Source organism: Patiria miniata, unplaced genomic scaffold (assembly GCF_015706575.1).
Source record: "Patiria miniata isolate m_02_andy unplaced genomic scaffold, ASM1570657v1 HiC_scaffold_15, whole genome shotgun sequence".
NCBI classification, from domain to species: Eukaryota; Metazoa; Echinodermata; class Asteroidea; order Valvatida; family Asterinidae; genus Patiria; species Patiria miniata.
Window position 1 is genome coordinate 1056979 of NW_024037053.1, and position 112649 is coordinate 1169627.

The 112649-nt window shown below is 40.6% G+C and overlaps 3 protein-coding genes across 8 annotated transcripts; 1 reads left to right on the plus strand and 2 right to left on the minus strand.

Moving 5' to 3' along the window:
• Positions 1-1981: 1981 nt before the first annotated feature.
• Positions 1982-17219, minus strand: LOC119722336 (helicase POLQ-like). 2 transcript variants are annotated; one of them, XM_038192388.1, is made up of 19 exons: positions 17084-17219; positions 15535-16171; positions 14858-15144; positions 13804-14519; positions 12839-13017; positions 11969-12169; positions 11490-11660; positions 10449-10556; positions 9446-9591; positions 8520-8771; positions 7594-7735; positions 7068-7172; positions 6425-6644; positions 5950-6110; positions 5326-5424; positions 4129-4308; positions 3378-3491; positions 2928-3062; positions 1982-2406 (listed from the first exon to the last, which is right to left on the minus strand). In XM_038192388.1, the coding sequence occupies exons 2-19, from the start codon at positions 16168-16170 to the stop codon at positions 2251-2253; spliced, it is 4008 nt and encodes a 1335-aa protein (XP_038048316.1). In that variant the 5' UTR covers position 16171; positions 17084-17219; the 3' UTR covers positions 1982-2250. The 2 variants fall into 2 exon arrangements, with proteins under 2 accessions (XP_038048316.1, XP_038048315.1); XM_038192387.1 differs by having other exon boundaries at positions 15529-16171.
• A 141-nt stretch (positions 17220-17360) lies between these two features.
• Positions 17361-46991, plus strand: LOC119722337 (sorting nexin-14-like). Its single transcript, XM_038192389.1, has 30 exons — positions 17361-17515; positions 18813-19004; positions 19887-19965; positions 20150-20193; positions 21288-21463; positions 22464-22620; positions 23451-23526; positions 24294-24338; positions 24585-24668; positions 25571-25685; positions 26341-26496; positions 27150-27207; positions 27826-27892; positions 28881-28936; positions 33638-33723; positions 34493-34557; positions 35063-35262; positions 36465-36514; positions 37005-37108; positions 38270-38372; positions 38496-38536; positions 38721-38791; positions 39742-39787; positions 40480-40609; positions 41635-41728; positions 42542-42612; positions 42963-43058; positions 44601-44692; positions 44834-44890; positions 45455-46991. The coding sequence occupies exons 1-30, from the start codon at positions 17397-17399 to the stop codon at positions 45482-45484; spliced, it is 2760 nt and encodes a 919-aa protein (XP_038048317.1). The 5' UTR covers positions 17361-17396; the 3' UTR covers positions 45485-46991.
• LOC119722338 (peptidase M20 domain-containing protein 2-like) lies at positions 46648-62964 on the minus strand. Of its 5 annotated transcripts, none has more exons than XM_038192393.1 (7): positions 62695-62964; positions 61903-62074; positions 61105-61253; positions 60217-60359; positions 59648-59802; positions 55381-55612; positions 46648-48390 (listed from the first exon to the last, which is right to left on the minus strand). In XM_038192393.1, exons 1-7 carry the CDS (start codon positions 62886-62888, stop codon positions 48230-48232), a joined length of 1206 nt encoding a protein of 401 aa, XP_038048321.1. In that variant the 5' UTR covers positions 62889-62964; the 3' UTR covers positions 46648-48229. The 5 variants fall into 5 exon arrangements, with proteins under 5 accessions (XP_038048321.1, XP_038048318.1, XP_038048322.1 ...); XM_038192390.1 differs by lacking the exon at positions 55381-55612 and adding an exon at positions 49438-49678 and having other exon boundaries at positions 62695-62963; XM_038192394.1 differs by lacking the exon at positions 55381-55612 and adding an exon at positions 51278-51506 and having other exon boundaries at positions 62695-62963.
• Between the last annotated feature and the right edge of the window lie 49685 nt (positions 62965-112649).

Sequence of the window (112649 nt, forward strand, 5' to 3'; positions counted from 1 at the left end):
CGACTTTTTGAGACGTTAATTGGTCACACGCAGAGTGCACAAAGTTCTGTTTCATTGATTTAGAATGACTATTTACTGTAAGTCCTTTTATGCATCTGGGCTACACAGATGGCCAGATTTAGCCCATTCGTTGGCGTTACGGGGTAATCCTACACAATAGCACTGCCCGGCTCACAAGTGACAGTCAGCCAACACACACAAAGGTGACTTTAGGCGTGCCCTCTGCGATCAGCAAAAATTTACTGATTTTGGTTCTGAATTTTGATATTTTTCAGTTTCAAAATCTGTTCTACTCGGACTATTTGTTTGGGAAAAAAAATGAACCGGTACTACCTTTTGCCATTTTGTTCTAAAATTGTACTTTCCTGGAAATACTGCTGTCCATAAACAAAGGACTCTGACAAAACGTTCTATCAGGAACATATAATCAGCACCATGAACTGGACATTCCCCAAAATTTACCGATAGAAAAAAGTACCGATAGATAGAAAAACAGACAGCTTGGTTTGTTATCTCCTAATTCTGCACTAGAATAAATATCATACCCAGATAACAAAAGTGATTGCTTTGGGATGAGTGTTTGCTGCCACTTCAATGAAGTCTTGATTGCAAACAGTACTTAAGTCACATAATCATTCTTTTGAAATACAATGTATTGATGGTTAAAGTTTTCCAAATTGCCTGTAAGTCGCATTTTGCAAGGGAAACACACGATATGGCCTGTACACGTACGAGGTCCCCCAACAGTGGAGAAACCATTGTGCAGGATATTGTACAGAGCAACTGCCCCGTGATGGATTATCTGGACAATAGCTAGCACAATGCATTCGCCATTAAAGGGGGCCTTCAAGACAGAGTTGACAGCGTAACCGAATTGGTCCATATGGATTCTCCAGATTTTTTTTTGGGGGGGGGGATATCTCCTTCTGGAGTGAACTAATTAAGATAATTAGATTTTGGACTTAAGCACTTCTCCCCTAAATGGCAGGACTTGGGTACTTTAACGACCGAAACCCAACCAATCTGAAAGCCATCCTTGTGCAAATGAGCCGACATTGATTTTTCATACTGTTTGCTTGGAGGTAAAGGGTAAGATAAGAAAACAGGCATGCAACTTTTCCTCGGATCAGCTGATTTCCTCTTTTTTTTACTTCCCATGTGTGCCATTGAAAATAGAAAAACACTGTACAAAGTCTTGGAAAGATTTGAATTTCCTCTTTTTTTTGTGACTTCCCAGTTGCATGCCTGAGAAAACTAGAGGCAAGCTGGTCACACGACACCTCCAAGTGTTTTCATTGGCCAATCATGGAGTTAATTAGCTAAACACCAGTAGATATTACAATGGTAGCACATCTGTGAAAAACGTAAGTGCTTTCTGCATGCTCATTCAACTCATTCCACTTATTAACGCCATTAATCATTTCTCATAGTTATTCAAGTACTTTCTGAACTTGGGTCTTTAATTGTAAACTACTGGTGACTGACAACCCTTGGTTAAGCACCTCGAAATATTTGGGACCATTTTCAAACTGCTCATTTTCTGTAATCTATTTCAAGTTTGCCATTTAAATAAAAATATCCATTGAGATAAATATTCAAATAAATATATTACTTATAAACTTTTAGATATTACAATTGATTTTGGCCAAATTTGAATTTAGATTTTAGAAAACTAGACACTTAAATTAGAAATAATGTAATCGTAAAACATTTTTTATATTTATATGAGGTGTTCTGATAAAATGAGACGGAACTGGGCACATTAAGTACAGGCTGTAGTGGAGAAAAATGCAAATAGGAATGGAGAGGGGTGATTTTTTTTATTTTCAGATTTATTGATATTTGCAATCTTTGATATGTCTACTACAAATATTTAAAAGAAATAGCATAGGAAAGGTGGAATAAAATATTTTAAAGAAAAAGCAAAACAAAATCGTAAAATGTAAAAGTGTTTTCAAGAAAAAAAAACAATTCACATCTTTCTTTTTCATGACTTCAAAACATTCAAAACTTTAAAGGCCTTTTTTCTCATTGTTTTACTTTTTTGACATGTTGATAAAAGTGAACTTTAAACAGCCATAACCTTGTCAATGGAACGTCCGAAAGTGCAACAAACAGTATTGTAAGGATAATTTTATTCTCTTTCCTAATACCTGCAAACCCTCATTTCAGCTTCTGCCCAGTTCTGTCTCATTTTGCCGCAACGCCTTACACATGAGGTGTTTTCTGAACATTTCTGTTTATGTATGCCTAGCTCCCAGTACCTGTGTCAGCTATATTAGCCTGGCTACCGTTTTCTGTATCTCTCGGTTCATCTGTTGTCGCCATCTCATTTTCCACGGCTGGTTTAGTCACCAGTTCTTCAGCTTCTTCCCTCAGGGCCTCTGCTCTCTCTGCAAGCTCCATCTAAACGGACAGAAATGTTGTGAAAGGTTCTTTCATCACTACGAAGTTTCACCCATGTTCAGGCTATCATTAATGTTGAAGCTAGTTTGGGTGTTCCGTCATGCATGCACATATCAAGATTTGGTGAGTTTGACATTGGGATTCATGTATACACAAGTCTATGAGGCATGGTATCTAAACTAGCAATCAGAACTTTCCCCATGAAGAGCTGTATAGCCATGGGGAGGCGCACCCCCCTCCCCTTCCCCCTATAAAAAATTGTTGCCCCCTCCCCCCCACTAGAAATTTAGTAGTCCTTTTTCATGGGCGGCCTTTTTTCACGAGTGCCCCCTTTTTAATGTTGAGCGAACATCTTTGATTCTGCCGCCACGAAGAGCACCACCTTGTACAATAGTGTCCACTTTGAAGGATGCCCCAAAAGAAAGATGGTTCCAGCCCCCATTTTAAATTCAAAATTGAAAGGTCCCTTTACTACATTTTTTCATAGTGCACCTCCCTCCAAAAAACCGGCAAATATGTACCTTTGCAGCAGCTACGATCTGCTGGGCGACTTTCTTGGGCAGATGTTCCACCTCTTGAACCAGCTGTGTTGGGTCAGCGTGGGCTAAGTGACGAAGGGTCTTATAACCAGCTCGGACCAGTTGCTTAGCTCTACCCTGATAGCAAGAACATGTTTATTCCATCTTTTGTTATTGTATCTGTTGTGGCTTTAAAATATAAGTGTTTTGTTTTATGAATTCAATGCTGTATTGGCTGTTCAAAGAGATTGACTCAGGCGGAATTTGAACTCGTGACCCTCAGAATATAGAGTCTTGTTGTCGAGTATAAAAAAGATAAAACTTGTGATCTCAGCTCATGTACAATTGACGTAATTAGTATTTTCAGTAATCTTGTGCAATGTGACCCATCAACATTCATGTGCAGGGCCAGATTTAATGAAATTAAATTATATGAACATTTTGACCTCTGACCTGTTTGACTCCTGGGACTTCTAGCAATGACACCAGGTCAGCAGTCGCACAGTATGTCAGGTCGTACACCACCTTGGTGAGGAGCTGTTGGTAGGCCCAGAATTCTGGTAGATCCTAAGACAAAAAAAAAGAAGAAAATACAAAAACCTAGCATATGAGTAACTTACACTAAAAGGAGGCCCATAAATACAGATTGGCTTGTGATATATCCAAAGGGTGTATTGTATCGATCCCTGCTTAAGCCCACCGAAATCTAAAACCAAAAGTTCAATTCATTTTGACATTAATCGGCAATAATTTTTTTTTGGGGGGGGGGGGGGCAAGGCTTGAACTTCTCGCAAGTGTAAAACTGTCCGATACGGGCGATTCCCAATACAGTGCACCACCAAGAGGCTGCCCCGGAGAGTCCATTTTTCAAGTTTATGGTCGACAAAAACATGGCCGACTTGCCGCAATTTGAACAAATGTCAGTAAACAACTTTAGGACATATTTGATAGATCGGAGCATAGCATTCTGTTGCCTCACAAAAAAAAACCCATCTTGATGTAAAGAAAAGAAGGAAAAAAGATACTCGAATCATACGCTTACGAGACCACTGATCAGACAAAAGTGTCCCGCACCTTGTGAATGTGTCGACCGTCTCCCACAATGCACTGCAAACCTCTATGTGGCGCACTGTATTAGGAATCGCCCGTATTGTTAGACCATGGTGTTTAATCTCTAGGGAATGCAACAATTTTTTTCACAAACCTCACAGAAGCGCTGGACGCTCGACCCAAAACTGGCAGCAGAGGTGAAAAGGTTCTGAACGAATCCTCTAGGGACCTCAAACTTGGCAGCCACGTCCCAGACCCCGGTCTGGTTCAAGATCATCCACAGCATCAGGGTCAGGTAGAACCGACGCACTCGAAAATCCGTTTCTGCACTGGGCTGATGTCATAAAGCAAAAAGTCAGTGAGTTTATTATTTCCTTGGACCACCTGTCTGCATTTAACTCATTTGCACTTGCACCATAGAGTGCTTGAGCAGTTTCAGGCATTACTGCAAGGGAGAAACAGGCAGGGCAGTTTCAGCTAATGACTTCATGTGTACGCTTGGTTACGCTAGTTGTATGTATGTGTTACTTTGAACTACAGAGCCGGCCATTGGGCACTACCTGTGATCTATGGGTTCTATTCACGACAGATTCCGTGAGCTGCACTTTGATGTTTTTTTCCCCTGTGTTTTTCTAGCATCACTACTTAACGATCTACTTAACTCTCCATAGACTTTGTACACACAACCAAAGAAGTCGCACCAGGATACTACATTCTTTCCGAACTAACTGTATGTACATTTAAAACAACTGGAAACAAGTCCACATGAGCCCCTAGCAGACAAGAAAAAAGTGCTGCATAGCAGCCTCGACTCCATGGGCGCGTGCGCGTTCCTTACACTAACCCCTGGCCGTGATGATGACGTAAATGGCGCTGATTGGCTATTCACAGCGTACTGCATGCGCATTTCGCAGATTGCACGCCGGGCGCGCCCATAATGCACTCGCGTGCTTTGCACGTAACGTCACGTACGAAAAAACTTTGTTATTCAAAAGTCGCGATGCCTGTACGATATGGATTATGGCAGCCTCGTTTTTCGCTAAAAAAAACCCTGTATCTTTGCTAGATAACGCAACGTCCAAAAGTTATGTTTAAAAGGATTGATTCTTCAAAATCACAACTTTTAACATTTTAAAGATGGCGTCGGCACGTAAAACGGATAAACTGCAGCCTAATTATAATGTGCCATATTTTGACACATTTAAATTACACAATTCCAGGGGTTAAGATCGCGCAAGGCATGATGGGAAACAACATGGCGCAGCAAGATCGTACCCATGGGGAACAAGGTTGGCTGCATAGGTGCTCTAAACTCATTTTATTTTTATATTAGACTCATCTCAAGACTTACTTTGTGGGTTTTCCTGCCCGCCACTTTGAAGTTGAGGTACTTGTCTGTAACGCCCACCAGCTCGGCTATTCTCAAATCACCATCACTCAACTTGGAGTACTAGAATGAATTAGGATCAGGGTAAAAAACAAAATAAAAATGTGAGGATTACAATAACTGTCTTAGAAATTGTACAATGTCACTAACATAAACATTTTCAACATTTTTTGGGTACAATTGCTTATAAGTTTGGGAAAGGTCCTGCTAGGATTAAACTTTCGGGACCCTAACTCTTATATTTGTTTATTTCAGGTCAATGTTGTCAGTACCGGGTAAGTAATTTGCAGGAGTTTACTTCATTCTTCAACCATATAATTAAGTAGTGTTTATATTGTACTTTATACAAAATTGGAAAACATTCGCAATTACTTTCCCTGTTCATCTGGCTATGAGATCAATTGTACCCAGCAGTTATATTTTTCAGGTACCCATTTACATGTACTGCACACTCCAGGGTGGGAAGAAACAATTGTGGTAATGTGTCTTGCCCAAGGACATGATACCATGACTCCTGTCAGGGTTTGACTACATACCACCGCACATGAGTTTGACACTGTAATCATTGGACAATTGCGCTCTACGTACCAGTCTGTCGTATACGACCCAGTTTGGGTTGCTATGGGAGACCAGGTCATAGGGCGTAACCAGGTACAGAAGATGTAGCGAGTTGGCCAGGACCAGTCCCTCGTCGCAAGCCTGCTTCAGGTCATTGTAGATGGGGGCACACAGGTCGATGTCGATGGAACCTTGGCAGTGATAGGATTTGATTTTAAAATATGGCACATGACTCAACTGGAAAACTGCGAACTTTACAGTTGTGGTTATTAGGCCATGTTTGAAACAAGCACTATAGTCAAAGAAAAGATAAAATTCACTAGAATATTGTTCTTTTGCTTTTACCAATGCAGAGCCAGTAATGACTAAATTTGTATTTGCTAATGTCAGGCCATGTCTGAAACAGGCACTGTTTTGTACGGCTTTATCCACTGTTGCATTTTAATGACAAAAAACGAAGCCATAATAGTTAAAATCCAAAATTCAGACAGTGCCTTTTACTGACCTTTGAATGCGGCTTGGCCGTGTTTTGTGACTGACAACTCAGACTCGGATGCATCATTTGAAGATACTTCACACCTTTTCTCGTTGATCAGATTCATTTCCAAGAGTTTTCCAAGGCCCTCTTCTGTCAAGGCATTGACGTTGTTTCCTAAGCACATGGCCTGAACGCCAAACAGCGTCCTGTTCATGAAACTAAGGACTGCCTTACGACGTGGCGTGAGCTGTCCAAAGTGAATTAGTGAGAGCACAGTTAGAGCAATCCAAAGATGTAACAGAAAGTGCATTCAAGTCTTAACATTTGTCTGTGAATCAATGTTGAAGTACTCAAAGTACATTTTGGCACAATTTTAAGTCCTTGTACTTGAAGTATACATTGTGTACTCATTAAATGTGAATATTTTCCCATTACTAATTTCAAAACCAACTTGACTTAGGTCTGGATGTCTTGTGATGGACTTGTGAGGACTTGTGATGGACTTGAATACAACACTATTCATTCTGCAGGAATTGAAAGTGGTTCTTGCGTCAACACAACAATGGAAGCCTCGTTGCTCACTGAGTGGTGACAAGATATAATATTACAGTAATAATATTGTTGTAAGTGTTTAAATTTATTACCTTGTTTACAAGTATGTATGATTTACCTTGAGTGCAATCAGTGTCAGGATAAGGCTTCTGATGCCTTTGCCGTCATCGTGCGTCAGACTGCTGTAGCAGGCTTCAATGGGTCGGCTCAGCAATTCCGTAATCTGAATTAATATAATGAATTATGTCATAATATGTTCTGCCCATTTGTGTGTTTCCAGGAAAAAAGTAGGTTAAGGGGGCGGGGTATTTGTGATGCATTTAGTTTGTTAATGACATATACATAATAATACGGCAGATAGGTGGTGGGATTGTTCATTTGATGATATAAACATGGAATTTGGCACATAGTCAGAGTGTATAATGAGAAAGATATTTGGCTATTGGGCAATTGCAGATTTGTCCTTTGAAAAAAATATAGGTAGAATAACAAGCAATGGCAGCAATTTTGAACATTTTGAAAATTGCTTGTTATTCTAAGTTTTTCAAAGGAGAATACTGCCCCTTTTGCCAAACCAACCGTATGCTTGAAATTGTCTTGGAAAAAAAACAAGAGGATAGAATTAAAGAAAAAACACTGTGTACCTCCTTTCTCTCTTTGGGTTTGATGATGAGGATGCTCTCTCCCGATGAATCGATGCCTGCCCTGCCCGCTCGGCCAACCATCTGCTTGTATCGGGTGCTAGTAAGCAGATCCTGGGCGATGTAGGGACATCTTAAGATTACCCTAGACACAAGAGTAGAAATTCTTTGTATTAATCATCAAAAGAATTGCCAGCAAGGCCTCAGCATACAGAAAACAAAGATAGTCCTGCATATGCCCCTAGTCATGCCAGAGAGTTCAATTCAACCATGTTTAAAGGTACAGTCCATCATTTGCAGCTATCCAAAAAGTAACTGACAAAATTATTGTTGAAAAGCAAACTTGGTTTAGAGATAGTAATGGGACTAACCTCCCTGTGAAGTTAGTCTTTCTGGCAAGCTCTCATTTTGAGGAAAACAATGAAAGAAGGCCATTTCCAACGATGCATCTAAAAACGCATTCTTGGAGATTTTCATAACAGCAGTTCTGTTTTTAATTCTGCTAAGCCATAAAAGTACACTCAAGCGTTGATACGATGCACATGGGCGTGCGGTTGCTATAATTCATTGGTTCAGTGTGCAACATCGCGTAGCTGCAATCGGCTGAATGAGACCCGTTCTGGACACTGAATTCGGGTGCAATTCAAAACATGACTCAGCAACCTTTGATTTGAAATCAAGATCCTAGAATATTGTTTTCTCAGATTATACAGATGAATGAAAGGTTTGCGGAAACACTATTTGGGAATAATTTCTCAAACTAAGAGAATGGTTCTGAAAAGAACCAGAGGCATTTACTGAGCTAAAACCTCATCAGGTAAGTTGGTTAAACTCCTTAGATTTTTAGCACTTTTGTTGCTGCAAACGAACATAATGCATAAATTACAACTGATGTACTCTAGGCATACAGCATCATTAGTCTGAATTACCTTTTGGCCGGCAGGTTGACCCCAGCAGCCAGTGTGGAAGTACACGTTAGCAGACACAGTGTGCCCTCTGAGTACGCATCCTCTATCAGCTTACGTTCATCCATGGTCAGTCCGCTGTGGTGGTAGGCCAGACCGTATGGGATGGTCCGCTTGAGCGTCGGGCAGAGGTGGTTGTCGCATTCCCGTCGCAGGGACAGGAGGAGGACGTGCTTCTCTTTGTGCTTGTGACGCATAAGTTTCTTCGCCTCGTCCCTGCAAAGAAGAGTGCGGCATGTGATCATGTGATAGCAACAAGTTTTCAGGCTGCATAGCACAGAAATTCGGTAACCACAGAAAATATTAGCTAAAACAGGTTATCATCTGATACAGAATACAATTCTTTGCCACTGTATATTGAGTATATGAGGCGTTCTGGCGAAATGAGACAAAACTTGGCAGAGGTCGAAATGAGGGTTTGTGGGTATTAGGAAAGAGAATACAATTCTCCTTACACTACTGTTTGTTGCACTCCAAGCCGGGATGCCGTTGACAAGTTATGGCTGTTTAATTATAGTTCGCATTATTCAACATGTCAACTAGTAAAATACTGACAAAAAAGGTTCGAGTTTAAGTTCGAGTTAAATTGCATTTTATTGTGGGAGCCAGGTTGGCGTAGCGGTACTTTCCTCGCCTTCCACCACTGTAACCCAGGTTCGAATCCCGTCTAGGCCGACATGTATGGCCTAGAATCCTTGGTTGCATTAGACCAGAAATAAATAATAATAATAGCAATAATAAATCTAGCTTTAAAATTGTTATTGAGCCAAAAAAAGAAGAAGAAAAAACAAAAGAACTGACGCCTCAGAGTTTTTACATGGGTAGAAGTGCAAGATCTTAGTACAAATCTAGGCAATCTAAAGCTGTATAGTGATGTGTGCCATTCTTACCTGGGCATGTGTTTGCAGATGAATTCGGCCACGTTCTGGCAGCTTTTCTTGGTGGCACAGAAGACAAGACAGGAGTGAACCGGGATGACCTCCAGTGCTAGACCCACAAGATGATCAGGGTCGTTCTGGCGCATGGACCGCGTGTACTGTGAACACAGAGTACGATCGATGAACAAAGAAATTGACTGGAGCAGGGTTTGAATCTGCGACATCCAGAACACCATTCCAGTGCTCTACCAACTGAGCTATCCAGCCCTATGTTGGCGGTTCCCCATTTTGTAAACTGGTTACAAACTATGAGTATGCATATATCAACATTACACATCGGAAGTAAGGGTTCATGAGTTTGTTTCTGCACTCTATAGGTCCCCTATTGAACAATAGAGGACAATAGGGTCCCCATTTTGGATTCGTGTACAAAACATATGGGAGGTATTGCTTAAAAGTTAAGAGTACAAACAAAAGAGGGACAATAGGGGGTCCCCGACTGCAGGCAAATACACACTTGTATGGGTTTGCGTCACGCCCAAGTAGGTCAGTGCAGTTTTTCTCACTTATCATGAGAATGCATCAAACACATAGTGCTTATAATATTACAATGGGAATAAGAAAAACTGACCAATGTTTATATCAACCATTGCAAAACGTAATTAAATACAATCTACATGTGTTGCTTTGATAAAAGTGACTGTGAAATGATAAAAAGTTCTAAAAGGGAAGTGTAATTCTTTGCTTCAATTTGATGTTAAATGGTAAAAGTTCGATTTTAATTGGATTTGGAAATGATCTTTCTGAAAATATAGTCATGATAAAATAAAGAGAATAATCTCGAATCTCAATGTAAAAATAGCAGCAAAATGCACAAACCAATTTTCCCTTTCAATCCCTGCATATTCAAATTCTTAATCATAGTTGTAAGTATGGGAAAGATTAAAGGTTTCATTGTTTTGTCTTTCCAGATAGAAACCACCAAGCTCTATACTCAAATTCTCAAGTGACTCACAGGGAAAGTAAGTATTCTTGAATGAATGAATCTGTCATCTGGGCAGAGGGCTGATTGGTTGACCTCAAAGATGTTATCCTCTATCTTGATGTACTCCTTCAGCTCCACCTGGACAGAGAACATAATGATCAATGCAGTGAAACTACATGGTAAATCACGTCTTGATTTAAAGGTAGAGTAGATCATTTGCAGCTTTCCAAAAAGTAACTGACAAAATTATTGTTGAAAAGCTTACTTGCTTTAAAGATAGTAATGGCAATAAACTACATGCAAAATTATTCTTTCTGGCATGCTGTCATTTTGAAGAAAACATCAAAAGAAGGCCATTTTCAAAGATGCGTCAATTGATGCATTTTTGGAAATTTCCATTAGTAGTTGGTTTGTAATTCGGCGAATCCATGAATGGGTGCTCGTAAGTGTTGACACGACGTACACGCACGCGCGGTTGCTATTATTCCTCGGTTCAGAGCGTGACATCGTATAGCTGCAATCGGCTGAATGAGAATGTGTCCCGGATGCTGATTTCGGGCGCAATTCAAATCATGACTCTGCAACTTTTGAATTGAAACCGTGATCCTAGATTATTGTTTTCTCAGAATATAAAGCATTCACTGAGCTGAAACTTCATAATTTTAGTTCAGCACCCTTCTTTAGATTTTGAGCCCTTTTGTTGCTTCAAACAAAAAGAATACACAAATGACAAATCTACCCTACCTTTAATTAAGGTTTAGACCCAATTGGACTTGTTGACGTGTTTGACTATGTATGAAGGTGCGTGGGTTCGAACCCTGCCAGGAACATGGTGTTTGTGCCCTTGGGCAAGACATTTAACTACAATTGCCTCTCTCCACCCAGGAGTATAAATGGGTACCTGTGAGGGTCGAGGACCGATTGAGCGCTGATATTGGCTGCCGCGTGGTCCCATGGCCTGATGAACGGGGTAATAATTGTAAAGCGCTTTGAGATTGTTGATACGATGGAAAGCACTATATAAGCACAATTATTATTATTTATTATTTGTTCAACTTGTGAGGGACTTACAGGCCTGAAGTCGCTGCAGTAGACCTCGGCCCTCATGAAATCACACAGGTCCTGGATGTTACTCAGCGTTGCACTCATCCCAACGATGTGAGCAGAGTTGAGGTAGAGAAGTTTGGCGATGCAAGCCTCTAGGCTGGCCCCGCGCCGCCCTCCATCTCCTAACATGTGAAGCTGTGAAATAATGAGTTCAAATGATATCTCACCTAGCCATCAGAGATCAGCTAGCTTTATCATTGCCCTAATGTTCATTGACTGTAGCCTGTAATTTTTAAAGCAAACCATCTGTGTATTTTGCATACATGTAGATATTAATAATAGCAGTATATGGACATTGCAAAGTTAAAACCCCCTTCCCACCTCCTGAAAACCCCCCAAACAATTGGGATTTTTTTTAATCATCAGTCAAGGAATTAAAATTTGTTGACAAATTGAACATTGGCAAATAGTTTAACTGCAAAAGCTTAAATGCAATGTCTCACCTCATCCACAACGACTAGCCCCAGACTCTCAACCCTACCCTCCAGTATCAGACTGTTGACCAGACTATGGGCCTTTTCGATCGTTGCGATGTACAGTGTCTTCTTCTTACGGTGTTTGCGCGGCGGAATGGCACCTTTACTTCCCGCGTATTCCTCTACTAGGAAGCCAAGCTCAACAGCAAATGTTGACAGCGAAGCAACCTACATGGACAAGATTTGAAGTACATCTTCAAAGTTTTTGCCAATTTGGGTCCCAAACAGGATGCAGATCTTGCGTTACATTAATTTGAGAAATATGAGGGGCAGAAATGTAATCACGTCCAATGAAGTCACATCAAAAGTCAGCTCACAAGTAAAAGGGATGAACAATGAAAAAAAAAGGACACCACTCAAATTCCAAAGAACAATGTTCAAATCAACCCTGTTGAAGTTTCAGCTCAGTATAAATTACACATTTTCGAGAAAACAGTGAAAAACCATGATTTTGTCAGGCACTCTTTAATTTCCCAAAAATCAGTTAATTGACTGTTCGTTGGAAATCACCTATATTTGTTGATTTCTTCTGAATGACAGCAAACCAGACGGAATAATTTCACGATGTGTTTAGTACCAGTACGATGCTTAATCTAAGTAAGCGTTTTGATAATAATTGGGTAGGTTACTTTTTGGAAAGATGCAAATGATCCTATGTGCCTTTTAACACATCTGAGCGATGCAGTAGAGGAGTACGTACATGCTACACATGACTCAGTCTGAAAGCACCCACGAGCAAGGGACTCATAACAGATCGTGTTCAGTGAGGAACCACTTGCCGTGGATTATTGATAGCTAGGGGTACAGATGAATGAACAAAGTCTCAATGCATCGCACCTTCTCCTGTACAATGGAGACAAATGGCAGTATGAGCAGGCAATCCTTCTTGTTGCATAGCAACTGCCTCATGATGAGTATCTCGGCAACCAGGGTCTTGCCTCCGCTGGTAGGCAGGGAGTAGATGAGGTTGCGACCCTCCTGGATGGCCGGTAGAGTCAGGCAAGAATGCTGCCAGTCTAAATAAAATGAGAAGGAAATTCAATTTTTGTAAATGAATATTGCCCAGACACAAGGCCAAAGCCATTTTAAGTTGCGTTCCCTGTGCTATTTTCGAGTTTAGTCCCAAAAAATAGATTCCTTTTCTAAATTTCTATTTTTCTAGCGATACAAATTTTATTCACTTTTGAATGAGACATCGACTGAAGAAAAGTGGGCCCATGTACAGTTACCAAATTATACTTAACAATTTCAAATTATTGGCTGCCAGACAATAATTTTGTTCCTGCAGGGTAGGCTGGTTCCAGCCCCAAAATCAGTATCAGACCCGGAGCCAGTCTGCTCGCAAAGAAGATCTGTTTGTACCCAAAACAAAAACCCCTTATTTCAAGGGTTGAAAAACCCTTATTTGGGGAGTCGGGTTGGCGTAGGGAGTCAGGTTGGCGTAGCGGTACTTTCCTCGCCTTCCACCGCTGTGACCCGGGTTCGAATCCCGCCTGGGCAAATATGTTGATTGGGTTTTCAGTCTGGGCTTTTCATCCCCCTTAAAACTGTACTTTCTATTCATTGTCTTCTCTCCACAGGTTTCTTCAGGTTTGCGAGCTACAGTGCCTAGGGCGCTTTTGAGGAATCCTTGGTTTCATTACCAAATATGATTAATAATAATAATAATATCAGAAAAAAAGTTGATTTGATTCCTCAAGATTTGACTGATGTTTATTTCCCCCGACAAGTATGCTAGCTTTCTGAGACTAGCTAGCATAATTCAATTATTCAATAACCAACATATCTTGCCAAAATCTCACCATAGAGTTTATCTATTCCCCTATGGGTCTTCAGCAGCTCTGCCACTTTACTGGGTAGACCGTAAAAAGGTCCAATGTCGTTGTCTTTTATTGCAGTAGATTTTCCGAGCATTTCCGTCAAGGCCTCTTGCACTTTGGCCTGACGCAGCTCCGAGTGGCGCGTTTGCTGCGGCGTGTCCACTCGCGCATTGTTCTGTAGTCTCTGCCGCAGCCTGCTCGCGGCCGAAACAACTTTTGGGGTTGTCAGTTCACTGCGAGGTACATCGGTTGAGGTTTGCAGTTGACCATCTCTGGAAATGTGTCGCTGATTGGCCGACGTCGCTGGATTCTGATCACTGGATGGCTTCTCAATTTTGGACGACTGTGGTTGAGAAATCAGAGATTTCTTCTCTGCTGTCTCGATTTGAGAGTCTGATCTTGACTTTGGAAGACTTTCGGAATTCTGACCTGGCATGTTTCTGGTCCTGTCATCCAATTGACTGAACCACTGCTCTTGTTTAGAAGTCACAGAATTTGGTTCTGTTGGTTTGGTCTCCTCTCTAAGCGGAAACTGTTGTGTATGCAAACAACCATTCGTCAGCACCCGATTACTTGTGACACTGCATTTTCTAAAGCTTGTTTCTTGTGAGATTCCCTGATGAGCTTGAGACCGCGGCGATAATTTTCCCTCGTTTGTCGGGCAATCGCCAATTTTTGCTTGGGAGGATGAGTCAAACCTGTGTGGGGTGCCAAAAAAAACAAATAAGATATTAATAGTTTGCGACACATTTTGTTGATAATTGACAATGTAACCTGTGATGAACATTGCAGATAAAATAATAAAGTTGACGTGGTTACAAAAAGTTGAAGCACAGCAAACACCTCATAACTTGGTGCTGTAATTTTGTAACTTCAGAACAAGAAGTGTTGTTTAATTTTGTTGGTACCCGCTGTGCTTTTGCACGCGTACGGAGGATCGTTTTATCCAGGAAGCAAACTCGTCAAATCTTGATTTGCGCACACACAGTTGAAATACCGAACTAGCTTATTAAAGAAACATCATGGTGCTACGAACCATTCCCCGTTGTATAACACACTGTGGTCGTTGCCAGACGAACTTGCTTTGGTGACTTCAACAACTTTCGGTTTCTGGGACTCTGCGATGATCTGTTCCACGTCGAGTTTGTCGTAGAACGAATCTTCGCCGTCCCAGTCCCCGAACGAGTTGTTTTGTAAGTTGCTTGTGGCATGTTGCGTCGCATGCAGCTTCACAGGCAAAAGTCGTTTGTTATTTCTGTGGCTGGAGCCTTGCGGGGTCGGTGGTAGTGGACTGGAACTGAGCGACGCCTCCCCTTTCTCCTCCTGGAAAAATCAAATGAAAGGATTAGATTATCACATCAGAACATCAGAATGACTTGAGTCAAGTCATTCTTGGGCAGTGACTCAAGTCAAGTCCAGTCATTAGGATGACAAGGTCGAGTAAAAATTGGATCAGGGATAATTTCAGTAACGATAGTATGAGGTAGGAACAAATGCGCATGCGCCTAATTGCTGCTACTTGATAACCATACTTGATATGAAATTGTAGCTTGTTATTTGCATTGATGAGCCTTTGACTCTGGTCAAGTCCATTTACCAATATAACAGATTTTTTGGGCAGCAAGACTTGAACAGTCAAAGTTTCCTTGAAGGAGCAATATTTTGATCACAAGGAATAAAAATATATTAGACACAACAATCACATACATGTACCTCCTCTAACGAATTGGAGATGTGACTGCCTGTGCGTTTAGCAGACCGTGAGTTTTGAGAGTCAATTTCAGTGACCAATCTCCAGTCTTCCTCATCATTGTCACCATCCGGCCACACTAAGGGACTGCTTAGCCCCTGGATGCTCCTTGGCGCTCCCCCATGACTAACGCAACCCTCACTGGCAAGCTTGGTGTCTTCCTGATTGTCAGGGTGCCTGCTTTGAGATTTAAACAAAGGCCTCTTATGCTGGATGGATCCAATTTCTTCACGACAGCTTAACTTTGTAGGCGTCTTAGCAATGTTAAAAGTATGAATTGTACTTGTTGTATCAGGCAGATGAGTTCTTCTTTTCCCCTCCAACTGATCAGACAGAAACACCCCCTCAACACGCAATGGTTGTTTCTCTGCCAAGAGTGTGCTGCATAATGAATCAGTTGGATTGTGGACTGTACCACTATTGCACAAGGTGTACGTTTGACAGGATTTTTGGGAGTTTTCTCTTTCTGCGCTCTTGGGTTTCTTTGTGGCAGTTGTTATACTTCTTGCACTGGTATTGGTCAGGCTTCGCTTTCTTGTTGCTACTCTCCGTTGCGGTCCAGCATTTGGTTTGTCAACATTCGACATTGTAATCTGCATCCTGTAACGTAATAAAAGTCAAATTAATTACACAATCAAAAGTTTCAAAACTGCAGCATTAGTCACTTTTAGAACTGCTCTTTTCTTTTTTTGGTCGTTGCTATTTTTTTCAGAAGTTCGACTGATGGCCATGTATCAACCAAATGGTTCTCAGACTTTACTTCCCCAAACTGAGATCCATGAATCACAACGAAAACTTAAGTCTGGCCTTCAACAGCTGCTTTGATGAGTTCAATACATAAGAATGGGTTTTCATTCCCTTTGAGAGACATTGGGTACCAAATTTGACGTAAAAGTGGTGAAAGCATTTGAAATTAAGGGCCTTATTAATAATGATATCAATTTTAATATATAGTCACTCACTTCAACTGTAATATGGGTCTATCATTAAATTGTCGAGCGCAATCTGGATGCTTTTGGAAGTATATTGTCTTCCCTCTGAATTCATATCCCTATGAATGGATTTCATTGAACGGGGAATGAGCTCAGGAGGGAGTGCAATAAACTTATTGCGCAAGATTCCAGATTGCACTCGACAAAAACACGGTTTTTACAAATACATTTGACTAGACCGGTGTACTGGGGAACATGGCGTGTAAACACGCCACGTTCACAAATACATTTGACTAGACCTCAGGTCTCTCATTTGACTTGTTTACAAAAACGATAAAAAAAGTAAGCATCAACATGATCAAGGACTAACATCAATGACAACGTCAATCTGGATTTGGATCAATACTGCAAGCAAACTCCATGGGATGAGTTGCAATGCAGGTGAATTATTTTTAGGGTAAAATTTTGATTGCCCCCCCCCCCAAAACCCCAAAAAACAAATGATTTTATAATAATACTGGGCCAATCAACATGATCAAATGCACAAGCATGAGACAATTATGGACGACAAACAACTCACAACTCTGAATTACAGCCAGCTCAGCAAAACAGTCGATCAAACATATTAAAAACATCCCAAAAAACCTGCAAGATGGACAATCTGACACTGAACGTTAACCTAGGGCCTATTTAAATTTTGTGCACAAAATTAATGTGTAGCAGATGGTGTCTCTGGGTTTCAGACACGATTCCCCATAAATTGTAAAGGCAAGTTAGTATGGCGTCCAGTTGTAATCGGATTAGGTATGGTTCCCTACTCATCGGCACAACAACTGGACGTGGTTTTAGAATGGAACCTGTTTTTTTCAAGTTGTCAACAAAAATTCGCGAAGATGGCTGCTTGGCAAGTGATCTGCAAAGAAGTCGCCAATTTGCGAGAGCAAATGGCAAGAAATGGACGGTTTTCAGCGGCGATCGGTTGCCTGACATTGCTCACCGTTGTCTTTTATAAGTGAGTGGTATTTCATTCCATTCATCGGATGTTTTATTCCGCAGAAATCATTGAGATTTTAACAGAGTCGGTGGTCTACATGGTCTAATAAGAAAAAGTTCTTCAGTCATGTCGGTCAGTTTAAAAAGGGCTGTCTGAAGGGGGGCGGGGCTGAAAATGAAATTGTTAGAATGGGCAGTGGGCTTCAAAAACATAATTAATCCGCGATGTTTCACACGATTTGTAAGGTCTGAACGTGCCTCATGACTAATGAAGGCTTTTGATTAACATGATGGGGAAAAAGACTTTAAAATGCCTGTGATTGTGAACATTGTCACTACTCCTAGAACTATGAGGCTCCGCGTGAGCGGAGCCTCATAGATCAAGAAGCCCGCAAAATTGCCTGCAGCACAAAACACTAATAAAGTACAAAAACGTCCATCAAAATGCAGCCATTTCACACAGAACCGCTGCACAGTTTGCCCCTATACTCCGTACTTTATCTCTTGACATACTCACGTATCTTGTGCGGAACTAACATAGGTGGATTCTGTCGGTTAGGCCAAAATGATGAAAAATATGCCCTTTCCGCACTGAGCCAACCTGACACTTGAAACGTGCACGCATATGATCGAGCGATGATTTTCGGTTCGCTCGGAGCGCGCCGCGGGGGGTACGGTACAAGCGAAATGATGTGCATGCGTACAAGTGCATGTACCGTACCCCCCGCGGCGCGCTCCGAGCGAACCGAAAATCATCGCTCGATCATAATGCGTGCACGTTTCAAGTGTCAGGTTGGCTCAATGCGGAAAGGGCATATTTTTCATCATTTTGGCCTAAAAACCGACAGAATCCACCTATGTTAGTTCCGCACAAGATACGTGAGTATGTCAAGAGATAAAGTACGGAGTATAGGGGCAAACTGTGCAGCGGTTCTGTGTGAAATGGCTGCATTTTGATGGACGTTTTTGTACTTTATTAGTGTTTTGTGCTGCAGGCAATTTTGCGGGCTTCTTGATCTATGAGGCTCCGCTCACGCGGAGCCTCATAGTTCTAGGAGTACATTGTCACATGAGGCAAATCGATTATATTCACATTGGTTTCCGCCCTAGTCCCTCCATGATTGGTCAGAATTCATATGGGCGGGAACCAGTTCATGCATACCCTGGTTCTCGATTCCACTACTGTCGTTCAGAATGGACTTGTATACATATCATACAAGCGGGAACCAGTTTATGTAATTTCCCAATGTGTCATTGTTGTCTATTTGTTCATTGATATACATGTTATATTTTAATTTCTTGTTTCTCACCCTCAGCCATCTGTCCATCCTCGCCATACCATGGCTCTTCCTGGGCGGCATGGCTTCGTTCTACATCCTCTTCAGTCGCATCTCAGTCCTTCCCAACCTTCTGATCATGTACGAGAGAAAGAAGCCACTCACAGCCAGAGAGCAACCATTGGCCCACATCTGCACTGTGTGTGGCGACTCAGATTGCATGAGGCATAAGTATGCAGCTAACTAGCCCCATATGTGGCCAATTTACTGGACTACCTCGGTAAATAAAGGCCCCATCACTTCCATCATGTACAAAAACATGTCGAATTTTGTCAAATTTTGATTTTCACATTTAGGCTTAGTTTGTTGGGTTTTTTTGCTTTAGAAGCATACTCACCCTCTTGATAGGCTAATCAGAAAGTGCTGCCTTTTTCAGATGTCTAATTTTCGTGAAATTTCCTGTTGAAATTTTGATACGCAAACGTGTGCAAACGAATCTGGAATTTCACGCAAAATAGACATCTGAAAAAGGCAGCACTTTCTGATTAGCCTATAAAGAGGGTGAGTATGATTCTAAAGCAAAAATAAACTACAAACTAAAGTCTAAATGTGAAAATCAAAATTTGACAAAGTTCGACATGTTTTTGTACATGGTGGAAGTGTGGCCTTTATTTATGGAGGTAGTCCAGTAAATTGGCCACATTTATGGGGCTAGCAGCTAACCAACTTTTATGATAGAGCTAGTGCAGTGCCCGTTGAAAACGAAACTGTTCGGAATGGGCAAATTGCTTGGGCTCCGGTAGACCTGCAAACGTGGCGGTATAGAGTGGAGTGCCTGTATAACAGCGCGCCATATCTACACCTCACCGTTGCGCGATCCTCCCCTTCAAAAAATGGTCAGGCCAACCTCACCGTTGCTCGATCTTCCCCCTTCAAGAAATGGTCGAGCCCAGACAGCCAACTATTTTTGATTTTGAAAGCTGTTGATTTAAACTCAAAGTGGACTCCTGTATATGAAGATGTACAAAAGCTTTCGGTATTTTGATTTTAATGGTGAAGTCTTGACAAGAAAATTTTACATGATGGCTCTCTAAATTTTTTTGTTCTTCACAGGTCGGATCTTACATTGAACAAAGTACAACCGTGGAATGACATCTATATACCAGAACGAGTGGATGTGGCCCTGTCAGAGGTAGGATTCTGCTTGTATAGGTTCTGTGCTTTAACATTTAAAGAGTTTTGTTTATACTACAGTGCCTTTACCTATTTTAATCTCAAGAGGACTGTCTGTATCGAAATACACGTATTGGAAATATGGTGGAAATACATGTTGCATAATAAATTTCCATCTCCATGTTTCTCGATTTCATTTGCAGCTTTTTGAGCTGATTTTTAGAGATTATGTCTACAGCTGGTACACGTAAGTGATTAAATTTGTCTGTCTATTTTGTTTTTATTACTTAATTTTTTTCCCCCAATTCTCACAAGTGTTTCATCTACTTGGTTCATTCCAGGAACCACTTCAATATGTGTCCTTCAAGTTTTACATTTCCTGCCATTTACTCCTGTTAAAACCAGAAACGCGGTACAGGAATTAACATGTGAGGTGGTTTGGGGTAGTAAAGAGTCTTTTGGGGAACCCCCAACATAGGGCTGGACATAGCTCTGTTGGTAGAGCACCGGAACAACAATCCTGAGGTCACAGGTTCAAACCTAGTTTTAAGTATCACCCGTTGATCAACGAAGCCCTCTCTGTGTCCGGTCCAACGTCTAATATATCTAAGCATGCAAATTTATGCGATCCCGCGCACCAGCCAATCGGAGTCGACTTTGTAAACTGTGACGTCATTTCGATCAGAAATGTGGACTAAGCTGTTGATTGGTCAATTTGGATGCCATGTTTTTGTAATACAATAACAGGCATGGAGATCTGATAAACCTGGACATGACATTGGCTCTCAAACCTGGTAGCAAAATGCTGTGCCTATCGAAAGCTCATCGTGGGCATCTCGTGAACGCACCAGAGAGCATTCATATTGCGAGTGTTATTTAACATAATATGTGATGATCAATCAAAGCCACAGGACGTTCGCATATTGCCTAACATATCGTTACAGGCTCCATGATGCAGCCTATTTTTGCGAACACAATTCACAGCGTGAAGAATAATAGATTTTGTGTCAAGGTTTTATTATATGTCCATGACAACGGGTTACCGAAGACCCAATATAGAAGGTGCCTGCTGAATGGTCAGAATCTCGAGGTCAAGATGCAGTCTCGTTTTGCATAATTAATCGCCGAATCTGCTCACACTTCATAGACCCTTGCTGTACAAGAGGAAATTCCATACACTAGTTCAAACCCTGTTCCAAATAATTTCTTTGTTTCAACTTTAAAATTATTATAATGCACGTAGTCAGTCCCCTTTGTGGTGGTAAGGCCTTCTTTATCCCAGAAGACAATTCCTGTGATTTTTCACTGAAATCCCTCTGCCCACCCCATCATTCTCGGCAGTCCCCTGATCAGCAAGGAGGAAGAGTTTGTTAATGAGCTTCGAGTTACCCTTCGTCACCTGGTCGCCGTGGTACTACGCCGTGTCAGAGATGTGGACCTGCCGACGTTCATACTTGACAAACTCGTCAAGGCGGCCTTGTGCCATCTAGATGTCTTGCTCAGAGCAAAGCAAAAAGGTATTGAGATCTTGAAAGTCATCTGCAAGTGAACATTTGACATTATTGCGTTGTGCCCTTCGTCAACGTAGTTTCGTAAACACTGTATACTCGGGTTTTCTGAGGCCTTGAAAAAGGGTGAAATATTCACACAATCACTCAGGTGGGACTCAAACCCTCGACCTCCTGCTTACTAGTGCAGACGTCTTACGGTGTGTAAACAGCTTTTGATGAGATTACGTCAGTGAAGGGGAAAACCAAATTTAAATTCACATTTCCCTTAAGCAGGCTGTTATAAATTAAAACTATTCGCCAACCCATCGTACTCTACAATCAACTCCGGATTGGGTAATTTTTTAATAATTTTTTCTATTCAACAAAGTTTATAATTCACAAATTCCTCATTCAAACATAGCCAAATACCATTGCGAGTACCCCTTGAAAGTAGCTGGAACTACTGACCCTGCAAATCCTAGCCAAACAACAGCCTCATGACAAGAACAACATGCTTATGCAATAGAATCCTTATAGTGAGGCTAGCCGGGCATGTCGCAGGGCATGGATAATCAATCTTTAAAAATTATAGTGAGGCAGAGGCTGCTAACTAGCTGTTATTGGTTCTAATAGATTTTGTTGATGTTGTTAGATTCTGTTGGATTGAGGCTGTTTTCAAATGATCATCTGAAGTGGAATCGGTTTAGTATTTAACAAAGATTACAAAATCGTCGAGTATGCTGCAGAAGAATTTTACTTTGATAAATCTTAACCCCGCAGGATCCTTCTAAATTCACTTGAAATTGTTTTGAAAGAATTTGGATGATTGAGGAATGTAATGTAAGCAAAAATAATTTGTTGTGGAAGTAAATGTTAAAAAAAATGTACTGTGGTTTAGGTTCCTTCAGAGTTGACAATTTGTGAGGATCAGGAAGGCTTCAAGAAAAACTATTCAGGAAGTTAGAGGTAAAGAATGTAATTGTCTTGAGAAAAAAAGTTAACTATTTCTTTTTTTGTAAATCCCCAGCCAAATGGGGAGAGGACTTCCAGGAGCTTGTGTTCAAGACCTACGGTAATCATCTACACTGTGCGGTCAGGAATCGCAAAGCGGAGCTGGAGTACCTCAGGCATCTATGTGAAATGCTGTTCCCATTGTTGATTCCCAGGAATTCACATGACAATAAGTAAGTGCGAGTCTCAAAGGGTCATACTAATGGACATAGGCACAAATAGAGGTGTGCATAAACAGCTTGATTAGTTCCTGGGTAGTGTTTTGACAAAATTAGAGTACCAGGAGTATCTTAATGATTTGCAGATTTTGACGGGAACGGAAGAGTTTAGACAACTGTTGTTCCTGTAGTGCTGTGCCTTTTTGAAAAAAAAAATTGTTCTCGATTATTGAAACTTAGATTTGATCAAATATTTGAATAATTGAACATTCACATATTTGGTAATTTACAGCACGGCCATATGTTCCTGTTAATGGTTCCAGCTAAATCCATACAGTAACAAGTTTAGAAAGAACAATATTGCTTCTATTATGAGATGTGAATTTGATAATGTCTTGTACAGTAGAACATCACTATAACAAACATGATGGGGTCCAGAAAAGAGGGTTATAGTGATAGAGTATAAAGTGCAACCTCTTTTGGCGGGTTGGGAAATTTAATTTTACCTTCTGGACATGATAATGTGCCTAAAAAGTTGATGAAATAATACATTTTGTTTGATCCAAAAAAAGAAATACAAAGGAGGATGTTTGTAACAACCAAATGTTATTGTAGCAGGGTTCGTTATAGCGACATTCTACCCTCGTTATGTCTTTCATTTACTCAAGACTTGTAGACAAGGTACTATCGCTTGATATGGACCAACCTCCAACAAAGCTACTTTTGAGATGTCTTGTATCAGTACAGTGTTTGCGATGTGAAAAAGAAAAATTGCCTGCTAGATGTAAAAGCTTACAGGGATAATAGCATGATTTTTCTTGGATGTGTGTGTGTTTTTTTTTCAGGGCTACCCAAACATTTGTGCGAGAAGTGGCAAGCGGGTCTATCTTCTTACTCGGGATGGACGTTGTGGCCGACCCAGTAAGTAAAAACTTCTATTATACAAGAAATAAGATATTTAATGTGAGGTGGTAAATGAATGTTTTTTTTGGGCAGGAAACCAGTGCCGTATTAATTTAGAATTTTTGTTGTTGTTATACTGGAAATATGCATTCTTGGTATTCTTGGTAAAACTGCAACAACTTTGTTCTGTGAAAAAAATAGAAGTGTTTTAAAATACAGTGTGTCTGATATATTACATATTCATTGTGTGTCGGCCATTTTGAAAACATTTAAGAAGACCGTTCGTCTTTGTCGCTCGTGTCCACTAAAGTTAGTGGCAAACAGTCGGTCACATTTGCACTTGGAAGTAAGTGTAAGTTGTAAGTGGAAGACACCCCAGATGTGTCCTGTGTTGTCTTTCATGCGTAGTCTATGCAGCTAAGGCCAAGTTCGGGCAAGGACCATTAGTCGACTAGTGGTTGATTTGTGACGTACCTTACGCCTGCGCACTAATAGCAACGTGCGAACGTCTCTAGTCAAACGCTGGTATGTCATCGCAAAACTTCTGGATCCTGGCTCCCTGCTAGCGTTAGGAATGCGCGCGGCTATTGGTTACCAGCGAAGCAACCAACCCCAGTAGGCTGGTTCCAAATAGTCGACTAGCGTAGTCAACCACCGTCGACTAGACAGAGTTCGGGCAAATGTTAGTTAACCATTGGTCAACTATAGTCCTTGCGCAAACTTGGCCTAAATATATAAATTTCTTTTGGGTGAAATTCTGACTTTCTATTATATTTTTCTTGCAGGATATTGTGAACAAGCTTCTCATGATATTCTTTGATGAAGAACCAGTAAGTTTTAACATGCACTGAGAACACTAACACTGTGAAATTTGATTATTTCAACGTTAATTTTTCTTACTGTTATTTTCAATTTATTTTTGAGCCATAGGTATTTTAAACAATACCTCTATGCTACCACAGAGGTATTTCTGTGATTTATTGAACGACTGTATTGTATGAATACAACACAAATTAAGTAATAAAAACCACAAAATACAGTTCTTTTTTAACATTTTGTTTCATTTTCCTGTGCAGTTCCCACCGGCAACAGATCCTCCATCTGAGAAAGTGGTTCTGTTGGAATCCTTCAGTAACATCCATCCCGTCAACAAGTCTAGCGTAAGTCTTGATATCTCTCATCGGGCCCAAGAAAAGTGGTTGTGCTGCCCTCGCATGAAAAATATCAGTAGTGTTGGTCGGTCAACCGTTTCTTTTCTGTTTTTGGTGGGTATACATAGTTCACATCATAGCCTCTGGCCTCATGGTTAAGGGCACTGAATTCGTGGTCTGTGGGTAAAGCTGCAGGTTTTGGGTTCGAGTCCAGCCCAGGGTCATGGTGTGTGTGCCCTTGGGCAAGGCACTTTGTCACTCATTGCCTCTCTCCACCCAGGAGTAGATGGGTACCTGTGAGGGCAGAGATGGTTATTGTGATTGAATTAGCTTCCTTGTGCCTAACAGGCTGCATCGTGCTGTATACTCCCCAGGGAGCTGAGTTGGTATTTGGAATGTTTAATTGGCCCAATGATCAGGGTTAATAATAACGTAAAGCGCTTTGATCGTAGTTAAAAGCGCTATTATAAGAACCTGTTATTTTTTTGTTACCAGTTCCCCTCTACCAACATACACAAAACGTTTAGGCTACATGTACTGCACATGCCAACTATGTGTGCAAAAACTGTGCATGCATATACATGCATGTGATACAATGTACAGCGCATGTACATGCAGTACATCACACCACATTCCCCAAGCCTCAGCCTCAGTTACACATACACAATATGGCATTTTCAAACTGTACTACCATTTAGGTATGCACGGTTTGTGACAGAATGCAAAATTGTGGCATTACAGAGAAACAGGAATGGTAAGATTAAATTTAATTAAATTTTTTTTCCAGTGAAAAAATAATACATCCGTTGGGAGATTTCCAGATTTTTGGATCAGTTGGATGAATGATGATGTTTTAGGAATAAAGTTTTTCAAGTTTTGAAATTTGTCATTTTTTTTTTATCTGTATATAGGCTCTGCAGTATGAGATGTCTGAGATCTTGGGGACCCACTCTCTCCTCTTCCCATTCCTTCAGTACATGAAACGAGATGGGGCTCTAAACATCTTACAGTTCTGCCTGACAGTGGGTACGTGACTGGGCTCCATGACACTGAGTTGCTAAGCAGATTCATGTTCTAAACAAAATTGAGTAGGGAACCAGTTACAAAGTAATATATCACATGAGATTTCGGCTGGTAACCTTTACTGTTTATTAAAGATACTGTTTTCTGTAGGGAATAACCAGGCCCAATTCCTTGGCCCAGCTTACAGTTTACGAAAAATCCCTGCTTACTATAGCAGAAAATTTCGTGCTTATAGTAAGCATATTTCATGGGTTAGGGAGGAATTTTGGCTTCCGCGCATGCATACATGTACATCCGTAACTAAGGATTTGGTCCTTACTGGGTTAGCACAGAACTGTTAGCACATAATGGTGATCGTAAGCGCGTAATGCTGTGCTTAGCACTGAGCGCCGTGAAATTGGGCCCTGGTTTGAAGTTGAAGGGTTAGTTATTGGGTGCATTCGAGTAGCTCTCCTCTGGGGTCACAGTAAATGGGTTCAAATATGCACCGCTTCCTTTTTAGACCAACTATGAATATTTATCTTTTTACCCCACCACTTCATCATTTCTTTAAGTTGCACACAAAAACCTCTGTGTCATCCGTTTCGGTCGCTACCTGCAAAATAAACCACCGCTTTTTGAAAGATAATGTGATAATTTACATATTTGTACTTTGCAGAGGATTTTAACAGACGCAGCCTGGTGCCGGACATGACTGACGAACAGAAGAAGTCTCTGCACGGGGAAGCCCAGGATCTACACCTGCTGTATTTTGCCCCCGGTGCCGTGGACAAGATCAAGTTTGACGAGGACATTGAGGCAGAGATGCAAGAGAGTAAGACTGTGGCTATCGCTATGGCTATTGCTATGGCTATTCACAGCAGTGTAGTAATGACAAAAAGAGAGTAAGGCTGTGGCTATTGCTATGGCTATTGCTATGGCTATTGCTATGGCTATTCACAGCAGTGTAGTATTGACAAAAAGAGAGTAATGCTATGGATATTACTATGGCTATGCGCATTGGTGCTGTAATGGTAAGAACTGAAGCCGTAGCACAAAGCGCCCAATTCCGGTGTAGGAGAACATAAATGTTTCACAATAAAGAAAAGCTGTCTTTGTTTTTGGTGTGAATATTGATATTGACAAGGCATCATGCAGGGTTTTCAAAAATCATATGAACCATCTGCTCCATCCATTTCGAAGAAAAAATCTTTGCGATATATGGCCATATTTTTCCTCATTAGTACTATTAACCCTAACTCCCCAGCCTAATTTACTAGGAACCATACCCATTCTGGCAAATTCAAACAACCACATGGGAAATTGTACACACACACTGTTGGACTTAGTTTCTGGAGGTATGCCAACCCCAATGTAAAAGACCATCAGTTTAGGGGCACTGTACCTATCCCAACAAAACAAAACCTGCTGTTGAACTTTGATGGGCTGAGTTCGGTTAGGGTTAATATTATTTTTGTTGTATTTCAGTTGTTAATGGACCGTACGAAGGTGTAACAAGACTCCGGACCTCATCAACTTTGTTCAGGTAAAAATCTCAACATTTGTGAGGCGTTCTGGCAAAATGAGACAGAACTGGGCAGAGGTCGAGATGAATGTTTGCTGGTATTGGGAAAGAATAAAATTCTCCTTACAATACTGTTTGTTGCACTTCAATTGGACGTTCCGTTAACAAGTTATGGCTGTTTAAATTTGCATCTATTGACATGTCAAAAAAGTTGAATACTGAGAAAAAGGCCTTTAAAGTTTTGAGTTTTGTTGTGAAAATGAATGATGCCAACTGTTTTCCTTTAAACCACTTTTATTTCACGATGTTTATTCTAGCAAAAGGCCTTTAAAGTTTCGAGTTTTGTTGTGAAAATGAAAGATGCCAACTGTTTTTCCTTTAAACCACTTTTATTTCATGATGTTTATTCTACTTCTGTATAATATGTATAGTAGACATAACAAAGTATAAATCTGAAATCACCAACATTCAGTTTTGTTTGGTAAATTTCTCCACTGTGGCCTTTGCCCAGTTCCGTCTCATTTTGCCAAAACACCTCACATTTGTGAGATTTTAACTAACAGTATGAAACACGATAGAGTTCAACATACAAGTCATTGGTTATTGGTTTGACTACGATTCCTTCTTTTTTCCGGACAGAGCCTACGAGCATGCCTACAAGTTGATGGAGAATGTCTTCTGTCCACTTTTTCACCACAGCGATGAGGTAATTTGCTTGAATTCCTAATAACGAAACCAAGAATTCTTCAAAACCACTCACGGCACTGTAGCTCGCAAACCCAACACACGCACATTACATTTGTCAAGGATTTGTAATACAAACATGCTGTTGCTTGTATTATTATTAGCACCGTACTACATCGCTTTACAATGTAAATATTGTCTGAAGAATCTATAAAAAACATACAGTTTGGGGCAGCACAGGGAGTAAAAGGCAAAGCGGTTTGGGGGCACTTCATGGACTACAGGGTGAGCAAAAAAAAAATGAAACCAAAATTGCGAGACCATTGTTTTAGTGAAGTTCTGCATGTAGCACTTTCAAAATCTAGGATATGAAAGCTCAATTCATAAGCTTTCTTTTAGTACAAGAATCATTCAAATCACTCATGTACTTGTAAAGTTACAGAGTTTTTAACACAACCGCCGTTTTAAGGTTCTGTCCACGGATCACAAAAAGTTCACAGTGTTCTTTCAGCAAAACGAAAACATCACTTTTTGTCCACATTACTTTTTGATTATAATTTTTAAGTGTTAAATTTTGTTGTTGTATAATTGTCTTCAAATCTTGTCGAGTATTGCCAAGATGGGAAAGCTACAGCGTATATAAGAACAGTTATAATAACAACCGAAAATATTAGCCTTAAGGAGACATTCCCATAGACTTGCGCACACATTTTTTTCCCGACCTTCCTGGCCCCAAACCCCAAGTTTCCCTTATCCTACCCCCACAAATGTTGGTATTTTTTACTAACTGGACCACGAGCAATCGGTCTAGCCTGTTTGGGACCGTAAAATTTTGCCTCTAAATAGGAGCTGAGGCATTAGGGAGACATTGAAATGTCTCCCTAATGCCACATGTCTCCCAAAGGTATAACTTCTGATGCTAAGGTGCCTCCCAAATGGTACTATTTACGATAGCATTCTCATTACCATTATTTTAATTATATTGATAATCGTTTCTAAATTTTGCTCAGTATTTCACCCTGATGTGCGGCAAAAGACGGCAAGTCCTTCCCAAGCAGGCAACAAGGTAAGCACACCATGCAGTTTAATAATGCGTCAGCAAAGGTATTAAAAAAGAAGTCAAGTACTTAGTTGAAATACTTCAGTTTTTTGTATTTATTATGGTTTAATTCATTTCAATTTGTCCATTTTTACACCATGAATACATTCTCCATGGATAAATTCACCGTCAGTTCCATGTGATAAACACATTTTTTGCACTTACGCACTTTTAAGGTATTGTATTAGAACGTACTACGTTTGGACCCTATGTTCAAGAGTTTAAAACTGACTTGATGCTTAGCACATACCTCATGGTGCAAGGGAGTTTTGTTCAGTAAAAGCCTTTTATTCCTTTTCTGGTGTCATGAACACACACACAGGTAGCCTTGTTCAGGGCATTCGACGATAGCATACGATGATCTATTATCGGCCGCTAAAATAAACAGTAGCCACACGCTTTGCTACTGTACGAAGTGTGAACAGCCACCTCACGCGGCTAGGCTACAATATGCAAATCTGTTGGTGCTGAACGAACACCTTGGAACAACCCTTCACCTTGCTTATGTTTTTCTTTATTTTATCGCTGGATTACCAGCAACCGCTATCGATCATCAGACCCTATCGCCGAACGCCTTGTCACTTAGGCTGATATTTTAACTACAATATATGACATATTAGTCTAGGTTAAAACATTAAAGAGAGTGTGGTTCTTACACATGTAAATGGGAATTGGAAAATAAAGTTGGTTTTACAGATTTCCAGCAAACAACATTGTTGAAATATTTGCAAGACATCCCAAGTTTGTTTTTGATTTTTTTTTTTGGTATGAACTATATTTTCTTAAATTTGCAGCCGCACCATGTGCCTGGGCTGATAACATTGGGCCCAAAAATGTCCTCTTTTGATCACTTGAAATGATATCAAATTATGTATCTAGAAGCCGGCCTCAGGTCGACCCACGATTTGCTTGTGCCACGACGGAACCATTGGCATCAAGCAGAAAATTAATGCTCTGGTCACAAAACTGAGAAATCTTGTGATTCTCGTGGAACAGGCAGCATCTCAACACAAAATAATCACAACCATCCTCATGTCACCCACGACGCGACGACGATTCCACTTCATAGACAGTCATGTGACTTCTTTAACAATAGGGTGTTGATACAATCAAATGTCATCCACGACCACACCAGCTGTTTATTCAGCCATTTCCGCCACACACTGATTGGCTATACGACTGCGATGATTCCCGCTTGTCGGGACATGTCGCAGAAGTTGAAATTCTTCTACTGTTGCGACTGTTGATTTTTTTAAAGCGCCGACTGATACCTCAGTTACACTCAGGTTGCAAAAAACGGGCGACTGGTTTGTTCCCGACGATCATAGCTCAGGCACAGCTTGATACTGAAAAGTCAGTCGCCAACTGTTCTGTGTCACCGCATTGTCGACCTGAGGGTACCTTTACCCTTTGGGAATTCATGAAAATAATTGTGGCTTTACCTTCAAATGCATGGGTGAATACTCTATCAATAGCTTTGTTTTTAGGATAAAGCCAGTTACATAATAGTCATTTACATCTCAGATACAACATTTTATGCAGATTTATCGTGATCAATATTGAAGATGGTTAGCTCTTTGCATTATGGCCATTACGGTTTAATGTTTTACCTCTGTGGTAATTAAGGATGTGACTTTGCGTTTAATGGTCAGAAAAAACAATAGTGTGACGCCACAGGAGTTTGTTAGTTGGTTTTAAATCTGGCTTGGTTTTTCAGTCTCAGACCTAGTTAAATGTACAGTTTGGTTTCTCTTTTGAAGTTGAACCACTAAGTGTTAAGATTGCTTCCTAATTGGTACTTGGTGCATGTTTGGGAGGTACATGTTCTGGAGTGCCACTCATGATGAGGATTAGTTCATTGGGTAAGTTTAAGCGGATCTCACAACTTTCACATCATCAGAATCTTCAACTCAAGACATTTGGAGCTCAAAGCGCTTGTGAAGCATTCTTCACGGCATTCTTCACTTGAATCTGCATGATTTGGAAATTGCACAGAGCCTCGGACGTCGTAATGCATTTACAATTTTTGCTGCTGTGGTTCGCATGCTGTCTCAAGAAACATTTCAATGGGAGTGGCCACTGTACACAAACACACCAGGGTTTTATGGTGAAGTTGGAATTAATACTCTAACCCTGCTTTGACTTTGTATGATTTGTTTTCTGCGAACCCTTGCTTTTTTAACGCTACTTACTCACTGAGAAGCCCTGATCAGGAGCTTCCATCTCCTGTCCCGCCTCCTGTGCTGATCCCTCAGCCTGCCACGCCTCCTCCACAGCGGGCTGTCAACTCAATCAAGTAGGCCACGCCCACTTTTCTTTGTTCATACATGAATATTAAAATCTGGGATCGGACGAATACATAGGTGCATGTTTGTGTTCAGAATTGTGTAGACTAACCAAAGGAAGAGATTTTACTTTACTCCCTATGCATATTCATGAACTCCGCCTGACACGCCTCCCATACAGTGGGCTGTCAACTCAGACAAGTAGGCCACGCCCACTTTTTGTAATACGACAAAACCTGGAAATGGTAGGATGTGTTGATATAGATTTGCATGCTTGCATACAGTATGTTAGACAAAACTATGATGCATATTCATACAAGTTAATCAAAATATGCATGAATCTTTGCGGGCAGTCATCTTGCTATATGGAAGAGATGGCATCTCATTTTTCCCCCCAACAAATACAAAAAATGAGAAAGTGTCTTTTTATGGCTATTATTAAAGCCAAACAAACATAATGTGATAGTTTAGTCATTGTAAAAAATACTGTTTATAGTTCGAGAAAATAATTATTGTAATCTCCTGATTGTTTTGCATGGCACTTTTATGTACCAGTGTTGTTGATTGCAAGGTTGTATTTGTGTATGACATGAAACCCCTTTCCTTGCCTACAGATCTTTTGTACTACATGTATGTACAACATTGGTAAACCCTTGCCTGTGTGTCATTGGTTGACTAATGTTTTGAGAACGATTATTGGTGTTAATAGTGGTATTAAAATTTGCAATGAGGAGAATAGTTTTGTGTTCCTGTGGATGATAGAATGTCAACCCTAAATGGTACGAGTGTCCCCCAAAAATGTATGTGTTAGTTAAAGGTATACAACATTTGCAAACATCAAAAATCTAAACTACCAAATTATTATGAAATTCCTTACTTGACTGTAAGTGAATGAAAGTCTCAAGCATCCTGTAAAATCATGGCACCTGCTGTTCTGTCATGTTCAAGAAAGAACATTTTTGTGTCAATTTCCAAGGATGGTTGGCCGACCATCGTTTTTTGGAGAAAAAAAACTGACTTTTTTCAAATACTGCCCCCAATTTATCAAATGTAGTTAGTCCACATTTTGTTTACAAACAGTTACACATCCTTGAACGGTTGCAAGCCAGCTAGTCTGGTTCCCTGACCAGACAATTCCCCGACTTCTATAAATTGTTCCGTTTCGTCTGAAGTAGGGTCAGGGAACCAGACTACCAAGAGCAGAATTTTGTTCTTGGTTTTTCCCCAGCATCTATGAACACAAAACTTTAATTAGTTTAAACAGGTCAGGGTTACAATATTTTATATAAAGTACTTACCCCCAAATCCATCCATTTCTGAAAATTACAGCAAAAACAAAGGTTGTGTATTACTTTTATGCATGTTTGTGATTGTGTGTTTTTGTGGTCGCTATAGTGTCTTGGATGTTGTAGATTTTTGTCATGCACTGTTTATGAAGTACATAAGTGCTAGTAAGGGATAGGCCACAATCATCCCCCCCCCCCCTTTGTGTAAACAACAATTCCTGAGTTTTTGTTTAAGCCTTAATTTCTCTGATAATTGGCATAACATGTCCTCAAAGTTGTCTGTGTGAAATTTTACTCTGGCCATACGTGTACCGATCATTTATACAGGGTGTATCAAAAAAAAAAATGTTGATCCAAAAATAATGGCTTAGTATGTGAAGCTGATGAACTTGACCTCTGTCAGAGTGGCTTCATCTTATAAAGGGTAGTTTGTCAGCTTTCCTTTGATACCGTATTTGCATCTTTGTAATATTCAACAATTTTAAGTTTTCGATGAAGTGCATGGAATTAATGTATGTATTTGGTATTGTTGTAGACAGGGTTATCATTGTAGAACTGGAAGAGTGCATTTTTAGAGACTATTTTCTACAAATGTCTTTTTATATGACTTACAATGAAAATTGTCGTGAAGATTGTATTCAGTAATTGTGAATTTGCATTGCTCATTTTATATGCATATGTTGACATATTTCTGCAGGGGTTTGGGGAATATAGCACTAAAAATATTGAAAAAAACCACAGATTTTAAAATTTGTCTCAGTTATAATGGCATTTTCTCCTGATTGCTCAGAATTTTGTGAAATTTCTAATGAAAATTTTGTTCAAAAAATATTTAAAACTTTACCATTGTTTCAAAGATAAGTTTAACCCATTTTTTTCTGTTAAAACCCCTGCCTAGAAAGTATTATGAAATTATTGTTAGATATCAAATTGTTATTGCTAGATATCATTCAGTTGAGGGGAGCATTCTCTGTCAAGTTCTCAGAATCAGCTTCAACTGAGTTTGAAAATCTGTTTTAAGTCTTAATTTGTACCTGAAATGAAAACGGGGGCTTGACTGTTTTTTTTCATTTTTCAATGTTTTCATTTCTAAAAAGGGTTGTCACCAAGCGTTCTAGTGATCCCATTGCGGCTATGCACAGACTGGGCAGCAGGATTAAAGGAGTATTCCGCAGCTCAAATGGTACATGACAAAGATTCAGTGACCTATCTGGATGTAAATGTGAAACTGACCTTCCCCTAACCCTCCTGGTATCTAAACAGTCACAGACAGTCAAAAAAATCAATCTCCTCACCTGCCATGCCTTCTACACAGGCTAGTCACCAACAGTCAGATCTTATTTCAAGCAGGCACTGTGACTAGTCAAATTCAGTCAACAGACAAAAGCAGGCAAGTGGTAGGCACAGCTGGCTAATCAATCTCCTACAGTCACAGCATAGCTGTGTCAAGTTACATCAACAGTCACAGCCAGCCGATCCTGCTTTATGTAGGTTATTAACTGTTAAAACCAGTCACTTGATTGATGTTATCTGAAAGGACAACTTTGCACTGAATATAACTGAAAGTTTGTAATACCTCACAAAATAAGTTTCAAAAGTTTTAATTTAACTTTAATAATAATAATAATACTGAACATTTATATAGCGCTCTAACTGTCATAGAAAGTACCACAGCGCTTTACACAAAAATTGACGAAAATCCAAAAAAACAAACAAACAAAAAAAAACACACCAGAAAACAGAACAAGAAATAAACCACATTCAAACTTTCAGTTATAGTTTGTTTTTCCATCATAATCAAACGTTTTTTGAAAATATAAATAAATCTATTACAACGTCTTTCTTTAACCAAGCACTCATTTGTGATAGTAGGTGCATGTGACTAATTTTATTTAAAAAAATCGCTGAATTTATAAACTCTAATAGTGTTCCTTATTTTCTTCTTTTTGAAGCCGACAGTGATACTGCCAGTATGTCTTCGTTGGACATCGCTGAATCGGAATCCAGCCAACCCCCAGTAAGTCAATCCACAACCGAGTTGGAATACATAAAAAAACAAAGATGAGAATACACTTTTGATTTATCTCTAAAATGTCTGTGAAATGTCTGTGATATGAATATTTTGAAGTGTACTTTGAAAAGGAACATGCGCCTAACACACTTGATGATTTGGGCACAAAACAAAATCACCCAAGAAAATAGGCCCCAAAATGACCAATACAGTGATATGTTGCTTCAATCAGGATTGAATGTTTTGGCTATTTCTAAGAAAATGGTCCTCAATATCTTTTAACTTTAATACGTGCATCCCCCCCCCCCCCCCCCCCCCCCCCCAAAAAAAAACCCATCTGAATGAACACTACTTGAACCCCATTATATATATATAACAAAAATAACTGTTTATAGGAGACAACACTTTTTAAAACTGGATACTTGAAATAGACATTATTGCAAACATTTTTACATGTTTTGAGGTATGAAACAAAGGAAGTCACCTTTGAACCGTGACCTTTCTCAAACAGTCTGACACAGAACTCCTCTCCGATGAGGAGGAGGCTGGTATGAAGTCGCCAATCCACGACATGAGCGCGTGGAGGGTCAGCATCCCACGGATAGATGCCAGGCTGGACGGCACCAAGGATTACTGTGTGTACGTCATCGACGTGCAGCGGATTGACGTCAAGGAAGGGGGAGGCGAGGAAACATCCTGGGAAGTGGAAAGGTGAGTGTGATAGAACTGTAGGGGGCGCTGTTTGCGACCTACGATCCAGAGCCAAGCTGGAGCATTTTGACGAAGTGTGCTTAATACCAGTGTGCTTACTAGTAATTGAATGCTGCATGTTAAATTAAAAGGTCCATGAAATGAATTTTCTTATGAACACAGTTTGTGCAACTTTGAACTCCTCTTCAATGTTTGAAAACAAATGGGCCTTATTCACGAGTCGGCCATATTGGATTGAGAGTGAGGTTAAAATCTTGATTTTTGAACTTGTGTAGAGAAATGAAACCAAGTTAATTTCTAATTAATTCCAGTCTGCTTCAATGAATAATTTAAAATTTGTAATTAAACATTCCCTAATGTTTAAAGCCAGATTTAAAATAAAAATTGTACCTGCATAAATAGTCTGGCGCCATCCCATTCAACAGTTAACAGTTAATGAAATGCATTCAGGGAACTAGACAAAAATGGCCACCTCGTGAATAAGGCCCATTAACATGTCCCTTTTTGGTTTATTTTATAGACAAGCTAGTGCACTTCTCTAAACATTTAAAAACGTCCACATAACCATCTTTTAAAAGCTGGGCGTTTTCTGTGTTATTCTTGCGAGAATTTCGACTCTCAAAAATCAGACTAATGGGTGCTAGTCGTGAATCCTGCCGCACATGTTCCACTCGTGCATCGCATTTTGCGGATGTGCCAGAAGCAACATTTGTGTATTGTTGCTGTGTGAATAACGTGACACATACACAACGTGTACCGTACCGTACAGTGAATTGACACGGCTGGAAATGTACATGTGTATGCCTCGAAATGTCCGCCGCGTCCGATGTAAACAACGGGGTTTTGTCATCCTATCTCGGGAACTGTAAGACGTTAGGTTAGTTTCCTTTCAACCAGACCTGTAGAATAAGTAAACAATCTAAAAGATAAATTTTTTTGGGGATTTCAGGCCGTAATCTCCCTTTAAGACTGACGAGAATCAAGTGAGGGTATGTTGTTCTCTAGTCTTAGTATATTTGCGCAGTGTTGCGCATGCCGATCTCAAATGGTATCACAACAGGGCACAACTGATTGCCAAAGCAATAAGCATAAAAGCTTGTATTTGTATGTAGTAAATTTGTATGCATTCTGTTGGACACTGTGGCTTACTTACCATTTACAGCACTGAATTGTTCTCATTTTATTTTTTTTTTTTTTTTCAGGCGCTACCACGAGTTTCATGTCTTGGAGACTAAACTCAAAGAATTCCATGGTAAAAGACTTCTTTACACATAGAAGTACTTCCAACCGTTCTCCACTCATCCTCTAGGGGTTTAGTAGATGCTGATCAGTGGCCTAAATTCTTGTGTACTAAAGTTTTCGAGTTTGAAATTGTAGTTTCAAAATGCTCATATTTTAACCAGGATTAATTTCTTGGGCTGAAATTCGGACTTAATATCCCTTACATAAAATACTTCAATTTGCGACATATCAACACACCTTAGAAATTCCTAGTTTTTGAGTAAAATCCATATATCTATTTCGTGATAACCTTGTGGAAACGTATTCACCTATAGAAATTGCCCTGTGGAGACGTATTCAATCTTTTGTTACCTATTGTGCACATGTCTCCAGAGAGTACCATGTAAAGGATCACTGGGACTCGCAGAGGAATTTATGCATGTTTGACCATCACAAATACTCAAATACTTTCGGTTCTGGCAGTAGTGATAATTCGTCTGTTGAATTAATAAAATCATCAGGTATATTCGAGGATGCCCAGTTGCCCCAGCGAAGAATACAGTTTGCCTCAATCTCCCTCGATTTCATGGAGAAAAGAAAAGACAGCTGCGAAAAATTCCTCCAGGTGAGAATCCAGGGTCTCCACAAACTGCTATTGTGGATCCTGAGCACTCGTGCCTGTGACAAGCTACTCAAGATGCTCGAGTCTTGTGACAGTTACTCACTGTGACACCAGTTTCACTATCAGACATTTTGTGAGCACCAACGAAGATCTTAGACTCCAATGCTGTGATGGAGAATTTACAAAGCAGCTGGTTTTAAAAAAAAATGAACAGTGTCACACAGGTCACTTTTTTGGTAGCTCACCCGGAAACTTCAGCTGCTTTATAAGTTGTAACCCTCATAAGCAAAAATGCATTCTGTGCAAAGTTGTCCTTTCAATCAAAATCCATCAAGTGACTGTTTTTAACAGTTAAGGGCTTCCAGCCTACATAAAGCAGGATTGACTGGCTGTGACTGTATGTGTAACTCAATACAGCTATGTTTTGACTGAAGGCGATTGATAAGACAGCTGTATGTGCCTACCAGTTGCTTGCTTTTTTTTCCGTTGACTGAATTTGACTAGTCGCAGTGCTTGCTTGAAATATGATCTGACTGTTGGTGACTAGCCTGTGTAAAAGGCATGGCAAGGAAATAGGATTGGGTTTTTGACTGTCTGTAACTGTTCAGATAGCAGGAGGGTTAAAGCCTACAAGAAATTTTGCTTTATTTCTGAACCTAGGCTATTGATAGCATGCTTTTTGTTTGTTTGAGTAACTTTAGTAGATTGATGTGGTGTGATAACTAGGCAAACACTGTTATTGCAAAATCATCTGGCAACTTGGCGCATTTGTGAGGGCATGTTTTTTTGGGTATTTGAAGAAAACATAAGTGGTTTCTAGGAACTGATGAAAAACAAAACCTGTAATAGGTCTCTCTCAAAGGCGGCCATCTCTGTAGGAGAACTGCAACTGCATATTTTACGCAATCGAGCACACATTGAGCAGTGTTGAAAATGATTCAAACACGCGCACTTGTTGCTCGAAATGTGTTCGAAATACGATGCAGCCGATGCGCGTTATGCAAGTTGACGCTCAAAATGCCGATGCGCGTGGCTGGTCTGTAGGAAATGACGTCATTTGAGAGAGACCTATTTTAGGCCCAAGCTTGACTGGTATAATGTTTCAGCCCAGATGCTCTGAACTTTCGCCCATCATCGCAATCTTTGTCTGTTTCATGCTTGCAGACACTCTTGACTAAACCCACCTTACGAAGCAGCCAGCTCCTCTACAGCTTCCTGACCAAGAGTGAAGAGTTTGTCAACAAGTTCTTGGGAGATGTCAACCTGGGTATGATAAGGACTACAAATATAGGAATAAATGTACAATGGATTCAGTGAAGTACAAAAACCGCAGTCTTTCCTATGCAAATTGTTGTCCCATACAATTTTTGTTCTTATTGCATTTCTACAGGGAAGTTGGTCAGAACGATGTCTTACAGAGTTATCAAAGAGGTAAGAACATTATTGCTCTATCTTTTTCCTCCTTTGCAATGTGTTACATCTTTCCAATCTTTAATAGATACAAATTTAATGTATGATAATTTTCCAAACAAAATTATTTTTGACGCTGCTTGAGTTATTTTTTGTTTAATAATATGACGGCATATTTAGTTAAGTTTTAAAAATTTCTTTGTAGCGAGGGCAGCATCTGGATCCATTCCTGCAGTCGTTCATTGCCTCCGTCGAGGCACCAAAACCAAAGGCAGGGTAAGAAGATTCGAATCCTGTTCCCTCCCTCTTCGTAACATTTTGAAAACAAGTAGCATTTCCCATATGTTTCCAGCAGAACTGGACTTTCCTGAGTCAGTGTGCATGATGCTTGGCACGAGTTTCTGGACTTTTTGTAAACGCTGTATACTCATTGTTGTCCGAGGGCATGTGAGAAAAAAATTCACAAGCTTACTCGGGGGGACTCACACCCGCGACCTCCTGCTTACTAGTGCAGACATCTTACCATCAGCCACTGAGCTTGCCAGGGTCAGCTGGCTGGTTCGAGTCTGATGTAGTCTTCGTCCGAGCCTGGATTTGGATTTTATTCCCCTTATGTAGTCGGTCTGTGACAAGCGAAGTCGCTATCAACAAGATGAATAAACTCCAGTCTTGGCAATATTGGCAGCGCTACCCAGGGAATTCCAAGCATACTTCATACATGCGCGTTATATTCAAGCTAATGCATGCGCGTGAGGTATGCTCAAATGTTCTTGGGTAGCACTGCCAATATTGCCAAGAACTGGTTTGATTGAAATTGTTGATAGAGACGCGGCAACTTAAAACCGCGTTTGTCGTGAGACTAACTGCAAAATAGGGAAATAAAAGTGCAGTCTTGGATCAAGACTAAGTCTGATGAAGCAGTGGGTACCGCAACCAAACTTTTTATGAGATGGAATTTGTGTTGGGGAGATGTAAATTTTATATACTGGGTTTGTGCCCTTCGCTGACGTATTTTATAAACAATGTGTACTCAGTTCTTTTTAGGCTTGTTATTTTACATGCTTAATAAATAAATAAAATAAATTAATGCTAAGACCATCTTGTAATACAACCCCATAGATGCACATGATGAGGTGCATGTATGCATGTCCAAGTTTGAATAGTATTGATGGAGTTGCCGTGATTTATGCGTAAACATTTCATCAGTGTTGAACTTTTTTTCTCAGAAAAATGGCAGAAACAGTTGACCCAGCCAAGCACCTTGCTGAAAAGGTTGGATTTTCCCTAATATTTTTTACATAAATACAACTTTATTTGGTTTGTAATGTTTTATGTTTGTACATTTCAAATTTTTGTGTTTTACCAGTATAAAATATAAAATATATTAATATATTACCAAAATATTTTAATCTTGTTTTTTTTGTTTCATTATACCAACCCATAGAACATCTAGTGCCCCAAGCTACCTAGCCTGTTACTCCCTGCACCGCCCTAAACCTGTTCCACCCCAAACCTGTACCGCCCCAAACCTGTACCGCCCCAAACCTGTACCGCCCCAAAACTGTGCCGCCCCAAACCTGTACCGCCCCAAACCTGTACCGCCCCAAACCTGTGCCGCCCCAAACCTGTGCCGCCCCAAACCTGTGCCGTCCCAAACCTGTGCCGCCCCAAACCTGTGCCGCCCCAAACCTGTACCGCCCCAAACCAGTACTGCCCCAAACCTGTACCGCCCCAAACCTGTACCGCCCCAAACCTGTACCGCCCCAAACCTGTACCGCCCCAAACCTGTACCGCCCAAACCTGTACCGCCCCAAACCTGTACCGCCCCAAACCTGTACCGCCCCAAACCTGTACCGCCCAAAAACCTGTACCGCCCAAAAACCTGTAAGCCTCAGTATACATTTTAGAAAAACAGTTGTGAAGAATGCCGTCACTCTATCATTCTTGACTGTTTCTGATCACAGCTGGACAGTCCCATATTTGGTGATAATGCCGGTCTGCCCTTGGTACGAGAAACGCTCAAAGAACCCGGCCCGGATCCCTCGGCAGACTACCTACAACTCAACGGGATATTTGACTACATTCTCTACCTTGGTGAGTCAGTGTCAGCAAAGAATCAACTTGATTTGAGACAAAATTGAGCCAGTTTTCGGGCGAGGATCATCGGGCAGCACGTGGTTGATTTGCGCCCATGCATTAACCCTAACTCCCTAGGCCTTTTTGCTAGGATGTAGCCTCAATCCTGCGAAATCATCCAATTGGCCTCATGGAAAAATAGCATATAGTCTCAATCCTGCAAAATCCTCCGCTATTTCTTGAGTATGGTCCGTGGAGGGGTGACAACTGTCTGAATCCTGCAAAATCCTGCGGCAGTGACTGTCAGTATGTTGGGGCTTGGCCAGTGACATCCTGGAGCAGTACGGAGGATTTCAAGCATAATCCATGCCCGGTATATTTATGCATGGCTGACCAAAAACAACACAAGGTCCGGCCAAAAACCTTGACAAAGTGCATCCTACAAAATCAGTAACGCACTTTTGCCATGTAACCTCAATCCTCCAAATTCCTCCACTTTGGCAAAGAGGATTTTGAAGGATTCAGGGTGGTTAGGGCTAAATAGCAGCTTGCGAATGCCTCCTGTAAAACGCTGGTCAATCCTGGCTCCCTGCTTGATCCTGGCTCCCTGCTGTGCATTATGATGTGCACGGCTATTGGTAACCAGCTATGGAACTCTGCCCTGGGCTCTGGTCGAACTATGGTTAACTATAGTCCTCGCTTGCACTTGTCTTTGCTGTCATATTGGTACAGATTTACATGTACATAAATATTGAATAGTTGTAGCTGAGCCCTCACAATTCATGCCACGTTACATATAAGCACAAGCCAATGACATGGCAATCACAAATCATCCACTTTCAAGTCAATTAACAAGCAATTCAAATATGGGAAGCATTCTGGCAAAATGAGATGGAACTGGGCACAGGCTGAGGTGGAGAAAAATAGGGCGGGGAAGGAACTGGTGTGATATGTCTACTACAGAGACTTTTAAGAAATAGTATGAAAATTGTGAAAGAAAAGTGTTCGTAAGGAAAAACAATTACTCTTTGTTACTTCCTCAGCCACTGCCGTATTCAACGTTGCTCCATGGATGCACCAGGGGCTGATAGTCTTCCAGAAACTCTTCAAGAACTCACTGGAGACATTCCTTGACAGGTACCTCAGACTACGCAATCACTACCTGAACAGTACATGGCACTTTGTGGTCGCTTTAGAAATTTCCAGTGGGAGGAACACACCGAATGCACATACTGTTTCACGCATGTATTGCTCCAAGTAGACACAAACTCGTTTCACGCTGAATGTACACAACCTGTGGCATCAGGCATCATTGGAAACACGTTTGAACGTTCCTCCTAGTCTTCCCAAACTGTCTCTTTATAACTGTTAAAGGGTTGCTTTGTGAATGAAGTCCGTAACTAAGCACATGTACATTAGGGCTGTCCCAAATACATGTATACCGAATATTTCGATCATCAACTGAATATTCCAAAACAATTAAAACAACTATGCACATACACACACATTTGCTATGTTATTTTATCGTAAAGTTGGTCACTTTATTGTCAGGCGGTTCATTTTCCCATCCCTTTAGAAGGATAAAGCCCTTGACATTTATAAAATACTGACTTGTAAAAAACTCAAGCTGCCCATATTGATCACTACATGCAAATTTTAACTGGCGCGTTCTGCACACAAATATTCACGCAGTTGCGGTAGGCAGTTTTGAATATCCAAATATTTAATTGAATACTAAATTGTTCAAAAATGGGCAGTCATACTCTACATTTTGCCAGATGCTAAAGAGGTAAAGTATTGTCAGAGAGTTCACTCAATACTATAAAGATAAGAAACTATAAGCTGGAGAAAAGCTGGAAGATAGTAACCAAGTAATCATCTCGCAGTGTTTAACCCTCCCCCCCCCCAAAAAAAATGGGGGATTACATCTTTAATTTTTTTTCATTTCAGCTATCTGGCCAAGAAATTGGAGATTGTGCAGTCAGAGGAACAAGTGGAAGACATCATTCATAATCTGAGAGGTAACTGGCACCATTTTAACATGTCTAGGATTGGATTGAACTTGCCGGCCTCTATTCATTTTTTGAAACAAGTAGTAATTTAGGCAGTTAGTCCATAAGTATACTGAAACATAAAGTGGTATTGTAGAAACCATCCCTGTTCACATAAGGTACCAAACATAAAGCATTTAGAAGCCTTGTTAATGAACGTCATTGACGTGATACATTCGCATTAGTGTGCAGGAATATCCAAAAAATTGTGAAAACAAATTATCACAAATCAACCACTCATCAGTTAATAATCCTCGAACGAACTTGCATATAAATTGTGTTGTAAAGAAAGATAAATGTTTTGTCTCGTTTGAATCCAGATGTTCTTTTCTTTGATGATGAGCCTCCAAGAACAGATGCCCAGAAGCAGCAGCGCAAGGAGGAAACATTCCAGCAGATGCTCGACTTCTTCCCAAGTATGTCTCTCTTTACCCCTTCTTCTAACTCCCCTACTTCTAAACTCAATTCATAAATACCTAAGACAGTTTATCCATTCCTATTGGTCGAGAGCCCATCACATGGGTGGTTATGAAATAGTTGATAAAACACCAGCTGGCTGGTTTTAAACATTTTTCCGGTGTCACCTGAAATTTGGACTCCTATGAAATCTGGTCCCTTTTACCCTTAATGGGCCTTATTTACGAGTTGGCCATTTTTGTCGAGTACCCTGAACGTATTTCATTAATTGTTAACCGTTGAATGGGATGGCGCCAGACTATTTATGAAGGCACAATGCAGCCTTATTTTACTGTCATTTTTTTTTTTTAATATGGCTTTAAACATTAGGGAATGTTTAATTACAAATTTTAAATTATTCATTGAAGCAGACTGGAATTTATTATAAATTAAGTTGCTCTCATTTGTCTTCGCAAGTTCTAAAATTTAAGATTTTACTTAACTTTCAATTCAATATGGCGGACTCATGAATAAGACCCATTGGTTGAACAATCCCAATCTTCATGCGCAATACTACCAATGAGTCCGTAACTCTGGCTCTGCCGCGTTCTGCGCCATACCGTGCAGTACGTGCCACGCGGGCCAATCTCCATATAAGCAGATTTTTTAGTACTACTCGCGAGAGGCACATACCATAACATAGCTTGAAGGGTGTCTAAAAAAACATGAATTCAATTGTTCAACAAAATTATTTGAAATTTATAAGTTTTGACTTAATTGGCTTTTTTACCCAAAGGTATTCATGAATGGGAATAAATATGTGCTTGGCCAGTATTAAACAAGTACGTTTAAAAGCAGCTTGGGGCCTAGTCACTGATAATATGTCCCTCGCCTTCAGCTGAGGCCATTATCCACATTCAGGCCCCAAGCCGGTGATAAACGTACTTGTTTAAAACTGGCCAAGTACATATTAAGGCCAAAAAAAATAGTTGTGCTTCCAATTACATGGCATTCGAAAATAGGGTAGGTAAGTAGTGAATTTTTTTTTTTTGGCCAATTTTTTTTGTGTATGATCATATGGAGGCGTCTGCGTGCAGTCAAGGGTAAAAGGTGAAAATTGATGGTTTGGGGTGTTTTTTCTCATTTTTCCCATAAAAGAATTAGGGTGGGGGCTCTCAGAATAGGGTAGGTAGGGAAACCGGAAGCAGAACTATTATTTTTTTTGGCCTTATTCCGTTATTAAAAATGGAAAGAATGTTGCAACCTTACGCCACTGTTTTCCTCATACATCATCTCAATGAAGGTCAGTCATTGCAAAAATGTTGAAAAGACATGAATCTGCGACAGAGAAATTTTTCTAATTTTGTCAGGAAATTTAATTCTTGACTTGATTTGAAATTTTCTGTACTCTCCATAGACTTTGTACACAACTGCTGAGGTGGCGTCTGGACACTACATTCTTTCCTCAAAAACTATTAATTGGTATGGCAGCCAGAAAGTCTAGGGTTCACGTCCTGTTTTTGTTCAAGTAGTCACTCGTATTTTTCTCTTCATTTACATAGAGCAACTGCATCAGGTGATTGGGGAGGACAAGTTTTGCGCCGGTCTGCGATTCGTCTTTGACGGCTTGCAGTATCCCAAACTCAACAAACAGGTCAGTGATTTTTCTTGTCATGCTATTTTTATCAAAGTGATTTCAGACTCCTGTTTCTACACAAAAGTAATTATTAATGGCAAAGTGCATCACATGCAGGATGAAATCATTTTTCCCCCCTGTTAATTTGAATTGTTTCAGCTTGCCTATACATTGCTCGACATAGTACTTTTGGAGGCTTTTCCTGAACTTGCCGTTGTAAGTATATTTGCAGATATGATTACAAATTAATATTCAACTACATGTACATGGCTATTTTGAGAATATTTATCTAATGGCAAAAACTTGGCTTGCTGCTAAGACAATTTTCTGCTAACACAGCCTTGACCGTAAGCATAAGCACTAGAAAAAAGCACACTTACCTCAGAGGAAAAATTTGCTTAACTTAGTGACGTAACACTAGAAATCTCCATGCGCATGTGACCGTTAGCACATCAACGCCGTGAAATAGTGCGTAAGATTACCAAATTTTTCTGCTATGCTAAGCACAACTTTTCTGCAAACCGTTAAGCAGCTGGGCCCTGGTCACCGATAACAGCCCTTACCTTAGGCTCGGACCATTATCTGCAGCCAGGTTTTAAAAACCACACAAAACTGCTACAGCACACTCTTACCGCCTTCTTTAAACAAAACATTAAATACGATTTGTACCTGTGGTTTCTATTTGTATTCAAATGAAAAGGAAAAGAAGACGACAAAATTATAAACAGAAAATCACTATCCCATTGTGACTTAACAAAATGTTTGCATTTCGCCTTTCAGAATGTGAAGGACCCATCAGCAGAGGCGTAAGCCGTATGTCATTGAAGTCTTCAACGGTTCTGTAACTTTGTTCTGTAAATATGTACCGATATGATCATGATATAAGTGATAACTAGCAATATTTCAATAACAGGGGAGAGCAGGTCCCATGAGTTTGACAGCGTGAAAAAAATAGCTCTAACTTTCGTAGAAGGATAATACGCCAATACAAATAATGACATTAGTAATGTGAATTAATGTTTCGGGTGGCATGGTTGGCTCGTGCATAAAGGGCCTCTCACCACTGTGGCCCTGGTTCGAATCCCATCCGCGGACCATTCTTGCCGTATGTGGGTATAGAGTTCTCACCTGTGCCACGAGGGTTTTTCTCTGGGCCCTCCGGTTTTCCTCCCTCTGGAAAAATCAAACACTTCCCATCTCAGGCTGTGCTCCGTGGTCATATATGGGTTGATGTGGCTGGCTGCCAAAGCCGCCTTTACATGCGAGCGGCTCGACTATATGTACATTGTGGTCGCGCTCTACGCAATTCAGTTTCTCAATTGCCAGTAAGGATGATTAGCGCCCCCCCCCCCCCAGTTATTATTAACTTGAAGTAAATTGTGAAAACCAAATACAGAGATGCGTAAGAAAAACTATTTATAAGTCAAATTCTGTCAATTTCAGTGAAATTTATTATGCATTCCTGATGTAAAGTGTACAAAATTAGGGCACATCATTTATGTCAATCTGTTGTATATTTCATACAAATTGAACAAACAAATTGTGGCTGAATTTTTTGTTTACGATTTGAATTTTTTTTTTTTAATTTATAAGAATACAGAATTGTTAAAAAATAATAATATGACGAATATAACATTAAATTATGCTATTTACTGATCAACGAAATCTAATACCAGAAAAAGAATTATATTCTGTTGAATTAGTAAAATTTTGTAATGAGAGATGTTTTTTATTTCAGAGTTGTCAAGTTACCTGAAAAAGAATTGTATTCTTTCAGGGATTGGATATTACTTGAGTACTCGCGAGTAGTATATGCTACTCATTCTACTCATGGTTTTTCATCTTCTTGAGTACTCGTCCTGGCACAAGTAGAAGCCGGTTCTCACAAGTACCAATTTAGGGTTTAGGGTTCACGGCTTAATACGTCCCCTGCAAACAGGGAATCACTCCCTCCGCCTCTCTCTCCTTTGTCCAAAAAAACAAAAAAACTCAAAAAATTCAAGCAAATGACTCAAAACGTTACACAGTAAGGATATCTCAGCGCTGAAGAATGTGATGTGACTTGCACGCTATTTGCTTGTAAGTTACTTCCCATCATACTAACATGTATGTCATTTTTCTGCTTTTATGGGAATTCAGTTGACTACTTGCAAGTATTTGACTAATTGCGAGTAATTTCTTTGCGAGAACTTGAGTAGAAAAGAACTTATGTAATTTGTTCACCAGTAGATTAGAAAACAATTGTACATTTTAGGTGAAAGAACATTTTGATACTGTGCAATAAAACAACCACCTATAACGATTTAACGTCAAAACACGTGCAGTATGTCTGTAGTGTGATTTGGAGGAACACCTTTTTCTTACATAAATTATTTTAACTATTATGCTTTCAACATATTAACTGAACTTAAAATCATTTGCACTCAAAAGTCAGGAAAATTCTAAATGTAACAATATAAAATGTACACTGCATGAATTTTCTGAAAGTCACAATCTCCCTACTAAAATATATATTTCAACCCGTGCTGGTTGTCATATTTCTAAAATTTAAAATTTAAATTTATGTAAGTTCTGAAAATGTATACAGTTTTGAACTCTAGGATTTGGTTGATTTCAGATAGCTAGGCTTAATTAAAAGCTAAATGTAAATGTAACTTAATTCTTCTTAAAATAATTCGTATTTTAATACTTCCCATATGTATGCAGAGCAACAAAACTCAGGAATTTATTTAACACATCCCTAAATTATTCATGTATGTATATCTAATACTAATTCACAATCCTTATCAAAAATACATACCATAATTCTTAGAAAATTATTGATGCATACCATACTGGCCAACAACAACTTAAATCATTGCAAAGTAAAATTTAAACTTTGTATTTAAAGCACAATAATAATCATGGATAGTCTTTTTTTTTCTCTCTCTTCAATACGATCATCAAAGTGCAAATATACTTTGTGGAGATTGTAATGCATGATTCATGACAGGTAAACATGTAAACATGAAAACATGAACCCAGTTTTAAAGAGTTGTACATTAAATTTAGTTCCGCAAGTTATCCATTACTTGTGAATAATCTCGTAACACTTTCGATTAGCAAGAACCTTGTTGGATGTACATGTTCCAAACCCTGACGTCTAAACGCAGGTTATCTCAAAGCTTATAAATCCAGTATCGGTGTACACTCCTTGCTAGATAGAGAGTTAACATCTGGGTTAAGTGTCTTGCCTAAGGACACAATGCATGGCAAACAGCAGGATTTGAACCCTGCAATTTTTTTTAGGTCAATTTGCATGCTCCACTGCGTACACATGTCTCTCATCACATCAATTACTTGTGCAAGTTAATAATATTAAACCATGGAAGCACACTTACCACCACCTCTGTCCAATCACATCCTCCTTTAACCCACTAGCAACTGTATACATTGTATAACATTGTATACATTGTATAACATTTTATAACATTGTATTTATTTCCTGAATAAATCCATAGCTGATAACCATACAGTGCTAGGGTGTTTGGGGGCAATAGAGAGGCTACAAAGGAGTTAATCACCCATATCGGGCATTGGAAGCTTGCTGACGGTCTCCTTGAATTCCTTCTGTATCTTCTTGAGGGTGTCTTGCCCGCTGGGTTGGAGCAGCTCGATGGCCGTCATGGCTAGCGCTTTGGCCTGGATCAACGTCGGGGCCTGAGCCTCGGGGGCACCTTGAGCGGGAGCAAGTGAATGTTTTGCCAATAAATGACAGTGTTGTGGTTGAGTCCATCACAAGTCCGGGTCAATATATTGCAAGTTCTTCAACAAGTCCAGCCACAAGAAGGGATGAACATCCACCAAGGACTGCATTTGTCAAAGTTTAGTTGAAGTGTTTGGACTTGACTTGGGACTGCAGGACTTGTGATGGACTTTGTTGTTAAACCAACAAAAGAAACATTGTTTCATGGATAGGTGGCAATGATTAGTCATTTGCAGCCTGGACTGTTAATAATTACAATGTCACAACAGGAAAGAGGTCAGGAATTGTTCCCCACTAAATACGCTTTAATCAAAGTCGTGTAAATTTGCTGTACCATCATTGTTCTAATTCTTGTTCATTTGTTCTTCCCTTGTTATTTGTTTGAGGAGATACCTGACCTGACTTCTTTTTTTTTGCAACATGAAGCTTACAAGAAATTATGGATGGATAAAATGATCAAATGCAAGCAGTTTGGTGCAGCAACATGATGAGTGGAAGTGAAATGCATGCATGACAAGTACGACAGGTGTTGGAGTGAAGCAATGGTACGAGTTTGCCGCCAAATTTCTCTCTACGCATAGGCCTTTTGTTCAGTCAGTCCCTATCCCAATACACTGTCAAAGTCATGACATCACCCAGGTCAACTCGGCCCCACTATGGTCACCAGATCACGTGCACTGCATTGGCCTACGTGAAAACGATCGATGTTTTGCTGAGGCAGCTGTAAACCCACGGTGTATATTTGGCTTGAAACTCCTTCAGGAAGCGAAGCAAGTGTACAACAGTTCTCGATAGTGTGAGGACAGCTCTGCTGTAAAGCACTCCTCCATTTTCAGGTACTTAGTGGTGACAATTTTCTATACATTCAGCATGTAAAATTGGTGTCGGTGATCGTGTGTGTTTAACCTACGTGGAATGCGTTGCCAAGGAATGCGCGTGAACTGTTGTCCAGCAGGATTAAGTAAGCTTGACTTTGGAAGGGAAGTGACGTCACGCTTCGGCAGCGCATACTACAGACCTGCTACTGATGCAAATGGTCTTGTGTGGATAGCCGCGTCTCCCGAGCCCGGGGTAAATTTGGGTTGGATACTGGGAACAACGTAGGACACGTTGCCCATGTCCGTGGAGCCCCCTCGTCTCAAAGCCTCGTCACGGCTAAACTCAACACCCATCCCCTGTGCGTGTGCTTCATACATGATGGACAGTCCGTCATTGGTGATTAGGTTGGCGTATGATATGCCCGATGCATCAATTTCCACCTGACAGAAGGAAGGAATGAGATCAGGGCCCAATTTGGTGGTTCTGGATACCGCTAGCAGAAAATTTGGAGTAACTACAGTAACCAATTAGTGCATTTGATAGATTAGTACGGAATTTTCACCTTCTGCACAAGTGTACACCCTGTAAGAATTCTTTGCAAACTGAGAAAGCGCACATTTTCTTTGCTAGCATTGTAAGCACAGAACAATGATTTTTTGAGTGAAGAATTCTGTGCTGCTTGTCACACTGAAGTTGGGCCAAGATTTTCGGTTCTTGGTTTCTGAGATGTTTGTCTCTCCTCAGGCACAATTCTGCACAGGCAAAAAGCCCCCAAAATTCTGGATTATACCCAAATTTAGCCCAGGAATTTTATCCCCATTATGATTTGGATGCTTTTCACAAAATAAAGTGATTCTTCTTATCAAGTTTTGCCTGTTTCTGCTTTCGCCATTGCTGACAATGGCTTTTGACGGTGGTTTCTCAGAGGAATACCTGGAATTTGTGACAAAAAATTGAGCCACTCACAGATAGTGAATTGGTTTTATGCGGACATCAACGAAAGGGTTTATTTGCTTAGAATATCTGCAATATGGCACCTCCCTGGAAACCAAAATGCTTGGTCCTTCCTTTATATTTGAGTTTGATTGTTGTGCTAGGTAAGGGTCAATGCATATTCAAGACCTAAAGCAAACCCAATAACCAAATCACCAATTCACACCCAAAAAAAAGTTTAAGAAAATGCAATAATTGTTAGTACAACTCATATCAAAGCTCAAGCATCAGCAGAAGCGCAACGTTTCAGATATAGACGATCTGCATGCTCAGGTCATCAATAAGCTGAAGACACATAATTGTTATGTTACTTCGAAGTACCTGCAAAGGCTACAAATTCACGAGAGTGGATGCTGGCACTATCTGTAATTCGGAATAATGGATGAATTCCTGGTACGTATTGCTGAAATCTGTTGATGCAAAGTTCAAATCATGTTCGCTCCAGTGAACGGCGAGGTCCCTAGTATAATTCTCATAGATGTCCATCAGGAGGCTGGTGGTAATCACAGTTGCATATGAGCCGTAAGTCCACATCTCTATCTGATATTTAAACACTGTGAGCCGGTGAATAGAGATGCATGTCATGAACTAACACAAACCCAAGCTAATGTTCTGATTTCAGGCTAAATTATTTACAGCAATGACAGGTCTATAGGATGGGGAGACTGACTGATCAGATTCCCGTGCATAAAGAGTTTATTGTAAGCCAATGATAAGCATGGTGAAATTTGAAGTTTCTGCTTGAGGAAACAGCTCTATTTTTAATTGGGCAATTTTGGATAGCCCTATATTTCCTCTGCCCAGGAGGTTGTGTTTTCGTCGGCGTTGGTTTGTTTGTTGGTTTGTCTGTTGACAAGATAACTCAAAAAGTTATGGACTATACATGCATCTGAGCGAATGCAACCAAACAATCACAACCTAAGACTGCTCAAAGGGCCCAGAACCATACAGCAGTCCATTCAAGTTGAACCATGATCTTAGTTTTTTTTTTACAATTACAATGAGAATGACAAGAACATTTATTTTGCGACGTAATTTCAGTGTACCTGCAGTGGCCATGAATTCACGAGCGTGGATGTTGGCACCGCCTGTAATTCGGAACAATGGGTGTATGCCTGGTACCACGTAAGACGTATTGCCGAAATCTGTCGAACCAAAGATCAAATCATGCTCGCTCCAGTGAACAGCAAGGTCCCTAGCATACTTCTCATAGATGTCCACCAGGAGGCTGTTGGTAATCACATTGGCATTCGAGCCCCAAGTCCACATCTCTACCTGATATTTAGACACAGATGTGAGCTGATGAGTACTACAATCCTCAACAGATTAGACAGTCCAGCAAGGGTAACTGCCAATCAAATAATCTTTGAAAAAAACTTCAACGGGGCTGGTTTGTCACTTATCTTGCTGCTAGTGTTCAGCCACATTCTCTCAAGAGGGAGCAATATTTTGTGTTGCTGTACAACACACCACACAGACGTGTAGGCCTAACTCTATCAACGTTTTTTTGTATGAACATGTGCTAGCTGCACGGGTTTATTCTCATATCACCTAAAATTTTGTCTGTGCCTGGACTTTGAAGGCTGTCAATGGCTGAAGATCTCTGAGTACCCTAGATAGGTGGCAGTGCAGTAAGCAGCAAGTCTTTCATAACCGCACATCTTGCAGACCTGCTTGTGAAGTTGATTACAATTCTGGTATCAACAAGAAGGCGTTTGAGATCAAGAAAAGCTCAATACGCTGGTACAATACTCGCACATATCATTACCCCAATCTACTGTGTCATCTGCCTTCTGAACATTGCGATCAATCCTTCTCCAAAAGTTGTCTGCAGAGTTGTGGACAGCCTCCTGAGGATCTCCAAATATTATACTGTGATCATCCAAATGCTGGATATACATGTACGCAGTGCTGACTATTAAGTGCTGCTAACAGTCCTACATATTGCTCTTTGTATCAAATGCTGGACCTAGGAAACACAGCTATCCATAAGATATCTTTTACAGCTGTTTTGCAGGTCTATATAGGATGGGGAGACTGACTGAACCAAAGTCCATGCCTAAAGAGTTTATTGTACACCAAGGATAAGATGTGTCAAATTTGATGTTTCTGCTTCAAGATGAGGTCAATTTTGAACGGTGCCACTTTTGACAGTTCTTTATTTTGGGGAATGCACCTGTTCATATGAACAGTCGGAGGATTTCTGGTTTCTAAAAATTTGAAGCTGTAGGACTCTTTACCCAGAATTTCTTCCTGCAAGCTGCATGAAGTTTGATGGGTTGATTGTTTGGCTGTTTGTTTGTTTGTTTGCTTGTTTGTTTCGTGGGTTGTTTTTTTTACAGGGAATCATGAAAGGAATATGAATATTCATGCATCTGAGCAAAAGCAACAAACAAATGACAAAACCCAGGAGTACCGACCAAAAAAAGAAGTCTATTTTGCTTGCATAATGCTTGCATAAGTATCAGAACCTCAACACGAACATTTTGTTAAATAATTTCATTATACCTGCAGTGGCTGTAAATTCTTGTGAGTGGTTGTTGGCACTGTCTGTTATACAGTACATTGGGTGTATGCCTGGTACCACGTAAGACGTGTCACCAAAATCTGTTGACCCCGCGCTCATTCCATGGCGGCCGTCCCACTCAAAACCAAGGCCACTTGCATACTTCTCATAGATGGCTACTAGGATGCCGTTGGTAATGACATTGGCATACGAAACCGGTTTCCTCATCTCTACCTGATTATTTCAAACCCAAAGTATCAAATCAATAATTGATTATAGTGACACTCATATGTGCTAACACATTCGTTATCAAAGTAGATCAATTAATAACCCTCCTATGCAAACATACATTCTGTGCCAAGTTGTCCTTTCACTTTTCAGTCAAAATCAATCGAGTGACTCTTTTTAACAGTAAAGAGCTCCCAGCCAACATAAAGAGCAGGATTGACTGGCTGTGACTGTTAATGTAACTTGATGCAGCTATGCTTTGAATTGTGATAAGCCAGCTGTGCCTACCACTTTTCTGCTTTTGTCTGTTGACTGAATTTGACTAGTCACAGTGCTTGCTTGAAATATGATCTCACTGTTGGTGACTAGCATACATGCACATGTGTTAAAGGCATGGCAGGGGAAGAGGATTAGTTTTTTGACTGTCTGTGACTATTCAGAATGCAGGGTTTAAATTCCCTTTACATCACCTCACATTTGACTGTCTTGAACACTCCATCATTGCAATACCTTTGTCTGGCTTAAAAAGTTGATTTCCCTTCTACAAAAGTTCAAGTTTCCCTGCGTTCCCTAAATGGGACCAAAGAATAAGTACTGTCTACAATGTACACTACTCCCTCCATCAGAACGTGTTCATGTACCTGTTGAAGTTATGATTAAAAAGTTGATCAACTGTGACATCTGTGACCAAAAAGGCCACAAACACATAATGATCTCTTTTTGTACATGGTTCCCGCCAACCTCGTGCCCCGTGGGTACGATCTTGCAGCGCCATGTTGTTTCCCATCATGCCTTGCGCGATCGTAACCCCTGGAATTGTGTAATTTAAATATACCAAAATACGGTATATTATAATTAGGGCTGCAGTTTATCTGTTTTACGTGCCGACGCCATCTTTAAAATGTTAAAAGTTGTGATTTTGAAGAATCAATCCTTTCAAACACAACGTTTGGACGTTGTGTTAATTAGCAAAGATTTGTATTAAATGTATGTACCCCTTTCGTGCCTTTACAACCACAGATACAGGGTTTTTTTTAGCGAAAAACACGGCTGACATAATCCATATCATACAGGCATCGCGACTTTTGAATCATAATTTTTTTTTTCGTACGTGACGTTACGTGCAAAGCTAAGCACGCGAGCGCGAGCGCATTATGGGCGCGCCCGGCATGCAATCTTCGAAATGCCCGCGCAGTACGCTGTGAATAGCCATTCAGCGTCATTTACGTCATCATCACAGCCAGGGGTTAGTGTAAGGAACGAGCACGCGCCCCTAGAGTCGAGGCTGGGTTCCCGCCTTCAAGGTGGTTGAAGCACCGGTTGCCATTCAACACTCAAGACTCAAGATCAACTTAGCTTGAAGTAAATAGGTTTAGAATCAAGACAAGGCAATGTAAGAAGCTGTGGGATGTCCGCGCTCAAGGGCGGATCCAGGGGGGGGCCAAAGGGGGCCATGGCCCCCCCCAAAACGAAACCAATTTTTTTTTTTTAATGTGACATCGCAATAAAGGCAGGCAATGAGTACACCACCATCTTTTCCTCAAAAAAAATTGGTTAAAGTGGTCAGAAATTGCCTCAGATCGCACCACAGAGCATCTAGAATCCAAAAAAATTTCGGGGCCCTCGCGGGCCCCGAACCCCACGCCGTAATTTTTTAGACCCACTTTTTTGGGGGACCAAAATTTTTTTTTGGCCCCCCCCAAAAATGTGTTCTGGATCCGCCCTTGTCCGCGCTCACCCATGGGGTAGAGTAGCTTTTGAATACCTGTCTTGTTATGTTTACTGGCTAAAACATGCTATAAAAGACCATCATATTAAGGGACTATTAACTGCTACTCACAGTCCTAAATTACTACGGTCAGTATCCAACCTACATGTGAATAAGCTGTGGACAGATGCAGCAATTAATAGGATTTCAGCTGTGGCAGTTCTATAGTATGAGAGGATTTACTGAAAAGCCCATGCGTACAGAGTTCACATTGAAAGCCAATCTGAACTTCGCCAAATTTTGGGTCTCTGCTTATATTAGACAGAATCTGAAAGTTTTAGACTGCGCCATTTTGGATTGTTCCATTAACTTGAGGATAGAAATGCACACTCATCGCATGTACAGTAACCAAAAATCTTCAACTACATGCAGCTCCTTCTGCAAGCAGATCGAGTGAAGTTTGCTTGTTTTTTGAGAGTCATGAATATTCAAGAACCTGAGTAAATGCAGCAAACAAAACACAAACTCAAGACTACAAGCAAAATCAAAACAAAACAAAGTAAAACAAAAACATATTTAAAACAAACAAAGAAACAAACAAGCAAAGAAATAGACAAAGGGGCTGCATTCTGTTCAGTTTGGGTGATGTTTTGAGTACACGCAATAAAAATGTAAATGCGAGAAGTTCATCAAGACCGTCAGTGTACCTGCATCGGCGGTGAATTCCCTTGAGTGGTTATTGGCACTGTCTGTCATATGGTACATTGGGTGTATGCCTGGTACCACGTAAGACACATTGCCGAAATCGGTCGACCCGGCACCGAATCCAGGCTCGTCTTTCCACTGCACACCGAGCTCCGCGACATACTTTTCATACGTGGCGACCAGAATGGTACTGGTAATCAAATTGGCGTACGAGGCCGAACTCCTCATCTCCACCTGAGTTTGAACCCAAAATGCGTTGAAAGGAGTGACTCTAGAGTGTGCTAATACATTGGTTTATGAACAATCTGAGTCTGGACTGAGGTTCAGCAACATCCCCTTGCATGGCCTCATATGGCACTGTCTTGAACCGACTGCCCAAAGATCTCTGAGTAACCGAGATGTTTGTCACTCCTTCCATCCCGGCAATAACTTTAATACTTACAATTTGAAATCGATTTCCCTTCTAGCACAACCTCTAGCCTCTTAGAAATCTTCAAAATTTTCCCTGGCACTGAAATAGTGCATCTCCCTGCTACCATCTTAAAGGCGTTTACAGCTGAAGCAACTTAAAGGCCTTCTGAAGACCTCTGATAACTCAAGTAGCTCAATCACTTCAAATCTTGTTATCTCATTCTTGAAATGGATAAGCTACGTTAACATCGCCTCAAAAATATCTGAGTAAACTTGACTGGGCAATTATCTATCCAAAAGCGCTCAAACATTAAAGACCATTCTTCTTTCAGGTCTTTATGCCTGAGTTCTTTGCCTTGACCAACGAGAACACCAAGTCCATTGATGGGACCTACACAAAGATGCTATGCATAGTCAAGAACATCTCCTGGCAGGATCAAATAAACCCAACACTTTCTTGTATTGTACCCTAGCTCCCCCCACCCATTTCTAGCGTTAGCAGAAAACCTCTGTTTTTGTTAGTTAGTCTTAGGCCGTGTCCGAAACGGGCTTCCAGAGCTACGGCTACGTCTATTGTCAGCGCGTCCCCGCGTATTTTCAATGGGCGCAGACCTAGACCTAGCTCTAGACAACTGATTCGGATGCAGCCATATTCTCCGTTGCAACAAGCCAGCTATAGGATTCTCCTGCTCTGGAAGAGGCTGGACCACACATCATCCTCAAGACAATCATTGAAGCCAAGACAGGAGAATCTATCTAATGTTGTGCTGGGCAGGGAATGATCGGTGAAGCTCATCAGGTCATCATGCCTTTGTGAATGAACAATGATGACAAAGGTATCTCTTGGACAATCTCCTGAAGATCTCCAAAACTGCGATCATCACACAGCTTTTTTGTTTACAAGTACAGCACGAAGTACACACAACTTTAAAATTTTATTCTGAATATGTACTATTATGGGCTCAGTGCGCCAACAAAAGAAGGCACACTTTTTTCACTTCTGAGAGCCCCTTGGACGGGGACTCCGGGTGTGCGCACTGTAATTCGCGTGCTAAGTACGCACGACTGTTTAATCCCGAATGTTCACAAAGCCAAGCCACAGCGTCTTCGTGCGTGAGCGTCGGGCGTCGTTGACGCGCGAATACGTTCGAATCGTTTAGAATTTAACTTGCGATGGTCACCCAGACAAATCCCTGACCCCAATAACTTCATCCGAAATACACAGTGGATTGATCGGGAACCACTTCTAGGTCACCCCCAATTCTCCTTTTCTGGCCGTTCATGGGGTACGTGTGCACGGAGCCCATAGCGTCTTGGCATGAACATCAGGCATTATCAGCAATGCGTTCGAATGTCTCTCCCACTGGTCTCTCCAACTCTCCCCTTCTTTCCATTGAGGGGGTCCTTGTGCACAGAGCCATTAACACCTGTTCACTGACACAAGACAGGCTATGACTCCTGCTTGTAGTGGAGCAAGAACCAGTGACTGTGGAGTCCTCATTTTTCCTGCATTGCAATCAAAGTTAATCTGGGAATGGGAGTTTTTCTTTACACTTTTCTCTTTCCAGGGAATTCCCATTTATTTCACAAAATGTAAAAAGAATTTCCCAGAGTGGGAAAATATTTCTCCCCCCCCCCCCATAAATAATTCGCGCCCCCCCCCCTGGAAATTTGGCATCCGGAGAAAAGCGAAGCCGTATGGGTTACCATGATTAGCTGGAAGAACATAAAGTCGTTTTTTTTCTGCGATTTGTGCGTATTTTTCACCAAAACCATTTCTTTTCGCGAGTGGCTGTTGATTTTAACGTCCATGGAAAGCGAATATCAGTAGTTATTGTCTAACATTAACCATGATATAGGTTTTGAACAGTGCCCCCATTGGGAAGATGGTGTCCCTTATAATGATCCAATTTCCCATTCCCATTCACAGTGTTAACTTTCAACTGCAATGTACTATATCTATTCCAGGGGCAGAGCTGATTTTCACCTTGTCTTTCAAATACTAATGCAACAAATTTCTTTTTAGTTAAAACCGAGTACATGTGCTACCTCTGTGCATTAACAATGTAGTTGGTAGGCATGCGATGCTCAAGGCACACAAGTAATGTGACCAATTGTGTACGAACCCGATATGACATACCAATGTCTACACCTCCAATACCAAGATAAGATTACTGGAAAAGAGATTATGACCAAACCCTACTTCCCGTTCTTTTACCTGCAGCTGCTTTGAATTCCAATAAAGTGAGCGGGGTACTGTTCTCAACCGAGTACATTGGAGAGATACTCGGCACGGCCCGAGACGTGTCCCCAAAATCTGTGGCCAGCAGCGTCTTGATCTGTTGGCCGTTCTTGGGCTCGATCCCAAGTTCCGTGGCATACTTCTCATAGAGAGTGGCCACAACGTCATTGGTCAGGAGCTTGGAATGCATGGCTTCAACTTCAACATTAACCTCCAAGTGAGCAATGCAGCAAAGCGACAGGGAAGTAGGAACGATTTTGGAGATTGATTATATCAAAGCATGAACAGCTGGCTTAACCGACTACGTAATGATAGGCTTACTTGTTTCAAGAAAATGAACCGGCAGATATATTTGTGGCTAAAAACATGTACTACATTTCATCCTAAATAACTCTGTTTATTACTAATGGAATTAAAACAAAATTTCAGATCATGTAAACAAGGCATGACAAAATCTATGGAGCGACTTTCATCAGCTTTGTGGAAGAGGGTGAGATTTAAATGCTGTACGAAAAAAAATCTCACTTTCAGAATGTCGTTACAGCTCTGGAGATGACGGCGGAAGGCACGTGCTGCAGCCGAAAGCTTCTGAAGGAATTATGCAGGATCATCCCTGATGTCGTTGCACACCTCCTTGATCGTGTGTTGCGCCAAATGATCGAGGTGTGCAATGACATCAGGGGTGATCCTGCATTCCTTCAGAAGCTTTTGACTGCAGCAAACGCCTTCCACCACCAACTCCAGCACTGCATCGACATTGGAGGACACCAAGTCGAAAGTGGCAGATTCTGAAAGTGACTATATTTTTAATTGAAGTGTTTAAATCACACCCTCTTGCGCATAGCTGATGAAACTCGCTCTATAAAATTTGTCATGCCTTGTTAACATGTTCTTAAATTTTGGTTTATTTCCATTGGTGAACAACAGAGTAGTTTAGTATCAAAAGTAGGATGTTTTTTGTATGACACATAGTACGAGGTGGCAGAGCCTTCAGTGTGTTTACCAAAAACCCTTCACACGGAAATTGTCCTTGAGCAGGATATTTTACTACAACTGTTTGATTTCATGACAAATGTCACTGTAATGACAGCATTGGTTGTGGAGCAATTAATATTGGATGTTAACCAAGCTTGAATATGAATGACGGAAACGTTTCAATTTTGGAAACTACCTGAAGATTCAGTAAATTTTCTAGAATGGTTAGCTGCATCGGTGGGAATACGGTAAGAAGGATGGATCCCGGGCAGTACGTAGGAAACGTTCCCAAAGTCTGTGGATCCACAGGGCTTGGACAACACAGAGGGATCGATGGGAAAGTCTACCGCTATTTCGTGAACGTATTTCTCGTACAGTGAACCAAGAGCATTGTTTTGGTTGATGTTAGCATATCCATCGTGAAATTTAACATCCACCTAAAATGAGTGACACAATTTAGGACGCATGATTAACAACTTCAGTGACAATTCTAAAAAATAAAGTCAGTTTAGAAGGCCACTTTCTGGTCTCCACAAAATGGAAAAAAAAATTTTTTTTGTAAAAAAAATTGTTGCATAACTAGTTGCATCACACAAATGCTGTAGTTTGGACCGTTATTGTTGTCAAAATTTGGCACCAACCTTGCATTCGGTTGCTATGGCAGCACCCTCAGCGCAAGCCTCAACTTTCTTCTTCAGCATGGCGAGCTCGTTTTCGTCAACGGCACGCAGGTAGTAGGTCAACTCTGCCTGCTCGGGAATGATGTTAGGAGCAGCGCCCCCATTGGTGAAAATCCCTACGACAAAAGAAAATCGTTTGAGCAGGTTCGATAGAGGACCAACGGTAATCTAAGGGTTGGTTTGTGATGCAATTTACGTTTGCGCACGAATAGCAAAGTTAAACATTCACTGTGTGTAATGTACACACACCAAATGTGGAGGGTTGCGATCCAAAGGTAAAGGCGTCGGATTCATGAGTGTGATGATACACGGGTTCAAACCCGGACTAGGAACACGGCGCTTATGTTGGTGGTCAAGACACTTCACTACAATTGTCTCTCTCCACCCATAAAATGGGTACCTGATGGGGTGAAGCTGTGATCTTGATCTGCCGCAGAAAAGTGGCCTTACCCGATGAACAGGGCATATAATTCTAGCTTTTCCACACTTTGGTACGAAGTGCTTTAAATAAGAAACCATTTTTTTTGTACCGTGAACTCTGCACGCTGGTTTCATCTGCTGCCTCATGTTGGAGATGGACTGGTAGCACGTGACGGCCGCATCCAGTGCATTGTTGCCATCCCACGGAGCTGCTGCAGCATGGGAAGCCTTGCCTTGGAACTTGATAACCAGACTGCCAACAAAATCCAATTGTCAAATCTGAAATTGCAACTTTGGAAATCCACGTTGACAATGGGTGCATTCGAGTAGCTCACCCAGATTGCTCTACCACGGGCCATCACGATCCATACGTGACACCCATAGCAATGGCCATCACTACTGTAGAGGTTTAGTCAAGTGTTTTCTTGTGGACCAAAGCATTTGCTGTAAGTTTAAGAAATGGAGGGATATATGGGAGCCAGTAATTGGTAGCAGACAGTGTTCTGCCCCCCCCCCTCCCATTTTTTTTTAATGATCGTTTGGCTTAGCTATCGTTGGAAATTGATAAAGAATTCCTCATTCTTGAAAATGACAATCACATAAGGCTCTACCATTTCAAAGGATGCTTGACAATTTTGTAAAGTTACAACCACTGTACAACTTAATACAACTGTTACTGTACAAACTTAAAGCTATTGCAAAATAATTTGCCAATTCATTTTTGAGTTTTTGGCAAATTTTGTGCTCAGCCATTTAATGTATAGTGGAATCCGGCGACCAGAAATGAAAGCTTTTACTGCGGTGGTGTCACGCTCAGGCGCATGCTGCATGGTTCTTAAAGACGAGGCGCATCTTGGTAATTCCTATTAGTCGAAGGAGCCCGGAGTGCGTGTGTACTACCTGAGCGTAACTCATGCGAGCCTTGCGCCACCACAGAAAATGGCTGCCGCCAGATTTGTCTTTAGGCCACTCACAAACAAGTAATTCAAGAGTCTTACACTGTCATTGACAGAGCAATAGGGCGTGGCACGTTGTATCTGTAAGGATGAGCCATCATGGCTACAGCAATGCCAACAAAGGCATTGGCCTTGATGAGACGTTTCTTGCCGCCGCCTCCCTCTTCACCTGGTGTCCCTAGTACCGTCACCTAGAACACAAAAAAAAGATACAGAAGAATCAAGTATTATCATCAAGTCAGTGCACATTAATAATAATAATAATAGTAATAATAATGGGTATTTATAGAGCACACCATTATTGGTGCTCAAGACGCTACATCATTATTACCCTGGTCAAAATACATTCCCAAATACCATCTCAGCTCCCTGGAAAGTATAAAGCTCGATGCTGCCATTTCGGCGCAAAGCAGCTTAAATCAATACCCACATCAATAACCATATCTGCCCTCACAGGTGAGAAGTACCAATTAACTCCTGGGTGGGGAGAAGCAATGAGTGACAAAGTGCCTTGCCCAAGGGCACAGGCACCATAGCCGCAGGCTGGACTCGAACCCATAACCTGCAGAATTACCCGCAGACCACAAATTCAATGCTTTCACTGATAAATGTGGTCCACGTAAACTGAGCACCTTGATTTAAAAACATAAGCCTGAACCATCTTTTGCCAAATTGGTCTGATTTAGCACTGCCTAATTCAAGGGCCGAGGGGGGCTTGAATGTATTTGAGATTCCTTCATGGTATTCTGTGAAGCTTTTATACATGTATAACTTAACATAGTTGCATTGTAATTTTTTTTATTACTGCACTGAAGAGGAAGTAACATGCAAGTTGCCGACCTTTCCGTATTTATTTCCGCTAGCCTCCAATGCAGCCTTTATGCCGATCCCGGCGGCCACGCCACACTCTGCGATCAGATTATGCCCACAGGCATGGCCAATCTCTGGCAGGGCGTCGTACTCGCAGATCACGCAAATGTTGGGCCCAGCGTTGTCGGAACCAAACGTTGCCCTGTAAAAACAAAACCAATGAAAATGTCCTTAAATGCAGTACATTTGAAACCTACATGTACTTGGCCTTTCTTTGCAGTGTGAAGTTTGGAACTTGGCTGTTATTGACCAAATAACAATTTTTTTTTCAAACATTTATCAAAAAATGGAAAGAAAATATTTTAGCTTTTAAGACCCTTTACCACTAAGGATTTAAAAAGCTTATTTATCTTGTCTGTTGCAGGGGTCTGCGATGATGAAAAAGGTACAAACAAATTTGAGCACCAGTTTATTGGAAGAGTACAATGAAATAAAGGCATTAATGGTCAAACATACATTAAATAGGATAACTTTAAATGTTTCTGCTATGTGTAACAACTTCTTAGAAGGGCTAAACAGTGGTGAAGCAAGACATTTTTTTTTGGGGGGGGGGGGGGCAGGGTTTACCAAATCTTTTCCCCACAAATTCAATTTGCCAGACAGCCATGCTGATGATTTAACTTGCATCCGCATATCGGGTGCAAGCCGACATGTGCAGAGAGGTTTTCCAGCATGTTGATAAGATGCGTGGCCCCTCCCCCTTCTCCCCCACCCCCGCCCACCTATGAGCAGATTGCATTAAAATGGACCCAGCACGCCAACCTGAAAGCTGTATCCAGCACAAAGTGACGCTCCACGTTGAACCCTTCCTTCTCCAGGTAGTCCGTCAGCACCTCGTGGGCGTGGTGCTCGTTGAAGTTCAGCTCCGGGTGGGACCAGATCTCCTGGCTTATGGTGTTCAGCTCGCCGGCCGAGGCGTCAATCTTGGACTTGGCTACCTTCATGAAGTCGGCCATGGTCAATGGATCCTGGGGTGGAGCCCCGTCTACAGATCGCCTCAAAAGCCTGCTGCTTGCGCAGAATAAATATGATAAAAAAAGTGTAGTTTTTCCGTTGCTTTTTGGTTATAAAGAAATAATTGCAAATTTCATCTATATAATTTACAAACATGTACTCCCTCGCACTTTACGGCTGGCTGGCAAATAGCAACGGAATTAGCATTAAAATAAAACATTGTAATCTTGCAAAATTCCAAATTTGTCTTTCTTTTATTGTCTTAATTAAATAATTTTTAATTCAGATTATGAGGATTGTTTTTCAAGGGCGAGGCATACATGTAGTGTAAGACTAGTAAGAGCAATGTAGCAATGGCATTAAAATGTTCACATTACGACGATCTTCTCATTGTACAATAATTATTTATCAATCTTCAAATTCCACAAATGTTCAATTTTCTTTAAAGGGAAGATACAACATTTGCAAACATCACAAAATGAAATGATCAAATTTTCACAAAATACCTTACTGGATTGTTAGGGAATAACAGTCTAAAAAGGATCCTGTAAAATCGTGGCTCCTGGTGTGCTGACATTTTCAAAAAAAAATTGTATTTTTCCAACGCTGGTCAGCTGACCAGCATTGGAGAAAACTGGATTTTTTTTTCTCAATATTTTTCCTAATTAGTTTTTCCGGATGTTCTTTGCAACTGATTACAAACCTGTGAAGAAGTACTACTAGCCTGCTAGACTGATTTTCTGACCTTACAATTCCCCAAAGTAAAAAATTGCTCTACAATTTGACTACAATAACATGATTGGTTTTCTTGTTTTTTTCAGCATCTAATTCAAGCCCAAAACGTGAAACAAGTCATTTTAACAATATTTGCTATAACTACTGATCCTCCAAATCCATTTATTTCTGAAAATTGCAGCAAATGTTGTACATTCCCTTTAATCTAGAACTAAGGTCATGAATTTATTGTGCATGAACATGATGAACCATATCCCCCCCTCCCCCCCCCCAACTAAAAAGGTCAATCCTCATCAATTGGTTTCATCCCATTCTTGGGGGGGGGGGGGGGGGGGGAGGAGAGAAATCTGAGTGATTTTAGGCCTAAAACTTTTGACCCGCCCCCAATCTGCCAATTAATGTATTTTTGTCCCACCTTTGACCCCGCCCACTTATGACTGTTGATAATCCTTTGGCTTCCCATAGAAATGCAATGAACATAGAACGATCGCAACACACACAATACGACCACACACAATGCAGCAAAAGCAATTGTTGTACATTCCCTTTAATCTAGAACTAGAACTAAGGTCATGAATTTATTGTGGGCAGTTGGTATTTTGCGGAACTCGCAGAACGTGCAGAACTCTGCGGAACTCTGCAAAATTGTTAATAAAACACTAAATTAAGATGAAATACTGGCTTTCAAAGTACAGCAAGGGCCAAATCTCATTAAAAAGTCCCAAAATCGCCATAATCTGTCCTTAAATGAATTGAAAATAAAAGATTTCCCACCTGTTTGTGCCGTCGTATAATAATTGTGTGCAGTATTTGCAGAACAGTGCAGAACACATGCTGTACAGGGATACATGCCGTTTACAAACCAAGGGTGCAGCTTTGACTCAGTGCTCTGTGAAGCACGTGTTTTAAACAGTTGATAGGGGGATAATGTACCGCTGCAGAACGAATTCTGCCGAAGTAACATTATGGAATGATCGTAATGTTTTATTTGCAATGTCGACAAGTGTCTTATATCCTCCACATGTTCATGGGAAGGCCCTCTGTATTTAATAGTTCCATGTTTTACCCAGGCAACGCGATCAATGGGTGCGGGCCTCCAAGAGTTTCGCGTTTGACACAGGCAGAATCAAAATTAAAAATCATCACAATGTTTTAATTTTAATCTGGATAAGTGTATTATATTCTCAACAACTCCTCTGATTTTTTTCTTTCGGAAATTCACCCGGGAAGACCTTTTAAAATGAGAGTTCCGCGTTTTACCCACCTAGGATTTTTGTGCAAATAGGCCCAATTGCACGGTATATGCAGTATACGCGATACTGGCTCCGATGCCGTAGGAGGGGGCATCTTTAGCGCTGCAGAACCAACATTAAAAATCGTCACAATGTTTTAATTTTAATCTGAATAAATGTATTATATTCTCAACAACTCCTCTGAATTTTTTCTTTCAGAAATTCACCCAGGAAGACCTTTTAAAATGAGAGTTCCGCGTTTTACCCACCTAGGATTTTTGTGCAAATAGGCCCAATTGCACGGTATATGCAGTATACGCGTACGTGCTCCGATGCCGTAGGAGGGGGCATCTTTAGCGCTGCAGAACCAACATTAAAAATCGTCACAATCTTTTAATTTTAATCTGGATAAATGTATTATATTCTCAACAACTCCTGTGATTTTTTTCTTTCCGAAATTCACCCGGGAAGACCTTTTAAAATGAGAGTTCCGCGTTTTACCCACCTCGGTTTTTTGTGCAAATAGGCCTATGCACGGTATGTGCAGTATACGCGTACTGGCTCCGATGCCGTAGGAGGGGGCATCTTTAGCGCTGCAGAACCAACATTACAAATCGTCACAATCTTTTAAATTTAATCTGGATAAATGTATTATATTCTCAACAACTCCTGTGATTTTTTTCTTTCCGAAATTCACCCGGGAAGACCTTTTAAAATGAGAGTTCCGCGTTTTACCCACCTAGGTTTTTTGTGCAAATAGGCCTATGCACGGTATGTGCAGTATACGCGTACTGGCTCCGATGCCGTAGGAGGGGGCATCTTTAGCGCTGCAGAACCAACATTAAAAATCGTCACAATCTTTTAATTTTAATCTGGATAAATGTATTATATTCTCAACAACTCCCCTGATTTTTTTCTTTCCGAAATTCACCCGGGAAGATCTTTTAAAATGAGAGTTCCGCGTTTTACCCACCTAGGTTTTTTGTGCAAATAGGCCTATGCACGGTATGTGCAGTATACGCGTACTGGCTCCGATGCCGTAGGAGGGGGTATCTTTAGCGCTGCAGAACCAACATTAAAAATCGTCACAATGTTTTAATTTTAATATGGATAAATGTATTATATTCTCAACAACTCCTGTGATTTTTTTCTTTCCGAAATTCACCCGGGAAGACCTTTTAAAATGAGAGTTCCGCGTTTTACCCACCTAGGATTTTTGTGCAAATAGGCCCAATTGCACGGTATATGCAGTATACGCGATACTGGCTCCGATGCCGTAGGAGGGGGCATCTTTAGCGCTGCAGAACCAACATTAAAAATCGTCACAATGTTTTAATTTTAATCTGAATAAATGTATTATATTCTCAACAACTCCTCTGAATATGTTCTTTCAGAAATTCACCCGGGAAGACCTTTTAAAATGAGAGTTCCGCGTTTTACCCACCTAGGTTTTTTTGTCCAAGTAGGCCTATGCACGTTATGTGCAGTGTACACGTACTGGCTCCGGTGCCGTAGGAGGGGGCATGTTTATCGCTGCAGAACCAACATTAAAAATCGTCACAATCTTTTAATTTTAATCTGGATAAATGTATTATATTCTCAACAACTACTGTGATTTTTTTCTTTCCGAAATTCACCCGGGAAGACCTTTGAAAATGAGAGTTCCGCGTTTTACCCACCTAGGTTTTTTTGTCCAAGTAGGCCTATGCACGTTATGTGCAGTGTACACGTACTGGCTCCGATGCCGTAGGAGGGGGCATATTTAGCGCTGCAGAACCAACATTAAAAATCGTCACAATATTTTAATTTTAATCTGGGTAAGTGTATTATATTCTCAACAACTCCTGTGTTTTTTTCTTTCCGAAATTCACCCGGGAAGACCTTTTAAAATGAGAGTTCCGCGTTTTACCCACCTAGGTTTTTTTGTCCAAGTAGGCCTATGCACGTTATGTGCAGTGTACACGTACTGGCTCCGGTGCCGTAGGAGGGGGCATCTTTAGCGCTGCAGAACCAACATTAAAAATCGTCACAATCTTTTAATTTTAATCTGGATAAATGTATTATATTCTCAACAACTCCTGTGATTTTTTTCTTTCCGAAATTCACCCGGGAAGACCTTTTAAAATGAGAGTTCCGCGTTTTACCCACCTAGGTTTTTTTGTCCAAGTAGGCCTATGCACGTTATGTGCAGTGTACACGTACTGGCTCCGATGCCGTAGGAGGGGGCATCTTTAGCGCTGCAGAACCAACATTAAAAATCGTCACAATATTTTAATTTTAATCTGGGTAAGTGTATTATATTCTCAACAACTCCTGTGGTTTTTTTCTTTCCGAAATTCACCCGGGAAGACCTTTTAAAATGAGAGTTCCGCGTTTTACCCACCTAGGTTTTTTTGTCCAAGTAGGCCTATGCACGTTATGTGCAGTGTACACGTACTGGCTCCGGTGCCGTAGGAGGGGGCATCTTGAGCGCTGCAGAACCAACATTAAAAATCGTCACAATCTTTTAATTTTAATCTGGATAAATGTATTATATTCTCAACAACTCCGCTGATTTTTTTCTTTCCGAAATTCACCCGGGAAGACCTTTTAAAATGAGAGTTCCGCGTTTTACCCACCTAGGTTTTTTTGTCCAAGTAGGCCTATTGCACGTTATGTGCAGTGTACACGTACTGGCTCCGATGCCGTAGGAGGGGGCATCTTTAGCGCTGCAGAACCAACATTAAAAATCGTCACAATCTTTTAATTTTAATCTGGATAAATGTATTATATTCTCAACAACTCCTCTGATTTTTTTCTTTCCGAAATTCACCCGGGAAGATCTTTTAAAATGAGAGTTCCGCGTTTTACCCACCTAGGTTTTTTTTGCAAATAGGTCTATGCACGGTATATGCAGTATACGCGATACTGGCTCCGATGCCGTAGGAGGGGGCATCTTTAGCGCTGCAGAACCAACATTAAAAATCGTCACAATCTTTTAATTTTAATCTGGATAAATGTATTATATTCTCAACAACTCCTGTGATTTTTTTCTTTCCGAAATTCACCCGGGAAGACCTTTTAAAATGAGAGTTCCGCGTTTTACCCACCTAGGTTTTTTGTGCAAATAGGCCTGTTGCACGGTATGTGCAGTATACGCGTACTGGCTCCGATGCCGTAGGAGGGGGCATCTTTATCGCTGCAGAACCAACATTAAAAATCGTCACAATCTTTTAATTTTAATCTGGATGAATGTATTATATTCTCAACAACTCCTCTGATTTTTATCTTTCGGAAATTCACCCGGGAAGACCTTTTAAAATGAGAGTTCCGCGTTTTACCCACCTAGGTTTTTTTTGTCCAAGTAGGCCTATGCACGTTATGTGCAGTGTACACGTACTGGCTCCGATGCCGTAGGAGGGGGCATCTTTAGCGCTGCAGAACCAACATTAAAAATCGTCAAAATGGTTTAATTTTAATCTGGATAAATGTATTATATTCTCAACAACTCCTGTGATTTTTTTCTTTCCGAAATTCACCCGGGAAGACCTTTTAAAATGAGAGTTCCGCGTTTTACCCACCTAGGTTTTTTGTGCAAATAGGCCTGTTGCACGGTATGTGCAGTATACGCGTACTGGCTCCGATGCCGTAGGAGGGGGCATCTTTATCGCTGCAGAACCAACATTAAAAATCGTCACAATCTTTTAATTTTAATCTGGATGAATGTATTATATTCTCAACAACTCCTCTGATTTTTATCTTTCGGAAATTCACCCGGGAAGACCTTTTAAAATGAGAGTTCCGCGTTTTACCCACCTAGGTTTTTTTGTCCAAGTAGGCCTATGCACGTTATGTGCAGTGTACACGTACTGGCTCCGATGCTGTGGGAGGGGGCATCTTTAGCGCTGCAGAACCAACATTAAAAATCGTCACAATCTTTTACTTTTAATCTGGATAAATGTATTATATTCTCAACAACTCCTCTGATTTTTTTCTTTCCGAAATTCACCCGGGAAGACCTTTTAAAATGAGAGTTCCGCGTTTTACCCACCTAGGTTTTTTTGTCCAAGTAGGCCTATGCACGTTATGTGCAGTGTACACGTACTGGCTCCGATGCCGTAGGAGGGGGCATCTTTAGCGCTGCAGAACCAACATTAAAAATCGTCACAATCTTTTAATTTTAATCTGGATAAATGTATTATATTCTCAACAACTCCTCTGATTTTTTTCTTTCCGAAATTCACCCGGGAAGATCTTTTAAAATGAGAGTTCCGCGTTTTACCCACCTAGGTTTTTTTTGCAAATAGGTCTATGCACGGTATATGCAGTATACGCGATACTGGCTCCGATGCCGTAGGAGGGGGCATCTTTAGCGCTGCAGAACCAACATTAAAAATCGTCACAATCTTTTAATTTTAATCTGGATAAATGTATTATATTCTCAACAACTCCTGTGATTTTTTTCTTTCCGAAATTCACCCGGGAAGACCTTTGAAAATGAGAGTTCCGCGTTTTACCCACCTAGGTTTTTTTGTCCAAATAGGCCTATTGCACGGTATGTGCAGTATACGCGTACTGGCTCCGATACAGTAGGAGGGGGCATCTTTAGCGCTGCAGAACCAACATTAAAAATCGTCACAATCTTTTAATTTTAATCTGGATGAATGTATTATATTCTCAACAACTCCTGTGATTTTTTTCTTTCGGAAATTCACCCGGGAAGACCTTTTCAAATGAGAGTTCCGCGTTTTACCCACCTAGGTTTTTTGTGTCCAAACAGGCCTATTGCACGGTATATGCAGTATACGCGTACTGGCTCCGATGCCGTAGGAGGGGGCATCTTTAGCGCTGCAGAACCAACATTAAAAATCGTCACAATCTTTTAATTTTAATCTGGATAAATGTATTATATTCTCAACAACTCCTGTGATTTTTTTCTTTCCGAAATTCACCCGGGAAGACCTTTTAAAATGAGAGTTCCGCGTTTTACCCACCTAGGTTTTTTGTGCAAATAGGCCTGTTGCACGGTATGTGCAGTATACGCGTACTGGCTCCGATGCCGTAGGAGGGGGCATCTTTATCGCTGCAGAACCAACATTAAAAATCGTCACAATCTTTTAATTTTAATCTGGATGAATGTATTATATTCTCAACAACTCCTCTGATTTTTATCTTTCGGAAATTCACCCGGGAAGACCTTTTAAAATGAGAGTTCCGCGTTTTACCCACCTAGGTTTTTTTGTCCAAGTAGGCCTATGCACGTTATGTGCAGTGTACACGTACTGGCTCCGATGCTGTGGGAGGGGGCATCTTTAGCGCTGCAGAACCAACATTAAAAATCGTCACAATCTTTTACTTTTAATCTGGATAAATGTATTATATTCTCAACAACTCCTCTGATTTTTTTCTTTCCGAAATTCACCCGGGAAGACCTTTTAAAATGAGAGTTCCGCGTTTTACCCACCTAGGTTTTTTTGTCCAAGTAGGCCTATGCACGTTATGTGCAGTGTACACGTACTGGCTCCGATGCCGTAGGAGGGGGCATCTTTAGCGCTGCAGAACCAACATTAAAAATCGTCACAATCTTTTAATTTTAATCTGGATAAATGTATTATATTCTCAACAACTCCTCTGATTTTTTTCTTTCCGAAATTCACCCGGGAAGATCTTTTAAAATGAGAGTTCCGCGTTTTACCCACCTAGGTTTTTTTTGCAAATAGGTCTATGCACGGTATATGCAGTATACGCGATACTGGCTCCGATGCCGTAGGAGGGGGCATCTTTAGCGCTGCAGAACCAACATTAAAAATCGTCACAATCTTTTAATTTTAATCTGGATAAATGTATTATATTCTCAACAACTCCTGTGATTTTTTTCTTTCCGAAATTCACCCGGGAAGACCTTTGAAAATGAGAGTTCCGCGTTTTACCCACCTAGGTTTTTTTGTCCAAATAGGCCTATTGCACGGTATGTGCAGTATACGCGTACTGGCTCCGATACAGTAGGAGGGGGCATCTTTAGCGCTGCAGAACCAACATTAAAAATCGTCACAATCTTTTAATTTTAATCTGGATGAATGTATTATATTCTCAACAACTCCTGTGATTTTTTTCTTTCGGAAATTCACCCGGGAAGACCTTTTCAAATGAGAGTTCCGCGTTTTACCCACCTAGGTTTTTTGTGTCCAAACAGGCCTATTGCACGGTATATGCAGTATACGCGTACTGGCTCCGATGCCGTAGGAGGGGGCATCTTTAGCGCTGCAGAACCAACATTAAAAATCGTCACAATCTTTTAATTTTAATCTGGATAAATGTATTATATTCTCAACAACTCCTGTGATTTTTTTCTTTCCGAAATTCACCCGGGAAGACCTTTGAAAATGAGAGTTCCGCGTTTTACCCACCTAGGTTTTTTTGTCCAAATAGGCCTATTGCACGGTATGTGCAGTATACGCGTACTGGCTCCGATACAGTAGGAGGGGGCATCTTTAGCGCTGCAGAACCAACATTAAAAATCGTCACAATCTTTTAATTTTAATCTGGATGAATGTATTATATTCTCAACAACTCCTGTGATTTTTTTCTTTCGGAAATTCACCCGGGAAGACCTTTTCAAATGAGAGTTCCGCGTTTTACCCACCTAGGTTTTTTGTGTCCAAACAGGCCTATTGCACGGTATATGCAGTATACGCGTACTGGCTCCGATGCCGTAGGAGGGGGCATATTTATCGCTGCAGAACCAACATTAAAAATCGTCACAGTGTTCTAATTTTAATCTGGATAAATGTATTATATTCTCAACAACTCCTGTGATTTTTTTCTTTTCGAAATTCACCCGGGAAGACCTTTTAAAATGAGAGTTCCGCGTTTTACCCACCTAGGTTTTTTTTTGTCCAAATAGGCCTAATGCACGGTATGTGCAGTATACGCGTACTGGCTCCGATGCCGTAGGAGGGGGCATATTTAGCGCTGCAGAACCAACATTAAAAATCGTCACAATCTTTTAATTTTAATCTGGATAAGTGTATTATATTCTCAACAACTCCTGTGGTTTTTTTCTTTCCGAAATTCACCCGGGAAGACCTTTTAAAATGAGAGTTCCGCGTTTTACCCACCTAGGTTTTTTGTCAAAGTAGGCCTATGCACGTTATGTGCAGTGTACACGTACTGGCTCCGGTGCCGTAGGAGGGGGCATCTTTATCGCTGCAGAACCAACATTAAAAATCGTCACAATCTTTTAATTTTAATCTGGATAAGTGTATTATATTCTCAACAACTCCTCTGATTTTTTTCTTTCGGAAATTCACCCGGGAAGACCTTTTAAAATGAGAGTTCCGCGTTTTACCCACCTAGGTTTTTTGTGTCCAAACAGGCCTATAGCACGGTATATTCAGTATACGCGTACTGGCTCCGATGCCGTAGGAGGGGGCATATTTAGCGCTGCAGAACCAACATTAAAAATCGTCACAATGTTTTAATTTTAATCTGAATAAATGTATTATATTCTCAACAACTCCTCTGAATTTGTTCTTTCAGAAATTCACCCGGGAAGACCTTTTAAAATGAGAGTTCCGCGTTTTACCCACCTAGGTTTTTTTGTCCAAGTAGGCCTATGCACGTTATGTGCAGTGTACACGTACTGGCTCCGGTGCCGTAGGAGGGGGCATGTTTATCGCTGCAGAACCAACATTAAAAATCGTCACAATCTTTTAATTTTAATCTGGATAAATGTATTATATTCTCAACAACTCCTGTGATTTTTTTCTTTCTGAAATTCACCCGGGAAGACCTTTTAAAATGAGAGTTCCGCGTTTTACCCACCTAGGTTTTTTTGTCCAAATAGGCCTATTGCACGGTATGTGCAGTATACGCGTACTGGCTCCGATACAGTAGGAGGGGGCATCTTTAGCGCTGCAGAACCAACATTAAAAATCGTCACAATCTTTTAATTTTAATCTGGATGAATGTATTATATTCTCAAAAACTCCTGTGATTTTTTTCTTTCGGAAATTCACCCGGGAAGACCTTTTCAAATGAGAGTTCCGCGTTTTACCCACCTAGGTTTTTTGTGTCCAAACAGGCCTATTGCACGGTATATGCAGTATACGCGTACTGGCTCCGATGCCGTAGGAGGGGGCATATTTATCGCTGCAGAACCAACATTAAAAATCGTCACAGTGTTCTAATTTTAATCTGGATAAATGTATTATATTCTCAACAACTCCTGTGATTTTTTTCTTTCGAAATTCACCCGGGAAGACCTTTTAAAATGAGAGTTCCGCGTTTTACCCACCTAGGTTTTTTTTGTCCAAATAGGCCTATTGCACGGTATGTGCAGTATACGCGTACTGGCTCCGATGCCGTAGGAGGGGGCATATTTAGCGCTGCAGAACCAACATTAAAAATCGTCACAATCTTTTAATTTTAATCTGGATAAGTGTATTATATTCTCAACAACTCCTGTGGTTTTTTTCTTTCCGAAATTCACCCGGGAAGACCTTTTAAAATGAGAGTTCCGCGTTTTACCCACCTAGGTTTTTTGTCAAAGTAGGCCTATGCACGTTATGTGCAGTGTACACGTACTGGCTCCGGTGCCGTAGGAGGGGGCATCTTTATCGCTGCAGAACCAACATTAAAAATCGTCACAATCTTTTAATTTTAATCTGGATAAGTGTATTATATTCTCAACAACTCCTCTGATTTTTTTCTTTCGGAAATTCACCCGGGAAGACCTTTTAAAATGAGAGTTCCGCGTTTTACCCACCTAGGTTTTTTGTGTCCAAACAGGCCTATAGCACGGTATATGCAGTATACGCGTACTGGCTCCGATGCCGTAGGAGGGGGCATATTTAGCGCTGCAGAACCAACATTAAAAATCGTCACAATGTTTTAATTTTAATCTGAATAAATGTATTATATTCTCAACAACTCCTCTGAATTTGTTCTTTCAGAAATTCACCCGGGAAGACCTTTTAAAATGAGAGTTCCGCGTTTTACCCACCTAGGTTTTTTTGTCCAAGTAGGCCTATGCACGTTATGTGCAGTGTACACGTACTGGCTCCGGTGCCGTAGGAGGGGGCATGTTTATCGCTGCAGAACCAACATTAAAAATCGTCACAATCTTTTAATTTTAATCTGGATAAATGTATTATATTCTCAACAACTCCTGTGATTTTTTTCTTTCCGAAATTCACCCGGGAAGACCTTTGAAAATGAGAGTTCCGCGTTTTACCCACCTAGGTTTTTTTGTCCAAGTAGGCCTATGCACGTTATGTGCAGTGTACACGTACTGGCTCCGATGCCGTAGGAGGGGGCATCTTTAGCGCTGCAGAACCAACATTAAAAATCGTCACAATATTTTAATTTTAATCTGGGTAAGTGTATTATATTCTCAACAACTCCTGTGGTGTTTTTCTTTCCGAAATTCACCCGGGAAGACCTTTTAAAATGAGAGTTCCGCGTTTTACCCACCTAGGTTTTTTTGTCCAAGTAGGCCTATGCACGTTATGTGCAGTGTACACGTACTGGCTCCGGTGCCGTAGGAGGGGGCATCTTTAGCGCTGCAGAACCAACATTAAAAATCGTCACAATCTTTTAATTTTAATCTGGATAAATGTATTATATTCTCAACAACTCCTCTGATTTTTTTCTTTCCGAAATTCACCCGGGAAGACCTTTTAAAATGAGAGTTCCGCGTTTTACCCACCTAGGTTTTTTTGTCCAAGTAGGCCTATGCACGTTATGTGCAGTGTACACGTACTGGCTCCGATGCCGTAGGAGGGGGCATCTTTAGCGCTGCAGAACCAACATTAAAAATCGTCACAATCTTTTAATTTTAATCTGGATAAATGTATTATATTCTCAACAACTCCTCTGATTTTTTTCTTTCCGAAATTCACCCGGGAAGATCTTTTAAAATGAGAGTTCCGCGTTTTACCCACCTAGGTTTTTTTTGCAAATAGGTCTATGCACGGTATATGCAGTATACGCGATACTGGCTCCGATGCCGTAGGAGGGGGCATCTTTAGCGCTGCAGAACCAACATTAAAAATCGTCACAATGTTTTAATTGTAATCTGGATTAATGTATTATATTCTCAACAACTCCTGTGATTTTTTTCTTTTGGAAATTCACCCGGAAAGACCTTTTAAAATGAGAGTTCCGCGTTTTACCCACCTAGGTTTTTTTTGTCCAAGTAGGCCTATGCACGTTATGTGCAGTGTACACGTACTGGCTCCGATGCCGTAGGAGGGGGCATCTTTATCGCTGCAGAACCAACATTAAAAATCGTCACAATGTTTTAATTGTAATCTGGATTAATGTATTATATTCTCAACAACTCCTGTGATTTTTTTCTTTCCGAAATTCACCCGGAAAGACCTTTTAAAATGAGAGTTCCGCGTTTTACCCACCTATGTTTTTTGTGCAAATAGGCCTATGCACGGTATGTGCAGTATACGCGTACGTGCTCTGATGCCGTGGGAGGGGGCATCTTTATCGCTGCAGAACCAACATTAAAAATCGTCACAATGTTTTAATTTTAATCTGGATAAATGTATTATATTCTCAACAACTCCTGTGATTTTTTTCTTTTGGAAATTCACCCGGAAAGACCTTTTAAAATGAGAGTTCCGCGTTTTACCCACCTAGGTTTTTTGTGCAAATAGGCCTATGCACGGTATGTGCAGTATACGCGTACGTGCTCTGATGCTGTGGGAGGGGGCATATTTATCGCTGCAGAACCAACATTAAAAATCGTCACAATGTTTTAATTTTAATCTGGATAAATGTATTATATTCTCAACAACTCCTGTGATTTTTTTCTTTTGGAAATTCACCCGGGAAGACCTTTTAAAATGAGAGTTCCGCGTTTTACCCACCTAGGTTTTTGTGCAAATAGGCCTATGCACGGTATGTGCAGTATACGCGTACGTGCTCTGATGCTGTGGAGGGGGCATATTTATCGCTGCAGAACCAACATTAAAAATCGTCACAATCTTTTAATTTTAATCTGGATAAATGTATTATATTCTCAACAACTCCTCTGATTTTTTTCTTTGGAAATTCACCCGGGAAGACCTTTTAAAATGAGAGTTCCGCGTTTTACCCACCTAGGTTTTTTGTGCAAATAGGCCTATGCACGGTATGTGCAGTATACGCGTACGTGCTCTGATGCTGTGGGAGGGGGCATATTTATCGCTGCAGAACCAACATTAAAAATCGTCACAATGTTTTAATTTTAATCTGGATTAATGTATTATATTCTCAACAACTCCTGTGATTTTTTTCTTTCCGAAATTCACCCGGGAAGACCTTTTAAAATGAGAGTTCCGCGTTTTACCCACCTAGGTTTTTTTGTCCAAGTAGGCCTATGCACGTTATGTGCAGTGTACACGTACTGGCTCCGGTGCCGTAGGAGGGGCATCTTTATCGCTGCAGAACCAACATTAAAAATCGTCACAATCTTTTAATTTTAATCTGGATAAATGTATTATATTCTCAACAACTCCTCTGATTTTTTTCTTTCAGAAATTCACCCGGGAAGACCTTTTAAAATGAGAGTTCCGCGTTTTACCCACCTAGTTTTTTTTGTCCAAGTAGGCCTATGCACGTTATGTGCAGTGTACACGTACTGGCTCCGATGCCGTAGGAGGGGGCATCTTTATCGCTGCAGAACCAACATTAAAAATCGTCACAATGTTTTAATTTAATCTGGATTAATGTATTATATTCTCAACAACTCCTGTGATTTTTTTCTTTTGGAAACTCACCCGGAAAGACCTTTTAAAATGAGAGTTCCGCGTTTTACCCACCTATGTTTTTTTGTGCAAATAGGCCTATGCACGGTATGTGCAGTATACGCGTACGTGCTCTGATGCCGTGGGAGGGGGCATCTTTATCGCTGCAGAACCAACATTAAAAATCGTCACAATGTTTTAATTTTAATCTGGATTAATGTATTATATTCTCAACAACTCCTGTGATTTTTTTCTTTTGGAAATTCACCCGGAAAGACCTTTTAAAATGAGAGTTCCGCGTTTTACCCACCTAGGTTTTTTGTGCAAATAGGCCTATGCACGGTATGTGCAGTATACGCGTACGTGCTCTGATGCTGTGGGAGGGGGCATATTTATCGCTGCAGAACCAACATTAAAAATCGTCACAATGTTTTAATTTTAATCTGGATAAATGTATTATATTCTCAACAACTCCTGTGATTTTTTTCTTTTGGAAATTCACCCGGGAAGACCTTTTAAAATGAGAGTTCCGCGTTTTACCCACCTAGGTTTTTTGTGCAAATAGGCCTATGCACGGTATGTGCAGTATACGCGTACGTGCTCTGATGCTGTGGGAGGGGGCATATTTATCGCTGCAGAACCAACATTAAAAATCGTCACAATGTTTTAATTTTAATCTGGATTAATGTATTATATTCTCAACAACTCCTGTGATTTTTTTCTTTCCGAAATTCACCCGGGAAGACCTTTTAAAATGAGAGTTCCGCGTTTTACCCACCTAGGTTTTTTTTGTCCAAGTAGGCCTATGCACGTTATGTGCAGTGTACACGTACTGGCTCCGATGCCGTAGGAGGGGGCATCTTTAGCGCTGCAGAACCAACATTAAAAATCGTCACAATATTTTAATTTTAATCTGGGTAAGTGTATTATATTCTCAACAACTCCTGTGGTTTTTTTCTTTCCGAAATTCACCCGGGAAGACCTTTTAAAATGAGAGTTCCGCGTTTTACCCACCTAGGTTTTTTTGTCCAAGTAGGCCTATGCACGTTATGTGCAGTGTACACGTACTGGCTCCGGTGCCGTAGGAGGGGGCATCTTTAGCGCTGCAGAACCAACATTAAAAATCGTCACAATCTTTTAATTTTAATCTGGATAAATGTATTATATTCTCAACAACTCCTCTGATTTTTTTCTTTCCGAAATTCACCCGGGAAGACCTTTGAAAATGAGAGTTCCGCGTTTTACCCACCTAGGTTTTTTTGTCCAAGTAGGCCTATGCACGTTATGTGCAGTGTACACGTACTGGCTCCGATGCCGTAGGAGGGGGCATCTTTAGCGCTGCAGAACCAACATTAAAAATCGTCACAATCTTTTAATTTTAATCTGGATGAATGTATTATATTCTCAACAACTCCTGTGATTTTTTTCTTTCGGAAATTCACCCGGGAAGACCTTTTCAAATGAGAGTTCCGCGTTTTACCCACCTAGGTTTTTTTTGTCCAAGTAGGCCTATGCACGTTATGTGCAGTGTACACGTACGTGCTCCGATGCCGTAGGAGGGGGCATCTTTATCGCTGCAGAACCAACATTAAAAATCGTCACAATGTTTTAATTGTAATCTGGATTAATGTATTATATTCTCAACAACTCCTGTGATTTTTTTCTTTTGGAAATTCACCCGGAAAGACCTTTTAAAATGAGAGTTCCGCGTTTTACCCACCTATGTTTTTTGTGCAAATAGGCCTATGCACGGTATGTGCAGTATACGCGTACGTGCTCTGATGCCGTGGGAGGGGGCATCTTTATCGCTGCAGAACCAACATTAAAAATCGTCACAATGTTTTAATTTTAATCTGGATAAATGTATTATATTCTCAACAACTCCTGTGATTTTTTTCTTTGGAAATTCACCCGGAAAGACCTTTTAAAATGAGAGTTCCGCGTTTTACCCACCTAGGTTTTTTGTGCAAATAGGCCTATGCACGGTATGTGCAGTATACGCGTACGTGCTCTGATGCTGTGGGAGGGGGCATATTTATCGCTGCAGAACCAACATTAAAAATCGTCACAATGTTTTAATTTTAATCTGGATAAATGTATTATATTCTCAACAACTCCTGTGATTTTTTTCTTTTGGAAATTCACCCGGGAAGACCTTTTAAAATGAGAGTTCCGCGTTTTACCCACCTAGGTTTTTTGTGCAAATAGGCCTATGCACGGTATGTGCAGTATACGCGTACGTGCTCTGATGCTGTGGGAGGGGGCATATTTATCGCTGCAGAACCAACATTAAAAATCGTCACAATCTTTTAATTTTAATCTGGATAAATGTATTATATTCTCAACAACTCCTCTGATTTTTTTCTTTGGAAATTCACCCGGGAAGACCTTTTAAAATGAGAGTTCCGCGTTTTACCCACCTAGGTTTTTTGTGCAAATAGGCCTATGCACGGTATGTGCAGTATACGCGTACGTGCTCTGATGCTGTAGGAGGGGCATATTTATCGCTGCAGAACCAACATTAAAAATCGTGACAATGTTTTAATTTTAATCTGGATTAATGTATTATATTCTCAACAACTCCTGTGATTTTTTTCTTTCCGAAATTCACCCGGGAAGACCTTTTAAAATGAGAGTTCCGCGTTTTACCCACCTAGGTTTTTTTGTCCAAGTAGGCCTATGCACGTTATGTGCAGTGTACACGTACTGGCTCCGGTGCCGTAGGAGGGGGCATCTTTATCGCTGCAGAACCAACATTAAAAATCGTCACAATCTTTTAATTTTAATCTGGATAAATGTATTATATTCTCAACAACTCCTCTGATTTTTTTCTTTCAGAAATTCACCCGGGAAGACCTTTTAAAATGAGAGTTCCGCGTTTTACCCACCTAGGTTTTTTTTGTCCAAGTAGGCCTATGCACGTTATGTGCAGTGTACACGTACTGGCTCCGATGCCGTAGGAGGGGGCATCTTTATCGCTGCAGAACCAACATTAAAAATCGTCACAATGTTTTAATTGTAATCTGGATTAATGTATTATATTCTCAACAACTCCTGTGATTTTTTTCTTTTGGAAACTCACCCGGAAAGACCTTTTAAAATGAGAGTTCCGCGTTTTACCCACCTAGTTTTTTTGTGCAAATAGGCCTATGCACGGTATGTGCAGTATACGCGTACTGCTCTGATGCCGTGGGAGGGGGCATCTTTATCGCTGCAGAACCAACATTAAAAATCGTCACAATGTTTTAATTTTAATCTGGATTAATGTATTATATTCTCAACAACTCCTGTGATTTTTTTCTTTTGGAAATTCACCCGGAAAGACCTTTTAAAATGAGAGTTCCGCGTTTTACCCACCTAGGTTTTTTGTGCAAATAGGCCTATGCACGGTATGTGCAGTATACGCGTACGTGCTCTGATGCTGTGGGAGGGGGCATATTTATCGCTGCAGAACCAACATTAAAAATCGTCACAATGTTTTAATTTTAATCTGGATAAATGTATTATATTCTCAACAACTCCTGTGATTTTTTTCTTTGGAAATTCACCCGGGAAGACCTTTTAAAATGAGAGTTCCGCGTTTTACCCACCTAGGTTTTTTGTGCAAATAGGCCTATGCACGGTATGTGCAGTATACGCGTACGTGCTCTGATGCTGTGGGAGGGGGCATATTTATCGCTGCAGAACCAACATTAAAAATCGTCACAATGTTTTAATTTTAATCTGGATTAATGTATTATATTCTCAACAACTCCTGTGATTTTTTTCTTTCCGAAATTCACCCGGGAAGACCTTTTAAAATGAGAGTTCCGCGTTTTAACCACCTAGGTTTTTTGTGCAAATAGGCCTATGCACGGTATGTGCAGTATACGCGTACGTGCTCCGATGCTGTGGGAGGGGGCATATTTATCGCTGCAGAACCAACATTAAAAATCGTCACAATCTTTTAATTTTAATCTGGATAATGTATTATATTCTCAACAACTCCTGTGATTTTTTTCTTTCCGAAATTCACCCGGGAAGACCTTTTAAAATGAGAGTTCCGCGTTTTACCCACCTAGGTTTTTTGTGCAAATAGGCCTATTGCACGGTATGTGCAGTATACGCGTACTGGCTCCGATGCCGTAGGAGGGGGCATCTTTATCGCTGCAGAACCAACATTAAAAATCGTCACAATGTTTGGATTTTAATCTGGATGAGTGTATTATATTCTCAACAACTCCTGTGATTTTTTTCTTTTGGAAATTCACCCGGAAAGACCTTTTAAAATGAGAGTTCCGCGTTTTACCCACCTATGTTTTTTGTGCAAATAGGCCTATGCACGGTATGTGCAGTATACGCGTACGTGCTCTGATGCTGTAGGAGGGGGCATATTTATCGCTGCAGAACCAACATTAAAAATCGTCACAATGTTTTAATTTTAATCTGGATTAATGTATTATATTCTCAACAACTCCTGTGATTTTTTTCTTTTGGAAATTCACCCGGGAAGACCTTTTAAAATGAGAGTTCCGCGTTTTACCCACCTATGTTTTTTGTGCAAATAGGCCTATTGCACGGTATGTGCAGTATACGCGTACTGGCTCCGATGCCGTAGGAGGGGGCATATTTATCGCTGCAGAACCAACATTAAAAATCGTCACAATGTTTGGATTTTAATCTGGATGAGTGTATTATATCCTCAACAATTCCTAGAAATCTTTTCGTTGAAAAATTTACCCAGAAAGACCCTCTGCTTTTAGAGTTCCCCGTTTTTGCAAGTCAGAAAAATGAACACGGGAAGGACCTATATTTTAGAGTTCTGCCTTTTACCCAGGCAGCGCGGCGGGTATATACGGGCCTAATGCACGTTAATAAAATGTACGTGTAAATAGTTACTATGCCGTTGGAGGGGGGGGGGGGTGTTTACCGATGCCAAACTATTATTAAAAGTGATGATAATTTCTTAATTTTGATGTTGATAATTGTCTCATATCCTCCGCAACAGTTGGCATTTCTTTGGTTGGAGACTTGAAACGGGAAGGCGCTCTGTTGTTAGAGTTGTTTACCTTGCAGCGCCATGGACATCCCGGCCTGAACCTTTCCCCCGGCCCCCAGCACTGTGAAAAAAATATTTCTTTCCATATAAATGCACCACAAAATAATGATCCCCCACCCCTGCTCTGTTTTCAAAACTAAATAATACTGGTATAAATACACTTGTGCAATTATTCCTCCATGGTCAGAGCATGCTGGTTACGCATTTGTACACTATCATGTAATGTGGTGTTAATAATTCTCGCAATTGAACAGCGCCCCCGTTTAAAATATAGTCCGAGCCCACCCCCACCTCCATCTAAAAAACATGTCTACATTTTCAACATTGATTTTCTGAGGACCCCCCCCCCCCAAAAAAAAAACAACCCGATCTCAATTCGCCCCTGCGGGCATGTACATAAAAGTATCGGTTCCGTGCCGTTGTGAGTGACGTGTTTACCGCTGCAGAAGTAACCTTTACAGCGATCGCAAAGTTTTGTAACTGTACAGTAATGTTGATAATTGTCTGATATTTGTCAGTATCATAATTGTCTATGTCTATTTTCAGCGCGTCACCGCGTATTTTTAATTGGCGCAGCCCTAGAACAAGCTGTACACTGATGCAGCCCAACATGTACATTAGTGCAAAGGTCATCGCTACTTTGTCAGTTTCCGACCTGACTTTTCCGCAAAAGATTCGAATAGAAAAAGCGCCTTTTTTGGAGGGTTACAGACGCCCAAAATATCACAAACAACGTCGACAGCTGCTTATCTGCAGCCAATGTGCTAACAACGTCAGGGGGCAACTCGCATATTCTTGTGGAAATGTATGTTCTTCTTTTTATCGCACCCATATGACAAGTCGCTAAGCAAACAAATGCTAACCTTCATGCCGTTTGGGGGTTTCAGCTGCATTTTCATTATTAAAACGCTAATGTCAGATCTCTCTCTAACGTTTGTATCAAGTGTTTTATCTGAAAGACAAAATCGCTCACTTTTAGGATTAATTGAAGGGGACCTGAAATTACGATTCTAGTCAACTGTCTTTACTTTCTTGGGGTCATTTTGCACGCTGTAGCAATTACATCGTTTGCTACATTTGTGGTGTGCATGTCATTTCATGCGGGTAAGCTTCGCACTGTTATCTTAAACAGACCATGGACGTACCTATAGCTCCATATTGGACAGACTAAGGAGTGACTGTGCAGGGTCAAACCTGACAATAAAGCGCGTAATCGGACTTGTGTAACTTAATTATTAAGCTTGTCAGTTTGGAATAGTTGGATGACCGTAAAACGGGGACAGAATGTCTGTGGCACTGCCTATAATTGGTCATTAAAGACAATGGAAAGAACGGTTTACATGCAGGAACTCATGTCAACCTGGGGGTGATTTATAACCCAGCTTGTGACAAGTGTCCATGAATTGTTTATTAACATGCATGCGATCAGACAGCGTTCCATGCTCCAGGATCCGTTGAAGTTGGTTGTGTGTGTCTTCACAGATTAACCCTCAATCTTCTTTTTCTTAAGAAACGAGTTCCTATTATCTAGAATTTTTTGGAAATGAGGTTTCGCCTAAATGCTTATGTAAAGAATGGTTTTCATCCACATGTCTGGCATAGGGGACACCAAGATTGTAAAGTGGTCGGTAAAGACGGTGATGGTAAAGGGTCATGAGGGAAAAGGTTCGTTTAGATCGCGCAAGGCATGATGGGAAACAACTTGGCGCAGCCCTTAGACAACCCTATTGAAATTGTGTACACTAAGGTTTGTTTGTGTCTGATTCTGCGCGTTCGGCATACACTTATTCTCATCTTTTTTGGGGCTAATATTTCACAACCTGCGTTGGCGCGATTTTACCGCAATAGGTCAATTCTGAGTGCCGTAGATAGTTGGGACGGGAGATATAGTCTTGTCTTTTCTATATCTATGGAGATAATTGACCTATCGCGATAGAATCGCGTTAGAATTGCGTGAACGCAGCTTGTGAAAAATTGTCCAAGTACATAATATATATAAATGGACGCGGAACGCGCAAAATATGTGATCAACAAAAATCAAATAAGTGTTCAAAAAACTTAGGTTGTGTCTTAAGTGGCGTGGCTAACTCGCAAACGGTGATAGCTAAATTCAATATAGCTCTATAGGTGCAGGCCATTAAATCGGTCCGAAATTGCCAACGCCGGCCAAATCACGATTCGCATGCCCTCATGGAGCATATTGTGGGCCATGAACTTGAGCGTTTGTTGGTGGAAGCCGTGCAGAGGACTGCGAGCTTGTATTTTTGAAAATGTGGATGATGATTATGCACTAAAATGGCTCTATTTTTCACTGGAGCGTAGGCGACCATTTTAAAAAGGGCAATGGGCTTCAGCACTGCTTTTAGGGGTCATCAGCTTTGGATGGAATTTTCTCCCAAAAGTCATTGTTTCCCCCCCCCCCCCCAAAAAAAAACTTGAACCGAAAATGAGAGATGATGAAATAAGCTTCCATTTGATGTACGTGTTGAACACCTCATACACTTTGACTTGGAGTATTTTTTAGGAATTTCTGAAGTAGGGTAATTTATCATTGGGGTCCATGAAAACTATAATACTGGTGTGCAACCCTATGGACATGACGCAAGTACACCTTTTGTTCACGTGGTCAGTGTGGCAACTGCTTGGGATGTTTTGGAATATATTTTGAATTAGGGCAATACCTGGCGATCTTTTGATTTGTAATCAAAGTGTCACATAGATCTTCGGATTTTTTTTTGTAGATTTTTGTTAACCACAAGCACTATTTCATACTTTGTAAAGTTAATAGCATAAACAAAGCGTACATACGCTTTGTTCATTAGATTCTATTGTCAATTGGCATTACAGGAGTTACTGTTTTTGCACAGTATATTCTACTGTTTCTTTTTTCTCTGTACATTAACAGCAGATTCTACCTTTTTGTTCAATTACAGGGGATTCTACTGTTTTGTAACAGATGATTAAGTGTTGTCGTTTTGTAACCTAACAGCACATTCGCTGTTTTTGTTTGTTCCTTAACAACTCTCTGTAGCTGAAGGAAAGGTTGTTTTTGTTTAAAGTTAAACGGTGATTATGATGGGGGCCGATAAACGACAAAATGTTCATGTTTGTATCGAGGATTGCGAATGACAGGTCCTGTGTGAGCTTCAGTCCACAGATATTCTCGTATAATGAACGTACATCACATGCAGATACTTGTAACACGTCATATAATGGCGGTGCTATCGATAAAACTCATGAAAGTTTGAATGTAGATACTTGCACGTTGGCTTACGGCAAGTCATGCTGCAATGACAAGCAGCCAACTTTCAACTGATGTTGGCGTTGACTATCAGGCTTACTTGAAACTGAAACCGCTTCAATATACTTCTACTTGAGAATAATAGTCATTTACAATACAAATGCAAACATGTAAGCAGAAACGGATTATTAAATATGCTCCAAGATTCTACAACATCACACTCACGGTACGCATACGCACGGACGCAACGGGAAGTTGTACAGTCCCAACCTCGTCCCCAGGGTGTCGAGCAGTACACGCCCACCACTACCTGCTCTCTCACCCTGGTATTGGATCATTTGCATGTGCAAGATTTGTGAACACGTATGCAAATTAGGAGTAGTCTGGTGCCTGCATGTGCAGTACATTTGCGTTTGTTTTTGTATGCGGTGTCTGGGGTAAAAACAGAATCAATTCGTTGCAGCGCGAGCATGGCGTGAGTTACGAAAACATGATTATATTTTAATTAAACTGTTACGATCTTAACGAGACAACATGCAGTATCACATTTCATATTAATATTAACAAACTGGAAAGGAAATGAATATTTTCGAGAACTCGTGGACGAATGATCGCGAAAACACGTACTGCACGTTATGAATAACAACACCAAGTACACGATATAAATCCATTTCTAGCCAATTGCGGTATCGAATCAGGATGCTATAGACCGCTTGCAGACGCGTTCGATAATTGACGCGCTAAGGTGAGCGACGCCATGTTATGGGACAAAATGTGCGTGAATTGATATACGCCTGTCCCACAACATGGCGTCGCGCGCCTTCGCGCGTCGATTATCGAACGCGTCTGCAAGCGGTCTATTGGAAACAACGTTGGAAATAAAGTAAGCACTGGGGACGAGGTTGGTACAGACCGACTCCCGCGCGCGCCTTCCTTGACAACATACTGGTACCTTTCAGCGTTTACGCCACAGTAACGTTGCACTGCTACCACCTACCAGGGAAAATCACGCGATACGGCCGAACCCTGTACACAAAAAGATGATTCTGTGTTGACCGACAGCGATGTGACTGTGTCTAACAGAGTCGGAACGGGAGGATTGTTCAAAACCTGATGTTCCTTGTGCCTGCACAGAATTTTAGTTGAACACCGAATATTCCCTAACCAAACAGAGAAATGGAGAAAACTGTACATAGGCAGGAACACATTTGTAGATTTACATAAAAACCCGAAAACAGTATAATCTACTTTAATTTTACAAAAATTTCAACAGAAAAACAACTGTTAAGTAACGCATTTTTTTACAGTGTGGGCTCTGAGCACAAGTATAAATACAACGCCATTAAAACCATTTCTCATTTCGTCCTGTTACTCAATTGAGGAAGTCACCCAACCAAGGGTACCACAGAAGTCCCGGTATGACCAAGGATGCTGCTGTATCAACCACACAACCGAGCATTCATACTCTGCTGCGCCAGCATGTTCATCAACTTAAAATTGTGTATAAATTGATTTTCATTGTCTACATTTCAATTTTGCTGTTGAGTTACTGTGCACGATTCCTTTTTTAGAAGTTCAATTTGACCTCACCACCATACAAAAAAATGTCGATTTGAGTAATTCTTTGTCATTGTTTTCCATACCTGAACCTGAATGGTGGCGTGCCAAATTTAACAATTACCTATAAATTTTGGAATTGGGAATCACTGTAGGGGATACCAAAATTTAAACTTTCTCATTAAAGATCGTTGTGTATTGTTTTTTTGTTTTGTATGCATGTTCCCAAAATTTTTCTTTTTTCTTGTGTTTCTCTATTGTTTTGAAATTTCAGTTCTCACCATTACAAATGAGGTTAAACTGCGAACACTGCTTCCATATTGCCCTTCCGTGTCTGTGCAGGTTTGTGTATCAGTTTTTGTACTGGTGAGCTCTCAAGCCATGAGAATTGTAACTTAAGGGAAACATAATGAAAAGTAAGGCCGGCGTCAGACGTCGTGCTTATGCTGTGTGGAATCAACATAAACGTGAATTTTCTTATTCGAAATGGCACAAGCACAGGCCTAGCTACTGAAACAGGCCTACTGAACTATTTCGAAGCATCACATGATGTAAACGAAGATAAAGGTCAAGGTAACTTGAAAAAATTGATTTTTTTGGGGGGGGGGGTCCGTGAATCATTTATGATGTTACCATTTCTCATTTGTTTATGTTTACTTTTCGATTAATTATTGTGTAAGTGTTTCTCACTTTTCTTGGTTACTCATCCCAAGCAGTTCTGGTTGACACACAGTTTTCTTTGTTGTGCAGGAGCTGCGCTTGTACTCAGTGAATAATGATGTGAGTGGTTCGATTCCACTGCTGCTTCATTGAACATGATTTGTGACATTGTAATATACCTCATAAACACTCATCAGGTAGCCGCGGCATTTAATTCGTCCATTCCAGCAAGTCATCCGTGTGAAAGTTTGTACTATTTCCCCGCGTCTTCGTACGCGCGTGTGACGTTTAAAAAAGTGGGAGCATAGATATAGAATAATTCTATATCTATGACAAGTGGGAGTTACTCGATCACACACCGATCTTAAATAAGGGAATAACATTTGTGCTGGGGGATTTTAACTGCGTTATTTCAGGCTGCTTGGAGTATGGACGGGTATTCCCCGAGCTGTAAGCGATGGTAAATGACGTCACACTTAAGGACTACTATATCAGTGTTGGAGCAAAGGCTTTGACCCTCAAGGCCAAGGCCAAGGCTTTGACCCTTAAGCCTCGAGGCCAAGGCCAAGGCTTAACCCTCAAGGCCAAGGCCCTGTTTTATGAAATGACCACTGATATAGAACAAATTATAGTCACATGAGTGACACATCATCACGCAAGGGCGGATCCAGAACACAATTTTTTTGGGGGGGGGGGCAAAGAAATTTTGTTTCCCCCCCCAAAAAAAAAGTGGGTCAAAAAATTACGGCTTGGGCTTCGGGGCCCGCTTAAGGGCCCCAAAAAATTGTTGGATTCGAGATGCTCTGTGGTGCGATTTGAGGCAATTTCTGACCATTATAACCCATGTTTTTTGAGGGAAGATGGTGGTGTACTCATTGCCTGCCTTTATTACGACGTCACATTAAAAAAGTGGGGTTTTTTTTGGGGGGGGGGGCATGGCCTCTTTTGGCCCCCCGGGATCCGCCCTTATCATCACGAATTGCTCGTTACGAAGAACAACATTTCTTTAATTGCAATCAACATGCTCTCATAGGCCTACACCGTTTGATGAATGCACTGTATCTATTAATGTATAAGTTCAGGTCTTCAATATGGTTTAACTAAACAAAATAATGATTTACTTCTATATTGACACACATTTCTCCCAAGTGTAACAAAAGGGGGATCCAAGAAACTGATTTGGGAAATTTTTATTTGCTGGCCCAACATGGTCATAAAAATCAGCATTATCTAAAACAGATACATGGAAATCTTTAGCACTTATCAGGGAGACATATACAACCAATCAGATCTATTCCATAGTTATATGCAATTAAAGTGATCATCTCATTAGCCCCACAAGTGTACGGAATATTTTTGCAGCAAATCTACTACAATGGCAACAAAATGTGATGCTAAAAAACGGTGGAAGTGTGCCCAACACACAAATCTATAGGGTGCTTCCCTCCTCCGTGGTAATACGATTAAAATTAATGTTAACAGCAACATTTCGAACAGATTTATCTGGAAAATGCAAAAATCTATGGGCCTTGAAGAGCCTTGACTCAAAATTGCAAGGCCCTGAACGCTCAAGGCCAAGGCTTTTGCCCTCAAGCCTCGAGGCCAAGGCCAAGGCCCTCAAATCCAGCCTTAAGGCCAAGGCCCAGCATCAAGGCACTACATCACTGGACTATATAGGTAATTCCGCTCCGTAACCATTGCCATGTCAGAGTCCGCTTTGTAAAGTTTTCATGTGTAAGTGTTTCCATGGGTAGGGGCATATTATTATTAGTGTGTATAAATGCAGAAATAATGTGAACTAATTATTGTTATTTCATGTAATAGATGGTGTTGTTAGTAAAGTATGATATATATCTTCAATGAAAAAAATGTATATAATCACCATGCCACAAGTCATGTACATGACTAGCACTATGCGTATGTTGTGGACAACGTATTACAATCGACTCTCGTTAATACAAACTCTGTTAATACAAAATTCTGGTTATAACAAACATAAAGCCTTGGTCCCGACTGTGCATTTATATGCAACAAGAATGGGACTGATTTTCCTCTGAATACAAAATTCTGATATAACAAACAATTTGGCTAGGTCCGAACGAGTTTGTTATAACGAGACTCGACTGTATACTCGACTTCATGCATGCGAAGTTTTTGCCGTGCGTAGTCTGAGTTCCATCCGTTGTTATAGGGCGTTTATTCCATAAAGAACATAGAAGCTACACTTACACATTGTGCGGTTTACCGCAAGCGAGTGTAAAGGAGCATAAAAGAAGTTACATTTTTTCCCCTAGTTGAATATCTGCTGCCCATCTTTTGATAGGAGTACACCCCTCTCTCCCGTGTTTTGTTTTATAGTAGTTGTTTTCCCCCTTCCAAGATTCTATATTCTAGCACAAACTGCCTGTGCAGTTAAGCTTTCAGTTCATTGACATAAAAAAATCATTCATCAGACCAAAGGCAAGACACATAAGCACTGCTCCTTATTACTGTTCTTGTTACTTTCCATTCACTTTCATCCCCATTGTTTTCATTCCCCCCCCCTGTTTTTTGAAGCAAGATTCAATTGTTATAAAAGTACTTTCGAAAAAGTTTTTTCATCTTATTTAAGGATCGAAATTGTTAGTCGTTTGTTGAAGATCTTGAGAGGAAATTACTTTTTTTGAGAAGTATATTATTTTGTTTACTTGGTTCCTTTTCTTCTTTGTACCAGCTTAAAAATTAAATCGCGACTTTATCATTTTGAACCGGGAGATTTGTAGTGAGCCATTTCTCGCCGTTACATTGATAGTTTTCATTGGTGCTGCTTGCGTTTAGTCTGTTCGAAGCAGTGTTGAGTTTGCCTTTGTCAAATATTTTCCTCTTTCATTTATTATGTGAAATAATTTATTGAAAATGAAATCTATAGTTTCAGTTCTTTTGAAGATTTGGTTTTTAACGTGAATTTTTTGTCGTCTATAGTTTTGCAACATTTTGCTTTAACTTTCTTATTTTTTTCTCTTGCTTTGCTATAGACACATTTTTTGTGCTTGTTTGGATCATGGTTCACCTTATCCCGCTTTTGATGAGCAATTTTTAGTTTTGTTTTAATGTAATTCTCTCTCTTTGATTGAATTCTTTTGAGAAGTTTCTTAGTCGTTTTCAACCTTGGTGTTGTGCAAGGATATACATTTGTTTGGCCTTGTTTTCTTAAGAAACTAGGTTGAAAGCTCATTTCAATGCTAGATTTGTAACGCTTTTTCTTGTACATTTTCATAGGTGTTAAAGATTTCCTTAAATATTTTACCTAGTGCTCCCATTTTTTTTGTTTCACACCGCTCAATGGCAAATAGTTGGGAGCCTGTTCAGTTATTTTATGATGTGCTAATCCAAGAGTTGGGGGATTGTCTCCCACTTCGTTTTTATCTTCGAAGTTGTTTATTGTCCCTGATAATTCATTACCTTTTTTTTTTAATATGTTTTCTCTTTTGTAACTTTACAGACTTCATTATATGCACCATTCTTAATTATTTTTTTTTTGGCCTTTGCTTTTAGTTTGTGTTTCTGGCTTAAGTTGTACCTTTTTTTAGTCTTTACTTTTGATTGAAGAGTTTATTCTTTGGAGTAGGTTAATTGTCTTTGATTTTACGTTTATTGTATTATTATCAATTCTTTGGGGTCCTCTTTGTTGAAATATTTTTGTCGGTTTGGTCTCCTATCTCCATTAATTAAGTGTCCTCGAGACTTTTCCCTTCCAAGATCCTGAGTTTAGTTTAGTTTGGGTAGTTAATCCCCATAGAATCTGTTTAGTGCGAGTTCGCAATACTGTGTCAGTTTGACAGGTTACACGTGCTAAATGCGACCGGAAAACGGCTGCTACCACCATTCCGCCTTTAAGTAAAAAGAATACACATCAAGCATGCATTACACAAAATTGTTTTGAAGGACATTTTGGTCAGTGTCCTTCAAACATCTCACATGAATGGAACAAGTTTTAAAATATTATAGGAAAATGCGTGTTATACTACTTTGAGATGACTTCGAAAAAAATAAACTTGGGGCTTGACTTGACTTTTTGAAAAAATGACTGGAAACTTTACTTGACTTGTAAAACAAACGAATTGAGACTTGATTTGACTTGCTAAATTTGACTTGGGACTCGACTCGACTTGGACAGAAATGATTTGGTTACAACTCTGTAATTATTGAAACAAAGGCTATCTACGATCGAATTTAAAAACAAAACAACGTAATCTTTAATACCCGTCATATTTTTTTTATTTAATGGAGTGACCTGCAATCTGTCAGCAGACTACAAACATGGTGGAATGCACTTTCTTTCTCTTAATATGAAACGTTTCTTGTACACGTGATTGTGATTTCCCGTCTTCAAAATTACCAAACCTTGTTAGCAAACTGGTTGAACACGAAGCATTTACAACGGCGCAAGTGATCTGTAATCAAACTAATCCATTGTCCTGTCAACTTCAGTCCATCTTGAAATAGTTTACAGAAAACAGAGGCAGCCGTAATCTGAAAAGAAAACAGAGAGTGACCACCTAGAGATAATCCATGACAAGCTACATCAAAAAGTGCGCATGCGCATGTTGCTGTATGGAATTGCACGCACAAGACTTTAAGAAGTTTTTTATCTTTTTTGCCATCATCATTGTGTATCGTGCCCTCATCTGAAGTTCATCGGCTCCTACACGTGTCCTTTTTCTGCAAGTTTACATGTCTGAAATTTGCACCTTGACCAAACTGACAGGATTTCGGGTATGTTTTGTGCAGGAGTAATCACCTCCTCTGAGCCTATTTCTACTGTTTTTAGACATGTTACAGTGTCTGTTCCTTCATGGTTGCTTGCTATATGACCATGGTATGACTGAGTGGATCGATCGAAGTGACGAACTTCTTCTGTGCGGTGTGTTCCTCCATGCTCCATCCATCATTGTCCATGTTCCATCATGCCCATGTTCTTCGGATGGACAAAGTACGTTTCGCCATATTCTCTCGGTAAGTACCGTTTCAGGCACAATTGCAGAATACCCCGCCACTCGATCTATCCACCTCGTAGCCTGGAGTTTCACATTCAACATACATTGATGACTTTCATTACATTTCTCCCATCCCCCAACCGAAAAAGTTCAGAAATTGTCAAGTTTTTATCCCGAATAGTTCAACACCACCTTTCTTTTTTAGCTTGAAGTTTGCAGTCGTTGATCGGTCAATGAGATTGTGTTAACACATTCGATCGTATTGTGTTGCCTGTGTGTGATTTGAGGCATGTCAGGCAGTACATAAATAATGCATTTATCTAATTTCATATTTTATGTTGTAGGGTTTGTAGCGCGTATTGATTTGTCAGGGTATATAATACGCATATAGTAAATATCATATGAAAAGGTAATTGAATCGATTTCACAAGAAGGATGCATATGTGATCAAATTTCTTTTTGGCCATTGCTTTGTTATAGTTTGCATTTTTCTTGTATTTTGTTATTAAATAACCCTGGAAAATGCATATTGTATGCGAAGACGGGCGTTAAAAAGTGAAGTCCACTAGCACTACAAACTGGGAACCAGTTTGTATTCGGCGGTTGCTTGCTCATTGTTGAAAACATTTTTTTATTTATTGTGTATTCAATATCGGAATCTAAATCTTAAACTTCATTCACGCTTGCTTTCAACCTTTCCTGAAAAATATCGTGTCCCCTATTAACCACAAAGTTGGACACGGATTATTCCATTCTGCCATATTTTTTTTGGTTGGTAATACGTTGAATGGTATACATTGAACGTATACTGCACATACCGTGCAATAGGTCTATTTGCACAAAAAAACCTGGGTGGGTAAAACGCGGAACTCTCATTTTAAAAGGTCTTCCCGGGTGAATTTCGGAAAGAAAAAAATCACAGGAGTTGTTGAGAATATAATACATTTATCCAGATTAAAATTAAAACATTGTGACGATTTTTAATGTTGGTTCTGCAGCGATAAAGATGCCCCCTCCCACAGCATCAGAGCACGTACGCGTATACTGCACATACCGTGCAACAGGCCTATTTGCACAAAAAACCTAGGTGGGTAAAACGCGGAACTCTCATTTTAAAAGGTCTTCCCGGGTGAATTTCGGAAAGAAAAAAATCAGAGGAGTTGTTGAGAATATAATACATTTATCCAGATTAAAATTAAAAGATTGTGACGATTTTTAATGTTGGTTCTGCAGCGCTAAAGATGCCCCCTCCCACGCATCGGAGCCAGTACGTGTACACTGCACATAACGTGCATAGGCCTACTTGGACAAAAAAACCTAGGTGGGTAAAACGCGGAACTCTCATTTTAAAAGGTCTTCCCGGGTGAATTTCCGAAAGAAAAAAATCACAGGAGTTGTTGAGAATATAATACATTCATCCAGATTAAAATTAAAAGATTGTGACGATTTTTAATGTTGGTTCTGCAGCGATAAATATGCCCCCTCCTACGGCATCGGAGCCAGTACGCGTATACTGCACATACCGTGCAACAGGCCTATTTGCACAAAAAACCTAGGTGGGTAAAACGCGGAACTCTCATTTTAAAAGGTCTTCCCGGGTGAATTTCGGAAAGAAAAAAATCACAGGAGTTGTTGAGAATATAATACATTTATCCAGATTAAAATTAAAAGATTGTGACGATTTTTAATGTTGGTTCTGCAGCGCTAAAGATGCCCCCTCCTACGGCATCGGAGCCAGTACGCGTATACTGCACATACCGTGCAATAGGCCTATTTGCACAAAAAACCTAGGTGGGTAAAACGCGGAACTCTCATTTTAAAAGGTCTTCCCGGGTGAATTTCGGAAAGAAAAAAATCACAGGAGTTGTTGAGAATATAATACATTTATCCAGATTAAAATTAAACCATTTTGACGATTTTTAATGTTGGTTCTGCAGCGCTAAAGATGCCCCCTCCTACGGCATCGGAGCCAGTACGCGTATACTGCACATACCGTGCATAGGCCTACTTGGACAAAAAAACCTAGGTGGGTAAAACGCGGAACTCTCATTTTAAACGGTCTTCCCGGGTGAATTTCGGAAAGAAAAAAATCACAGGAGTTGTTGAGAATATAATACATTCATCCAGATTAAAATTAAAAGATTGTGACGATTTTTAATGTTGGTTCTGCAGCGATAAAGATGCCCCCTCCTACGGCATCGGAGCCAGTACGCGTATACTGCACATACCGTGCATAGGCCTATTTGCACAAAAAACCTAGGTGGGTAAAACGCGGAACTCTCATTTTAAAAGGTCTTCCCGGGTGAATTTCCGAAAGAAAAAAATCACAGGAGTTGTTGAGAATATAATACATTCATCCAGATTAAAATTAAAAGATTGTGACGATTTTTAATGTTGGTTCTGCAGCGATAAAGATGCCCCCTCCCACGGCATCGGAGCCAGTACGCGTATACTGCACATACCGTGCAACGGGCCTATTTGCACAAAAAACCTAGGTGGGTAAAACGCGGAACTCTCATTTTAAAAGGTCTTCCCGGGTGAATTTCGGAAAGAAAAAAATCACAGGAGTTGTTGAGAATATAATACATTTATCCAGATTAAAATTAAACCATTTTGACGATTTTTAATGTTGGTTCTGCAGCGCTAAAGATGCCCCCTCCTACGGCATCGGAGCCAGTACGCGTATACTGCACATACCGTGCATAGGCCTACTTGGACAAAAAAACCTAGGTGGGTAAAACGCGGAACTCTCATTTTAAAAGGTCTTCCCGGGTGAATTTCGGAAAGAAAAAAATCACAGGAGTTGTTGAGAATATAATACATTCATCCAGATTAAAATTAAAAGATTGTGACGATTTTTAATGTTGGTTCTGCAGCGATAAATATGCCCCCTCCTACAGCATCGGAGCCAGTACGCGTATACTGCACATACCGTGCAACAGGCCTATTTGCACAAAAAACCTAGGTGGGTAAAACGCGGAACTCTCATTTTAAAAGGTCTTCCCGGGTGAATTTCCGAAAGAAAAAAATCACAGGAGTTGTTGAGAATATAATACATTCATCCAGATTAAAATTAAAAGATTGTGACGATTTTTAATGTTGGTTCTGCAGCGATAAAGATGCCCCCTCCACAGCATCGGAGCCAGTACGCGTATACTGCACATACCGTGCAATAGGCCTATTTGCACAAAAAAACCTAGGTGGGTAAAACGCGGAACTCTCATTTTAAAAGGTCTTCCCGGGTGAATTTCGGAAAGAAAAAAATCACAGGAGTTGTTGAGAATATAATACATTTATCCAGATTAAAATTAAACCATTTTGACGATTTTTAATGTTGGTTCTGCAGCGCTAAAGATGCCCCCTCCTACGGCATCGGAGCCAGTACGCGTATACTGCACATACCGTGCATAGGCCTACTTGGACAAAAAAACCTAGGTGGGTAAAACGCGGAACTCTCATTTTAAACGGTCTTCCCGGGTGAATTTCGGAAAGAAAAAAATCACAGGAGTTGTTGAGAATATAATACATTCATCCAGATTAAAATTAAAAGATTGTGACGATTTTTAATGTTGGTTCTGCAGCGATAAATATGCCCCCTCCCACAGCATCGGAGCCAGTACGTGTACACTGCACATAACGTGCATAGGCCTACTTGTACAAAAAAACCTAGGTGGGTAAAACGCGGAACTCTCATTTTAAAAGGTCTTCCCGGGTGAATTTCCGAAAGAAAAAAATCAGAGGAGTTGTTGAGAATATAATACATTCATCCAGATTAAAATTAAAAGATTGTGACGATTTTTAATGTTGGTTCTGCAGCGATAAAGATGCCCCCTCCTACGGCATCGGAGCCAGTACGCGTATACTGCACATACCGTGCAACAGGCCTATTTGCACAAAAAACCTAGGTGGGTAAAACGCGGAACTCTCATTTTAAAAGGTCTTCCCGGGTGAATTTCGGAAAGAAAAAAATCACAGGAGTTGTTGAGAATATAATACATTTATCCAGATTAAAATTAAACCATTGTGACGATTTTTAATGTTGGTTCTGCAGCGCTAAAGATGCCCCCTCCTACGGCATCGGAGCCAGTACGCGTATACTGCACATACCGTGCATAGGCCTACTTGGACAAAAAAACCTAGGTGGGTAAAACGCGGAACTCTCATTTTAAAAGGTCTTCCCGGGTGAATTTCGGAAAGAAAAAAAACACAGGAGTTGTTGAGAATATAATACATTCATCCAGATTAAAATTAAAAGATTGTGACGATTTTTAATGTTGGTTCTGCAGCGATAAAGATGCCCCCTCCTACAGCATCGGAGCCAGTACGCGTATACTGCACATACCGTGCAACAGGCCTATTTGCACAAAAAACCTAGGTGGGTAAAACGCGGAACTCTCATTTTAAAAGGTCTTCCCGGGTGAATTTCGGAAAGAAAAAAATCACAGGAGTTGTTGAGAATATAATACATTTATCCAGATTAAAATTAAAACATTGTGACGATTTTTAATGTTGGTTCTGCAGCGCTAAAGATGCCCCCTCCTACGGCATCGGAGCCAGTACGCGTATACTGCACATACCGTGCATAGGCCTACTTGGACAAAAAACCTAGGTGGGTAAAACGCGGAACTCTCATTTTAAACGGTCTTCCCGGGTGAATTTCGGAAAGAAAAAAAACACAGGAGTTGTTGAGAATATAATACATTCATCCAGATTAAAATTAAAAGATTGTGACGATTTTTAATGTTGGTTCTGCAGCGATAAAGATGCCCCCTCCTACGGCATCGGAGCCAGTACGCGTATACTGCACATACCGTGCAATAGGCCTGTTTGGACACAAAAAACCTAGGTGGGTAAAACGCGGAACTCTCATTTTAAAAGGTCTTCCCGGGTGAATTTCGGAAAGAAAAAAATCAGAGGAGTTGTTGAGAATATAATACATTCATCCAGATTAAAATTAAAAGATTGTGACGATTTTTAATGTTGGTTCTGCAGCGATAAAGATGCCCCCTCCTACGGCATCGGAGCCAGTACGCGTATACTGCACATACCGTGCAACAGGCCTATTTGCACAAAAAAACCTAGGTGGGTAAAACGCGGAACTCTCATTTTAAAAGGTCTTCCCTGGTGAATTTCGGAAAGAAAAAAATCACAGGAGTTGTTGAGAATATAATACATTCATCCAGATTAAAATTAAAAGATTGTGACGATTTTTAATGTTGGTTCTGCAGCGATAAATATGCCCCCTCCCACAGCATCGGAGCCAGTACGTGTACACTGCACATAACGTGCATAGGCCTACTTGGACAAAAAAACCTAGGTGGGTAAAACGCGGAACTCTCATTTTTAAAGGTCTTCCCGGGTGAATTTCCGAAAGAAAAAAATCACAGGAGTTGTTGAGAATATAATACATTCATCCAGATTAAAATTAAAAGATTGTGACGATTTTTAATGTTGGTTCTGCAGCGATAAATATGCCCCCTCCTACGGCATCGGAGCCAGTACGCGTATACTGCACATACCGTGCATAGGCCTATTTGCACAAAAAAACCTAGGTGGGTAAAACGCGGAACTCTCATTTTAAAAGGTCTTCCCGGGTGAATTTCGGAAAGAAAAAAATCACAGGAGTTGTTGAGAATATAATACATTTATCCAGATTAAAATTAAAACATTTTGACGATTTTTAATGTTGGTTCTGCAGCGCTAAAGATGCCCCCTCCTACGGCATCGGAGCCAGTACGCGTATACTGCACATACCGTGCAACAGGCCTATTTGCACAAAAAACCTAGGTGGGTAAAACGCGGAACTCTCATTTTAAAAGGTCTTCCCGGGTGAATTTCGGAAAGAAAAAAATCACAGGAGTTGTTGAGAATATAATACATTTATCCAGATTAAAATTAAACCATTTTGACGATTTTTAATGTTGGTTCTGCAGCGCTAAAGATGCCCCCTCCTACGGCATCGGAGCCAGTACGCGTATACTGCACATACCGTGCATAGGCCTACTTGGACAAAAAAACCTAGGTGGGTAAAACGCGGAACTCTCATTTTAAACGGTCTTCCCGGGTGAATTTCGGAAAGAAAAAAAAACACAGGAGTTGTTGAGAATATAATACATTCATCCAGATTAAAATTAAAAGATTGTGACGATTTTTAATGTTGGTTCTGCAGCGATAAAGATGCCCCCTCCTACGGCATCGGAGCCAGTACGCGTATACTGCACATACCGTGCAACAGGCCTATTTGCACAAAAAATCCTAGGTGGGTAAAACGCGGAACTCTCATTTTAAAAGGTCTTCCCGGGTGAATTTCCGAAAGAAAAAAATCACAGGAGTTGTTGAGAATATAATACATTCATCCAGATTAAAATTAAAAGATTGTGACGATTTTTAATGTTGGTTCTGCAGCGATAAATATGCCCCCTCCCACAGCATCGGAGCCAGTACGTGTACACTGCACATAACGTGCATAGGCCTACTTGGACAAAAAAACCTAGGTGGGTAAAACGCGGAACTCTCATTTTAAAAGGTCTTCCCGGGTGAATTTCTGAAAGAAAAAATTCAGAGGAGTTGTTGAGAATATAATACATTTATCCAGATTAAAATTAAAACATTGTGACGATTTTTAATGTTGGTTCTGCAGCGCTAAAGATGCCCCCTCCTACGGCATCGGAGCCAGTACGCGTATACTGCACATAACGTGCATAGGCCTATTTGCAAAAAAAAAACCTAGGTGGGTAAAACGCGGAACTCTCATTTTAAAAAATCTTCCCGGGTGAATTTCGGAAAGAAAAAATCACAGGAGTTGTTGAGAATATAATACATTTATCCAGATTAAAATTAAACCATTTTGACGATTTTTAATGTTGGTTCTGCAGCGCTAAAGATGCCCCCTTCTACGGCATCGGAGCCAGTACGCGTATACTGCACATACCGTGCATAGGCCTACTTGGACAAAAAAACCTAGGTGGGTAAAACGCGGAACTCTCATTTTAAACGGTCTTCCCGGGTGAATTTCGGAAAGAAAAAAATCACAGGAGTTGTTGAGAATATAATACATTCATCCAGATTAAAATTAAAAGATTGTGACGATTTTTAATGTTGGTTCTGCAGCGCTAAAGATGCCCCCTCCCACAGCATCGGAGCCAGTACGCGTATACTGCACATACCGTGCAACAGGCCTATTTGCACAAAAATCCTAGGTGGGTAAAACGCGGAACTCTCATTTTAAAAGGTCTTCCCGGGTGAATTTCGGAAAGAAAAAAATCACAGGAGTTGTTGAGAATATAATACATTCATCCAGATTAAAATTAAAAGATTGTGACGATTTTTAATGTTGGTTCTGCAGCGCTAAATATGCCCCCTCCCACAGCATCGGAGCCAGTACGCGTATACTGCACATACCGTGCATAGGCCTATTTGCACAAAAAACCTAGGTGGGTAAAACGCGGAACTCTCATTTTAAAAGGTCTTCCCGGGTGAATTTCGGAAAGAAAAAAATCACAGGAGTTGTTGAGAATATAATACATTCATCCAGATGAAAATTAAAAGATTGTGACGATTTTTTATGTTGGTTCTGCAGCGATAAATATGCCCCCTCCTACGGCATCGGAGCCAGTACGCGTATACTGCACATACCGTGCAATAGGCCTATTTGCACAAAAAACCTAGGTGGGTAAAACGCGGAACTCTCATTTTAAAAGGTCTTCCCGGGTGAATTTCCGAAAGATAAAAATCAGAGGAGTTGTTGAGAATATAATACATTCATCCAGATTAAAATTAAAAGATTGTGACGATTTTTAATGTTGGTTCTGCAGCGATAAAGATGCCCCCTCCTACGGCATCGGAGCCAGTACGCGTATACTGCACATACCGTGCAACAGGCCTATTTGCACAAAAAACCTAGGTGGGTAAAACGCGGAACTCTCATTTTAAAAGGTCTTCCCGGGTGAATTTCCGAAAGAAAAAAATCACAGGAGTTGTTGAGAATATAATACATTCATCCAGATTAAAATTAAAAGATTGTGACGATTTTTTATGTTGGTTCTGCAGCGATAAAGATGCCCCCTCCTACGGCATCGGAGCCAGTACGCGTATACTGCACATACCGTGCAACAGGCCTATTTGCACAAAAAACCTAGGTGGGTAAAACGCGGAACTCTCATTTTAAAAGGTCTTCCCGGGTGAATTTCCGAAAGATAAAAATCAGAGGAGTTGTTGAGAATATAATACATTCATCCAGATTAAAATTAAAAGATTGTGACGATTTTTAATGTTGGTTCTGCAGCGATAAAGATGCCCCCTCCTACGGCATCGGAGCCAGTACGCGTATACTGCACATACCGTGCAACGGGCCTATTTGCACAAAAAACCTAGGTGGGTAAAACGCGGAACTCTCATTTTAAAAGGTCTTCCCGGGTGAATTTCGGAAAGAAAAAAATCACAGGAGTTGTTGAGAATATAATACATTTATCCAGATTAAAATTAAACCATTTTGACGATTTTTAATGTTGGTTCTGCAGCGCTAAAGATGCCCCCTCCTACGGCATCGGAGCCAGTACGCGTATACTGCACATACCGTGCATAGGCCTACTTGGACAAAAAAACCTAGGTGGGTAAAACGCGGAACTCTCATTTTAAAAGGTCTTCCCGGGTGAATTTCGGAAAGAAAAAAAACACAGGAGTTGTTGAGAATATAATACATTCATCCAGATTAAAATTAAAAGATTGTGACGATTTTTAATGTTGGTTCTGCAGCGATAAAGATGCCCCCTCCTACGGCATCGGAGCCAGTACGCGTATACTGCACATACCGTGCAACAGGCCTATTTGCACAAAAAATCCTAGGTGGGTAAAACGCGGAACTCTCATTTTAAAAGGTCTTCCCGGGTGAATTTCCGAAAGAAAAAAATCACAGGAGTTGTTGAGAATATAATACATTCATCCAGATTAAAATTAAAAGATTGTGACGATTTTTAATGTTGGTTCTGCAGCGATAAAGATGCCCCCTCCTACGGCATCGGAGCCAGTACGCGTATACTGCACATAACGTGCATAGGCCTATTTGCAAAAAAAACCTAGGTGGGTAAAACGCGGAACTCTCATTTTAAACGGTCTTCCCGGGTGAATTTCGGAAAGAAAAAAATCACAGGAGTTGTTGAGAATATAATACATTCATCCAGATTAAAATTAAAAGATTGTGACGATTTTTAATGTTGGTTCTGCAGCGATAAATATGCCCCCTCCCACGGCATCGGAGCCAGTACGTGTACACTGCACATAACGTGCATAGGCCTACTTGGACAAAAAATCCTAGGTGGGTAAAACGCGGAACTCTCATTTTAAAAGGTCTTCCCGGGTGAATTTCCGAAAGAAAAAAATCACAGGAGTTGTTGAGAATATAATACATTCATCCAGATTAAAATTAAAAGATTGTGACGATTTTTAATGTTGGTTCTGCAGCGATAAATATGCCCCCTCCCACAGCATCGGAGCCAGTACGCGTATACTGCACATACCGTGCAACAGGCCTATTTGCACAAAAATCCTAGGTGGGTAAAACGCGGAACTCTCATTTTAAAAGGTCTTCCCGGGTGAATTTCCGAAAGAAAAAAATCACAGGAGTTGTTGAGAATATAATACATTCATCCAGATTAAAATTAAAAGATTGTGACGATTTTTAATGTTGGTTCTGCAGCGATAAATATGCCCCCTCCCACAGCATCGGAGCCAGTACGCGTATACTGCACATACCGTGCAACGGCCTATTTGCACAAAAAACCTAGGTGGGTAAAACGCGGAACTCTCATTTTAAAAGGTCTTCCCGGGTGAATTTCGGAAAGAAAAAAATCACAGGAGTTGTTGAGAATATAATACATTTATCCAGATTAAAATTAAACCATTTTGACGATTTTTAATGTTGGTTCTGCAGCGCTAAAGATGCCCCCTCCTACGGCATCGGAGCCAGTACGCGTATACTGCACATACCGTGCATAGGCCTACTTGGACAAAAAAACCTAGGTGGGTAAAACGCGGAACTCTCATTTTAAAAGGTCTTCCCGGGTGAATTTCGGAAAGAAAAAAATCACAGGAGTTGTTGAGAATATAATACATTCATCCAGATTAAAATTAAAAGATTGTGACGATTTTTAATGTTGGTTCTGCAGCGATAAATATGCCCCCTCCCACAGCATCGGAGCCAGTACGTGTACACTGCACATAACGTGCATAGGCCTACTTGTACAAAAAAACCTAGGTGGGTAAAACGCGGAACTCTCATTTTAAAAGGTCTTCCCGGGTGAATTTCCGAAAGATAAAAATCAGAGGAGTTGTTGAGAATATAATACATTCATCCAGATTAAAATTAAAAGATTGTGACGATTTTTAATGTTGGTTCTGCAGCGATAAAGATGCCCCCTCCTACGGCATCGGAGCCAGTACGCGTATACTGCACATACCGTGCAACAGGCCTATTTGCACAAAAAACCTAGGTGGGTAAAACGCGGAACTCTCATTTTAAAAGGTCTTCCCGGGTGAATTTCGGAAAGAAAAAAATCACAGGAGTTGTTGAGAATATAATACATTTATCCAGATTAAAATTAAACCATTTTGACGATTTTTAATGTTGGTTCTGCAGCGCTAAAGATGCCCCCTCCTACGGCATCGGAGCCAGTACGCGTATACTGCACATACCGTGCATAGGCCTACTTGGACAAAAAAAACCTAGGTGGGTAAAACGCGGAACTCTCATTTTAAAAGGTCTTCCCGGGTGAATTTCGGAAAGAAAAAAAACACAGGAGTTGTTGAGAATATAATACATTCATCCAGATTAAAATTAAAAGATTGTGACGATTTTTAATGTTGGTTCTGCAGCGATAAATATGCCCCCTCCCACAGCATCGGAGCCAGTACGCGTATACTGCACATACCGTGCAACAGGCCTATTTGCACAAAAAACCTAGGTGGGTAAAACGCGGAACTCTCATTTTAAAAGGTCTCCCGGGTGAATTTCGGAAAGAAAAAAATCACAGGAGTTGTTGAGAATATAATACATTTATCCAGATTAAAATTAAACCATTTTGACGATTTTTAATGTTGGTTCTGCAGCGCTAAAGATGCCCCCTCCTACGGCATCGGAGCCAGTACGCGTATACTGCACATACCGTGCATAGGCCTACTTGGACAAAAAAACCTAGGTGGGTAAAACGCGGAACTCTCATTTTAAAAGGTCTTCCCGGGTGAATTTCGGAAAGAAAAAAAACACATGAGTTGTTGAGAATATAATACATTCATCCAGATTAAAATTAAAAGATTGTGACGATTTTTAATGTTGGTTCTGCAGCGATAAAGATGCCCCCTCCTACGGCATCGGAGCCAGTATCGCGTATACTGCATATACCGTGCAATAGGCCTGTTTGGACACAAAAAACCTAGGTGGGTAAAACGCGGAACTCTCATTTTAAAAGGTCTTCCCGGGTGAATTTCGGAAAGAAAAAAATCAGAGGAGTTGTTGAGAATATAATACATTCATCCAGATTAAAATTAAAAGATTGTGACGATTTTTAATGTTGGTTCTGCAGCGATAAAGATGCCCCCTCCTACGGCATCGGAGCCAGTACGCGTATACCGCAAATACCGTGCAACAGGCCTATTTGCACAAAAAAACCTAGGTGGGTAAAACGCGGAACTCTCATTTTAAAAGGTCTTCCCTGGTGAATTTCGGAAAGAAAAAAATCACAGGAGTTGTTGACAATATAATACATTCATCCAGATTAAAATTAAAAGATTGTGACGATTTTTAATGTTGGTTCTGCAGCGATAAATATGCCCCCTCCCACAGCATCGGAGCCAGTACGTGTACACTGCACATAACGTGCATAGGCCTACTTGGACAAAAAAACCTAGGTTGGTAAAACGCGGAACTCTCATTTTAAAAGGTCTTCCCGGGTGAATTTCCGAAAGATAAAAATCAGAGGAGTTGTTGAGAATATAATACATTCATCCAGATTAAAATTAAAAGATTGTGACGATTTTTAATGTTGGTTCTGCAGCGATAAAGATGCCCCCTCCTACGGCATCGGAGCCAGTACGCGTATACTGCACATACCGTGCAACAGGCCTATTTGCACAAAAAACCTAGGTGGGTAAAACGCGGAACTCTCATTTTAAAAGGTCTTCCCGGGTGAATTTCGGAAAGAAAAAAATCACAGGAGTTGTTGAGAATATAATACATTTATCCAGATTAAAATTAAACCATTTTGACGATTTTTAATGTTGGTTCTGCAGCGCTAAAGATGCCCCCTCCTACGGCATCGGAGCCAGTACGCGTATACTGCACATACCGTGCATAGGCCTACTTGGACAAAAAAACCTAGGTGGGTAAAACGCGGAACTCTCATTTTAAAAGGTCTTCCCGGGTGAATTTCGGAAAGAAAAAAAACACAGGAGTTGTTGAGAATATAATACATTCATCCAGATTAAAATTAAAAGATTGTGACGATTTTTAATGTTGGTTCTGCAGCGATAAATATGCCCCCTCCCACAGCATCGGAGCCAGTACGCGTATACTGCACATACCGTGCAACAGGCCTATTTGCACAAAAAACCTAGGTGGGTAAAACGCGGAACTCTCATTTTAAAAGGTCTTCCCGGGTGAATTTCGGAAAGAAAAAAATCACAGGAGTTGTTGAGAATATAATACATTTATCCAGATTAAAATTAAACCATTTTGACGATTTTTAATGTTGGTTCTGCAGCGCTAAAGATGCCCCCTCCTACGGCATCGGAGCCAGTACGCGTATACTGCACATACCGTGCATAGGCCTACTTGGACAAAAAAACCTAGGTGGGTAAAACGCGGAACTCTCATTTTAAACGGTCTTCCCGGGTGAATTTCGGAAAGAAAAAAAACACATGAGTTGTTGAGAATATAATACATTCATCCAGATTAAAATTAAAAGATTGTGACGATTTTTAATGTTGGTTCTGCAGCGATAAAGATGCCCCCTCCTACGGCATCGGAGCCAGTATCGCGTATACTGCATATACCGTGCAATAGGCCTGTTTGGACACAAAAAACCTAGGTGGGTAAAACGCGGAACTCTCATTTTAAAAGGTCTTCCCGGGTGAATTTCGGAAAGAAAAAAATCAGAGGAGTTGTTGAGAATATAATACATTCATCCAGATTAAAATTAAAAGATTGTGACGATTTTTAATGTTGGTTCTGCAGCGATAAAGATGCCCCCTCCTACGGCATCGGAGCCAGTACGCGTATACCGCAAATACCGTGCAACAGGCCTATTTGCACAAAAAAACCTAGGTGGGTAAAACGCGGAACTCTCATTTTAAAAGGTCTTCCCTGGTGAATTTCGGAAAGAAAAAAATCACAGGAGTTGTTGACAATATAATACATTCATCCAGATTAAAATTAAAAGATTGTGACGATTTTTAATGTTGGTTCTGCAGCGATAAATATGCCCCCTCCCACAGCATCGGAGCCAGTACGTGTACACTGCACATAACGTGCATAGGCCTACTTGGACAAAAAAACCTAGGTTGGTAAAACGCGGAACTCTCATTTTAAAAGGTCTTCCCGGGTGAATTTCCGAAAGATAAAAATCAGAGGAGTTGTTGAGAATATAATACATTCATCCAGATTAAAATTAAAAGATTGTGACGATTTTTAATGTTGGTTCTGCAGCGATAAAGATGCCCCCTCCTACGGCATCGGAGCCAGTACGCGTATACTGCACATACCGTGCAACAGGCCTATTTGCACAAAAAACCTAGGTGGGTAAAACGCGGAACTCTCATTTTAAACGGTCTTCCCGGGTGAATTTCCGAAAGAAAGAAATCAGAGGAGTTGTTGAGAATATAATACATTCATCCAGATTAAAATTAAAAGATTGTGACGATTTTTAATGTTGGTTCTGCAGCGCTAAAGATGCCCCCTCCTACGGCATCGGAGCCAGTACGCGTATACTGCAAATAACGTGCAACAGGCCTATTTGCACAAAAAACCTAGGTGGGTAAAACGCGGAACTCTCATTTTAAAAGGTCTTCCCGGGTGAATTTCGGAAAGAAAAAAATCACAGGACTTGTTGACAATATAATACATTCATCCAGATTAAAATTAAAAGATTGTGACGATTTTTAATGTTGGTTCTGCAGCGATAAATATGCCCCCTCCCACAGCATCGGAGCCAGTACGTGTACACTGCACATAACGTGCATAGGCCTACTTGGACAAAAAAACCTAGGTGGGTAAAACGCGGAACTCTCATTTTAAAAGGTCTTCCCGGGTGAATTTCCGAAAGATAAAAATCAGAGGAGTTGTTGAGAATATAATACATTCATCCAGATTAAAATTAAAAGATTGTGACGATTTTTAATGTTGGTTCTGCATCGATAAAGATGCCCCCTCCTACGGCATCGGAGCCAGTACGCGTATACTGCACATACCGTGCAACAGGCCTATTTGCACAAAAAACCTAGGTGGGTAAAACGCGGAACTCTCATTTTAAAAGGTCTTCCCGGGTGAATTTCGGAAAGAAAAAAATCAGAGGAGTTGTTGACAATATAATACATTTATCCAGATTAAAATTAAACCATTTTGACGATTTTTAATGTTGGTTCTGCAGCGATAAATATGCCCCCTCCCACAGCATCGGAGCCAGTACGTGTACACTGCACATAACGTGCATAGGCCTACTTGGACAAAAAAACCTAGGTGGGTAAAACGCGGAACTCTCATTTTAAAAGGTCTTCCCGGGTGAATTTCGGAAAGAAAAAAATCACAGGAGTTGTTGAGAATATAATACATTTATCCAGATTAAAATTAAACCATTTTGACGATTTTTAATGTTGGTTCTGCAGCGCTAAAGATGCCCCCTCCTACGGCATCGGAGCCAGTACGCGTATACTGCACATACCGTGCATAGGCCTACTTGGACAAAAAAACCTAGGTGGGTAAAACGCGGAACTCTCATTTTAAACGGTCTTCCCGGGTGAATTTCGGAAAGAAAAAAAACACATGAGTTGTTGAGAATATAATACATTCATCCAGATTAAAATTAAAAGATTGTGACGATTTTTAATGTTGGTTCTGCAGCGATAAAGATGCCCCCTCCTACGGCATCGGAGCCAGTATCGCGTATACTGCATATACCGTGCAATAGGCCTGTTTGGACACAAAAAACCTAGGTGGGTAAAACGCGGAACTCTCATTTTAAAAGATCTTCCCGGGTGAATTTCGGAAAGAAAAAAATCAGAGGAGTTGTTGAGAATATAATACATTCATCCAGATTAAAATTAAAAGATTGTGACGATTTTTAATGTTGGTTCTGCAGCGATAAAGATGCCCCCTCCTACGGCATCGGAGCCAGTACGCGTATACCGCAAATACCGTGCAACAGGCCTATTTGCACAAAAAAACCTAGGTGGGTAAAACGCGGAACTCTCATTTTAAAAGGTCTTCCCTGGTGAATTTCGGAAAGAAAAAAATCACAGGAGTTGTTGACAATATAATACATTCATCCAGATTAAAATTAAAAGATTGTGACGATTTTTAATGTTGGTTCTGCAGCGATAAATATGCCCCCTCCCACAGCATCGGAGCCAGTACGTGTACACTGCACATAACGTGCATAGGCCTACTTGGACAAAAAAAACCTAGGTTGGTAAAACGCGGAACTCTCATTTTAAAAGGTCTTCCCGGGTGAATTTCCGAAAGATAAAAATCAGAGGAGTTGTTGAGAATATAATACATTCATCCAGATTAAAATTAAAAGATTGTGACGATTTTTAATGTTGGTTCTGCAGCGATAAAGATGCCCCCTCCTACGGCATCGGAGCCAGTACGCGTATACTGCACATACCGTGCAACAGGCCTATTTGCACAAAAAACCTAGGTGGGTAAAACGCGGAACTCTCATTTTAAACGGTCTTCCCGGGTGAATTTCCGAAAGAAAGAAATCAGAGGAGTTGTTGAGAATATAATACATTCATCCAGATTAAAATTAAAAGATTGTGACGATTTTTAATGTTGGTTCTGCAGCGCTAAAGATGCCCCCTCCTACGGCATCGGAGCCAGTACGCGTATACTGCAAATAACGTGCAACAGGCCTATTTGCACAAAAAAACCTAGGTGGGTAAAACGCGGAACTCTCATTTTAAAAGGTCTTCCCGGGTGAATTTCGGAAAGAAAAAAATCACAGGACTTGTTGACAATATAATACATTCATCCAGATGAAAATTAAACCATTTTGACGATTTTTAATGTTGGTTCTGCAGCGCTAAAGATGCCCCCTCCTACGGCATCGGAGCCAGTACGCGTATACTGCACATACCGTGCATAGGCCTACTTGGACAAAAAAACCTAGGTGGGTAAAACGCGGAACTCTCATTTTAAACGGTCTTCCCGGGTGAATTTCGGAAAGAAAAAAATCACAGGAGTTGTTGAGAATATAATACATTCATCCAGATTAAAATTAAAAGATTGTGACGATTTTTAATGTTGGTTCTGCAGCGATAAATATGCCCCCTCCCACAGCATCGGAGCCAGTACGTGTACACTGCACATAACGTGCATAGGCCTACTTGTACAAAAAAACCTAGGTGGGTAAAACGCGGAACTCTCATTTTAAAAGGTCTTCCCGGGTGAATTTCCGAAAGATAAAAATCAGAGGAGTTGTTGAGAATATAATACATTCATCCAGATTAAAATTAAAAGATTGTGACGATTTTTAATGTTGGTTCTGCAGCGATAAAGATGCCCCCTCCTACGGCATCGGAGCCAGTACGCGTATACTGCACATACCGTGCAACAGGCCTATTTGCACAAAAAACCTAGGTGGGTAAAACGCGGAACTCTCATTTTAAAAGGTCTTCCCGGGTGAATTTCGGAAAGAAAAAAATCACAGGAGTTGTTGAGAATATAATACATTTATCCAGATTAAAATTAAACCATTTTGACGATTTTTAATGTTGGTTCTGCAGCGCTAAAGATGCCCCCTCCTACGGCATCGGAGCCAGTACGCGTATACTGCACATACCGTGCATAGGCCTACTTGGACAAAAAAACCTAGGTGGGTAAAACGCGGAACTCTCATTTTAAAAGGTCTTCCCGGGTGAATTTCGGAAAGAAAAAAAACACAGGAGTTGTTGAGAATATAATACATTCATCCAGATTAAAATTAAAAGATTGTGACGATTTTTAATGTTGGTTCTGCAGCGATAAATATGCCCCCTCCCACAGCATCGGAGCCAGTACGCGTATACTGCACATACCGTGCAACAGGCCTATTTGCACAAAAAACCTAGGTGGGTAAAACGCGGAACTCTCATTTTAAAAGGTCTCCCGGGTAAATTTCGGAAAGAAAAAAATCACAGGAGTTGTTGAGAATATAATACATTTATCCAGATTAAAATTAAACCATTTTGACGATTTTTAATGTTGGTTCTGCAGCGCTAAAGATGCCCCCTCCTACGGCATCGGAGCCAGTACGCGTATACTGCACATACCGTGCATAGGCCTACTTGGACAAAAAAACCTAGGTGGGTAAAACGCGGAACTCTCATTTTAAAAGGTCTTCCCGGGTGAATTTCGGAAAGAAAAAAAACACATGAGTTGTTGAGAATATAATACATTCATCCAGATTAAAATTAAAAGATTGTGACGATTTTTAATGTTGGTTCTGCAGCGATAAAGATGCCCCCTCCTACGGCATCGGAGCCAGTATCGCGTATACTGCATATACCGTGCAATAGGCCTGTTTGGACACAAAAAACCTAGGTGGGTAAAACGCGGAACTCTCATTTTAAAAGGTCTTCCCGGGTGAATTTCGGAAAGAAAAAAATCAGAGGAGTTGTTGAGAATATAATACATTCATCCAGATTAAAATTAAAAGATTGTGACGATTTTTAATGTTGGTTCTGCAGCGATAAAGATGCCCCCTCCTACGGCATCGGAGCCAGTACGCGTATACCGCAAATACCGTGCAACAGGCCTATTTGCACAAAAAAACCTAGGTGGGTAAAACGCGGAACTCTCATTTTAAAAGGTCTTCCCTGGTGAATTTCGGAAAGAAAAAAATCACAGGAGTTGTTGACAATATAATACATTCATCCAGATTAAAATTAAAAGATTGTGACGATTTTTAATGTTGGTTCTGCAGCGATAAATATGCCCCCTCCCACAGCATCGGAGCCAGTACGTGTACACTGCACATAACGTGCATAGGCCTACTTGGACAAAAAAACCTAGGTTGGTAAAACGCGGAACTCTCATTTTAAAAGGTCTTCCCGGGTGAATTTCCGAAAGATAAAAATCAGAGGAGTTGTTGAGAATATAATACATTCATCCAGATTAAAATTAAAAGATTGTGACGATTTTTAATGTTGGTTCTGCAGCGATAAAGATGCCCCCTCCTACGGCATCGGAGCCAGTACGCGTATACTGCACATACCGTGCAACAGGCCTATTTGCACAAAAAACCTAGGTGGGTAAAACGCGGAACTCTCATTTTAAAAGGTCTTCCCGGGTGAATTTCGGAAAGAAAAAAATCACAGGAGTTGTTGAGAATATAATACATTTATCCAGATTAAAATTAAACCATTTTGACGATTTTTAATGTTGGTTCTGCAGCGCTAAAGATGCCCCCTCCTACGGCATCGGAGCCAGTACGCGTATACTGCACATACCGTGCATAGGCCTACTTGGACAAAAAAACCTAGGTGGGTAAAACGCGGAACTCTCATTTTAAAAGGTCTTCCCGGGTGAATTTCGGAAAGAAAAAAAACACAGGAGTTGTTGAGAATATAATACATTCATCCAGATTAAAATTAAAAGATTGTGACGATTTTTAATGTTGGTTCTGCAGCGATAAATATGCCCCCTCCCACAGCATCGGAGCCAGTACGCGTATACTGCACATACCGTGCAACAGGCCTATTTGCACAAAAAACCTAGGTGGGTAAAACGCGGAACTCTCATTTTAAAAGGTCTTCCCGGGTGAATTTCGGAAAGAAAAAAATCACAGGAGTTGTTGAGAATATAATACATTTATCCAGATTAAAATTAAACCATTTTGACGATTTTTAATGTTGGTTCTGCAGCGCTAAAGATGCCCCCTCCTACGGCATCGGAGCCAGTACGCGTATACTGCACATACCGTGCATAGGCCTACTTGGACAAAAAAACCTAGGTGGGTAAAACGCGGAACTCTCATTTTAAACGGTCTTCCCGGGTGAATTTCGGAAAGAAAAAAAACACATGAGTTGTTGAGAATATAATACATTCATCCAGATTAAAATTAAAAGATTGTGACGATTTTTAATGTTGGTTCTGCAGCGATAAAGATGCCCCCTCCTACGGCATCGGAGCCAGTATCGCGTATACTGCATATACCGTGCAATAGGCCTGTTTGGACACAAAAAACCTAGGTGGGTAAAACGCGGAACTCTCATTTTAAAAGGTCTTCCCGGGTGAATTTCGGAAAGAAAAAAATCAGAGGAGTTGTTGAGAATATAATACATTCATCCAGATTAAAATTAAAAGATTGTGACGATTTTTAATGTTGGTTCTGCAGCGATAAAGATGCCCCCTCCTACGGCATCGGAGCCAGTACGCGTATACCGCAAATACCGTGCAACAGGCCTATTTGCACAAAAAAACCTAGGTGGGTAAAACGCGGAACTCTCATTTTAAAAGGTCTTCCCTGGTGAATTTCGGAAAGAAAAAAATCACAGGAGTTGTTGACAATATAATACATTCATCCAGATTAAAATTAAAAGATTGTGACGATTTTTAATGTTGGTTCTGCAGCGATAAATATGCCCCCTCCCACAGCATCGGAGCCAGTACGTGTACACTGCACATAACGTGCATAGGCCTACTTGGACAAAAAAACCTAGGTTGGTAAAACGCGGAACTCTCATTTTAAAAGGTCTTCCCGGGTGAATTTCCGAAAGATAAAAATCAGAGGAGTTGTTGAGAATATAATACATTCATCCAGATTAAAATTAAAAGATTGTGACGATTTTTAATGTTGGTTCTGCAGCGATAAAGATGCCCCCTCCTACGGCATCGGAGCCAGTACGCGTATACTGCACATACCGTGCAACAGGCCTATTTGCACAAAAAACCTAGGTGGGTAAAACGCGGAACTCTCATTTTAAACGGTCTTCCCGGGTGAATTTCCGAAAGAAAGAAATCAGAGGAGTTGTTGAGAATATAATACATTCATCCAGATTAAAATTAAAAGATTGTGACGATTTTTAATGTTGGTTCTGCAGCGCTAAAGATGCCCCCTCCTACGGCATCGGAGCCAGTACGCGTATACTGCAAATAACGTGCAACAGGCCTATTTGCACAAAAAAACCTAGGTGGGTAAAACGCGGAACTCTCATTTTAAAAGGTCTTCCCGGGTGAATTTCGGAAAGAAAAAAATCACAGGACTTGTTGACAATATAATACATTCATCCAGATTAAAATTAAAAGATTGTGACGATTTTTAATGTTGGTTCTGCAGCGATAAATATGCCCCCTCCCACAGCATCGGAGCCAGTACGTGTACACTGCACATAACGTGCATAGGCCTACTTGGACAA

Bases quoted from the DNA above. Each gene is read 5' to 3' on its own strand.
- LOC119722336 (XM_038192387.1), bottom strand. From the start codon at position 16,170: ATGCAGATTACAATGTCGAATGTTGACAAACCAAATGCTGGACCGCAA. The intron at 13,018-13,803 runs GTGAGATTTTGG...CATTTTATTTAG, and splicing joins GGGAATAGATAAACTCTATG to ACTGGCAGCATTCTTGCCTG. The intron at 8,772-9,445 runs GTAAGAATGGCA...TCTTCTTTGCAG, and splicing joins ATCTGCAAACACATGCCCAG to GGACGAGGCGAAGAAACTTA.
- LOC119722337 (XM_038192389.1), top strand. From the start codon at position 17,397: ATGGCTGCTTGGCAAGTGATCTGCAAAGAAGTCGCCAATTTGCGAGAG. The intron at 19,005-19,886 runs GTATGCAGCTAA...TGTTCTTCACAG, and splicing joins TCAGATTGCATGAGGCATAA to GTCGGATCTTACATTGAACA. The intron at 37,109-38,269 runs GTGAGAATCCAG...TCATGCTTGCAG, and splicing joins GCTGCGAAAAATTCCTCCAG to ACACTCTTGACTAAACCCAC.
- LOC119722338 (XM_038192390.1), bottom strand. From the start codon at position 62,888: ATGGCCGACTTCATGAAGGTAGCCAAGTCCAAGATTGACGCCTCGGCC. The intron at 62,075-62,694 runs GTTGGCGTGCTG...TTGTTTTTACAG, and splicing joins GTGCTGGATACAGCTTTCAG to GGCAACGTTTGGTTCCGACA. The intron at 48,391-49,437 runs GTCTGTAGTATG...CTCCCGCTCAAG, and splicing joins ACCATTTGCATCAGTAGCAG to GTGCCCCCGAGGCTCAGGCC.